The sequence below is a fragment of the Triplophysa dalaica genome, chromosome 7, assembly GCF_015846415.1.
Source record: "Triplophysa dalaica isolate WHDGS20190420 chromosome 7, ASM1584641v1, whole genome shotgun sequence".
Classification (NCBI taxonomy): Eukaryota; Metazoa; Chordata; class Actinopteri; order Cypriniformes; family Nemacheilidae; genus Triplophysa; species Triplophysa dalaica.
This window is the reverse complement of record NC_079548.1, coordinates 12376303-12498198: the sequence shown is the minus strand read 5'-3', so window position 1 is coordinate 12498198 and position 121896 is coordinate 12376303. Positions and strand designations below refer to the sequence as shown.

The 121896-nt window shown below is 38.7% G+C and overlaps 9 protein-coding genes across 14 annotated transcripts; 4 read left to right on the top strand and 5 right to left on the bottom strand.

Moving 5' to 3' along the window:
- Positions 1 to 458: 458 nt before the first annotated feature.
- On the bottom strand, positions 459 to 1367 carry ly6d (lymphocyte antigen 6 family member D). Its single transcript, XM_056753704.1, has 3 exons — positions 1209 to 1367; positions 822 to 917; positions 459 to 682 (listed from the first exon to the last, which is right to left on the bottom strand). The coding sequence occupies exons 1-3, from the start codon at positions 1258 to 1260 to the stop codon at positions 600 to 602; spliced, it is 231 nt and encodes a 76-aa protein (XP_056609682.1). The 5' UTR covers positions 1261 to 1367; the 3' UTR covers positions 459 to 599.
- Positions 1368 to 5837: 4470 nt separating this feature from the next.
- On the top strand, positions 5838 to 11044 carry gfap (glial fibrillary acidic protein). Its single transcript, XM_056753366.1, has 9 exons — positions 5838 to 6367; positions 8381 to 8441; positions 8532 to 8627; positions 8825 to 8986; positions 9067 to 9192; positions 9296 to 9516; positions 9606 to 9649; positions 9741 to 9826; positions 10018 to 11044. Exons 1-9 carry the CDS (start codon positions 5871 to 5873, stop codon positions 10057 to 10059), a joined length of 1335 nt encoding a protein of 444 aa, XP_056609344.1. The 5' UTR covers positions 5838 to 5870; the 3' UTR covers positions 10060 to 11044.
- A 4263-nt stretch (positions 11045 to 15307) lies between these two features.
- On the top strand, positions 15308 to 40988 carry kcnh6a (potassium voltage-gated channel, subfamily H (eag-related), member 6a). 3 transcript variants are annotated; one of them, XM_056753365.1, is made up of 17 exons: positions 15308 to 15863; positions 18552 to 18782; positions 21100 to 21249; positions 21706 to 21809; positions 21889 to 22141; positions 23765 to 23967; positions 24051 to 24062; positions 32995 to 33420; positions 34048 to 34465; positions 34597 to 34796; positions 35061 to 35313; positions 36956 to 37149; positions 37412 to 37508; positions 37626 to 37919; positions 38800 to 38983; positions 39265 to 39461; positions 39673 to 39848. In XM_056753365.1, the coding sequence occupies exons 1-17, from the start codon at positions 15788 to 15790 to the stop codon at positions 39696 to 39698; spliced, it is 3318 nt and encodes a 1105-aa protein (XP_056609343.1). In that variant the 5' UTR covers positions 15308 to 15787; the 3' UTR covers positions 39699 to 39848. The 3 variants fall into 3 exon arrangements, with proteins under 3 accessions (XP_056609343.1, XP_056609341.1, XP_056609342.1); XM_056753363.1 differs by having other exon boundaries at positions 15316 to 15863; positions 39265 to 39466; positions 39673 to 40988; XM_056753364.1 differs by lacking the exon at positions 24051 to 24062 and having other exon boundaries at positions 15319 to 15863; positions 39265 to 39466; positions 39673 to 40988.
- A 225-nt stretch (positions 40989 to 41213) lies between these two features.
- dcaf7 (ddb1 and cul4 associated factor 7) lies at positions 41214 to 45362 on the bottom strand. 2 transcript variants are annotated; one of them, XM_056753368.1, is made up of 7 exons: positions 44867 to 45362; positions 44186 to 44344; positions 43842 to 43953; positions 43617 to 43735; positions 43302 to 43511; positions 43072 to 43189; positions 41214 to 42460 (listed from the first exon to the last, which is right to left on the bottom strand). In XM_056753368.1, exons 1-7 carry the CDS (start codon positions 45002 to 45004, stop codon positions 42288 to 42290), a joined length of 1029 nt encoding a protein of 342 aa, XP_056609346.1. In that variant the 5' UTR covers positions 45005 to 45362; the 3' UTR covers positions 41214 to 42287. The 2 variants fall into 2 exon arrangements, with proteins under 2 accessions (XP_056609346.1, XP_056609345.1); XM_056753367.1 differs by having other exon boundaries at positions 41214 to 42464; positions 43073 to 43189.
- Positions 45363 to 45968: 606 nt separating this feature from the next.
- Positions 45969 to 53251, top strand: ccdc47 (coiled-coil domain containing 47). The gene is made up of 13 exons (XM_056753830.1): positions 45969 to 46088; positions 47462 to 47754; positions 47834 to 47926; positions 48010 to 48184; positions 48264 to 48385; positions 49446 to 49511; positions 49711 to 49812; positions 49897 to 50007; positions 51309 to 51394; positions 51477 to 51535; positions 51622 to 51731; positions 52051 to 52218; positions 52298 to 53251. The coding sequence occupies exons 2-13, from the start codon at positions 47470 to 47472 to the stop codon at positions 52376 to 52378; spliced, it is 1458 nt and encodes a 485-aa protein (XP_056609808.1). The 5' UTR covers positions 45969 to 46088; positions 47462 to 47469; the 3' UTR covers positions 52379 to 53251.
- Positions 53252 to 63295: 10044 nt separating this feature from the next.
- Positions 63296 to 74941, bottom strand: mylk5 (myosin, light chain kinase 5). 3 transcript variants are annotated; one of them, XM_056754042.1, is made up of 17 exons: positions 74626 to 74941; positions 72312 to 72458; positions 71808 to 71960; positions 71053 to 71238; positions 70503 to 70538; positions 68242 to 68381; positions 68002 to 68155; positions 67604 to 67912; positions 66249 to 66348; positions 65642 to 65845; positions 65272 to 65489; positions 65027 to 65150; positions 64765 to 64917; positions 64514 to 64646; positions 64111 to 64195; positions 63874 to 63996; positions 63296 to 63687 (listed from the first exon to the last, which is right to left on the bottom strand). In XM_056754042.1, the coding sequence occupies exons 1-17, from the start codon at positions 74753 to 74755 to the stop codon at positions 63461 to 63463; spliced, it is 2622 nt and encodes an 873-aa protein (XP_056610020.1). In that variant the 5' UTR covers positions 74756 to 74941; the 3' UTR covers positions 63296 to 63460. The 3 variants fall into 3 exon arrangements, with proteins under 3 accessions (XP_056610020.1, XP_056610019.1, XP_056610021.1); XM_056754041.1 differs by having other exon boundaries at positions 74620 to 74940; XM_056754043.1 differs by having other exon boundaries at positions 68254 to 68381; positions 74620 to 74940.
- An 8590-nt stretch (positions 74942 to 83531) lies between these two features.
- On the bottom strand, positions 83532 to 86066 carry fzd2 (frizzled class receptor 2). Its single transcript, XM_056753340.1, has one exon. It carries the CDS (start codon positions 85821 to 85823, stop codon positions 84171 to 84173), a length of 1653 nt encoding a protein of 550 aa, XP_056609318.1. The 5' UTR covers positions 85824 to 86066; the 3' UTR covers positions 83532 to 84170.
- A 939-nt stretch (positions 86067 to 87005) lies between these two features.
- moto (minamoto) lies at positions 87006 to 93153 on the top strand. Its single transcript, XM_056753339.1, has 8 exons — positions 87006 to 87224; positions 87899 to 88012; positions 88477 to 88631; positions 88757 to 88867; positions 89330 to 91007; positions 91214 to 91348; positions 91475 to 91655; positions 91950 to 93153. The coding sequence occupies exons 1-8, from the start codon at positions 87219 to 87221 to the stop codon at positions 92150 to 92152; spliced, it is 2583 nt and encodes an 860-aa protein (XP_056609317.1). The 5' UTR covers positions 87006 to 87218; the 3' UTR covers positions 92153 to 93153.
- Positions 93154 to 94921: 1768 nt separating this feature from the next.
- ccdc43 (coiled-coil domain containing 43) lies at positions 94922 to 97888 on the bottom strand. Its single transcript, XM_056753102.1, has 5 exons — positions 97701 to 97888; positions 97097 to 97184; positions 96775 to 96910; positions 96596 to 96645; positions 94922 to 96101 (listed from the first exon to the last, which is right to left on the bottom strand). The coding sequence occupies exons 1-5, from the start codon at positions 97872 to 97874 to the stop codon at positions 95914 to 95916; spliced, it is 636 nt and encodes a 211-aa protein (XP_056609080.1). The 5' UTR covers positions 97875 to 97888; the 3' UTR covers positions 94922 to 95913.
- Between the last annotated feature and the right edge of the window lie 24008 nt (positions 97889 to 121896).

The window sequence follows — 121896 nt, the reverse complement described above, 5'->3', positions numbered from 1 at the left end:
TGCATTATACTTTACATTTTGTTTCTTAGTATGTGCAAGCCCTAGGATCGAACACACAACCGTAGCGTTGTTAGTGCCATTCTCAAACCACTGAGCTAAAGGAAAGACGTCATTGTTAATAATGATGTTTGTAAATGCTCAGATATTTTTAATAGAACAAGACTTTGATACTACAACCCAGTGTTTTTTTTGCATTCAAAATCTTAATACCATTATGCTTAGATAGAAATGTCTTGATCCATGAATAATTATCGATTGTCTTGTTTAACTTCATCTTAACCCCCTGACCTACCTTCACTGCACCTTTTTTAATTTATTGCATTTTAAATCTTAATAATAAGGTTATGAAAAATATGTAAATTTAATAGCTAGTTCACTCAAAACAATTCAAAACAAGTGCAAAAAAAATCTGAAAATGACACGCATTAGACACCATAATGAAGAAATACGACCAGACAAATATTTAAAGATCTTTTTATTAGGTTTTTAAAGTGACCATGCTCATTGGCTTAAAAATACGTGATTACATTTGATCAGTTATTAGTAAATCTTTCTCTTTGTATTAATAATAAGTCTGTCTGTAGACATGTGAGACGTGCTTAACCACACAAGTCTTCACTGCAGCAGTGGACGTTGACCTCAGGTGTACAGAACTCCTCACATGTGCGGGACAGAAAATCAGCTGCAAAGAGAGATGTATTAAATCAATTTAATTCCCTTTAAGCACACATCATATTTTCAGTAAAATATGATTTGCCTGTCTTTTTTGGTGACAATACTCCACCTCTTATCTCAGTGATACAAAATGTCTCAGCACTTACCACTGGCTGCTGTCTTGCAGTAGTTGGCAGAAGCAGGGCACTCAGTTTCAACCTTGCAGTTGACCCCCTGGCAGGTAAAGCACCTCAGAGAGTGTACTGCAAATGAGAAACATTACACAGACACAATAGTAACTACTTGATCTCTCATCCCTAGTGAACAAAAACAACCACCACACATATTGAAACAAAACTTACGAAAAAATTCAGTTGATGTTTCATTTGAAGAAACACTTAAACAAGAAACTCTTGCCCTCTTGCTCCCAAAACCTTTCTGCTCTGTTAAACGATTCTGAAACTAAACTGATTTATTTCCTTAAGTTCTAATTTATCGCTGAATTAAATCCAGTAACCAAAGTAAATCTTGAGGGATGTAGATAAAACACTCACCAGTCACACTGCACACAAGCATCACAACAAGAGCGGTGGCAAGAACCTTCATGGTTTCAGCTTAAATAAGATCTTACGTGGAGAAACAGGTCACAGGTTTGAATGTCAGTAGTGTGTGGTAAACTACATGAGAGTCTTGTGTTTTATATCCTGCTAAAGTAAAACCGGTTTTGCTTATGGCATGCATGACGAGTATGCTGTTATACAGGTCAGAAATAATTGAACACCTTCAAGGAAGTTTTTTAATACAGCGAGTTGAACAAAATGATCTGTTCCTGTTACATTTATTGATTTTTAATTCTTTCATCTTGTGTATGTGACTTATTACCTTGCTGTTCAAAAATTGTTTAAATAATTTTCTATTTAATAGTAAAATTATCAACAGTAGACTGTTAAAATGTGAGACCTTATAATAGCCGTGGGAGAAAGCTCAAACGGTGGTGAACAAAGAAATTCAAGTGGTAAGTCCCACACTGGAAAAGGGGCCACATGAGCAGGCCCAAACAGTTCAGCCCCCTTCAAAAATGTCGCAAACAAGGATATGAAACTCCAATAAAGCACTCTCAAATGGTGCATGAAAGGCAGATAGCCGTAACAAAACTTGTCAGCGAAAACCACACTATTATCACCCAACAGGCACCACACAATAAACGGGGTCAAACTTGTGATCCCTGCACAGAGAGCAGAACACTTCCCTAAGAGCGGCATAATGCCGCTGAACAGACGGAGCCCTAGCATCATCAATGGTGTTGATCACAGCTGGCTCACAATCTGCTTACAGTGAGCTGGACCTAGTGGCCAAAGCCAGAGCTTAAGACGAGCTGGGTGCAAAACTGCAGCTCCTGACTTAAAAATGTCGCCCCTTTTATCTTCCTGGGGAATTCAGCTCGGTCACAGTTAGCGCCATCTACATTCCATTCCAGGCGGACACGGACACGGACATCGCTTTAGGTGAACTGCATAAGACGCTAACTTCATATCAAACTCTCCCCCGGGTTGCTGTTCTCATTGTTGCTGGTGACTTTAACAGTGCCAACCTCAAATGGGCAGTGCCCAACTTTCATCAACATATCACATGCCCCACCAGAAGCGATATGACACTGGACCACTGCTATACACAACTTAAGGACAGTAACAAGACACAATCTTGTCGGACGCTTCACTTGTAAATGCAGAAACGTAAACAGCGTGCAAGCTAATAGCGATAACGACTATAGTGGGTTAACAACACTGCTAAGAGCATGCAAGCGGAGAGTCCACCATTGTTCCTGTCCCAAAGAAACCCCAGCCTGCCTGTCTTAACAACTACTGTCCAGTAGCTCTATCCTCCACTGTGATTAAGTGCTTTGAAAGATTAGAGACCTCATTGCTTCTTCACTACCTGACACCCTGGACCCGTTGCAGTTTGCATATTGTCTTAACCGCTCCACAGAGGATGTAATCGCACACCTCCATCACACAGCTCTGAACCATCTTGATACAACTGAAAAGTGTTTTACATTAAAATGCTGTTCGTCGACTACAGTTCAGCATTTAACGCCATAATTCTCTCTAAACTCACCTCCAAGCTGGTAGTACTGGGACTCATCCCATTGCCTTGTTGCTGGATCTCCAACTTCCTGACAGACAGGCCGCAAACAACCTCCTCCTGAATGTTAGCAAGACAAAGGAGATGACTGTGGACTTCAGTACAAAGCAGGAGAGGAGGAACTGCCAACCAATCACGATCAATGGGAGTGGAGAGAGAGGACAGTTTCCAATATCTTGAGGTTCACATCTCACAGAACCTTTAATGCTCATGTCATATCCACCACACAGTTAAGAAGGCCCGGCAGCGTCTTTTCCACCTCAGACACCTAAAAGACTTTCAGCTGCTCTCTCAGGTGCTCAGGACTTTTTACACCTGCACCGTTGAGAGCATCCTGACAGGAAACATCACAGCCTGGATTGGGAACAGCACCCAGCAGGACCGACAAGCTCTCGACAAGGTGGTGTGATCAATTGAGCATTCCATGTACACTGAGCTTCCTGACCTGACCACCATCTACACTAGATGGTGCTTGACCAAGGCCAGGAGGATAGTGAAAGACCTCAACCATCCCAACAATGGACTGTTCACTCTGTTGCGGTCAGGAAAGCGTTTCCGCTCCTTGAAGGCAAATACAGAGATAATGAGGAGGAGCTTCTTCCCTCAGGCTATCCGGGCCCTCAACCAGAACTCTATTGCCCAACACAAACTAACACGACAACAGTATCTTTAGCAGCGCATGCTCCAAAGAGCAGTGCCTGTGAAAGTAGCAGGATTTTGGATGCATCGCTTGCGCACCGCCTCCGCTCCGCCAACGAAGCGCCCTGCGTTTTGCCGCTTACTGCATGTTTCCCTTTGAAAATTAACTAGACAGACGCGTCTGCCGGGTACCGTGTGAATCAAACCATTACTCACTACGCCACAGAATCTGCTGGGAGAGCGGCCTTGTTTTTTACAGTCTAAATTGTTTTACGAAGAAGGACCCACATTTGTCAACTGGATTGCCAAGTCCGTGTTTTTCTCCAGGAAAACTGTTTTTAAACTGCTGCATGAGTTGTTAAACCGTGTTCCGCGCCACGACACAAGATAAAAGTTACTGTATCTTTTCCCTGTTGATCAAAGGTTTTATCCTAACCAGCCCTGACAGCGCTGCGTGAGGAGTGGCCGTTTCTATTTTAGAAACGTTTTCTATTTCTGCGACATCGCAGCTGATAGCTCCGCCCACACAACAATCAAGTTCTGCACTCATGAATATTAATCGGCAAACATGGAGAGGCTATATTCATTTGATTACATACGTTTAGAGGCTAAAATTTAGCATACCCAGCAAACATGTGTCGTGACGTGCAGTGTGGGGCCACTGTGGGCAGAAACCCACACTATAGGGAACAGGTGGGGCCCTGATGGGACAGCCCAAAGTGTGTGCTGGGTGGGGGACAGTGTGGGCACACTGGGGTAAGGGTGGGCTCGGTGTGGGCACACTGGGGTAAGTGTGGGCTCGGTGTGGGCACAATGGGGTAAGTGTGGGCTCGGTGTGGGCACACTGGGGTAAGTGTTGGCAAAGTGGGCTGTGTATGGGCACACTCAAGAAAGTTTGGGCTGGGTGTGGGTACACTGGGGAAAGTTTGGTAAATATGTGAGCTTAGTGTGAGTACAATGGGCGAATTGCAAACATATTGTAGGCAAACTGACAAAGAGTGGGGAAAGTGGTTCTCCTTAATACCTGTAGAACACCACAATATTACTTTTGATGCATATGCAGAACAACTGTACTTGTTAAAAGTTACAGTAATAAAACGAGGGTTGTGATTTTTGAATAATTTATTTACAGCCAAAAAATTACATTATAAATAAAATAACTATATATCAAGATTTGTTTTATTACAGTAGGAAAATAGCACTTAACAGCTATTTAAAACAGCAGTAAACACAAAAACACAACTTCAGAACATTGAAAGGAGTCGTATATCCAGTTTTTTTGGGGGGATTTGGTGTGTTATAAGTTGCCCATGCATGTAATAGACACTTAAAATTGCAAAAGTTAAATTGTCGAAACAAAAGATGCATTCTATCTAAAAGCGAATGCGAAGCCAGACCTGCCTTGTTTATGCCGTGTATGATCCCTTTAAATTGTATGTGTTCAGTATTGAAAGTCTTAAACTAACTAAATTACATTTGAGTAAAACACATCATATGTCTAAAATATATGTTAAAAAACTGGTGATATCATCTTTTGAGGTGTTTTTTTTACTTTATTTAATATATAAATATAATGTTGTCTTCAAAAATTGTTCACAAATTAGCTATATATCCTACAATACACTTACCTCACCATTTTTCTATTTCTATTTTTCAATCTCTTCAACTTCTCCTAAAATTGCTTTGGAGAAACAGAAAATAAACAACTGAGAAAAATACATTAAAATGCATTAAAAGTATGAAGCAGTAAAATGAATGTAGATGCAGCTATGTGTCCAGACATCTCCTTTATGTTTGATAGAAGAAAGCTAATCATGTCTTAAGAGCAACATAAGGGTGAATAAACTAGTTTTAGATTTTTCTAGTAAACAGATAGAGTATGACTCCCTGCTGCTGAACTGTCAGTCTTCAATGTTCCCGGATCAGCACAAAAGAAACACTAGACTAGACTAGACTTAATAATCACTGAAACAATTATGTAATGTCTCTAGTGGTCCGTGACACCATTACATTCCCTAACAGAGCTGCAGGATATTTGTCAGAGGAGGAGAGGGACTCCACATTGGCTCACAAGAGGTACAAAAACATCCCTTCATTACAAGGCGAGACAGATTTAAACCAATACTCAACTATCAGAGATAATACAGTTTGTCTCTCTGTCAGTGTTTCTGTTCCAGCGGTGACGTGAATAGGATTTTCTCAAACTCTGTCCCCCCAAACACACACACACAGTGCACCCCACGTAAGTGACACAGAATAGAATGAAAAGAGGCAGTCAGGAGACAAGCACAAACAATTCTGGGCTCACACCCCCCCCCTTACCCTCCCCACTGGACCTTCTCTCTCACTCTTCCTTTCTCTCGATCCCATTTCCCCCCTCCACCTCCTGTATAAAAGCCTGATGCTCACCCACCCTTGATCCCATTTTCCTAGCAATGGAGACCCAACGTGTTTACTCGTCCTACCGAAAGCGTTTCGGGACTCCAGGAGGCTCCTCGCCCGTGGGTATTACCAGCCGCCTCAGCTCGAGCCGGCTGTCCCTCCACAGCAGCCCACGGCACATCACCTCCAGCCCCATGACCCACTCCACCTCTCGCCTGTCCCTAGGTGGAGAGCGGCTGGACTTCTCGGCGGACTCCCTGCTGAAGGCCCAGTACCGGGAGAATCGCACCAACGAGAAGGTGGAGATGATGGGGCTGAACGACCGATTCGCCAGCTACATCGAGAAAGTCCGCTTCCTGGAGCAGCAGAATAAGATGCTGGTGGCTGAACTGAACCAGCTGAGGGGCAAGGAGCCGAGTCGACTGGGCGACATCTACCAGGAGGAGCTGAGGGAGCTCCGCAGACAGGTTGACGGCCTCAACACTGGAAAAGCAAGACTGGAGATAGAAAGAGACAACCTGGCCTCAGACTTGGGCAGTGTTAAACAGAGGTAAGAAAACTCCTGAATAGAACATTTTTATATTAACAAAGTGAAAAAGGGTCTGAAATACTGCAGAAATTATCCACAACATTCAGTGAATTGAAGGACACGTGCAAATCATTTGCTTTAAACTGAAAGTGTTCATGACCATGTCTCCTCAAGATGCTCTTTTCCACACAGAAGTAATGTTGGATTCTCTTGCATGCAAAACAAAAGTGTATCACTAGACTTTTTTGCACTTAAGAACAATTAAGTTTGTAAAATGAATTTATTTATTTTTGGCTATGTCTTACCTCACCTAAGTGACAACTTAGAACAAGTGAGCCAACAAAAAAGAAAATACAAATGGATATTGTTTATGAATAAGAAACTGAGCATGTTTCATTAACTAAATATGGATTATATCACGGTACTTCCGACTGTTGACGTTCTGAGAAACTTTAGTGGTTTTATTACTTTTACACTGATTATTTTTATAAAGCTTTTCAAAGGATGACATTGAAAGACACTGAGAACTGACCTAACTGATGGTTATAGGTCCAACGTTTAATTTGGAATAAATTAACATTTAATAAAAGACTATAGAAGAGTAGAAGCCTTTGTAGCAGCAAATGGATGTGCAAGTTTCTATTAGGGCGGGAGCTTTAAATGAAATAAATGAAATAAACGCACATGTGGGTGGGGTTGTCTACGTACTTTCAGTCATGTGTTGTGTTATGCATTTCAAGTTAGATGCTAAAGAATGCTAAGAGCAACAGGACAATAACATCAGTAAAAGGTCAATAGATGTCATATGTCAGATGTCATAGAACCTCATACAATATATTCTAAGTGCCCTTATGGAAAGAACAGCTTTAAAGAGCATTTTAGGCATGAGTGTTTCACATCTTGGGGTTTTCTTAACACAATCACTATACTGCAATGTTAATATTCCCAAATTTATAGCACTTGAAAGCAATTCATTGAGGGGCTCCACATTTCCCTTTTCTCAATGTCTTTCTCTCTCATTTTATCCCACACTGCCTCTCTTTTCAAGTCTTACACACAGAATGGTATGGGGGAAGGAGGGGCACCTCAGTACAGCTTCCACAAAAGCCACACACACCCCATGCAGATGTCTGTTGTTAGCCAGAGTGAGAAGAACCACATTTATAACCAAAGTCCAAAGCTGCATATTTTTATCCACTGCTTTCCATACCAGGAAGTTTAAAGAAATTCAGTGAACTACTTATTTTGACATCTCGATACGAATAAAAACGAAAGCATGTCTCAAAATATCCCTGACAGGAGAATGGATACTCATATAAATATAAGCCAGATCTCTATAGTTAATATTTACCAAACATCAATGCAGAATATAAATAAAAGTTGATAGAGGTGAACAAAGTATTTGAAACAACATCCAAACGCAAAGTGGTTACTTCTAGACATTTAGAAGTTGTTTATTGCTTGTGTTGATGTACTGTATGTTTTACAGACTCTGTCTGACCTATCTGATATTTTGGAATTCCAGCGTCACATGAAAAATGTGAAATGTATTTCAGCTCCACCCTGTGGGAAACACAGCATACAGCATGCGTGTGAATATCTAATGAAGCATGTGATCTATATTGAACTATGTCCAGCACTACCCCCCCAGCCGAACCCCACACCAAACCACCCCCCCCCCCTGCAGTTCACACACACTAAGATAGATCACATCCAACATAATATTAACCTCACTGTGAGCCATTTTTCACATCTCTGTGAGATTTTCCCTAAAAATCTATTCATGATCCTCTAGGGCTGATGACATTTACAACATAAGAGAACATTTACTTTCCTCTTTATTTTGTTGTTATGAAATTTTCTCGTAGACACTTCATCTCCAATATTCAACTAAGCGGTCAACCAGCTTGTTTTTCAATCACTTTTTTTACTTCCTTAAATTAGATTTACCCGATTATAAATAATGTGCTTACAGCTATTTCAATGTAGGTTAAGATTGTTTACTTGAGTGAGAAAAATCTGATTTCTTATCAGACTCCAGGATGAAACTGTCCTTCGGCAAGAGGCAGAAAATAACCTCAACACCTTCAGACAAGTAAGAAACCCTTTATTCCCATCTCATTTATGTGAATCATAAATAAGTTAGTTATATTACTGTCGTGCATATTGTGAATCTTGACACTAGGACGTGGATGAAGCTGCTATGAACCGTGTACAGCTGGAGAGGAAGATTGATGCTCTGCAGGATGAGATCAATTTTCTGAAGAAGGTCCATGAGGAGGTTTGTCATCTCTCTCCTCTGTCTGTTCAGTGCATTTGTATTTTACTCTGAAGTTTTGTCGATACAGGCAGCAAAATCAGACCTGCATATGTATTATTGCAAATCTCTTTCGAATAAAAAAATGTCACAATACCAAACCGTTCCACTATCTGATTTGTGGTTCCTTTTCTTTCTTCTGACATCTGTTCTGTGTGTAGGAGATGAGAGAGCTGCAGGAGCAGTTGATGGGCCAACAGGTTCATGTGGATCTGGATGTATCTAAGCCAGATTTAACTGCTGCACTGAAGGACATCAGAGCTCAGTATGACGCCATGGCCACCTCTAATATGCAAGAGACTGAGGAGTGGTATCGATCAAAGGTATAAACATACACACACATCCATTCTCTTAAGTATACATTTGATATATAAGTGATGTAAACAGCTTTTTTTCCTCCTAGTTCTCTGATCTGACTGATGCAGCCAATCGTAACGCAGAGGCTCTGAGACAAGCCAAGCAGGAGGCCAATGAGTATCGTCGACAGGTTCAGAGTCTGACCTGTGACCTGGAATCTCTCCGTGGGACTGTGAGTGTTTCACTCTTATAACCGTTATGCGATATGTGGGCTAAGAAAGTAAATAAAAAGTAAAATCCTCTCTCAACTTTAAATCTCTTTTATTAAATTTAAGAATGAGTCCCTTGAGCGCCAGCTCAGAGAGATGGATGAGCGGTTTACCCTGGAGACAGCTGGTTATCAGGATACCATTGCCCGTCTGGAGGATGAGATCCAGATGTTAAAGGAGGAGATGGCCAGACACCTGCAGGAGTACCAGGACCTGCTTAATGTAAAACTGGCCCTGGATATTGAGATTGCCACCTACAGGAAGTTGCTGGAAGGGGAGGAGACCAGGTCAGAAGGATGGAACAGGCTAAACTGACAATCAAATGAAAGATTAAATGATTTATTAATTAGGTTCATTTTTTTCTCTCTTTTTCTAGAATCACAGTTCCTGTGCAGAACTTCACTAATTTACAGTTTAGAGGTGACTAATACTTTTGTTATTTATTACTGATATTTTGTACAGATTAAATGTCTCTTATTTACTAGCACATCCTATGTTTTGTTTTTTTTAGAGACCAGCATGGACACCAGGCTGACTCCAGAGGCACATGTGAAGAGAAGCATAGTTGTGCGAACTGTTGAGACTCGTGATGGGGAGGTAAACTATATTCATGCTATTTATTACTGCAAATTACAGAATGCACCTCTTGTTCATCACCAGCAGATAGCAGTCTTTTATTTTTCAACAATCTCTCTCTCGCCACATGATTAACCTCAAACAAGATTGTTCGTTTAAATTGTTTCTATCTGTTACAGCTAAAGCTAACTTATAACATCTCTGTTTCAAAGATTATTAAAGAGTCCACTACTGAGCGAAAGGATCTGCCGTAATGATTCTCAGGCACTGGATCGGCTGCCTTCCCTCACTAACGCTTCTGGATGCTGTGATCAAGGCAACTTCTTCAATGTTTTGTCAACTTTCCCTGCTTATCCTTTCCAAGAATTCTGTCATGTGCTTCAAAAAAAGAACACAATTATTTTGAGTTAGAGCAACTATAGTAAGAGCAAAAACTAAAGGATTTTCCTTTCTTTTGTTTATTTTCTCTCTTTATCTCTCTCTATCTCTCTGTTATGAAGAAGAGTCTTAGCGTGGGAGTAGACTAGTTTATCTTTGATTGTACCATTAAAAGTCATGGTTGGACAGATGAAGGTAGAAAGTAAAACAAGATGTTTAGTTAGTTAGTGGTCGGAGTGGATGATGAGCAGAATGGTTTGAGCAATACAGGTTTTGTCAAGCACAACCTTAGAAAACAGGTTCTGAAATGTGTTGTAGACCTGACAAATACGAGCAGAATATGGTGGTATTTGAATCAGAATGATCAGTGTTAAAGTAAAGGAGAAGGAAACTGTAAAAACAGGTATTGTTGAGTGTTTTAAAGGGATGATTATGTCAGTGGTGCTATATGAATATTTTATGAATATTTGACCTGAACTCCCCCCTCACTGTGTGTACACATTGTTTTCACACAGATAGTCTAACTCATCTCTTTGGACCCTGTTTAAAATAACATTAGAATAATGATTTAATATAGAAAGCGTGAAAAATTGAATCTAAAACCCTTACCATTCTTTACTTTTTTTCATCTCTTATTAAATTCATTATGATACTCTAGTCACACATTGTTACTCATTATGTAAACTAATTTCAGTGATGTTTAACATTCAATTTGCCCACTTTCTGCTTTTGTTTAATGTTAACATTTTATTGTCATACTGTGAGACTATTAAGTACTATTAATACTATTAAGTAACAATTTCTACATTTCTACAGTACTCTTGTATAATTAACATAGGTCACTGTTTTGTGGCAGCAAATATTAATAACAATAAAAAAAGATTTTTCATTGGAAATTGTCTGTTCCAAATCTTATACAAAGTAGATGCTCTCTCTCAATGTGTCATAATAGTAAATGTATTAATGTCTAATGAGTGAAGCCAATGGGAAGAGACAGTGAATCTTGAATCACATGTGATGTCTTTAGTCTCGCGTTTGGTCTGGATCACTTCACCGCTTTCTTTGGCCAAGGCCCAATAGGCCATGTGACTGACAGGTAAAGCAACCAATCACGTTTCGTCTCGAGCCGGAAATCTCCCCGCAGTAACAGACCAGTGTGTATTCACGAACATGTCAGCAAAAAAATGATTATAAGTTTATGCCGTGACCCTTACATACGATTGTGATGAATTCTTATAGCAACCGTTGTAAACACAGCTTACTTCTAAGAACGTGACACGCTTGTCTACGGGAAATCCAATGAAATTTAACCAATCAGATGACGACTTCGAACGTGCTGAAGTGTTTCCAGAAAAGTGTGCCATATGCATCATACGTTCAGCAAACGGATCGTGGGCGTGACGTCTGAGGCTGAGACTGTGGATGCTTTTCAATTCTTATTTGTGCATCCTCATTAACTTTCCTCGCTTCCTTTCCATGCTTCTTTGCTCCATACCTTCATGCGAGGATGCGAGGGAAGGGAACAAGGAAAAGAAGCAAGGATGGAGCATTTTTTTTATTTAACTTTAAATTAAAGTATATACATCTAAGTGTTTACAAACTGAATGTTAAAACTGTCTTAATGGCTTTCCTATTGAAAAGAATCCAGATATAACTTAATATCTTTTCAGAATGGACGGAGGAATTAAAAGAAGTGAAATGGCAAATCCTCGCTCCTTTTAGCGTCACTTCAAAGCGACGTCAATTAATGATGATTTTACATATTGCACATTGAAAATATAAAAAAATAAAGTTAAATACATACTTCAGGCAGATTTCATGATCCCCACTACGATAAGATAAGTTAAAACATGTTTAAAAGTCGTCAGAATTTATAGGTTTATCAAATATACAGTATGTCATACATAGATATTAACTATATTAATATATAACTTTATGAATATTAATAATATACACGTAATTATCACATTTATGCATGTTTGAATATGATATAAAGATATGCAGGGATAAAGCACTTCCTCAAAGGAAACACACATGTATCCTCGCTCATGACTCCTCAGAAACAATTGAGGCGTCCTTAAAGATGTCTGTGTTCGATCGATTTCCTGGTCATAGGATGGAGGACAGAGGAGCGAGGAAACAAGGAGGCATATTGAGAAGCACCCTATGTCTATGCTAAAATATCTGACAAGGGCTCAATGAGACAGAAGTCTTGAGTGACAGAGGTGACTGATGAAATAATGTTATTAATGCTATTCAATTCTGTTAGATATCAATGTAATAAATACATGCAGATTTAGCCGTTGCAGTGAAATTCAAAGCAGAAGAGCATTTTCACCACAAAATCTATACACAGGTTTACAAAAGGGAAATCTCCCTTTGAGAAAAAGTCAATGTCACGTACACATTCTAGGTCTACAAGGTCAGTATGAAATCAGTAAGATCTGTCAGTATTTATGTATATTATTAGTTTGAAAATTCACAGCATACAATATTTGCCATACCAGCGAGTCTTTGGGGTTAAAACATTCTTACTAAAATTAAAATGAAACCAATAAGATTAAAATCATGACGTCAAGGTGACAGCACACTTTGTATAGTTTCTCAAGCCACTCTGCACGTAACTATTTGAACAGAATGGGTAGAAATTTGGTGGTCTACTCCATTTACCTAAGCCATACACAACTTCTTTTTCGAAGTTCAAAAAATGCCTGGCACAATCTTGAAACATACAGTATTCACCAGACTGTCTCTATGAGCACTTTGCAAGAATGAAATAGCGAATCCAAAATCCAAATTGATGAAATTAAAAGAAAACCATAAAGCTTTGAGATCATTTTTCAGCACTATGTGGACTAAAGTTACAGAAAAAAATTTTTTATCCTGGAAAAACTCTTCACATTCCTATAATAGAAGACACAGGACCATTTAATGTTTGTCATATTATGCTCAAAACTATAGCTTGCCTTTCCGAAATAGCCGACCATACCTTTACCAGTATCCTATCTGGAGAAATTGGGGAATATTGAATGAGTCATCTGGAATGCGAGAACTGTTACAAGGGCATCTGAGAGAAATAATTACATGCTGTCCCCACTGATGTATTACAAAGAAGTGTTAAAGACAAACAACTTCTTAAACATCTAAAAGGCAATACTTAACACACAACACATGCTTTTATATCACCTGGGCATCTGACGGGTTCCAAGTTAAACACTTTGTTTAAGAAATAAATCATTAGGCAGCTTGACGTATTTCTGGATCAGAGGCTAACATGGGCATGAGAAACTCCAGTTCAGGAGAAAGTCCCTCCAGAAGCAGATAAATCTTATATGACCAAAAAGATTTAGTAGGAAACTTTGGCTGCAGGCCTAGTACTGCAGGTACAGGCACAATAGCTGGTTATTATAGAGTCATGCCATTTGAAATGCAGTTTTCTGATAATACTTAGCATTTGAAATTCACTTTGCATCACTTCAGTTGTCTTACACACAATGGTTCATTTTGCTTTGGATTATTTCTGTTAGTAAAGGAAAATTTATGTCTGTGAGGGAGCGAGATACAAACTTATTTCCCACGATTTGTGAAGACTGTCAGAAGAAGAGTGTCAGAAGACTGTAGTGGCAATATCTCTGCCCATCAGACGCCAATAGCACCGCTGGATGTTACACAGAAATGTGTTGAGATAGATTGAAGGATTAGGGTGATTGTAAAGAGGTCTAACACCAAATGACAGACTTGGCAGATTGTGACATGCTTCGTGTGGATTCTCTGGGTGCCTGAGTAAGAGCTGGCGGCGCTGAGGGATCAGACTGATGTTAAATAAGAGATGTTTGACTATAGCCCTGAAGACCTCTCTGATTCGCCCGCATGTTTGCCAGCGGAGGAACGTTTATCTAACCGTTCATATGAGCTTATTGTGGAGGGTGAGACTGAGGGACTTATTTGGTAGAGCTGCATGTGTTTGTCAGTATGCGTGGAACATTTCTGAACCGTTATAAGACGTGGGCTTACGTAAGACAAGCTTTTGACCTTGCAGGACGAGTCATGGATTCCCAGGACAAATAATGATAAAAAAGTATAATGTTCGTTAGATGATGCATGAATGTTAAAGTGTGTCAGATGTTTTTTTTCTGAGTCTCTCCTTTGGTTATCAGTTAAGCTCCTCGGGTTCATGCCTGTGAAACTAGAAGTATGTGGGCCAGATAAAACACTTCAGTAGTGATGTTCTCATTTGGTCGGACACAGATGAGGGATTTTTCCATTCTGCGATGTTACCGAAACATTCACAGAGGTGATGGGTTGAAAGCCCACTTATATTTGCAGGGAATCATGAAATAAACCCTTGAGCTAGTGGTAATGGACATTTGCTATTGGTGTCTAAGTATAGCGTTTCATCAAACCCACTCAAACAACGATTACACTGCAAAACTTACTGACAGCTCTATTAAAGTTAACACAATGTGAAATATTTTTCATAATATATGTTTAATTGAAAGAAACAGATTGCTGTTTTATGAATAGTAAACACATTTACCATCAAACAAGGAGAAAGCTATTTTCAGTTCTTTTGGAGAAATTATTACTCACTGTACAAAACACCGCACTTTTTACAGAGCTGTGTACTTTCCCGAACGGGAGGTGTTGACCACACTTATCTATTTGAACCTCTTGAATTTTCTTTTATCTGACTTAGGACTGTACCATGCACCGTTTTCCATCCAGGCCACTTATCACCTGCTCTTTAATCTTATAATATCACATGAGTTGTACAAGTAAATGTTTCTCTTCACGTTTATTTGTGAAATGCATAGAAAGCAGGTCTTGAATTGCATGCTCATCTCTTCACCACAACATTGTCACTTTATGACAGCTGCTGCTGCATTCTTTAAATGTAGTGATGAATGTTGTTATTCTAGAATCAAGTGTTAAGTATAAATTGTGAGGGGAATATTGTTTTGCTCAATTTGTGGACTGGATCCCACTAGGACATAACCTACCTGATAAACGACAAAGAGTGAGATAAAGAGAGAGAGAGAGAGAGAGAGAGAGAGGGGGGGGGGGGGGATTGAGAGAGAGAGACTGGCGAGCGTGAGCGCGCATCTGCCTTCTGTCAAAAGTGACAGCTGCGTTTAGTGCCTCCCCAGTGAACGCAAGCACCATCACATACACATTGAGCTTCAGCATCCAACTCTAAAATATCGCGCTTCAGTTTTCCTTCCTGCCTGCCGTTTGTTTTTGCGATTTTTGTTTTAACATGTTCCGGCTGTTTTCTGGGAGCATCTTTGTGGCGTTACCACAGCGCGCAACGACATTTTATCTAACAACGCGGCATTTCTGCTGCCATTGATGTTTGCGGAGTTTCGATACCCGAAACGGCAAAACATTCGCTTCATTTTAAGTCGGTCTCGCTCTCATAAATATCCCTAGGAACCGCTCAGCGCTGCAACTCTGTGATTTCACTTTCGAGAGCATTCTCGCCGAGTTTCCACAGCACCATGTGATCGACTATATCTTCCTCTTTCTTTCTCAATCATCCTTTTTGAAAAACGTCGAGAGAAAATAAGAGGTTCTTGAGTGTCACGGCTCTGTCCACGCGCGAAGATGCCTGTGCGCCGGGGACACGTCGCTCTCCAGAACACCTATCTGGACACCATCATCAGGAAATTCGACGGACAAAGTAAGTTTTGAAACTCCAGCTTTTGCTACAATTTTTATTTAAATTATATAAAATATGAATATTATATTGTTTGTGTTATTAAAAAAATAGTTACAGCAATGTTTATGAATTATTGATTTGTCGGCGCGGCTGTACGTATGAAGCGTATAGGTCAGACACGTGTTCCTATTGCACGGCGGTTCATTCATGACTGATTTCTTATGCACTGTGCACATAGACTACATAAAAGGGATGTGTCGCTTATTGTTTTCAGTTTGAATCCAAATTGCTTATCACCATCTGTCATGCTTTTCTTTTGCTGGTTGGTTTTGTGCACCTGCTTTTGTTTCTTTTCGGATCATATATTAGGCTATTAAACATTTCCTCTACGTCACAATTTCATAAAGACCTAACGTAATACATGTTACAGGTGGCACGATAATCATTCAATACTCTTTGAGGATTTGTCAGGAAGAATTATTTAATGTTACCAAAATCCTAACCCTTACTCTCATTTTAACTTAAATTCATATCTTTGCCTCAAATTTCAACCTGAACACAATTTTAAATAAATGGTAAAAAAAAATCAATGATCAATAAAAAGCATCTTTAATATTCTCATTATATTTGCAATATATATATATATATATATTTTTGTGGCACAGATTCTTATTTTTAAAGTCTCTTAAATTACAGCATTTTAGTCTATATGTAAAACTAACAAAAGATGTATACAGGCTGTTTATATATTTTTATTTGTCTTTTGACAAGTTACCCTCAATATTTAACGATTGTATCGTAAAATTCTTAATTCGTTCACCCTATTTTGCATTGAACTCTTTTTTATCTTTTTAGGTATACATGTATGCATATGTGTGCTAGTGGATGTAGATGTGTGATCATGAGCCACCTCCTTCCTTCTTTCCCTATCAGTTAGGGCTAAGTGTCATTTTGTGGCTGCTAGGCAACCATCTCAGTGCATTGTGTTCTGTTCCTGAAGTAAAAAGGCGATAATGAGTTTGATGCTGAGGGTCATTAAAGTTCCTGTCACCATTACTATTCAGAGATGGAGAAACAGCATTGAGATTTAGAGATAAAAGCATAAACATTGTACATATATAGAGAAAATGGCCAAATAGAACAAAGAAACAAATATCTTCTGTTCAAAGCAAAACCTTAACCTTTTAACATCATTTAGATGTGTTGCTCTCTGGAATACATTAGAGAGGCAAAGCTTGTGTTTTTCACTGGTTAATGTAGCTTATGGGTATGCTGATAACACAACTGTCAGCAGAGTTCCTGCTTATGACACCAACCACCGGAAATACAGACATAACGTGTCTTGACAAGTAGTGAAAGAAAATATCTGTGCTCGTGTTAAGGGTAAAACCCTATGGCAAACAAATGTCCCCACAAAGTTAGTAAAGTCATTATTTACCTTTTTTAGAAATGTTAAAGAAAAGTTTGTGTTTAGAGGATAGTCATGCGTGTTAAGCCTTAACTATAGTTCCTTTTTTTACACAGTCAAACTTGCATTGCAAAGAATACATCATTTGACTCATCTGCGAACACAGGTGTTCAACCCATGTGCATTAAGACAATTTGTAATACCTCTCCTTGTAAGGAGCAGTTAAGCAGCGCAAACAAAAAAATGATGCGTGGTTACAAAAATCCTAACCATAACTCCAATGCTGAAATTTGCATCATGCACCTTGCTCTGACTCTGGCTTAAACATAAAAAGTGAAGCATGCTTTAGGTTTAGGAGATAAGATACAACTACTGTATAAAAGGCATTATGTGTCAAGAAGTAGCACGGACAGAGAACCCAAGTGCAGACAGGCTTGAAACAAAACAACTATTTATTTAACAGAACACAAAACATAGACCCTGGAGGGGGTAAAACAATAATGACAAAGGGAATAATAATCACAGATTAAACAGGAACGTAGACTAACTAACTAGACTAACTAACTGGACTAACACAACACTTGACATGAACTACTATTGACTTGACTTGGATCACGAGCAAGAACAATACAGGATGTCCACAAAGACAAGGAACGAAACGAACTAGCACAGGACAGAAGACACAAGGGCATAATAAAAGTAACCAAATCAAGAGGGTAACAGGTGCGGGGCATAAAATCATTAAGAATCAATAGTGAGGAAACGAGGGGGCGTGGACAAAGATGGGGGCGGAGACAAAGACGAGACAGGAAAGAGCACATGGCACGCCAAAACAACAATTGTTGTCTCTCTCACACTAAACACATGGGTCTGTCATGGCCTTGCCATAAGACTAAAAAATAATGACAAATATCATGACAATTATGTGTATGGAAGACATGGAAACACAACGAGCAGTCACCCCAGATAGATTATTAAACATCCTAAATTATGCTTTTTTGTAAATGTAAAAAGGTTTCTTTGCTGTACTGAATTAAGAAATGTGTGACACTGACCAGTGCTTCCATTCAAGCACATAATGAATGCTCGACTGATGTTCTTTGCAACATTGTCAATTCATGATAACATGGTCTGGTTTTGCTCAAGTGGAGTTTTTAGTCGTTGCCACCACAAGTGCACGCTGCCATTAAAGCAAACTAAATTCATTTTCACTTTTCTCTTCATATTGTCTCAATAATGAGGACTATCTCTGTAAGTGTAACGCCATATTTATTTTCTCCTCGTCAACTCATACCAAACAGATCGTAAATTCCTAATAGCTAATGCCCAGATGAAAAACTGCGGGATCATCTACTGCAACGAGGGCTTCTGTCAGCTGTTTGGTTTCTCGCGGGCGGAGATCATGCAGCAGTCCTGCACCTGTCAGTTCTTGGTGGGGCCGGGCACTATGAAGAATGCCCTGACACAGCTGGCACAGGCCCTTCTCGGATCAGAGGAACGCAAGGTGGAGATCCTCTACTACTCTAAAGAAGGTATGCTGGACTGAGAGAGATAAACTTTGTAAATAATCATTAGGCTACTATAGTTTGTTCTATTTATAAGAAATGCACAATCAACTGGGAAGTTTTGTTATTTCATTTAGAAAGCTTACAATTTTATTTTTAAATATGTAAAATGTACCTTGGTCTGGAGTTCTCGTTGCTAGCTACAGCCATGACCAGAACATCAACAGAACCGCCTCCCTCCTCCCTTCCTGTCTTCAGTGCCCTCATAGAGGAACAGATGAAAGGAGTGGCTGACCCTCCAAACATTTTTAAGCTTGTGTGTGTGTGTGCATTGTAGCTGAGCTAAAAAGTGGAGAGGTGTTCTTTCGGTCAGGAAGTAGTGAGCTGACTCCAGAACCCCACGCCCCTTTTACTAAACTAGTCATCTAGTACAAGATGCACCCGTGAACCAAATGCTCATGTTTGATGCCATCGCTCTGTTTCTACCTTTAACATATTTTTTGTAAATTCAGCTTCTAGGTGTGTGTCACAGTTGAGCTGGAGAATTAACAGCACCTTTGTGTGTCTGTATGTGTGTGTGTGTGTGTGTCTGTGTGTGTGCATGCGTATGTTTGTGTGTGTTAGTGCAGGATCTATATTTAGGGTGGTTGATGGCCTGCTTTAGTGAAGAGCTGAGGGGGGTCTGGCTGACTTTAATCATGCTGTTCTTTCTCTGGTTTTTCTGCCCAGCCTCTTAGTCACGCTCTTCTCATTTCCTTCGGTTTGCAAAATATCATATCTCCTTTATTGGCTTTCTGTTGCTAGTTGTTTTTGGGTTGAAAGTGCGATGCATGGTGCTTTCTATAGCACTGTCGTAAAGACAGTTTGTCTTTTAGAGTCTTATAGACAAAATATAAGCGCCCTTCATATGTTCTCGTGCGTCCGCATGTTTATCTAGGGGGGTTTGGAGCTGGAGGTTTTTTCGTGGGTTTTTATCTATTTCCTGGGGGAATATGGGCCTCTCGAACAGCAGCACCTGTGTGTGGGTGTCTAGTTGTTTATTTGTGTGACTGTCAGTGTGTTTGGACTACATACAGCTTTCTGATACATTGGTATTCAAAGCAGTTTTTCATAAAAACTATTCAGTGAAAACGTCAGCATCTTTATTTGACTTGACTGAGAAAACATAATTGTAAGACACATTCATTCGTATATGTAAGGATAGATAATGTATCATTTTAATATTAATTATAGTTTAGACTGCATAAATTAGAATTTAATGACTCTGGCTGTAGGATATTCTGGAATTCATTGTAGTGCCATGAATTTTAAGAAAAATAATCTAGATAACATGAATATAAACAAATAATGATCTGCATTGATAAATCTGTTACATAGTATTAATTCCAAAAAAATAAGAATTCAGTTTTGATTAAATGGTGAAACGGGTATCCACTGACAAATCTCTCATAACTTACATATACAATACTGTGCTGGAGAGAGATCTACTTTGACAGTACAAACTGCAGTACTTAACAGTCAAAACAATACATTCTCTACAGTATGCGTGGGTGCAGTATGTTTTTTTTCCTTCAGGGCATACTACATCCGTGTTTTTAGTGTCATGTGATCTGTATGTTTGTCTAACTTTGACAGACTAACAATTGATGGAAAATAACTCACTCATTGTCAAAGAGGTATGACTATATGACTATACAAATGACAGTACGCCATTTACATTTAAAGGTCCAGTATGTGAAATTTAGTGGCATCTAGTGATGAGGGTGTGAATTGCAACCTACGGCTCACTCCACCCCTCCTTTTTGAAGCACTATGCTGGCTGACACAGGGCTAAAATGTTATTGCGTTTCTTCTTCTTTGCCGAAATAGATAACGTATTTATGAAAAGCGCTCTGTAGAGGAGTTTGTCTGTTTAGGGCTACTGTACCTACTACATGGCAAATTTTATGTAAGGGGACCAGTAGTGTATGTAGATAGAAATAGCTCATTCTAAGGTAATAAAACCATAATGCTTCATTATGTAAGGTCTTTATACTCCTCTGAAGATATAGTTATGTATATTATATAGCATTTTTGTCAATAGTTCTTTGACAAAAGTTTTTTGGTGTTCCAAAAAAATGACATACTGGACCTTTAAAAAGATTCCATCTCACAGTTTTCTCTACCTGGGGCACACATGTTTTGTCTGTGAGATATACGGTCGATGAAGTTGCTTTGAGTGTTTAATCTTGAATTAAAAAAGAGTCTCAGTACCCCATTGTCATTTTGCATACCCCTGTTTGAGCACCACTCATCGAATTTATCCAGTTGTCATATTAGGTAATTATTTCTCTTTGTCTTTCAGGAGTGTGTCGGCCATGCTTGGTGGATGTTGTTCCAGTAAAGAATGAGGAAGGAGTTGTTATCATGTTCATCTTAAACTTCCAGGAGCTTTTAGACCCCTCCCTGAAGAAAGGTGGCATCAAACAGCGCATGACACATGCTCTACAGGCAGGTTTGTGTGTTTCTGTCTCTCTGTTTAAAAGCTATTCTAGCCCTTTCTGTTATACGACCTTATAAGGTCAAAAGAGAGTGTTGTGTTTGGCGTCAACGTTGGTGTTTATTATAATATTAGATTTTTGATTGTTATTATAATCAAAAAGAAGATCTTTAATATCAAATGAACTGTAATTAACTTCTGAAAAGCAGTGAAATTAAATCGAAGCACATAAGAATCTTTAAGTCTTAAATCTCCTGATATTCTCTCTCGTCTCCCTTTTGGAGTTTCAGTTTAACGGTGTCACACGCTCACCGGTGCTCATTGTTGCCAAGATACTAAATCTAACTCAATCAAAAGAGATATGAACTCAATTATTTCTCCCTAATTTCCCTTTATCTCTCTAATTACATCTTTCTCAACTATGAAAGCAAGCTTTTATTGAGATGATCTAATATTCTGCTCCTTTATCAGGTCAGAGACGCAACATGAGGCTGAGAATGCCCTCTCTCCGTGTCAAACGCATGCCATCTCTCCCAAAAGACCCCTTTGAGGGTGTGGTGGTAGACTGTTTACAGGTACGTGCACATGAAATACACATCTATGAGAATTTTTCCCCACACACCTGATCTAAAGCCCTTCCCGTTTGTCCTGCAGCCCTCTATTGAGGAGGTTTTGCTGACGGAACTTCAAATCTCATCTCAGGAGAGCTGCTCGAAATCAGAGACCCAGGCCTTGATTCAGCCGAACCCCTCCACATGTGGATTCTCCTCCCCACTGTCACAGCCCACAGACCGGTTAGAAACCAGCGTAGCTAACCTCAAACACAGCCACTCCAGAGAGAGCGTGGGCAGCCTGCGGCGGGCCTCTTCCCTGCATGACATTGAGGGCATGAGGGACCAATGGAGCGGTAAGAATAAAACAATGGATACAGTCTGTTGAAACAAACAGCATATATGTTTTTAAGCTGGTCATATGCTGCTTTAAACTGGTCCTGACCAGGAACTAGTTGTTCAAGACCATCTTAAATCAGCTCATGACCAACTTAACACCAGCAGATGGTCATGTTAATCCAGCTCAAACCAGCTACCATGCTCCAAAACATACCTAACACGCATATGCTGTCTTTTTCAATAGGGAGCAACATAAGGACAACAAAAAGCATAAGTGCGATAAAACTGGTCTCACAAAGCCTCGTACAGTATATAGAGCTAAGCTTAGAGATAGAAGTCAGAACTGATAGGTCAGGTGCTGACAAAAGAAATGTGTTTTCAGATGATTCTTAAAGATGGCCACAGATTCTGCTAATCTTGTAGCAGGCTTACCTGGTGCAGCTAGCTGGTTTTAGAGAGGTTTTGGGCAATTTTTTAGCAGGTAATGCTGGTTTTAGCTTGTCTAGCTGGAACCCACCAGCTGAAACCAGCTCAAGACCAGTTTACCAGGCTGGAAGACCAGTTTGTCCAGCTTTCCCAGGCTGTGTGGACCAGCTTGAACCAGCTACTTCCATTTTAAACCAGCTAAGACCAGCAAGTTTCCAGGCTGGCCAGGCTAGTGTTAAGCTGGTTTTAGGTGGTGGGTTCAAGCCTGACCATTTAAAACCAGCTTAACGAGCTTAAAAGTTGCCAAAACCTTTCTGAAACTGTCTGGGTGCCCAGCTAAGGCTGGTTTAAGATGTTTTTTTTCAGTAGGAGAAGCACATTCTGTTCAATGGAATTGGACATGCATTTAAGGTAAATACAGATTTTTGTTTCTGTTTCTCCTTGAATACATCACAAACGAATTAGTTTAAATAAATACAATTTGAAATTCACTTGTAATGTGTTCTAATGGCGGTTATGGAACGACTCCAACGAGCAGCACAATGCTCGGTGTTCTGAGCATAACAATGCAGTCCACTCATATATGGTAAATTCTGAAATCTCAGATGGTTAGAATGAGACATCAGTGCTCCCCCAGTGAGACGGGCACATGTGGCAGCCTGGCGGCCCTATTTCTGTAGCTGTAGTCCTGATCAATGCTTTTGTGTGACTGTGATTACCCCCGGCCACCACTGATGTGCCTGCCGCTATGCGTGTGTGTGGTTTAAAGAGTTTATTTCTGTCGCTATATAGATGTAGGGATGACTCATATTGTAGATATTTAGCAAGCATTAGTTCACCCAGAAAAAATGAAATCTGAAATGTTTTTGAAACCTGCATTTGTTTTCTTAATGAATAGAAAGACCTTTTTCAAGGTCCACTGTATGAGTTTAGCGGCATCTAGCATTGGCTCACTCAACCCTCCCTTTCGAAGCACTACGGAGCCTGACACAGAACTAAGATGTCGTCATGTTTTTGCTTCCTTGGCGAAGGAGATAACGTATTTTCGGTTTAGGGCTACTGTAGAAACAACATGGCGAACTCCATGTAAGGGGACCCACAGTGTATGTACACATAAATAGCTCACTCAAAGATAATACGACACGACGATTCATGATGTAAGGTCTTTATACACATGTAATGTCTGACTGGAAGGTGTGATGTTTCTTTCTCAGATCTAAAGCCCAATAACCTGAACTCCACCTCAGACTCAGATCTGATGCGACACCGGGCCATTGGACGCATCCCTCAGGTGACGATATCATTCGGCTCCGACCGTCTCAGACCCCCGTCCCCCACAGAGATCGAGATCATCGCACCCAGCAAGATTAAAGATCGCACGCAGAATGTCTCGGAAAAGGTCACGCAAGTCACCCAGGTAAGCTAAAAAAGAATCTGACAGCTCTTCAAGAAATTTTAAACACATTTTCATTCAGACATATTGTTCTCTGTATTCCTTAGTGGGACCTGAAGGTATTATCATCTCAGATTATTGTGTCATGTACACAAAGCCGTGTGTTTCCTATACGCATGTTTTGAACGGTCAGTAGCATTTACAGTCTAGATTTGAGATTGTTATGAACTATTTTTATATAGCACATAGATTTTTGGAGTCGTTTGTACGATTTGTGGTTGTGCCTGATTTGCATTTACTGAAGTTAATCGGGCGCTGAAACAATACAGGCATAGCTTGCGAGTAAACAGCACCAAGCTGTTTTTCAATCAATGTAAATAAACTTCTGGACTGGATCACTGACTGAAAAGGTTTACCAGTTAGCTGCCAATGAAAAGGTTGAAGCTGGATGACATCTACTTGATTTAGTATTTTGTAGCATCTTCACACTAGTAGTTAGTGACCTACATAGACTCCTGTGCCGATGCAGGCAGTGCTTATTCAGATGTTTATGAAGCGGACCGAGTTTGTGTACAGACACAAACCGACACACTTTACTGCTTTGGGGTTTTATGTGTGTTTATTCGACCAGAATATACAGAACAGCCTATTTATGTGTTTAAGTGTGTGAGTTCATTTAGATTATGTACATTATTAAAGTAACTTGGACAAAGTAGCATTTTAATTATATAAGTGTATATATGTTTGCTCATAAGCTCAGGGGATATTCTGTTTATTATTGTTTTCAGTGTGTTTAGGAGTGATGAGAGAAAAAGAGAAAACGAATGTTGCTGTGCAGCAGAGAGAAGAAAGCGTGAAAGAATGAGATTGTATTGGTGACGTCACTTTTCATGAACACACACGGGAGACTGTGTTTTCCTACCAGTGGAAAAATCAATAATGCTAACAAATCTACTGCTGATCTGAGCTTCCACATTCCAGTGCGTGTGTGTGATATTGTTTTTTAATTTACATTTATTCATTTAGTTGATGCTTTTATCAAGATTGTCTTACAATGACAGAGCATTTAAGATCTTGTCTGTTAAGGATAGGATGTTAAAGATGTAAAAAAATGTCAGTGTTTACAATTTATACATTTATTACTTTATTAAAATATCAGATTTATAGATTTAAATTTACAACTTGCATTAAAATAAAATGAGGATTGTGTTTACATATGGACTTTTGGGCTGTGTCCTTGTAAAGGTACAAGGTGTTGGCTACACATTGGTTCTTGGTTACCATGACTTGGTTATAGTTTTGCATTAAGTATATGAGCATGTATATTATGTGTTTATGTGAGGACTCGTGTCACCGTGGGGGGAAAAAATGAGGTCCCCATGGGCACTTATAAATCGTGCAGAACATTATTTTTTGAAAATCTAAAAATGCAAAAATGAATCTATGATCTTTAGGTTTAGGGGTAGGGTATAAAATATACAGTTTGAACATTATAAAAATCATTGTGCCTATGGACTATCCCCATGGTGTGTGTGTGTGTGTGTCTCTCTGCTGGTGACCTTGGCCTCTGGGGCTAATGGATGTAGAGGTCAGTAACAACAGAGGTCACAGAAACTCCCTGTCTATTTCTCTACAGACATACACATCAGGCAAATATGTGGATGCACATTTACTTTCTTTCTCTCTCTCTCTCCCTCTCTCTCTCTCTGTCTTCATCTTTCTCCATCTCTGTTGTTTTCTTTCATTTATACTTTTGTACACAACCCATCTACTTTATTCTACTGCTTGTGTTGCTGAAACTGTACATTTTAGCACTATTCAGTGTGCAGCTGGTTGACCAGAAGAGATTGTGTGGTAATATTATGGTAATGTTTAGTAATGGATAGTGTTTTGGGTGTTGTGGCTGAAGCGTTATGTTCTGTGGTAGAACTGTGACAGGCAATTCCTGGCATGATAATTGGACTTCGATTTGACACTAAGCAAGAAGGGAAATAATCATCTGCATTGATCTTTTTAACCATTGATTTGTCTGCAAAGCATGACGTATCTAGTTATGTGACCGGCTGTATTTTGTAGACCAGTCAGACAAGTGTTTTAAAGAGCAATAGCTTATTGAAGAATGATAAAAGTGAAAAGGATTTCCACAAACTGGAAAGGTCAGTAGTTTTCAGAATGGGATTTCCAGATCTCATAATGTAATGGAAATTAATACTTTGAAAGTGAATACGAATCTTTGAAGGGATAGTTCACCCAAAAATAAAAATTCTGTCATGAATTACTCATCCTCAAGTTGTTCCAAAACTGTATACATTTCTTTGTTTAAGTAAACACAAAGAAAGATATTTGGAAGAACGTTAGCAATTGAAATCTCCGAGGGACCATTGACTACCATAGTAGGAAAAAAATATTGTGGGCCAATATATATATATATTATTTGTTTTGTTGAACACAAAATGAGATATTTTGAAGAGATTAGGAAAACAAACTGTTCTGGGGCACCTTTGACTACCATTTTAATTTTTTCTACTATGGTAGTCAATGATGTCAGTTGCCAATGTTTTTCTAAATATCTTTGTGTTTAAGAGAACAAAGACTTTTAAACTGGTTTGGAATAATTTGAGGTTGAGTATTTCCTGATTTTTGGGTGAACTGTCCCTTTAAAAGTGAATGTAAGTTGTTCTAGGTTTACAACTTGTTTACACCGGATGTGGCGCGGCACGATGCGACAAGAGGCAATAGAATGCATTAGAAACCATTATAATTGAAAATTTAGTCCACACCGGACGTGGCGCAGTGCCATGCGACTATCCCATTAGAACATGATGTGTGTCGCGTCGCATCACGCCACATCCGGTGTAGAGACAGTGTTATAACGTTTTTAATATTTGAAATAGCTTTTAGAAATAGATGAGCGGAATTGCTACAGAATATTTTAAAAAGATTCTATTATGTGTTTCCTTGAGTGTAAAAAACTGTGCTCAAATGCCGAAATATGAAATCACACTTTAATTAGAACTCTCCATCAACGTTCTCTTATATGAACTATGCCATCATTTTTATTAAATTTTTAATTGATGTTAATGTATTATATATTTTTTTAGATAAGTAAAAAATGTTGATTTATCTAACAGACATAAAAATTAAGCCTACTGTGCTAGTAAGGTAATTCCATAAATTGACCTGAACTCAAGCAGAAGGAGCAACATCCCAGAATATACCTGTCTGTTAAGTTTAACATGCACATGTGGAGGTGCCAGACTGTGAAAGGCTACAATTAGAACAATTCTGTCTCTACATAGAAGAAAGATTTTACGGTGTTACTGCTTTAGCAGTGCTTTACCTGAGATAATACAGTACAGTTTAGCATGTATGATGCAGCTCATGTACATCACATACCGATTACAACCTTGTGTGTCCACATACAGTAACCGAATAAGTATGCAAATGTGATGGCCTCCCTTCCACACCTTTATCAGTATATGTGTGTGTGTGCAGTATGAGGGAAAAGGGCGTGTTTCCCTCTGTCAGTGCTCTGTATTTCCCTGTCTCAGCTCCACTAACAGAGTGCCACCATGAGCATTCAAGGGAAACTTAAGCCGGTAAGTTTGACCTTTATTTATCTCCTCATTATTTATCTTCTTCTTATACAGCTTCTATTCTCACTCTCTCTGATTTTTCAACTCCCACACCTGACTGAGAAATAAATGGGTCAGGACCTTGATGGATTTGAGTGACAGCTGATGCCACGCTTACAGTATAGATCACTGTTAATGTTGTTTCAGTGTTGATCTGTTGTGACTTACACACATCCTGACCGAAACAAGTCGTGGTTCCTTTTTCTTTTTTTGACATAAAAAAATTCTACCACAATTCAATGCGCTTTTCTTTTGTTTCATTTGTTGTAGTATGCGCGTCCCTTCTCTGTTTCACTTTGTATTTCTTTCTCTTTTGTTTTGCATGTTAAGGTGCAGTGTCACATGTGCTCTCCCAGCGCACAGCGTTTTTTTTTTTAGTTTGATTCTTTTAGAACAAAGAACACACAGTACCATAAACACATGTCATGGAAATGTTACAATGACCTTAGCTGTATAAGATAAAATGACCAGTAAAGCTTTGTGCTCTGCTTGTTTCGCAATTGTATTTTTGTGTGACTTTGTGTTCTGCTATCTTTGAGTTTGTGGCTGTGTTCAGCATGCAGACAGTGAGAATAGATTTGCCTACAGTTCCGTCATTATGAAACACAGTGTTAGATTATATCAATAAGCAGAGATATCCCGCTCCAGTGATCTCGTGTGTTTGTGTGTGTGCATCTGCTGTGGTCATTAGGACTTCACCAGCACATGGATTTAAATGTGCATTCACACAGTATGTTTGTGGGAAATTGTGTGTGTGTTTACAAAGGTTTTGCCTACACAGTGAGTTCATTTTAATGATCACAAAATTCCATCTCAAATGAATAGTTTTTTGTCCTGTAAAATTGATTCTTACAGTAAGGACATATTTATTTATATTTTGTTGACTGTATAGCGTAACATTGTGTGACTCCAGTGCAGATAAAGTTTCTCACATAAATCCTTTCAGGATCACTTCCTGCTTAAGAGGTCACATCGTAAAATTGTGCAGTTTGTCTGTGTGCGATGTCAGGAAAGACCCACACAGCAGAAAGGGTACATTTTACCTAATCAATGCTTTTTAAAAGGGTCACGTGTTCAACTAACTTTTAATGATTTCTGTATACAGAAAATAACATAGTCACATCAAACTCGTAGACATGTGGAAATAGATTTAAGACATTTTTTTATAATGCAAATAAATATGAAAACGTCTCGCATTTGCACATCAGGTGTTGCTGTGCAATTCATGGAGGCATAGTAGATTTTGACTGAATTTCTTTGCATGTGGTAGAGAACTTGAATGAACTTCTTTTGACCGAACGTCTTTGCATGTGGTAGAGAATGAAAGAGACGGGAATATATAGCGAAAGAGAGGGGAATAATAATAACATGGTTCACCAGAGTTTTACCATCGTAGTATTGCACCAACACTATTTAAAACACCTCTTTTCTTATGCTTTTCACTTCTAGCTTGTAATTCTTTGTAGAACAGTTTACTATGGTGGCTTAAACGGCAAAATGTTAAATGCTCCCTCATTTGTAAGTCGCTTTGAATAAAAGCATCTGCTTAATGACTGCAATTGTAAATGTAGCATAATATTATACTAGTTTTATGAGTTTTCACTACTCTAATAATCTTTTCATATAATCATTTATAATCTTTTCATATGAATGCATTCATTTGCTGAATTCCATAGTAGCATCGGTTGATACTATATGGTTATACCATGGATACGGTGAAAGAACAAAAGTATATTTTAATTAGAGAAACGTGACTCAATGTTCAGATAATAAGAACCACTTTTGGAACAGCATCAGTGAAATGATAAATGAATTGTCAGATGTTTCGTCTAATGATGTATTTTGACAGCTAGTGTGTGTGGGAGACCATGTTATATGTGTTTTAATGGCTTTTAGCTCTCGATTTGTTTGACCTGCTAAAAATGTTCCAGACCCTCCCTCACCCTGTCAAAGCCCTGACACTTTTTTTCTCTAAATTAGTGTAATTAGCCAGTTAACCCTGTTTGGTTCAGCAATCCAGCACTGTGATTCAGAAAGCTGACTTCATACACTACTGCCCCTTTACTTTTTTTTCTTTAATAGTTAGTTCAGGTGGTTTTGTGCAGTGAAAAAGATGGCTGAGGTGAGGAGGCATCTGTTTCAAGGTAGAGACTGGAGAGTTTCTTGGCTTTGTGAAGACAGTTGTGGATGTTGTGTGCATGATGCCTTGGACATTCTGGACACGAAGGCTCTCATTGTCGTACCGGTTAGTGCAGACTACAACACTCTGGACACTGCAGCTTAATATAGATGCACATACAAATGTTTTTTTATAAATGTACGATACGATTTTATGAATAGGGTTTCAGCTTGAATGGCTGGTAGGTATATTAGTTCTTATTCGGCCAGCGCTTTCCTGCACTATAAGGGTTTTTTTTTATTAGCGGAAGCTGGAATCTTATTTACAACAGAGACAATGAAATCATTTCAAGAAGTTGAAAAGAACCAACTGTTGGGTAAATGAACCTGATGTTACCAAGTTGTTGGTTTTGTTACCAAGCTCCAAAAATTTATTTTAATATAACAACATTTCCAGGTGTTTTAAGTTTACAGCTTGTTATTTCCATAGCAGCCAGTGGATTCCATGGTCATTTGTGCCAGCAGTGATCATTGGTTGTCAATGATGTATTTAAGATGTATTTGTTGTATTGGGGGAAGCTCTAGTAGAGAAATTGGTCTCAATTTGAAATAGCAGCAACATACAGAATAGCCTGAGCTTTGATACTTTTTCATTGTATCAATGTATCAATCTTTCTTCCTTTCTTTCTTTCTTTCTTTCTTTTAATTCATTTATTTATTTCCTCCTTTACATTCTCTCTATAGTTAGTGTGTTGTCTGGGCTTGTGTCCAGTGATTGATCAGAGAGAGAGATAATGGGATGCTGGAGTCTGTTCTTTGCTACAGACAAAGTTAATTTAATTGAAAGCAACACAGTAACCCCTCCACCATCCATTCATCCATCCATCCATCCATTTTCTTCCGCTTATCCGGGGCCGGGTCGCGGGGGCAGCAGTCTAAGCAGGGATGCCCAGACTTCCCTCTCCCTAGACACTTCCTCCAGCTCTTCAGGGAGGACACCGAGGCGTTCCCAGGCCAGCCGGGAGACATAGTCCCTCCAGCGTGTCCTAGGTCTTCCCGGGGTCTTCTCCCGTTGGGACATGCCCGGAACACCTTCCCGGGAAGATCCAAAAAGATGCCCGAGCCACCTCAGCTGGCCCCTCTCGATGTGGAGGAGCAGCGGATCTACTCTGAGCTCCTCCCGAGTGACTGAGATTCTCACCCTATCTCTAAGGGATCACCCGGCCACCCTGCGGAGAAAGCTAATTTCGGCCGCCTGTATCCGGGATCTTGTCCTTTCGGTCATGACCCACAGCTCATGACCATAGGTGAGAGTAGGAACGTAGATTGACCGGAAAATCGAGAGCTTCGCCTTGCGGCTCAGCTCCTTCTTCACCACGACAGACCGGTACAGCGACTGCATTACTGCAGAAGCTGCACCGATCCATCTGTCAATCTCCCGTTCTATCCTTCCCTCACTCATGAACAAGATACTCATGAACAAGGACCCCCAGATACTTGAACTCCTCCACTTGAGGCAGGAACTCTCCACCTACCTGAAGTGAGCAAGCCACCCTTTTCCGACTGAGAACCATGGCCTCAGATTTGGAGGTGCTGATTCTCATCCCAGCCGCTTCACACTCGGCTGCAAACCGTCCCAGTGCATGCTGGAGGTCCTGGTCTGATGGGGCCAGCACGATGACATCATCCGCAAAGAGCAGAGATGAAATCGTGTGGTCCCCAAACCCGACGCCCTCCGGCCCCTGGCTGCGCCTAGAAATTCTGTCCATAAAAATTATGAACAGAACCGGCGACAAAGGGCAGCCCTGCCGGAGTCCAACATGCACCAGGAACAAGTCTGACTTACTGCCGGCAATGCGAACCAAGCTCCTGCTCCGGTCGTACAGGGACCGGATAGCCCTTAGCAAAGGGTCCCGAATCCCATACTCCCGGAGCAAAACACATGTGGATTGGTTGGGCAAACTCCCATGAACCCTCCAGCACCCTGGAGAGGGTATAGAGCTGGTCCAGTGTTCCACGACCGGGACGGAAACCACACTGTTCCTCATGAATCCGAGGTTCTACCATCGGCCGGATTATCCTCTCCAGTACCCTGGCATAGACTTTCCTGGGGAGGCTGAGAAGTGTGATCCCCGATAGTTGGAGCACTCCCTCCGGTCCCCCTTCTTAAAAAGAGGTATCACCATCCCGGTCTGCCAGTCCAAGGGCACTGTCCCCGACCGCCACGCGATGCTGCAGAGGCGTGTCAGCCAAGACAGCCCCACAACATCCAGAGACTTGAGGTACTCAGGCCGGATCTCATCCACCCCTGGTGCCCTGCCACCGAGGAGTTTCTTGACCCCTCCACCAATTCAATGCAAACACCAGTTAGTTCATAGACATTGTAAGACTTTATAAGGGTTGTATATTCATATGTACATAAACTGGATACATTTGCACTCTATTTAAATTACTGTCATATTTCATTCCCGATTTGAAATATTTTATTTGAATGTAATCCCAACCAGCAGTTTTATATATTTCAGTCTTTCCTCTTGAAGTTAATATCTATTATTAGCTATAGTTGATCATTGATTTTCTATTGATATCCTTTTGTTATGCAGTATGAAAATTATTTGAGTTTTACAGTTCATCATTATGTTTGGCTATATGTTATTCATCTCTTAAGCGTGCTCTCTGGGTTAAAAACAGATACAAATAAAGCACAAAGCTTTTTGCTGTAAAATGCAATGCAAGAAATGATCAAATGTGTTTTGCTGTGGTATACTCTGATATTTTCTGCCGTTACTCGAATGTTCCACTTTGAAGTGGGTGTGTTTGCTCGTGCAGATGCGTTTGCATTTGATTTTGGGGCTGAATGATGCTGCTGCTCAATTGCAAAACAAGATGTCATGATAAGTTCTTCCTGTGCTATGTGGTTAACACATTGTTCAATGTTTTCTTTACTCAGGATTTTCTTTATTTGAAATGATTTGAAACTTTTAACTTTTTGACTTTAGTTATTCATCTAAATGCCAGTTGTTCACAGAAGTATGCGATCTACAAAAGATACCGTAAATGATAGAAACTTGCAAAACATCATCGTATATGTGATTTATATGTATCACTTAAAAATACTTTTAATTTTTAAATAAACAACTACTGTGATTGGTGAATGAGAATTGCTTCTTGCTGTTATTATAGTTAACATAGAACATGATGGGCTAACTGGACCATGCTAAACGTTGCATCCATTGCAAATCAGTAAAAAGTTCTCCCTGGGATTTCTGATCCTGTCTTTTGTTCATTCTCCTCCCAGGTTCTGTCCCTTGGAGCGGATGTGCTACCCGAATACAAGCTTCAAGCTCCACGCATCCACAAGTGGACCATCCTCCACTACAGCCCGTTCAAGGCAGTGTGGGACTGGATCATCTTGCTCCTGGTGCTCTACACAGCGGTCTTTACACCCTACTCCGCCGCCTTCCTCCTCAACGAGCAGGAGGACGAAAGGAGACGCACCTGTGGCTACACCTGTAACCCCCTCAATGTAGTGGACCTGGTGGTGGATGTCATGTTTATTATTGACATCCTCATCAATTTCAGGACCACATATGTGAATCACAACGACGAGGTGGTCAGCAATCCAGCTCATATAGCGCGGCACTATTTCAAGGGCTGGTTCCTCATAGACATTGTTGCTGCAATTCCATTCGACCTGCTCATTTTCAGATCGGGTTCAGAGGAGGTGAGAGAGTGTGGAGGGCTGTGATATGTTAAACAGGCTGCATATTAATCAATGATATTTTACATTTATAGAATAATCACAAAACAGAATTGGTTCACTTTTTAAGGGGAATAATAATAATTTGTATGTATGATATTTGCACAGTGAACATTTGGGAAAGTTAACATACTTGAAGCATTGATGCATTTTGTTAAGCATTAACATGTACATGTTTATATTTATGGTGACATTCAAAATATTGTTAATTTGCAAGATTAGGGAATAGTTCACCCAAAAATGAAAATTCTTTAATTTACGGTTGTTTTAACAAACCTGTATGACTTTCTATCTTCTGCAGAACACAAAAGATATTTGAAGAATGTAAACCAAACAACATTGACTTCCATTATATTGACATACCACTAAGAAAAAATATCTTCCTTTGTTTTCCACATTAAAAGAAAGAAACATTCAACTTTCAGAACCTTCATTGTTGGGTGACTGTCCCTTTAAGGAGTGACGTGCTTAGTAAACAAGAATGTGTCATTTAGTTTCAATTGAAGTGGTCATGCTTATTAAATGAAACTACAAATAACAATGTGACAATAATTTAATTCAGGTCACTTTCCTCTTAAACTCCTCTTCCAGCCTCAAACCACCACTCTGATTGGCCTTTTAAAGACGGCACGGCTGCTGCGATTGGTGCGGGTGGCGAGAAAACTGGACCGTTACTCTGAATACGGCGCTGCAGTGCTCTTCCTCCTCATGTGCACCTTTGCGCTCATCGCTCACTGGCTGGCGTGCATTTGGTATGCCATCGGAAACATGGAGCGCACCAGCTCTGAGCGCATCGGTGGTATGAAGATCGGCTGGCTGGACAACCTTGCAGAACAGATCGGCAAGCAATACAACGACAGCGATCGCGCCTCTGGCCCCTCCATCAAGGATAAATATGTAACCGCTCTGTATTTTACCTTCAGTAGCCTCACCAGTGTGGGATTCGGAAACGTGTCTCCGAACACCAACCCTGAGAAGATCTTCTCCATTTGCGTCATGCTGATTGGCTGTGAGTCCACTGAACGCCTCATTCCTCACATGAAATGCAAAATATAGTAATATGGAGACTGCCTTAAATGGTTGCTTTTGGAAGCGTCATGCTTGTTTTAACTGACACAAAATGAATCTTATGTCTTCCAGCTCTGATGTATGCCAGTATCTTTGGCAACGTGTCAGCTATAATTCAGAGGTTGTATTCAGGGACTGCACGCTACCATACTCAGATGCTACGAGTGAAGGAGTTCATCAGGTTCCATCAGATCCCAGGAGGTCTTAGGCAACGCCTTGAAGAGTATTTTCAGCACGCCTGGTCCTACACTAATGGCATTGATATGAATGCAGTGAGTTACACACACACTATACAAAATAATCTGTAAAGAATTCCCTACCAGACCAAAAATGTTGACGACAGGCCTTGCTGGTATTAGCTCGTGTCCAACCTTATACAGTCTGTCAGTAGAGTTGATTTAGCCACAAGCTAAAACAAACTAGAACAGAATTACCAGCTAAAACCATTCCACTAAGCGGTCTTTTTTATGATCTAAAAAACGACCATTGAAGATTGAAGAAAAAACAGCAGTGTTATTTTTTGCTGTCTGCTCCAGGTGTTGAAGGGCTTTCCAGAGTGTCTGCAGGCTGACATCTGTCTGCATCTGAACCGCAGTCTGCTGCAGAACTGCAAGGCATTTAGGGGGGCAAGTAAGGGCTGCCTGCGAGCTCTGGCCATACGTTTCAAGACCACTCACGCGCCTCCCGGGGACACTCTTGTGCACAGCGGAGACATTCTGACTGCTCTATACTTCATCTCCAGAGGTTCTATAGAGATCCTCAGAGAAGACGTGGTGGTGGCCATCTTAGGTTTGAGAAACATTCATTTTTTTCTTTTCTTCTTCATTTTTATCAAATTTATGCATAAACTTTCAGATTAATTATGAAGTTGTTTGCTTACAGCCGTGGCAACTTCTTGCATAGGTAATACAGGGAGTTGCCTAGTGCTGTTCACTGCATATTCATGGAGGCTTAAAAGAACTGCACCACTTCTCTGTTCCACTCGCACTCTCAATTAACATGTATTGTGTCATAACATGTAACTTTTTCCAAGCATCAACCTATGCTTTTCATTTTTTAATCAGGAGGTTCAACCAACACGAGTTAAAATGTGAACTCTGAGGTGTTTAAAACCGAGATGCGAAACTTTTGCGTTTTTGGTTTGAGAACAGCTGATTTGAGTTAGTTCTATCAACTCTGTGAAGACTTACCCTGAGTTTAGCGCTTGAAACAGAACTACGACAAGTCATGATCAATGGAGCTCCGATATAACGATTCACCATGGCAACGGCACCAAAAAAAAAATGCAACATGGCAGGAGAAAACACTTGAGAGCGAGGCACACTTTCCGCGCTGCATACAGTGGATTTACTAATGTGCTTTAATGTGTAAATACCTTAAGTTTAAATTGATATAAATATGATAAAATAAACAAATTAATCGGTAATTAAATGAATGAAACAACAGAAACCAATCTGAAATAATAAAAATGTTCTCACTCATCATGAGTACTCTAGTGACGCTTATGAGACGCCATTGTTAGTGTGTCAGACTCTCGTGTCAAAGTCTGAGTGATCATCAGTTCTAGCCCTGCTCGGAGCAGTTTGGGTAGGAATGGCTGCACATCTAAATTTAATGTTTATTACCTTTATCACTGCATTTGTCTGTATTTATTCATTTCTTTATTCATGCACTTTATTTGCACACTTTATTAATTCATTTCTTATCCTCTATTGAAAACTAACATTTGTGAGAACATGTAAGGGAAAGAATCTTCTTTGATGTAATACACGGCCATGGTGGCTGATGTTATTGATGTAAGGATGGATGAGATATATTTTGATATATCTTATTGACTGTAAAGAAAAATGGTACTGTTTTAATAAAAATGCACAGGGAAATTACAAAATTCCACTCGGATCCTAAATTCCTCTCCTAAAATCAAAGAACCTCCATATGAATTAATGCAGCCTATTCACATACAGGATCCTCTATAAAGACACATATGACATTTTAGTCACTGAGATAGTCTCTGTGTGATCAAAATGCGTGTCATGAATGACTGTATTAATGAATGAATGAATGAGGTACACCACATTGTGTGGCCAGAACTAGCTTGATTTTGCTTTTGTTTTGCTTTAGTGTGTCCACCACATTCATGTGCTATCTCATCAATTCTTTCTTATTGATTATCAACATGCCAAATAATCTGTCCCTGATGCTCTTGGTATTGTAATGTGGAGATCAATATTTAGCAATGCTCTTGTCATGTTTTTCTACAAAAAATATAACCTCATTCACACCTTTTCTTAGCAGCTTCCTGTGTTTCCAAACAACTTAATGAGCAGCTTTATAGCGCCCCTCTATGGTTAAACTCACTTGAATCGCTCGTTCTCTTCTCCTGCAATCATTAATACGAATTAAGACGTCTCCCTTTAATTTTTATCTGCAGGAAAGAATGATATTTTTGGGGAGTCCATAAGTCTGTACACCCGTCCAGGAAAATCGCATGCAGACGTCAGGGCTTTGACATACTGTGATCTGCATAAGATCCTGAGAGACGACCTGCTGGAAGTGTTGGACATGTATCCTGACTTCTCAGACATATTCTGGAGCAACCTGGAGATTACATTCAATTTAAGAGATGTAAGCCACACCTTCACACATCTGAGAATATAGATGAACAGATTAACTGTCCCCCAGTTTGACCGATTTGATTTAGCTGGTCTGTGTTGATTTATCAGCTGGTCCGCTTTGGAGACCAGCTAGACCAAGTAAAACCAACTTAATACTAGCATGGCCAGGCTAGGAGATCCACCAAAGCATCATAAACTAGCTGAGACCAACAACCCGCCTTGAGATATTTTAATGCAGTATTATGTGAGTTACTGAAGCTTGTTTGTATCAGGCAGACAGAGCCATGCATGCAACCCCAAGCGAGGACTCAGAGTGCGGGTACCGTCGACCCAGACAAAGAAGAAAACCCTTGCAGCGCAATAGACCAGGTAAAGATGTTCATCTAATTCATCATTTCAACATTTCTCTAATTCGGGCACATGAAACAACAACAATAGTCAAGAACTTCATGCCTGTTCTGATCTCTCTGCTGTCACCCCTCACAGACGGTATGGATCGAGATGGAATGGACACATACCCGGTCCAGACGGGTTCCCCTGTAGGGAACCATCGGGGGGCGATACCACTCTCACACTGGGATGAGTTATGTAGCAATAACAGTGCAGCCTCCCTGTCAAGTGAGGAGGATATGAAGCCCCTGGTATCTGGCAGAGGAGAGGCGTACTCTCCTGGATCAGAGATGCAAGATTTCTACCCTTCTGCAGTCAGCCTTCTGCCCCCCAACAATAGCACAACTTCTGGCACGGCGGGTCCATTGGGAGGGAAACATCCATACACAGGTAGCAACATAAGGAACATTATAGTATAGAATGCAGTTGAGCTTTGTACTCAGAAGTGAGTTTAGAAATTAGTATTCAGCCCCTTTTAGTTTTTTATCTTCATAATTGTTGTATTTCCATTAATTGTACTGCTGCTTTAAAGAGTTTAAAATGTTTATTTATTCACCCTTATGTAATTTAAACCCTGTATATGACTTTCTTCTGGAACACAAAATACGATATTTTAAGAAAAGTCTCATAACTTTTGTCTCCATACAATGGAAATCAATGGGGGCCAATTTTGTTTGGTTTCCAAAGTCCTTCAAAATATCTTCTCAAACAATGTTCTGCAGAAGAAATTAAGTCATACAGGTTTGGAATGACATGGGATTGAGTAAATAAAAGAAACATTTCATTTTGTGGAGGACTATCCCTTTAACTTAAAGTGATAGTTCACCCAAAAAGGAAACTTCGGTCATCATTTACTCATTCCAAACCTGCATGATTTTCTTTCTTCCACAAAACACAAAAGAAGATTGATGATTCACTTCTACTGTATGGACACAAAACTAGTGCAAGTCAATGGGTGCCAGTTAACAACAATCTTCAAATATCTTCTTTTGAGTTCTGCAGAAGAAAGTCAGTCATACATATTTGAAGGGCTAAAGTGGAGTAAATGAGTGATGGAATTCACATATTTGGGTGAACTATCACTTTGGGAAATTACCAGTTTGGGCAGCTACATCTACATTTTTCTTGTATAAATCTTTTAAATGTGCAATTTTTTTAGTGATTGTGAATCAGGTATTAATTCACTCCCAAAAATCAAAACGTATAATATTTTTATACATTAGTTAATTGGTCTTCTTCTTTTCTTACTCACTCTTCGTTTATACTGCAGCACCTCTTAATGTGTCTGGAGTGTACGGCTATTTGGCTGACCGTAGGGCCAGTCAGTACTCGGAGAGTCAGAGACATCCGTCTGCAGGACAAGCCTGCTTTCACCATCACAGCGCCTGTGCTGATCCTGAAAGACCGAGCCAACTGCAGGCCCGCCTGGAACTATTACAGTCACAGCTCAACAGGTCAGAACGCAGACCAGCTAAAAAAAACTAAATACGGATAATAAACCTATCATGTAGACCTCTGCATGTTAATAAAACAAATACATATATACATAAATCTATACAAAAAATGTCATGTATAATTAACATTAAGTGGTTAGGAAAACAAAAGATTACAGAAATGTAGTCTCACACTGTAATGTATGTTACATACCCTGTATTTAGTGCATTCTGTCAGAAAGTACAGTTCTGCCTCAGTTTGCTTTGATCACAGTGTGGATACAATCTCTCCCTCTTTAAAGACTGGAGACCAGGATGACAGCTGACATAAATGTGATCCTGCAGTTACTGCAGAGACAGATGGCACCTGTGCCCCCTGCTTACAGTGCCGTAACCCCTGAAGCAATGGCCCACCCAGCTCACCCCACCAGCTTATATACCACAACACCCCACAACATCCCTCCCTCTGTACAAATCACTGAAAGCCCATCATCACCTGGTAAGGTAGGTTGTGATGTCATCAATAAGACAGGCAGGAGTTTATATTATTTATGTCAAAATGACCTGTAATGGAAATTACACCTTGCATTAAATGAACTGTTGATTGTGGAGGAAACAGACCATATGTGGAAGAATAGAAAAGTTAGAGTCCATTAGCATTTCCATTCATCTCAATGGGAGTAATTGTAATTTCCACATTTTTTTTCCAGATTTCACAGAGCCCTGGTCAGGATAGCTTCAAAAACAAGTCTCGGGACTCCTTGTCCAGTGGGATTCATCTGACAATAGCCTCAAACGACACCATGTCCATGTCTCCAGAGACTGAGACAGCTGCGCCCACAGGACTGAGTCTCCCCTATGAGCCTTATCAACAGCCAGTCGGACAGCTGTGTAGAAGTCTGCGCTTCCCCTCACTCCCAGAAAATCTGGAGAGTCCAAACATGCAGGAGGACTCAGCTGAAATCTCGAGGCACGTGTCCGATCCAGTTTTACCTGCCAGCTAGAGGCCCAAAACAGACTTCTGTGTTCTGCTGTGTTTTTTTTGTGCCCTGAGCTCAACCTCCCTAAGATTCACATATATACACCACATTTTCATTGTTTTTCAGACAGCTTCATATTGCACTGGATAACATCCATGCTTGCCGAAATGAAACCAATTGTTTGTGTTACTTGTCTTAGCAACATTAGGTGAAAAGCCATCCAATACTGTAGAGAGAGTGAATCAAACATTTCTCAGTTTTTCTCAGTTTCTGAGGTATTTGGTTTCATATCCCTTCTCATTAAGAGCAGGAATTTTTCCTCTGATGCAGTGAGAATTTGCTAACAAATCTCAGCTTTCGTTATAGAACATGAAATAAAGCACAGTGGGCAATAAAGACAAGATCCCGGTTAAACAGAGATCACTGCCTCAACTTTCACCATCATTTTCTGCTATTATAATCTTAAACCATTACCCGGAAATCAGGTTTTACTTTAGCTTTATTTTTACATAGAATATGCTGGCTGAGATTCTGAGGCAGTATCATCACTACAGGATATTTCAATGACACAGTAAAGTCTGGACTGTTTTTAAAGTATAACGCTTGTGTGGATTGATATAACAGAAGTGCAGGAATTTTTTCAATGTGATTTTATATTATATACTTTTGTGGCACATTAGGTGTTTGACCCAAATCTATTGTATTACTACATCAAGTAACTGTATGACTTGCACACAAAGAATCCTTGTAACCAAATGGGTGTGAAATCAGGGGTATGAAGTTATTTTAAAAGTGTGTGTGTGTGTGTGATACGCTACAGATGCGTCAATGAATATGTGATCATTTGAAGGACAAAGTAAAGACACTCGGACTCAAGGACTGTTTTTGTAAATCACCTGTTCAGATGAAGTGTGAAGTTTCTTTTACCTCTGCAGTGTAAGCAGATGAATGTACCGTACGTCAAGTTCTTGAAAACCATTATTGGACTGTAAAGGTTTCCAAAAGCACACAACTGTTTTTTAGAATAAATGTTATTTATAACAGCATTTACTGCTGTAATGGATTTAAAATGCGCGTTCAGCGGCGCCGCAAGAACCGACACGCAAGTAACGTCAATGTACCACGGAAGCAAAATCCTTTTTATGATTTTTCTAATGGTACTTTGATGTCATCCACCTGTCCGCGTTAAGTGGATTTTTCTGCTTAAATTTGAGTTTGTCGCATCACACGGTCCTTTAAAGATTCATCACTGAAAGCTTTATGAAACAACAGGAGCTTAAGATTTTATTAATAGAAAAGCAACATGGCAGGACACACAGAACTACTTACAAATAATCACTCCATTAAAGAGCGCGAGATGAGGAACATGTTTTATACACAACCGCGCAAATTCACTTCTGATTTCAATTGTGACTAAAATAGTGGAATTACTACTACGTCATATTTTATAACGGAACATGGAGAAACCAAATTGCTTGCAATGCAAATAAGTCTGAAAAGGAGACACATTTGTCCTACCTGGTACATAATGTTTATATATGTATACATAACACATTTCACTTCGAGCACAAGCATGCTGAAAGGGATCTGACATTTTCAAAAAAATAACAAGAGAAAAAGGAGGAGAGGCTCTTCTCACAATCGATGAGCAGTGATATATCTTCAAATATAGTGTCCTGTCAAACACTGACATCAACACTACAACTAAACTCTTGAGTCGGCATCTGAAGGAGCATTTGTGAAGGTTTTGCAGAGTATACGCTGTCATATTAACCTGCATAATATTAAGGATGTTTAACAGTTCACCCAAAAATAGCCACTTTAAATAGTTTCTTGCGATATAAAAGAATGGCACCTTCCTGAAATTACAAAAAAATGTCAATTTTATGATCTGAAGCCTTTAAGCTATTAAATTCTGAAATATGTACAACCTAGTAAAAAGGTTGATTCGCATCACATCTCTCTTTGCAAATGTATACATCTATTCAATCCCGATTGTTTGTTAAAGAATAGCTCAAATACATAAACAGTACTATCAATCCCTACACAAATGGCCATAGAATAATCTGGTTACCATCCCATTATGAGGATTTACCATGGGGCATCAAGTAGGGAAACAGACCAAAATGAAATATTGTGTAGAAATACAGGCGCCTCATTCTTCCACACAAAAGATTTACACACGCTGTTCAGACCGTTGTTCCCAAAGGCCCATTAAGATCCTCTCCCACTTGAAACTACCGGACCCCAGAAACTTTACAAAACAAGTCTCTTCTCCGTTCCCCTCCTCTTCAAGACTCCAGCAAACGACCTTGAACCCGGCACACGGGAAGCACAGTGCTGCTTTACACCCGCAGGATCTCCAGACAGTTGTTGTAGCAGATGGCGATCCAGTCGGGCTGAGTGGAAGCCCACTGCACGTTGTTGATCTCACCTTCAGCCGTGTAGGCCAGGATGGGGTCTTCGATGGCCCGAGGCATCTGCTGAATGTCCCAGATCAGAGCCTGGTGATCGTCCGCTACAGTGGGAGTTAAAGAGAGGGGGCCAGGTAAAGAAGACTTGTATGAAAGTAATAAGTATATCAAATATGGTATAGCGATGCTGTGTGTGTGTGTAGGGTTGGATATCGTTTTAAATTTGGTGACTCTGATTCTGCTTATTGAATCCGGTCTTTATCGATTCTCTGTTCCAAAAATATTTGCAAATACTTCATCGTCCATTATCTAAACAATTATTTGTTGATAAAATACCGAATAAATTCATTTTTAAAAGTGATTGAATTAATCATTCAAATTAATATCATTTAAAATAAACTAGAATATGTTGTCCTGTAGCCTCCTGGATGTATTTAAAAAAATAAAGTAACAAACAGAACTGATTGTCTTTTTATCTCTATCTGTATTTTGTACCGGAGTGTCAGGCGCTAGTGGCAGACAGATACAACGGTAAAATGCTCAATGCCGTTCGCGAGTGATTGAAAAAGTCAGGAATCGATAAACAGAACCGAAGTGCGAGCGTCCTATTGAATCCCCGGTTCTTTGCAATTTGGAACCGGTTCTTAAATGGAACCCGTTCTCGATACTCAACCCTATGTGTGTGTATATTTATGTGGCTGGGTTGATTTCTAACCTGCTGTACATATGTGGCAGGAGGAGTGAGGAGCCCATGCAATGCCGTTTACACAGGCACGGTGATTATTGAGACGAGCCACCGGTGTGCACGGCACACGCACATCCAGAATCACAACCTGACAATGATTGAACAACATTACACAGCTTATCTCTGCATTTTCATTAATATTATACATTTTATCCTTATGAATAAAAGCTACTTATATGATTGAAAGAAAAAAAAGAGACCTCCATGCCATCCATGGCCATGGTGGCCAGGTAGTTGGGGTCCTGTTTGTTCCAGCAGAGGCGCAGCAGCGGGTGATGCTGAGGGTCCTCATAGATGATGGTGCTGTGCTCCAGATGGCGCAGATCAAACATGCGCACAGAACCATCTGCTCCTACAGATGCAAACATATCCCGCCCACCACCTGCGCGGCTGAAAGCAATGTCATAGACCTGCAAGCCAATACAAATACTTTTTAACTGTAACACCACACAAATCCATAGATCGTTTTTAACAGGCCGATATAAAACATTCACTATATTTGAGTTTACTCGTACCTCCTTGTCATGAGCGATTAACTGCGTTTTGACGTGGCCTGACACAAGGTTGACCCTTCCCAAAACCTGTCCCGTCTCTAGACCCCAGATTGTGCAGGTGGTATCAATGCTGGAGGTGCCTGTAAAATCAAAACATGCATTTATATGTACCAAACAGAACTATTGAAACAAATATAGAAAACATTTTCATCATCCATAAATATGCACAAGAGTGTGGTTTCTTACCCAGAAGATTAGGGTCCACTTCATTCCAGTCAAAAGAGGTCAGAGGTGCGCAGAAATCGGAATTCTTGTTGTTATTCAAAAGGCATTCCAGCCGGGTCTCTGTGTCATTCACCTGAACACACGATAACAACTCATGACTGTTGGGCTGTGAGTTTGTACAATTGCTTTGGATGGTTTTGAAATGGATTTGCTTTATAGCGGACATCCCAAACCTCCCTTCAATAACTCCTCCAACCATACAGAGAACTCTAGTCATCATCCAACAAAAAAAATCTGTCTATCTATTTTTCCTAACATGGAGCATCCTCTTTTTTCCTACTGTTGTGTAATTTTCCTCTGCTTACCCTCCATATCCGCAGGTAATCTCCACTGGTGGCCAGGAGGTCTGGATAGACTCCCTTGGTGTCAGGAATCCACATGATCTTTGTAGTGGGATACGGATGATCGAATGTGTTCCTGCATACAAACTCTGAGCTCTCCTCCTCAAGACCCACCAGTTGGACCTGAACACCACACAACAAATTAATGACACCGTTTACAATGATTGTACAAAGAAAAAATCTGAGATTCTGACAGCTGTCAGTTTAAAGCATATTTTATGGATGTATTAATAGATAATTAATGGGTTATTTTAAAGTAGACAAACAAAACATTTATGAATAAATTAAATGTTATCTATGTCTCAGTAGTGGGTTTGTGTTCCCTCTGGTCTATGTCAGACTCATGATTGTCTGTCATGTCATGTCATGTTGTCTGTCAATCACGAGTAACACTTTGCTAGGATAATGAATATTCTTTCATGACTTGCCTTTTACAACGATATATCACCCTATTATATTTTTTTACATACTGTTCACATTTTTATCCGCACTTCACTATTATTAATGATCACACATCGTGCGTTTTCACGTTCCTGTGTATATGATATACTACAGTCTCCAGGTTAACTGTAGATCTCAAGCAGACTGATTGTTTTGTAAACCGTGGTAATAAATCTAAGAAGAGACATGATGATGACGGTTTACCTTGTTGTTATATTCCTCGACGAAGCTACCGAGCGCCAAGCGAAAGCGCTTGTCGGGTCTGACGCTCCAATTCATGGCATAGACGGTCCATGGCGCCTCGTATTTGTAGATCTCTTTTCTTTTACCGTGCAACGACATTTTTAGTGCCTTAATCTGGTCGGTAAGAACAAGAACGAAGCAGGACGCTGAAAATAGCTCGTTTTGCAACGATCCCTCAGTTTCAGCACGAAATGCGGTCTTGGGTTTGTGCAGCGCGAGACAAAGAGAATGTCATAACAATCTCCCTCGGCAACGGCCGCGAATCCGACGATATGCGGTCTGATAGAACACAAAACCCAGACCCCAAAAAACTCAGATCACTCTAAAAATGAGATTTTAGATGTAAATAAAGGCCCATGATGCGCATCGTCCCAACGGTTTTAATTATAACTTTAGAAAGCCCCAAATAGGCCCGACCGCTCGTCTGCACATTTGGTCCGAGGATATTTGAATTTCAAAATAAAAGTCTGCATTAAAAACGGAATGGAGGCTTGTTGTCATATAGTATGGATTAAACATGTATTGATATAACGAGAAATGACATACATTTATATGTTTATTATTCACTGCATTAGCATTTTTTCACACTGAGCAGTGTTTCGTGTTCACAAAACATTTAAGCATCTAACCATTAAAAGGCAAGAGCAAATCATAATGATTTAAAAATCTTTAACATCTGCTAATTCAGTAAATATTAAAGATATTAAGGCTACATTTTCACAAATTGTTTTGAAATGTATGTGCATATTTATAAATATATGCAAACGGTGAATAAAAATGACATAAGATGGGTTTTCACAGACAGGGTCACACAAATTTATAATTATATAATAATCACATTATAAAATTATAATTTACAACATTTATAAAGCACACAATTACACTTTAATTTATGATAAACAAAATAGACAATTAGCTTAATACAATTACTAAACCAAACAGTTTTTAAATAGCTCTAGCTATTCATTAATACCGTAATATTTCAGGAATAGCACATGGCTAAATAATAATGGATTAATCATTTATTAGAGTCCCATAAACTCCTCGTTCTTTTCTTATCCTTGTTGTCAAGGCCTCGCGAAGCATTGTGGGTAGATTCGATCAGATGACCCTCGAATCCACTGAGGGCTGCAGCGTCTCTCTGCTAACTATTAGCTGCTGAAGGAATCACTACTATTTAAAGGTAACTTATATGATTTATAGCGTTATTGTTGTTTTTTACAAATAAATCATGTGAGATGAAATGATCAACGTTGACACAGCGCAGCAGAATTGTTGTGTTTGTATTTTTAAGGTAAAACGTGTAGGGGCGGCTGTTAGCATGCTAATATGCTAACATTCATACTATTAATATGAATGTAATGTTAGCAAGAGTAATGGGGGATGGGGTAGTTGGCTGAATAGCTTTTTCTCCCCCGTCAAATTTAGGTTTTACCTCTTATATGACATGATACACGTGGTGAATATGTCAGATCTGTTTACCAGTTGTTACTCGATTGTATAAATGTTAGTTTAGAGAAGGATTGGCGCTTGGTTGAAGAACAGCCGCTCTGCCAAGCGTTTCACTAGTTTTTGCCAAGTTTAAAGGTTGAAGTCGGTTAAAATGTAATAACACTCTTAACTCCCCTGAAACTACGTTTTGCTCTTTCGAGTACTTGCACTAATATCAGCCCATGACAGGTGAAGCATGACAGCCGCTTATAGCTCTGTGACACTACAAGGTGCAGGAAACTGGTCGTCTCGGCAAAAGCCATTACTGTGGTACATCTGTTCTGATTTACGCTCTGTTTTGTCACCATTTACACTTCGTGGACCACACATTTAATATCCTATTGTGTTGGAAATATACGTAAGGGAAGTTGTTGAGTATTTGTATGGACACCTGATTCCTCTGTTTTAACCAACTTTACTATTTGCTTTGAGAGACTGTCAAAGCTGTCAATCTATCATTTTTAGATGAACTTTTCGTTTTATGTATACCATCAATCAGACTACGTCATGTGATTTAATGAAGTCTTAGCCAATTAAAAACTCATTTCAGTGAAGTCTAAGGCTTAGGCTTTCACAATAAATCTCTTGAAAGATTACCAGCCCTCCCCCATCTCACTATGCTAACAGTAGTACACTATTAATCTATGTCGGTTTCAGCCATATTCCATTGTTCGAATGAAAAACTTTTGTATTTGATAACATAAAACATTATAATTGAAGCCATGTTTGCTGTAGCATCCCATTTTTACGGTTTCTCCTAAAGAAGTATTTAAGGGAAAAGCGCTTATTGCCCTCACTTCTTTGCAGTATAAACAATAATTTATAAACTGCCCTAAACATATTGAAAGGACTATAGGCTTTTTCTTGTAACGAAAGTGTTTATGTATATACACCCTTAATGTACCGAGGTTGTCAGGCTATTCTCGCACATTTACTGTGTTGTTTGTTTGTTCTTGTTTACCAACATTCTTGTTTGTTTCCCTGCGACTGTATATAACCGCAGTTGACAATGTTGTCTAACTAAAACAAAAGTGTTCAATTTGGTTGTTTTTCTGTTTAATGCAGGTTGAACCATGAGGCACCTGCTCTTTCTCCTCCCAGCCCTACTTGTGCTCCTGGCCCTGCCGGACACTAGGGGGCGCTACAACGACGACTTTGATGATGGTGAGGACATCGCAGAGTTTGATGACAATGACTTTGCTGAATTCGAGGATGTCAGTGAGGACCCGGCAGTAGATGTAGAGAAAGAACCGCCCCCACGAGCAGCCCCCTCATCAGCACCTGTAGAGGACGATGAAGACGAAGCCACAGTGGAGAACGAGGACGGCCAAGATGAGTTTGAGGATGCGGATGGGCAGGTGAATATTTGATGTTTATTGATTTGTAGAACTAAAAAAACATTGTTGATTGTCTATCAAATGAAACTTGTTGTTATAGGATCAAGACATGTACAGCAAGTATGACAATGAGGAGTTTGAGGGCTACGAGAAGTCCAACCCATCTTTCAAAGATACACTAATATACAGAGAGGTAAAAAAAGCGAAAATTTGATACAATTTTACTGTATTACTGTATACGACCTATACTGAGCTGACCTCATGTGCCTTCCACAGGTCCCAGCGCACCTGCAAAACAGCTGGGAGAGTTACTACATGGAGATCTTAATGGTCACTGGTCTTCTCGCCTACATTATGAACTACATAATCGGAAAAAACAAGAACAGTAGGCTCGCCCAGGCCTGGTTTAATTCCCACAGAGAACTTCTCGAGAGCAACTTTGCCCTAGTGGGTAAGCAGACCTCTTTGCGTGGTCTAGTGTCTTTCTTGAAGTCCTATGTTTTCTGATTCTCTGATGTCTTTATTTTCAGGGGACGATGGCACCAGTAAGGAGGCCACCAGTACAGGAAAGTTAAATCAGGAGAATGAGCACATCTATAACTTGTGGTGCTCAGGGCGTGTGTGCTGTGAAGGGATGCTGATTCAGCTTAAGGTAACATGCATGTGAGAGTGCTGGGTAGTGTTGTCACGGTACCAAAATTTCAGTAATCGGTACCAATACCAGTTAAATTCCACGGTTCTCTGTACCAAAGCAAAACACCAACAGATGCCAATTGAAAGACTATTTTATTAATAAAGCTCATTGTTAATATAAATGTATAAAAAGCAATGCCATATTGTAAACATGAAGTTTAACTCAATTTTTGCTGAAACTGTTGTGTGCTCACTGGGGCCTTTTATGCTGATGAACATCCTCAGTCTAGTGCTGTATAAGACAAATAGAATAAACTTCCGTAAGTCAACTGACTGAACAAACATGCATATGCAATATTAAAACAAACCTCAGTTTTTATACTGCATTTACACAAGATTACTTACAATAAGGTAACTGTTTATTAAAAAACGAATTGCAACAGAGATGTTTCTTTATTAGGTTTAAAAGGCCACTAGAAATAATTTATCCAATTTATATCCATAGATTTTGTATAGGCCTAAATAAATAAGGTACTGTAAACCCCATCATGTCCTCCCATTAATGTTACCCCATTACAGTTATAGAAGCATTAAATAATTAAGACCCTTGACTGGATCAGCATTGGCGCTAACAAATAAACAGGCAAACAGGGACGTTTATTTTAATGTAACCTTTAATTTAACATATGCTACAATGTTCATAATGCATACGTGAAGAGAATTTGAAACTGACCAAGTTAACTTGTTTACTTAAATCCAAATGCTTCCTCCTTTCACCACAAAACTGTGCATTTTCATCATGATATGACTTTAATCTGAAGTATTTCTGTGCGCATCTCTTGTGGATCGTAGCCTTGCTTATCCGCTGATCACTTCTTAATGCGTCAATAAAAAGTTTCCGACAGAGCATCAGTACCCGGTTGACCCAGGATGGCGGTGGTACCGGGTCTTATTAAAATTAGGAACCGCCAAGTTTTTTATTTTTAGGTACCGTCTTGGACGCGAAGTACCGGGACTTTTGACAACACTAGTGTTGGGTAGTTAACTTGGGATTTACAATGTTTCATTTTATTCTGCAGTTTCTGAAAAGACAGGACCTGCTGAATGTGCTGGCAAGAATGATGAGACCAGTCGGTGATCAAGTGGTAAGGACTCACGCTGTATTTCAATTGGGGGTAACAACACATGTGATCGATTCCCAGAGAATGGGCTGATAAAATTCATACATCAAATGCACTCTTAAGCCATTTTGGATACAAGTGCGCAGTAGAATGTGTCTTTGAACCATGACACCTTTTCAGTCTCTGAAATGACCTCACTTCTTTTTCCACTCATTCTCCACAGCAAGTTAAAGTAACTCTGAATGATGAGGACATGGACACTTTCGTGTTTGCTGTGGGGAGTCGGAAGGCCATGGCACGAATGCAGAAAGAGATGCAGGACCTTGTGAGTCATTCAATTCTTCTCTGGCACAGGTGTGTGTGTGAGTATTTATGTACTGACCTGCTATCTTTTTCTGTCTTTTTACAGAGTGAGTTCTGTGGAGATAAGCCCAAGTCAGGGTCAAAATATGGCCTCTCTGACACTCTGTCCATCTTGTCAGAGATGGGAGAGGTCACGGATGGAGTGATGGACAGCAAGGTAAGCGCTGAACATCACAACTGAGGCATAGAACAAACAGGAGCTGCGTCAGAATTCATTCAAGCATTCACTAATCTCTATATAGCGAATGCAAAATACTCCACTAAATGGGGAAATAGTGAATGAAAATGAGTGAACGATTTTGGACACTGACGTATATAGCCTGCGTAGGACAGTCACGGACATTAGTCATAACCCTTAGTTTAAATTACACCTGCGTGGCATTGTTTTGTTCAAGTTCATTTTCATCTTATTTGACATGTTTATTAGGCAATTCGTTCACAATAAAGAGAACAAACCATATGTTTTCACGTTTATATAATATTATGCTTATTTATTACATTTAATTAATTCAGTTATTTTATTCTTAAAAAAATAAAGCACTACTGGCAATACCAATCAATTAATCTGTTTATTTTAAAACAAGACAAAACAAGTGTATAATCATACGTTCCTGGTATTAATGGTCACTCCTCCAGCTGATTCTTAACAGGCGGTTAATTCAAATTGTATCATGGGAAAGAGTGAGTGAGTGAGTGTACATCGGATGTGGGTAAAAAGTTTAAACGAAGTTGGGGATTTAAGTAGTTCACTGATGCTTCGGACACCACTACAAAATGACAGACACCTGAAATAGTGCACTAAACAGGAGATAGGTAGCAGTTTCAAACACAGCCAGGATCATTTCATACTGGAAATATTAAATAGACTATATGCATGCGGGAGTTCCGCGTTTCACAGTAAGCGCCTTAGGCAGTTTCCGGTTGGGGAGACCTAAAGCAGAGAGAAATGGAAAAATGTGAAAATAGTTCAATTTGACAGATGCTGTTCATTGTGCCACACAGCTGCCGTATATTGAAGTGCTGTTCTACCGTTTTTGAAAGTCTAGTTTCATAAGTTAACGTTTCGTTATAACATTCGAGTACGGTAGAACGCCACTTCTGTATACCACTGCTGGGTGCCGCAATTTACAGCAAGTGCTAAATTTAACTATTTTCTCCATTTCTCTCTGCTGTAAGTCTCCCCAATCGTGGGTCTTACTGTGAAACACAGAAGTCACGCATGAATGGAGCCCATTAGCACTCACCTATGTAAAAATGTCATCCCCTTTAAAGGGATACTTCACACAAAAAGGAAAATTTTGTCATTACTCACCTTTGAGTTGTTCCAAATCTGTTCCAAATCTTTTTTCTCATGAACACAGAGAAAGATATTTGGAAGAATGCTTATATCCAAAGAGATCTTGCCCCCCATTGACTCCCTTCACCAGTGTTTAAGTGTAATTTCTTTCTTTTTTTCAGATGGTAAATTACCTCACCAGCAATGCTGACAAGATCGAGTCCATCCATTTTTCAGACCAATTTTCTGGTCCAAAAGTTATGCAAGAGTAAGGATTTTTTGTTTGAATAAATTGTGGATAGAAATACTTCACTGTCAAACACACTTATACAATGAATTAATTATTTTAGAGAGGGTCAGCCCTTAAAGCTGCCTGAGACCAAGAAAACACTGCTGTTTACATTTAACGGTAAGACAAGTTGAAAAAATACATGACATTGTAAATTTGTGACAATGTAAGAAGTCAATTAGCTTATTACTGACTATTCTCTTTAGTGCCTGGGATGGGTAACACATCTCCCAAAGATATGGACAGTCTGCTTCCTCTGATGAACATGGTGATCTACAGCATTGATAAAGTCAAGAAGCTTCGTCTCAATAGAGAGGTGAGTGCACATGTACAGGAAGTGATGTTGAATCAAAGGAGTTCACCTTCAAAATGAAAATGTTGTCATTATTTACTCACTCTTACTGTATGACTTTCGTTCTTTTGCAAAAACAAAAGAAGATATTTGGAAAAATGTTGGTAACAGCACAGCCTTCAGAATTCAGTTCTGCTGTATCAAGAAAATGTGGGGATGTTAACAACATTCTTCAAAATATCTTCTTTTGTGTCATACATGTTTGAAATGACAAGAGAGCATGTAAATGATGTAAATGACCATTTCACACATTTCTAAGGTGTAATTGTACTTGTGTGTTTAGGGCAAGCAGAAAGCAGATCGGAACCGCGCTCGTGTGGAGGAGAACTTCCTGAAGCAGACACATTCTCAACGTCAGGAGGCTGCTCAGACGCGCCGGGAAGAGAAGAAGAGAGCGGAGAAAGAGAGGATCATGAATGAGGAGGATCCTGAGAGACAACGCCGCCTAGAGGTGTGTGCAGATTGAGTTATTGTTTTTTTTTTTACTTGGATGTAATTTAAGCTTAAAGCATGCTTTTGTGCTCCCCTAGGAAGCCTCCCAACGTCGTGATCAGAAGAAGATTGAGAAGAAGCAGATGAAAATGAAGCAGATCAAAGTGAAAGCCATGTGAAAAGAGACACTCGCACACACTAGTCATTAGAGAGAATGTACCATTTCTTCCGTAGCTCTTGCTTGCACCTGCCAACGTACACTCTCATACAAAGTCTTAAATGAATGTGCATGCCATTCTGTTGGCTGCTACTTTACCCACAGAAATGCTCTGTTCAATCAGGAGAAGGCAGCTGGTTGTTAAGGAGTAAATATGATCTTTAAAAGACAACTAGATTGGAGATTTGTTAAAAAAAATCATTTTACAGCATGGGTGTTTGCTTAATAATTGCATGGCAGACTTGAATTGCATAAATCTTGAGCATGTTGGCAAAGTATTATGTTGCTTTGCTGCAGTTTTTGCCATAATTTGGTCTTCATCAATCGGTCCAATCGGTTGTCTTTAAAGTTCAGTAAAACCCTCCTTAACAGAGATTTGTCAAGAGGACCTGTGTTTTCATCTGATTCGAATCAGAGGTTTAATTACATTTCCGCTATTCTTCTTTTAAAGGTGAAATCAGGGAGTACTTTTAAAAGGAGCTGGGTGGATTAGAAACCGTTTTGTAATATAGTGCTTCCTTATACTTTTTTCTAACAATTCATAATTGCAGCTGTTTTATAGAATCAGCAATAGACACTGTTTTTGTCTTTTCTCTATTTTTGTCTCTCTTTTTTTTTAATGAGCACAGACCCACAAAACATGTCACTGTCAGGGCAGCACAAACTCCTCCTTTATATCTATTTAATACAAGTGAATTTTTAATTTATCTTTAAGTTAAAGGTTGATCAGACCTGATCCATGAGCTTATATTTTGTTGATGTAACCCTATTTTTCTCTAACATTTGTTTGTGAGATGGATTAAAACTGAATAAAACTGAAAATGTTAATAATTGCTTTTGTTTGCCTCACTGACTCATTTAGGTGAAATGCACAAAGAGTCAAGGAGAACGAAGGGAAGCATTGTAACATTGACAGATATTTAGCGAAGAAATGCAATATTTACAATAAAATACAATACACTACACCCATATAAATGATAAAAAAGTAGATTTATGTGGGGAAGAGGGTTATTGATGTGTACATGACAATACTGTGAGTTACTATAGAAACTAGGCAATTTTGACTAACATTGTATTTTTTCAAGATTCAAAGGAGCTTTATTGGCATGATAAAAGAAAATTTACATTGCCAAAGCACAAGATTAAATATAAACATGCAGAAATACAGATTAAGATAAAAAATAAGATAGAATAAAATTAAAAGTCTATAAGTAAAACTATATATATATATATACATCTCAGTATAAACAGAAAAAGAGTTTTAATTAAAGTTCTCAATGAGGGTGATAGTGTCAGTTTGTGTGTGTTGTGTTGTCCTGTCAGTGTTGTTTTGTGTTGTGCAGGTTGTTCTTTGGTCATGGCAGGACTTGACATATCTTGCAGCCAGGTTTGAGCTTCTTGAGTTTTCTCCCAGTATGTATGAGATCTTGTCCTTTTGTTGAAACTGGTCAAAGTCTTTGTGTAAGTTTGTAAACTGGGTGAAGAATGTTTCTCTGATGTGTGTGTAGTTGGGACAGGAGAAAGTGCAGCTCTGTTTCCACTTGATTGTGTGTGCAGTGTGGACACAGTCGCTCTTCTCTCGGTGTCCATGTGTGTCTGTGTCTGCCCGTCTCTACAGTGAGCTGGTGATCACTGAGTCTGTACATGCTCAACACTTTTCTTAGTTTAGGGTCTGATACGCTTGTGAGGTATTCTGACACTTTATATTCTCTCTTTAGTGACAGATAGCATTCCAGTTTACTTTGCTGAGCTGTTGCTTCTGTCCAGTGTTTGAGATATTTCTCTTTTTTTGTTTTGATCATTTGGTTTAGTCTGGCTGGGGTTTGGGGTTGACTTGGGCATGTTTGGGGTTGTAGAGTTAGTTGTGAGATCAGTTGGATGAAGGGGTTTCTCTCTGGGCTCAGCTCTTGATGGTCTAAGGCTTTGTGATGGAGTGTGTCTGTGTCGCTGTTCTTTAGGTGTGTGTAGAATTTTAAAGCTCTTTTTTTGTATTGTAATGATTAGAGGATACAGTCCTAATTCTGCTCTGCAGGCGTTGTTTGGAGTTTTTTTCTGTACCCGTAGAATGTTTTTACACATTTCTGTTTGCAGAATCTCTATTGGGTGTTTGTCCCATCTGCTGAACTCTTGGTGGGCGAGAGGACCCCAAACCTCACTTCCATACAGCGATTGGTTCTATAATTGATTGTATTATTTTCAGCAAGATTACGGTTGGGATGTCAATTTTAATATTCTTTTTGATTGCGTAAAAGGCTCTTCGTGCCTTGTCTCTCAGGTCATTTACAGCCTTGTTTAAGTTTCCGGTGTTACTTATGTTATGTTACATACCATTTTTTCTGGTATGGACGTCAATAGTGGCCACAAACTGTTTGGTTACAACCTTTCTTCCAATTCTCTCTGTGTTCATCAGAACCAAAAATGTATGATGAATAACATCTTGAGGGTGAGTAAATTAAACATTTTTTTTATTTGTGTGTTAACTATGCAATCAGAAGCATGTATAAAGGATGAATGTTATCAGGTCTGTTCAGTGTCTGTATAAATCGTATTCAAAAAAATCTATACATGCATCTAAAAGCTCTTTTTTTATCATACACTAACGTGATAAACACATTTAAAGTACAAATTTCCATTTTAATGTAATGTTTTCCTGATTTTCTAATAACATAAGAAACTTAATGATTTGTTCCCACTATCAGTTAGGAAGTAAGCAGAGGATTACTAAAGCATAATTGAAACAATCTTCATTCTTTAAACAGTAAATATAATACAAGATTAACAGAGTCCAGTAATATTTTGAAATGCAACTAAACAATGTGTAGCTATTGCTTTCAGTTTCCCCATGTTATGAAAAAATATCAGGGGTGCTACAAACTCAGAAACCTTAACTACCGTCAAAAGAGGTAAAACTTGACACTGCAAACTTTCCTGTTCCATCTTTACCACTATGTAAATTGATAAAAAGCAATGAGGAATGAAGTAAAACATTAGTATGATCATGCTGTTTAGAACAAACCGGACGGCGCTCTGTTTGATTTTATCTGGTTGTGCGTTCTGGCTGTTTTTTCCAGGCCGAGCAGTGCGTAAAACTATCAGTGCAAATAAGCAACAAAAAAAACTAATAGGCAATGGGACAAAACAAGAGGTCAGGAGTAACGGATGATACATACTAGTATCCAAGATGACTGTTACTATCCCCAGGGTGACGGAATACACCCAAATAAAGGTACAGTACATGTGTGCCAGCCTTTGTTTTGTGGAAGTGTTCAGGACCACATACATTATAGGATGCACAACAGCCATGTACAAGTCTATGGACATAGCAGCAAAGAAGAAGGAGCCTCCTGAAAGACTGGAGCCCTGTAATGCCATGATGTATTCCTGTTTGATTCCTGTCACACCTCCTAGATTCCGTACGATGAGAAGCAGAACTCCAATGTAATAGAGGAAATGTATGCAGCATAGATGGAAAAAAAAGATCACACTCAAGGAAAATGGAGAGGAATTTCCTGGATTTGAAGGTGTCCTACATTGTCCCATAAATTCCACAATCACAAAGACGAGTATTGGAAGGTTAACAACAACCATTAAAATGTCAAAAACAGCCATGACTGGATTGTAAAATTCTGTGCAAAGCTGGTTCTGGGATGAAAGGTTTGACAAATTCCCATTTACACCCAAAAGTGTGTAAGTGGAAGAAGTGTTTGTTGTCCACATCTCCATCCTTTCACCTTCAGTGTCTGGAAGCGTGATCCATGAAGGTAGAGTTCAGGAGGAAGATTTTTATAGAGGGATTTGTCCGTGATATATGTCTCTGTCATCAATAAAATGTCACAGATTTGCATTAGGTAGATCAAAGCACCATTTGCAAAACCAACAAATTTCCAATTTGCTGCTTCACAACGTACACCTGTTTCTCTCAAAACACTTTGATCTAAAGAGACAGCCGCATAAAGACCGACATGATGAATTCCTCTGTTGGTTAATGCTGGTGCACAAGAATATCAAGAATATCAACTTACAACAGAACATAGCAGTTGAGGGAATAAATAATGCGTACCAACTGAATTCAGCCCTTTTGTATAAAGATACACATAATACACACCTTGTGTAACTTGTTACAGTTACATATAAAGACATATTAATCATGTTACAGTTACATTAAAAAAAAGGAAAATCCTATCAGGATGACAATGGTTTCATTTAAAACAAAGTAAATCAATAATTTGGAATAATAATACTTATTTTTGAGTGCTGCTTGTTCTGTTGTCAGTGACGACTCGCGTGAATCACCTGCTGGCGTATGCGTCAACAACAATTCAATTCAAGGAAATTTCACAGCTCTTTAAAATATATATATTTTTATATTTCTTTTTAAAGGAGCAATGTGGAGATTTTAAAGCACTACAGTGGCTCGACAGGACTAAGATGTCATCACATTTTTTGGTGAGGTGCTGCTGATAATACCCTTTGCATGGTTTCCATCAATGCGACACATCATCAGTTGTGCACCTCAGCCTCATTGGATGTTTTGGTTCTTTATCACAAGACACCCACAGCCAAGGGAGGCCCACCACAGATTGATGAGACCTGGGTGTGTGTCACATTGTTATAAGGTCATCTGGCAGCCCATGCTGAGTCCATCCACCTAAACCACAACCATTGGCTTCTTTTTTCTGCACCACTAGCCAGTACTTGATAATCCTCCACTGGACCTGTCCTCTCAGAGTGACCTATTTGTCAGCTATGGTGACCTTAACCCTTCCAGTGATTAGTGAATGAAACATACAGAAGAAGCAGTGGGCAGCTACCACTGCATCTCAAAGGTACAACAGTCGTTACCTGCCAGCCCTGAGAATCCAACCGGCAACCTTCTGGTCACGAGTCCGACTCTCTAACCATCAGGCCATGACTACCCAAACTGCTTATGTATGCTTAGTGCCACCCGGTCCCGTGTGACATCATTACGATGCATTACCAAAATCAACACAACCACACACGCCAACTAGTTGGCTAAGGCTGTTATAGCCCCCTCATTTGTTACTGTAACGGAGGACATTTAAAAGTACCTCCCAAGTCTGGTTACATAAATTATGTTACATTGTAGTATTTCATATTCTGACAAGTTGACTTTTGAAATTAATCTTTTTTCTTTTGCATAAATCCAGGTCTGTGACATTTGAAAAATATATATGGTTTCATTTGATTATTGTCTGGGCATATTTATCTACCAGGAAGTATGGCTTTTGAAAGGATGTACTCTGCCATTTTAAACAAATATGTTGGTCACAAAACAATGCAACATTTAAGAGTTACTGATGTCTATAGCCTTATGTGCAAATACTGGTCTGTAAGTGACCACAACATCGCCCCATATTGTCAAAGTGGCACACACAACATGGAGATTCAATTGCATTTCTTATTCTCCTAAATGTTGAAAATAATACGTCCAGTTTTCTATTTTATGAGTATTAAATTAGATTTCACATAACTTCCAGTTCAATCAGATATCTATTACACAAAAGATGTCTCCTCATTCGCACGGGATTACTATTATCTGGGGACCTCGTGTGATTTAGAAATGACCTCCCCACATCTGTATTTTGAGTTGACTGTGTGTGGTACCTAAATTTGTGATTGTACAATTTGTGCTACTAACTCAAAAATCTGTGTAGTCTGTGTGTAGCAGTCTGCAAAACATAACAACATAACATATTGGCATTTTACTGTAAATGTACAGTAAATAATCGTATGGTCATGTATGACACATAATGCAATAATACACATCATTTTATACACAAACCACTAGAGAAAAACAATTTTGGTATAATCCCACTCTTAGCCCCACAGCGCCCTATTGACAGGTTAGAATAAATCTCCTCCATAAACCAGATGCTCATCTGCTTTATTGGATTAAGAATGACAACAATTATAACATTTATGAAAAAGGCAGCCAACTGACTTTACAGTTTATAGCGTTAAATTATACATCATTATAACAATAATTTAAATATAGTATGACATGATAGGGTGAATTCTAATTCATCAAAATGCAATTTTGACTTCTGCGATTTATTTTGATATCTATCTAACACATTAGATCAACACATTACATTTTTCTGCAATCCCTAAAATGTTTTCTTACCACACCAGAAGAAAGGATGTAGATATTATACAAGCAAGCAAGCAAAAAAAAAGGATAATCTTGGACATGTGTATTATAGACCTAAAAAAGCCTATTCATTTATGCATGCCAATCACAATATCACAATTTCTTTAAAGCATGTACAAAAGCAAAAAATGACAAGTACAGATCTCAAAAAGAAAATGGATATTCCAATACTTCTTTCTTTACACATGCAGGATTAACAATTTACTGTGTGGTTAAACAGTGTATTAACAATAAAAAACAACTAAAATTTAAGCAACAATTTTATTAACAGATTATTCATTCGGTTATTCAAATTATGCATTAAAATTGGGGCTACTCAGGGAACAAACACTTAATGCAGGTTAGAGAGACCTATCATCATCTATCTAATGTTAAAACCTCCCGTAATCCATATTAACACCCATTTCTCCTTCGGACATATATGTGACCCTGGACAACAAAACCAGTTTTATGGGTCGATTTTTTCAAATTGAGATTTTTACATAATCTGAAAGCTGAATAAATAAGGTTTCTATTGATCTATGATTTGACTGAGAAACAACCGTTTAAAACTCAGGAATCTGAGAGTGAAAAGAAATCTAAATATTGAGAAATTTGCCTTTGAAGTTTTAATCAGAGGCATTCTGGCAGGCCATCCACTCACAAAAATAACGTTTTTATATATTTAAGGTAGGAAATTTACTGAATATCTTCATGGAACATGATCTTTACTTAATATCCTAATGATTTTTGACGATAATTTTGACCCTTACAATGTATTTTTGTCTTTTACTAAAAATGTTCCCGAGCTACTTAAGACTAGTTTTGTGATCCAGGGTCACATATTAGCTCTTGTCATTGGATTTATGAAATCCATAAATGCACATTTCCCCCATTTGAAGACTGTCCGAGATTACCCACATTTGACAATGTGGGACAACACAAAATGTTTGAAAGAAAAAAAACTAAAACAAATTTTCAACACTTTAATACATATTTTGCTGCTAGAATAGGTCACAAACATAATTTTACAGCAATTATGAACATTTTCTTTTTTTGACAGATTTATGTCCATAACATTAAGTCAGAATCCTATGTCACTGACCTTTGTAATGCAATTCCAGGGGAGCTCTTGATTGACAAGTGCCCCGCCCCTTTCTGATGCAAACTTTTACAAAGCAGCTTCACTAAAACATATACCAGAGGAAAGGAAATGGAAAACAGGTTTGAGCATCGGTTCTGTTGGGTGTGTTTATTTCCAAGTCAACAGGACTTGATGTAATCATTCAAGTCACATGACATCCATGCTAAAATACCAGAAAAAGTCCTGTTGACTTGGAAATAAACACACCATGAAAATGAACATTTAAACAGCATGAGCAAAATAACAACATGACTGCAGGCCAACACATAATATAAAATAATAGTGTACAGCAGAGGACGCTCTCTGTCTACTTTTGAATTTCAAGAAAATCTTTAATATTAATTCTGATTCACTAATTGAAGTTAACATATATATTGCAATTTATGTGGAGTTCTCTAACCTAGAATTTGTGACAATGTGAGACAATGTGAATGCGGGTGTCTCTAAGGTGCCTTACAGTTCCCATAAAGTACTGAAATCATATTAAGTGTCAAATCTTGAAGCAAGCATATTTTAGTCAATTAAGAGTGGTTTAGCACTTATAACGTACTATAAGTATGATATGAATAGTAGCAAAGTGAATCACAATAGTAGAAGCTGAATTTCTGCAAAATGGCACATTCAAAGGGCACCTCCTTAGTATGGTCCAGGATAATTTAGAGTTGTTAATCTTACCTTTCAATGCAATTCCGAAAAACAGTTAACCAATGTTTAGCAGCTGCTATCAGTTTTCTTGTATTATACATAAAGAACAGTGATGCTGCTAAATCAGCAGTCTGCATAAGTAACAATAGAGGTAAAACATGACATGGCAAACTTTCCCATTCAATCTTTTTCAATGCAGTGTAAATTAATAAACAGCTGTAAGGAAGACTGTGAAATGCTAATGTGATCATGGCTATCTTAATAAACCTGACAGCACTCAGTTTGGTTTTATCTTGTTTTGAGTCCTGTCTGTCTTTTCCAGGCCGAGCAGTGTGTAGGGCGATCAGCACAAGTATACAGCAAAAGACACTAACAGGTAATGGAATGTAAAAAGAGGTCATGAGTAACGGATGATACATACTTATATCAAAGACCACTTTTACTATTGCCAGTGTGATGGAACACACCCAAATAAAAGTGCAACATGTGCATGCCATCGTTTGCCTTGTGGAAGTCTTCAGGCCAATATACATTACTGGATGGACCACAGCCATGTACAAGTCTATTGACATGACAGCAAAGATAACCGAGACTCCGATCCGACAGCTGTTGTGAAATGCTGCGAGGTATTCCAGTCTGATTCCTGTTACACCTCCGAGATTCCGAATGATGATAAGCTGAACTCCAATCAAATGCAAGAACTTTACGCAGCACATATGGAATAAAAAGATGTCGCTCATGGAAAATGGAGATGAATTTCCTGGATTGGAAGATGGCCTGCATTCTTTAACAAGAGGTTCCACAATCATATAGAGGACTGTCGGGAGATTAAAAACAAGCAATAAGATGTCAAAAACAGCCATGACTGGATTGTAAAATCCTGTGCAAAGCTGGTTCTGGGATGAAAGGTTTGACAAATTCCCATTTACACTCAGAAGAGTGTTAGTAGAAGAGTTGTTTGTTGTCCACATCTCCATTCTTTCACCTTCCGAATCTGCAAATATGATCCATGAAGGTGGAATTCAGAAGGAGTTTTATAATGAGCCATTTGGCCATGATTTATTTCTTTGTAATCCACAAAATGTCACAGATTTGCATAACATCAAAGGACCATTTGAGAAACCAACTCATTTACTAAACTTTACATATGACATAAATGCATAAGAAGTGCTCTCAAATTAGATAATGCTAGCAAACCAGAATGTCTGTAATGTTCACCTGCATGGACATATTACAGTAAACAATAAAGCTTATGAGTTGCAATGGAACAGTATCGCAATGTCTTATGTTAACAGAGTTGTCCCTTTTACAGTTCATTCATGTGCAGAATATAATGGAGAATAGACCATGCAGTTGACTTCTTTCCTAGCCTGCACTGTAGATGCAAATTCAGTGTGAATTTACATGAGACATAAGGTCATGAGAATGTGATTCCACCAAAACTAATTTATATTCGATTGATTATTTTTCTTCCAGGCCAAGACTTCATCCATTAGAAATGGGTGTATGCTAGCATCGTAGATGTATTATATAACTGAACTCCCTGGGTAACCAGTGACTTCCGGGAAAGTCTGGATTGCAACCGAGGAAGGTCGGTGACGCTGGAGAGACAGCTGACCTCCAGGAAAGACTGGCGGGGTAACAGGGGCTAGCAACCCCTGTTGCAGCACTCGCAAGAGGGCACCAAGCAAGCTACAGAATCAACAAATGAACAATACCCCCAGAGTCTCCCGAGAGGGGGGGAGGATGAGAGACTCACCAGGACAGATTCAATGGCAACGACAAGGACAGTGACACAGACGCAGAGAAGGCTCAGACAAACCACCTTGACCGGGGAGGCACCGGAAGTTAAATGCAACTGTGGAAGAATCTGCAAAGGCATAAGAGGGCTCAAAATACACCAGAGCAAGTCCACGTGCGGACAGAGACGGATGCAGGCACACCACTCAGACGAACCGTCTGGTGAGACGCTGGAGAACCCTAGGCAGGAAGCACACCATAGTCCTAGAGATCTCTCGGTGCAGGCAATCCCCCCAGATCGCACAAGGAGAGCCTCCAACGCCATTCCAGAAAGCCCACCTCAGCCAACGAAGGAACTCCCTGCGATGGGATGGGAGTGGTTTGGATTGAGAGGCCACTTGAGGAAAGCAGCCGTTCGTAGGTTGGGAGAAGCGTCAGATAGAGCCTCCTGTTGGCTCTGGCACAAGAGAGAGGAAACAAGCTGAAAGCCTGGAGGAGAGGGGCAGTGACCTGGCCAGTCACTGCAGACCTGCCAACTGGAGGGTGTAGTGGTTAAGGGTCGAAACACCCAGTGAAGGTTGAGGACCACCCGATGACCTCTCTTCCAGGCCAAGGCTTCATCCATTAGAAATGGGTGTATGCTAGCATCGTAGATGTATTATATAACTGAACGGTCTGACACGTTGACTTTTTAAATAAATCCATTTTCTTTTTTTCATAAATACAGCTTCATGTCATCCAACATATGAAAATATATATGGTTTCATTTGATTATTGTCTAGGCATTTTGACAAAGATGTGTGCTGTCATTTCAAGCAAATGTTGGCCACAAAACAATGCAACATTTAAGAATGAATGATATAGTGTAAATGATACATGCAAATTCTGGTTGGTTAATGACCATAAAATGGCCTCGTATTGCCAAAGTGGCACGTACAACATACTGCAGGACAGAATTCTTAAAAAATATATATAAACTGAGTACACGGACAAGGTTTTTTAATCACAAATCAGCATCCTAAACACACAGATCTCCTAACAAATTTCCTCAAATCTTCATATACTCAAATTTGAGGACTGAATGACTGTGTTAAGAAGTCTGTGAGTAAAATAATATTAATCCAAAGTACAATAACGTCAACATAAATATACTACAATTTTAAAACATCAATAGACACTAACAAATAATAACACATGGATTAATTAGAAATTAGTTTATTCCAATTTCAACACTGAATCCACAATAATATGAGCATTGACTGCATTCATTTCAATGTATCTGCTGTGTTTATTTATGTGTATTTGTTGTTTATAGATATCTTGTGTAATAAAACATATAATCAATCTGATCATTTTTATCATTATTAATCCACAGTCCCATCATTCTCCACTACAGTAATTGTTGAGGAGCACAGCGCCTCCCCATGTACATTAGTGGCTCTGCACGAGTACAGACCGCTGTGGTGTAATGAAACACGCTCAAGGGTAAGTATACAGATGCCGTTCTCCTCATAATCCAGTGTTATACACCCCTCCTGCAAATCCAGCATCTGGCCATCCCTCAACCACACCACATCAGGATCAGGGTAACCTGAAGGAGAAATACACTGAGGTTCAGGGGATTCAGATCTCCACCACTGTGCTACCCAAAACATTTTCATGCCTTTCCATTGGGTTGTGATGACTGGCCAAAGAACTGTTTCAATTCAATTTTTTTTGTAAAGAAATGTGACGCCTGTGTGGGGAAGGTAAAAGATCTCCAGTGGTGTGTCCTAACCTGTAATGAGACAGGAGAGTTTGGCACTGGAGCCCTGTGGGACAGTCAGGTCACATGGAGTCTGAGTAAACTCGGGTTTACATTGAAGCTTCAGTTCCAGAGACTGCAATGCTTGCTCTGTCTCTACAAAACACATGAAAAAAGCAAAACCAATACTTACCAGTGCAAAAATATCCATCACAAAATGAAACCATCTTAAGGCAGAGGAGCCAAATATTTTCATGTTTTTTTTCTCACCATCTACAGGGCTCAGGCATGCAGAACCATCTGGTTTGGACAGTAAAGCCATCCTGTTCAGAGCCAGCAATGCTTTGCCTGTTTTCTAAAAGCAAAATATATAAATATGAGTACATAGCCGTGAAAAAATTGATATTTCCTAACTTTAATTTGATCAGCATTTCTAGATGTATTGTGGTCCTTCTAGTACAGCGTCTGTTGAATTTCAACAAAATCAAACCTAAGGAGTGACATTAAGTCATTCAACAGCAGTATGAAAGACTGACAGCAAGATACATTAAAATATTAAAAATAATTAAGAAAACACAAGAAAAACAGGGGTATCAGAGGAAAAGACAGAACAATTGGGCTTAAAAATGAAGCCCAATTAAAGTCCTTGTTTATGTGTCTATTTCTGTATTACCTTCCACTTCTGCCTGGTCAGGAATTTCTTCATTTTATCCTTGGAGAGGTTTTTGGTGGTACTGTTGGTGAGGTCTACAGACATATACTTCATCCAGGCATGGGCCAAAGCATCTTCACATGACATCCTACGTCTGTAAAAGAGTTCAATACAGAATAAGAGACAATTAGACTGAGTGTATGTAGACACCTGTGCAGGATGATGCAATACATGTATTTGGATGATGAGGGAAAGCACTGATATTGACGGACCTGACTTCTTTACTGAGGAGAGAGCTGATGAAATCCTTTGCCAGGTCAGTGATCTCTTCAAAGCTCTCCTCATCAAACTCCCACTGTGCTGCTGTCACAAGAGACAACGTCTCTGCGTCACTTTCACCCTGAAATGGGGATTCGCCGCTGAGCCTGCATGGGAACAAAATCACAGAGAGCTATAGAAAAAATGCTTGACCACAAGGGGGCAGCAAGCGCTTGACTGTATAGGCAGCATGACCAGACTTCAAACCATTCTCACAGGATGTAGCAGATGACCCCGATGCTCCACAAGTCAGTGAACAAACCGACAGGCTCAAAGCTGATGACCTCTGGAGCAACAAATTCTGGAGTGCCGTGCATCACCTTCAGAGGTGTGGAGGGATCTGAGTCACAGATCACATGCACACAGTCACACATTCTACTCTGAGATCCCTTATTAAAGTGTACTAGCAGTACAGTGAGTGGAGGATTCAAATATATTGTTAATACTGTAAAAGTACTCACCTAATTTGCTGGCTAATCCAAAGTCAATGACTTTGATCTGAATCCCAGTTCTGTCCACACATACAATGTTCTCAGGTTTAAGGTCCAGATGGACGATGTTTTGCTGGTGCATGTACTGGACTCCCTCCAGAATCTGATGCATGTAACCCACACTGGACACCTCCGTGTGGTCATAACTATCATCTACAATACGCTCAAACAGCTCACCCCCAGAAACGCTACACAAACAGACACATACACATTAGACACACTAAAGACCTAAATACTACAAATATAAATGCATAAACCTGCACGTTTTACATCTAACACACATGATGCCAAACAATCACAAAGTGCTCCCTTCAAAACACCAACAATGAAAGATACTCACTATTCCATCACCATGACCATCTCAGGCTTGTTGTCATAAGCAGCCAGACATTGGACCAGTTTAGGATGGTTTAAGAAATTCATGAGCTCGATTTCTTTCCTTGCAGCCTCTCTCTCCTTTGCTCGACGTCCCTTATAGAACTTTCCAGCACATACACGACCCGTCTCCTTATGGGTCAACCGAAAGACCTGGCTGAACTTCCCTCTAGGAAAACATATTGAACGAGATAGCATGCTTACAAACAAAATGTCCTGTACTAGGATGTAACTGAACACTTAGGAATTTGACTTGAATGGGAAGGGGGTTTATTATCTTTCCACCTGTCTTGTTCTTAAGAAATTCACCTGATATTTTGGATCAAAGCAGTATTTCTTGGAGTCAGTTCAGGAATGACCCATTTCAGTCATCAAATACAAATGTAAAGTTGTGTAAACATCTATGGATTTTCTTGCGAAATTAGACTCATGTATAGAAGTTGTTCCAACTTTTTGTTGCATGCAGGAACATGTATACACTCAAAATTCCCATATCAGGGTTGAAGTTTAATTGAGACAGGCCATGAAAACAAGAGCAACAGAACCTTGTGTGTGTAGATGAGGGTACTTACACTCCCAGTTTCTCCTGGACAATAAAGTGATCAGTAACTTTATGTTTAGTATCGACGATCACATTCACAAACTCCACTGGTGTATCTTCGGTGGATTTTCCTTTAAAGAGAACACAGACACTCTCATTCACTGTGAGAGCCAAAGCTGAAAGAACCACAGATGGCCCTCATGTCTGCGATTATGGCTTTAAATGCTTTTTCCTGTTTACAGTCTGGTTACTGAACTTTGTGTGAGAATAGTATCCTACTAACAACACATTGCTGCTCAATTACTGCAGCAGAATAAGAGATACAGAATAAGATATTTAAGACACATGAAAAGGAATGCATTACAATACAAAATACCACCAAAACCAAGGGGCATTATTTACTTATTATATATAAGCACAAACACACTTTGAAGGAAATCCTGAGTAAGGTTTCTGAATTATGAAACAAGACATATATTGTATAAAATTATGATTTGGTCACAATTCTGCTTGCATGGAAGTTATTTAGTGTGGTATTTTGTTTATAATATAGCATTCAAAACACTCTCAATATTAAACAACAAATATTTTGTGATATAAAACTTATACATATTGTGTTTTTTTAAACAAATTATGAGTTGCATTTTGTGTCAAAGAAATTATAGGCACTGGTTTAACAATGTTCAGTTCAAAGTAACACAAACATGCCTTAACAAGCTGTGTTTGGTTAAGGACAGATTGTTTTCTTAACACAAAAGTTTTTGGACTGTACATATTTAAGTGCAATATTGTCAATATTGTCATTCATGGAATTACAGGTCATTCAAATTGAGAAGTATTGAATAAATGTTTTAACAAAGCTTGAAACAGCGTCGCCACTTCTTTTGTACATTAGAGAAACAATAGACTGTATTATGGATATTATGTGACTTTATTATAACTTTATTGTTTTCCTTACTTTTGTAAGTTAATCCTGAAGGTTAGTTAACAAATATACAGTAAAACTGTTAATAATATGTTTTTTTAGATTAATACTCTTTATATTTCTGATATAAAATAGCATAGCTGTCCTTCCGAAACCTCTGATGTCCAAATTCACAGATTATCAGGAAATGGAAAAAAAAACTGTACTTTTTAAATTATTAAATAATGTGTTATCAGAGTTGACAAGTACATTTTAATACCTTATATTGGTTAGATGCAAAACCCAGTGACACACATAAAAGGTCATATTGATTCATGGAAAAAAAATCATGAAATATGGATATTTATCTTCATTCTTTCGTTTTTTTTACATTTTTCATTGACCATATATTTGTCAAATACCCTGTATGGAATGTAAATGCAAACGATATGTTTCAATCATTTAAAAGAAAGTCTCCTTACCTTGGTTCTCCATCCTGATTGGCTGTGATTCTTGACTTGGTTCACTGACCCCGACAGCGTTACACGCCCTGACCCGGAAGCTGTAGTTTCTCTGTGGTTGCAGGCCTGAGCTCACCCTGAACGAGGTGCTCTTGCACTGAGTGGTGAGTTCTATCCAGTGGCTGTTCTCAGCAGAGCTTTCACAAACCTCCACCACGTAACCTGTCACAGCAGTGCCCCCATCGTAAGAAGGACCAGACCAGGACAACACCAGAGAGAGAGGGGAGAGAACGGAGGGCACAGGACAGGAAGCAGGGGGCTGGGGCCGATCTGCATGAAACACATGCAAACACGTACATTATGCACATGCAAAAGAGTGTAGCAGTTGCATGGTCAATGTGCAGGCTGTCAGACCTTACCAATGACACACAGTGTCACTGTATGTTGAACAGAGCTCTTGCGATCCCGTGCAAATATCGTATAACGCCCAGAGTCCTCAGGTACAACTTCAGAGATCACCAGAGAGCTGCTCTCATCACAGTTTTCTATATGAAACCTGGAGCCTTTTACAACCTTCAGAAAGAGAGATCATTAAACATCACTCTAGATCTGTAGATGTTTTCTTTCAAAGGGGCATTACAGAATGCAAAACGACATACGCTGTTGCATACTTCCTCTTTGTTTCGCATCCAGCAAGACACTACAGGAGAACTGCCTTTGAACACACAGGACAATTGGGCCTTTTCTCCAACCCGGACCTCCAAACTATCTGATGGAGATACCAACTGTAGGGGTTGAGCTGTAAAGATCAGAACAAAACACAATTAAGTCATTTTTAAATAAAGAGCTTTATTCCTGCTTTTCAGACTTTTAATGTGTATATTTTATGTTAAAAAAGTATAAAGAAAAAAAATATTTGGGCTTGTCTATCTACATACACAAGCGTGTGGCTTTACACTCTAAATATTTCTTAATTGTCACAAACAGAAGTCCTAAACCGCAATGTAAAAACTTTTTTTCTCATCCTCGTTTATTTAAAGACTTTTTTTCTCATCGTTGATTATGATGTCATAGTAGTCTATTGTGACACCATACATTTTTTTGAAGAGAATAAAATCTATGGTGTCACAATAGCCTATGACATCATAATCGACAATGACGTCACAACAGACTATGGCGTCATACTGCATTATGACATAATAATGCATTATAACATCATAATGCTTTATTGTGACGTAATAAAGCATTATGGCATAATAGTTTTTTTTCTTTAACCAAGACATTGCATTGCAGTTTGGGGCTTCCATAGTCACATTTGTGTTTGTGGCTGACAGTTCACCCAAAAAAGTAAATTCTTGCATAATTTCTTCGCCCTCATGTCATTCCAACGCATGAATTTCTTCTCTAGGACACAAAAGAAGATGTATTGAAGTATGTTGGTGATCACACAACATTGACCCCCATTGACTTCGATTGTATGTCACTAAACCAGAGAAAGACATTTCTCAAAATATATCCTTTCTTGTTCTACAGAAAAAGTCTAAACAGATTTTGAATTGACATGAGGGTGAATAAATGTTGACAGAACTTTTGGGTGAATTGTTTTTTTTTATCTGCTTAAGAGCAGCTTTGGAGGTACAGAGGTGAGACCGAATTGTCTCTGAATTGTGCCTGATAAAGATATTAACAGACCTTATATGAATTGACAGTCAAAAAATGTACAGACATTCTTAACAAATTATGTATAACAAGCACAAATTGATTATTATTTACAAATAAACCTTATTAAAACCACAAAGTGCTTTTACACCATGTCGTATTCTGTAGTGAATAATGCACAATTCCGCAGAGAAACCACTGACACATCCCTTCACACAACACATCCAGTAAGCAAATAAGCATTTAACAGATGTCTTGAGGTGTTTAGCTCTGCACAGATAACACAAACACAACACTATCATATACAGCTTATTAAAACAGATAGGGTCCTACTTGAAAAAAGAGGACTGACACTGGCATTATTCAAATCAGCAGATTAAAACCTGTTTATACTGCTGATGAGCTCATGTCTTTAAACAGACCTTTTATTGTACAGACCAACAGAGAATGACCACAGATAGGGATGGGTTTTGCATAATAGATCAAATAACTGCAAGCAAACACCCATCATTCAGACATCAGTATGTTACTGTCCAGCCCACAGATGCAAACAGATCAGACAAAGACAAAAGTCTGAATTGAGAGTCTATATGAAAGTATATGGACATGTGAAACGTATGAATGTCATTGCATTATAAATAAAATATTAAACCAAATATAGCATTCCAAATCTCTAAATTTATATGGCCCAGCTTGTTCAATATTTGAGTGTCCTGTGAGGTAAACACAGGTAAGTTTTTTTTTTTTGTTCTGTATATTTGTTGTCTCACACAATCTAAAAAAGCAAGTTTATTATTTTGATGCAGTGTTTAAAAGAAATAAAGTCACATCTACAATACGACAAATACCACTTGCCATTAAACACAGAAGACAAGTTCCTGGTATGTAAAAAAAACCTGAAAAGCCCCTGAAGCAACCAGTCAATCTGGAAATTAAAGGAATGTTCAGCGGCTTAAAACAAACTACTGCTAAAAGTAATAAAGAGTGGTTACACTTTAACTACAATTCTAAACAAACTGCACTTACAAGACATGGTCTAATTACAGTATTGTATGTGAGGCTTTAGATCAGGCGTCTCTTTAAGAACAACAAATGAGGATGAAAAAAGACCTTCAGATTCTAAGAAGATTTAATAAAATCTTTACTTGTCTCTAATGGGAGCGATATTGATTCTTCTGTAACTGTAAAGTATGAAATAAAATAATAAAAAAGTATTTTCAGTCAAAGTGCTAAACAGGTATCAGTGGAATGATGGTCTTACCTGTTCCTGAGCTGCTTCTTCTTTTCACTAGCACCCCTGAAAACAACAGTATAAATATGCACTGAATCACGTGTTGTGTGGGGGGAATGCCTGTCATCATGCAACAGATAAGCTTTGCTTATCATACACAGGTGGAGTTTGGTGGACAGGTGTGTGTATATGTGTGTCTAAGAAAAATATGCCACAGATAAAATATACCATTTTATATTAGTAGGTCAAATATCCAGTTTAATGCTGGGGATAATTATTTTTTTAGAAACTAAAAAGAGGACACTAAGTGGTAGTTTAATTTTTTTTAACCATACTATTTTAGATAAAATGACAAATTAGACGAATTAGATAAAACATGTGTAAATGTTAAATATACACAAATAAAAGACTGTAGACATAGCATAAGATTTCACAGTGAAGTGTTTAATATGCACACTACTGTATTCACCTCTGTATTTGAATAATTGTTATGCATTTAAGGAACTAAAGTGTTCCATATCTCAACTGTGGTTTCATGTATGGGATGAATTCATGAGTGGAGCTGCCGTTGGTGTCATACCTTTCTTGTGTGCTGGAGAGCTTGTCATTGGACTTTCTGTGTGGGGTGTCTGGGGAGACTGTGACCCTTTAAAAACGCTGATATCATCTGGAAAGTTCTGAGGTGAGTTTAAGACCCCGTTCACCCCTTCAGGTGTGTGAGAATGAGATGACTGAGACGTGTTGACCCCAAGAATTGTTTCATAGTCTTTTTTGAATAGTGTATTCGTGTTTGAAGACAGATGGGGGGAAAAGGGGTGTTTAAATGAAAGAGAGAGAGAGAGAGAGAGAGAGAGAAAGAGATAGAGAGAGAGAGAAATTTGAGAACAATATTAGAGAAGTGAATTAACATTGATAAACTTGTCAGAACAAACACATACATGCATTTATTTTAATGCTATTGTTACTGTTTTGACTTTTTATTAACTTCTCTATGTCCTGCCTTGTGATCATCCACGCACACATGCTGGCTAAACACTTATATTTTATGTAAACATAAACACCTTCACAATCCGACTTGTATATAAGTGACCCAGTGCCTTTCTAAACAACATATTATTACAGCAGGATTATTTCAACATGAATTTATTATTGTGCACATCAATTTAACGTGATAGTTCGCCCAAAACTGAAAATTCTGTCATCATTTACTCACCCTGTATGACTTTCTTTCTTCCGTAGGACACACAAAAACATATTGTGAAAAATGTTGGTGACCGAAACAGTGACAAAACCTATGATCCCTTTAAGTTTGTTAACTTAAATTCAGTTGTTTACCTCTCACACACACTGCTGCGCTGCTTGATGTTTTCCCCGCTGTGTTTTCAGCTACACAGGTGTATGCCCCAGCATCCTCCGGTAGGCACTCCTTAACAACCAGACTCACATCTCCTCCCTTAAAAGTGGATTCACCAAACCGCACAGCCTCACCTGAAACAGGTGTACAATCATTGGGATGAAAGGGAGAGACAAAGGCCGCAGTGAGGTCATTGTAAAATTATATGAAAAACGGGATATGATACAATCAGCCTATAATGTGGGATGTCAAGCTGGGCAATACTATAGAGCTCTACTGTAGGTCCCAAAAAAGTAGTTCCTTTAGATGTGAGGACGTGGGGACATCAGCTGTCAAAGAACACACAGGTCGCGGATAATGCCAATAAAGCGCATGTTGTACGTCGGTGTTTATCCACACTACATACTGTATCTACATATACACAGGATATAGTGCATTAAGGGCAGAGAGGTACATACTGGATTCCGGATATGGCCCCAACTCACCGTTATGAAGCCAGGAAACACTGATTGGCTGACTTCCCGTGATAACCCCCTTCAGTATGATGTTACTTCCTTCATCCACCATGCAGTCTTGGATGGGCTTGGTGAAAAGGGGTGGAGCCAGACCCTTCGTATGGCTGTTTTCTGCAGCTTGACGGAGAAAAGAGAATGTTGTTACACACATTTTAGATCAGCTCAAGTTCATTTACATTATGTTTGTATTTTATTTACATAGCAGAAACTTGCTTACTAAGTGAGTTCCAACAGTGCACTAATTCTCCAAAATGTTAATATACATGCATGCAACCCGGATGAATCGGTATGTGTTTATGCCTAATAAAGCGCCATAATGGTCTCGTAACATAGACTTATATATTAAATTCATGCTGAACTTAGTCTCTCATCATACTGCAAATCACACAGGAAGAAACAATGCTTATTAAAATGAGATGTGAAAACTCGTCTATTCGAATCTACATCCTATGTTATCACACCCGTCTCTTACTGGCCAGTTTAGAAGTGTGTATCTTACACACCACAACAGAATGACAAAAAGAGACATCAAGCAGTAGGCCTAAAAAAAGCACCAACAAAAAAACAACAAACATAACGTTTGAAGACATCAAAAGCTTAACCGAAACAATGATTTGATGCTGCTCCAACAACCAGTTTTTATTTTAAACATCCTGTTACCTAAGATTCTATAAGCCACATGTGGAGCCATTTTATATGATATCTCCAATATATAAAGAAGCAAAAAATACAATATATCCAAAATGATCTAAATGAACCTCCAATAACTGTATGCGCTTGAAAAATGTCATTAATATATGAGGGATATCCTTTCCATCTCACTTTAATCTCATTCAGCCGACAGGATTTATGCATGCGTGACTTCTGCGTTTCACAGGAAGAACCGGTAGTTGCGTCCTACCGTTTTTGAATGTTATAACAAAATGTTAACTTTTGAAAGTATCGTTTAACATTTTTCTCTATTTTCAATTTCTCTCTGCTTTTTAAGTCCACCCAACCGGAAACAGCAGCAGGTTCTTCCTGTGAAATGCGTAAGTATCATATGCATATAGCCCATAGACATGTTACACACTTTTAATGGCTGGAATACACTACAAGACTTTTCAAATCTGAACAGATTTTTTTAAAGCTAGACATCATACACTTGCAGACTTTTTGAAAGTTTCAGATAGAAACACACTTACTAATAAAATCTGCAGACTGGGACAGACCTTCTCCAACAAGTCCAGACTGAAAAACTGGTCAAAATTTGTCTTGTAGTGAATTTTAGCCTCGAGTCGTTTGCTTTTACATTTAGGCCTGCGCTTTTATCTAGCCATATATCTCATGACCCACTGACCTTTGACCTGCGGCCTGGATCTTTTGTAAACGTAATTCTTGTTTGCTCATACAAACCACTTTTTACTGGTTGTCATGACAACACACTACATGAAAAAGGAAGGGTTGAACTCCACTGTAAATGAACCTTACTGAGAAGAACAAATTCTAAATAATTTTGAGTCTCATTCATGATACCATGACTGTTTTTTGTATTAGATGATATGACAGAAAATGCAAGGAAGGAACTGAAGTGTTGTAATCTCTCAGATGAATAACATTACTTGTTGAGCAGCTCTGCCTTAGATACATGCATTTCTCACACAAACCTGAGCAAAACTTAAGCTTTGTGCTTAAATTAGTGAGGAAGGAATTTCCTTCCAAAGGCGACTTCACGCCTGGACAGTAATTTGCATCCTGAGGAAGCTGAGATCCAGTGGTTTCAAAGAGTATAGGAAAAAATCATCTTTATTTAAACCGAAGAAAGGTTATTACATAAATACGATTCATTTAAGATTATGCACTATTTCTAGCTCTCTAGTCAAATGTAAGCAAATATTTGACGCAAAAGGACAGATTTCCTTGTTGATTTGATTTTAAACATGCAAAACGATATCAGACGTGTAGACCATACTGCACAGCAGGATGGGATTGAAAAAACACATTTCCTTACAAGAAATCACCATGGAGACTAGTAAACAACAAATCCATTCTAAACCTGTTCTTATTCTTGAACATGAGAACCTACCCTCTCACTTGAGATTGCAATTCAATTAAGTAAAAAGGAAAATTCTAAATATTTTGCTTGAAAATCCAGACATTTAATCAAAAGTAAAGATCATCTTGTCCACAACATGCCTGCATCAAGATAAGCATCCAACATACTTGTCCAAACCCACACATACACGCACAAATATGCAAACATTGAGAGTCACACATGTCTATGCACAAAGAGACTTGCCTGCACTAGATGTCTCTTCACAATTCCTCACAGCCGCAGGTTGGGGTCCTTGTGTACCGGCCCCCTTTGAACGGGGGCCTGACAGTTGCATCTTGAAAGTGGACACATAACGTGTATTCCCGTTAGTAGTGCTCATTTCTCCTGTCACTGCTGACTTTATTTCTGCTAGAATTTCATAATATGCAACTCATTTCCCAATATTCTTATCACACAGCTCCCTTTTTCCTGTGTCACACAGTCTCTTCTAACACACAAACGTCTTCTTACTTCTTTGTTTTCTCTGCATCTCTGAATCTCTTTATTTTGTGCTGTTCTGACTCCACCCCTTGCTGTTAACGTCAGTTAAGCTCTGGCCACCTTGTTCCTTAGGTTCATTCCTACTGCTGGGATTGTCACAACGCCTCCAAAGACACCACCCACAACAATCACAACATTTCACCTACAATCTTTTAAACAGAGTTCGGCTGTGACTTTGGGAAAGTGAGAGAGAGAACAGGTTTTACAATACTTAGAGTGTGTACAGCTTTAGAGCAAAATAAAGACATTAATGTAACAGATTACAAACTAAATCAAAGGTCATGCATTTTCGCTTCTCTGTGATAGCTCTCATGTTATCAGTTGAACTTTGGTTGTGTTGTTTCTATGCCATGTGGTCTCAAGAGAGACTGTCACCATATAGGACTAAACTGTTCATTTTTGTTTACGCAGCAGGAGCTTTTAAACAAACATTTAGCAAAATATGCAATAAGAACAAAACTACACATGACAAACTCGACAAATAAGATAATCAAGGCTAATGATCTCAACTTTATGTGTGTGTGTGTGTGTGTGTGTGTGTGTGTGTGTGATGAGTAGGTGTTTGCTTTGGACGTGCCAGTGCTATGAGAAACCCAAACATCACACTAAATACCTTGAACCTGATAACATTGTCAATAATGCACAACATCAGCTTTACTGTGTGAGTAAGAGAAACCAGCGAACTTCAAATAACTGAAAAATGAGTGAAATGTGCTTCTCATTAGAAAGAGGTCATTGCACAGCTGTGTTTTGGGGATGTTTTACTAACTACAGCATGTAATTGTGGTTTACAGACAACGTTATTATCACAAGATCTGTTAGTGTAGTTATGAGTGGAATGTAGACAGGAAGATCCTAGGAAACACTTTATGAATGACTGGAAACAAAGAATTAAAAACAAAGCAGCTAGTTCCCACAAATAAACATTCAGCTTCTGAATTAGCCTACACATGGTGGTAAATTTCCCTACAAGCTCCCAGCAGATAACTTTGAAGCAGTACACTTAAAGGGCCTTGAAATTATAACAAATTATGTGTACTTCAAAATAAATACTAATAAACATATTTAAACAGTCTTCTTATATAGTAATATAAGCCAAAATAAACCCTGCAGTCAATTGTATACAATTTATTGGACTAAAATAAACTGATTGTTGACATGTTTTGTGACCAAACGTGAATGTGTAAAAAGATAAATTAAAGCCATCAGCTTAATGCTATTCACAAAAAGCTATTATATTAAAAAAAATTGCATAAGTTTAAAGTTTTTTTGCATAAATGTTAAAAAATTAATACGTTTGCGCCATCTAGTGGGAAGAGTGAGGAAAAACAAAGATAAACTTTAATGTGTCAACAAAGTATTGAACTTATGACCGACCAAGGTCACTTTCAAAAGGTAGTATACATATAAATTTATCAAATCTACAAAATAACACAATTGTATGTTATGATTAGAAACAAAATGTGTAGTATAATGCAATGTGAGTCGTTTTGGATAAAATCGTCTGCCAAATGCTTAATATAAATGTATGGGAATTTGTCAACCAATTTCTTGAAAGCGTTCCCTGGTATGCTTTTTAAACCATAGCCTTCTGAAGAATTTGCAGTAGTCTCGATCATTGGCTTATTATCGTTTTCTTATTTTAGCAGTTCAAGCCCTCCATTCAAAAAAAAACATTACTGTAATAAAATAAGAAATTGTGGCACTACATCCTTCTCTTTAATATCTCTTTAATAAGCTTGGATCTTGAGAGAGGCTTTAGGACAAGCTCAGAGCACACACGTTCAAGACTTAGCAAATCTTAAATTACTGAATGAGTACTTGTATGTGTGTCAGTTTGAGGATGTACATACCAGAAACTTCTAAACCATACGCTTAGTTTATCATGCAAATACTGCATGTTATACTGACATGCATACCCCATGAATAACCTTTTCCAGTAAAGATCGTTTAAAAACCTATCTTAACCAAATAGTAATAATAACTAAGTGGAGCAGATGTGAATGTGAAGTTCTAAGTAAAATATAATGATAGGTTAGGTGCCTCTGGCGACTTACTGACTCCTTTTATGAGACTGTATGAGATACAGACAATTTAATTTAGTGGCCAGCAGATGGCACCATGTCTGCTTTATCTCTACTGTAAGTACAGTAAGAGTAAGTACATATTGTTTTACATGTGTGCTGCCAACTCCTCAAGGCTTTACTGTTTCCTCTTACAAGAAATATTTTTTCTTACTTTCCCTTCTGCTGGTTCCTTGTCTTTCAGTTTATGTTTTTCCCGTAGAGCTGCATTAGAGAAATGAGTTTTGCATTTCAGAGATCTGAGTGTTGAGCAGGGATTCAAACTGTTAGGCAGTGTGGGTGTGTGTGTTTCGTAAAAAGTTCTTACCTCCAATCTGGGGCCCCTCTCTGGGCAGGTCCCAGATGGAAGTGATTACACACTGGAAGAGAAAAATTTGAGCAAATGTACAGCCCATCTACTTAAGACACACATGCACGCGCGCCACATGAACGCACGCACACACACACACAAAAAAAATCTTGCTCACTCTTTCCTTCTCTGGGTTAAACTCACATGCACTCACTCAATCCCTCACTCACAGCAGCACGCTTACTCTCACTGGCTTTATTTTGCCTTCAGCAGTAATCTCGGTCGGGACAGTACGACTGTACGCTAGCCACCTTGTCTCTCCTCCTCTTCTCTTAGAGTGTTTGTGGGTGGGAGTAACATTGTAAATTCCTAAAGATGAGCCATTTTATAGGCCTCTATTAAAGCCCTAACGCTCAGCGACTCGCCTGTCGGGAGCCAAAACTGTTACTCATTACTCACTGTTACTTCGCTGCAAACCCGAAGACTGAAGACTTGTATTACAGCTCCACCCTGACGGCCGAGCCTCCGCTCCAGGTCAGCCCGTGCCAGTCCATAGGAGGCCTTAGGGTGAGCATCCAGAATGCGCTGCAGTCATGTCACTGAGAGCAAATCTATGACTGAGAGACTCTCACGAGAGATCTGCAACCTCTTGATTCAGATACACCCTTCTCAGCCATTTAATACCAAACCACCTTACCACCTTACCACAACTTACACAAAAGGTAGAAAAAGCTATCTGGTCACATTGCATTTATATGTGTAGGCTTAGCAAAAGATCAAATATCCCTGTCAAAAAGATTAGCGCATGATAGCTTGAATTTGTTTTTCTGGTCAAGTTGGATAACAAAAAAATCTTGCTGGTTAAGTTACAGGTATCGTTTGTTTAAAAATAAAGATTTGGTCACCATTTACTCACCCCCGAAGTTGTTCCAGAGATATTTATTTTCTTATTGTACTGATTACAAAGAAAGATATTTGGAAGAATGTTTTGTAACCAAACAGTTCTGGGTCACTATTGACAAACATAGTAGGAAGAAAAACCACTGTGGTTTTTCTACTGTGGAAAAACCACTCTTGTTGTGTCCAAGAAAACAAATAAATGTATAGCTTTGCAATACCTTCAGGGTGCGCAAATGACAGATATTTTTAATTTTGTGCTTTATAAGAAAACCAGCATACCAACATCCGTGCTAAGGACAAGCAACTAAAATGTAAAAAATGAACTCACTAGTATTGCTTTTATAATGTTTATTTAAGTTGTATTGTTGTTTTAATAGCCAGTATGGCAGTCATATTAGCTAGTTGATTATATATCTTTGCGTGGTTCTTCTGCATAGATCAGCAAAAAGTTTTTCGATTCATTCAGTTTACAGATGTTGTTTTGTATAATTCCCTGAGTAAAGAAAACACTGACAATGCTGAAATTAATATTTTGACTTAATTTGTGTTCCATAACTAAATGAATTGGAGGAAGGATGCAATAATAACAAACCATTTTGAATTTAAAATCAGAATTTCAAAAGTTTGCTCAACCAATGCTTGTTTCCGCAAAGTTTGTACCCAGCACTGAATCATCCACCATAATCTGCCGATCTCCCCCAAATCTCTGTTTCGGTCCATCTCAGCCTGTTGTCAGTCACTTGTCTTCAGCTCACAGACGTGCTTGCGCGCACAGAAGGGCATCATCATCCTTGTTGGGTGTCCTGCTCTGTAAATAGCCATCACACACAAGCATACAGTCACAACACAGCTGTCGTCACTTTTCTGAACGGCAGCTGGTAGCAAAATCTGTTGTTGCCACACACACACACACACACGCACACACACACACACACACACACATGCATGCACGCACACACACACACACAAACTTCAACACATGAAGATTTCCCTTTGCCAAATCCAACCACAGACATAGGCTTGCTTCAAGACAACGATAAACACACATTTATGCAAGCACAGGCATGCACAAACACACACAAAGATGTTGATCATTGATAAAAGCATTTTACACTCTGTCAGACAGGCCGCAACAATTAAACACAGGAAGTAATTGTCGCAGGGAAAGGTGGGAGCAGGAACACAACCCACTTCCTGTTTGCATTTAATAAAAGAGGCCAATGGAAACAGACACAGATAGAGGGTGTGTCGTCTGGTCCGCCAGTCGGTGGCAGAGACACAATACTTCCAACACCGGTGCCAAGGCTTCATGCCTTCTGACTCTCCTTCTAAAAAATCAAAATCACACATGAATTTTCATGCTCCTTCAAGTTGGTAATGCAGGTTTGGTGGCGGTCAAGCAAGTGGACAGTGTATACATGCATGAGTGTATGTGTGCTTGTGAGAGTGTTTTAATCGCTATGTGATCTGATGGTTAACATTCCTCTGCCCATTTAGCTTGTCCATTCATGTCCCAGGGGAGGAGATACAATCTTTTTAATTCCTGATACATAAAAAAGTGGAAACAGGCACAGATCAGAAGATTCAAACCCGCGTACCTTTTTCCATTAAGTTGATAAATGTCAGTTTTGTCTAGTTTACCTTTTTGCTATGTCTGTTCACCGACAGCATAGCAGGTTTAAAAACATTGTCATTCTAAAACGTCAACAACCCATAGAGTGAAATACACAATAAGCAGGCTAGTTAAATGCTTTGATCTGCATGGTTCTTTAACAGAGGCTACAAAAGTCTGGGATGAGAGAGGTCATATTGACATTGAAGCTAAAACTTCGACACTGGAAAACCATCAACATTTTTAATGCATGCCAAGAGCGGGGAGCCAATCCTCTCACCAGCCTTCACTTCTCTTAAAGCAGTAAAAACTAAACCAAGACAGATGCTGCAAGAGCATTGTCACGGCAAAGAGATTTCACTAGAAAAGACTGAATGAATAATAAATGTGCAGTTCTGTGGCTTTAGAAACTATGTCTTTCAAGGTTTTAGTTAATCTATGCTGGTGAAAGCGGCGTGATAAGGAATCATTAAATTCACAGTTCACAAAAAGCCTGATTCACAAAACATTAATAAGAAGAAAATTCTTCTTAAATGTCATATTTATTCTTAAATTCAGATTTCTAAACTAATGCATGTAGGAATGTCTTGTACGTCTTAAGACAGCTCTTAATTGTTTTCTCAAGATAGATTTACAAAGCATATGTCATCTTATTCTTATGATAAGATGTTCTTAAGAAAATATTTGAGAACTCAAGAAGCAACATTCTGAAGAACTTCTTTTAATTTATCTTATGAACAATATTATATTTTGTCGGTTTCAATCTTATAAGAACAGTTTCATGAATCCATGAATGCATCCAGGAATGCATTCATCATCAAGTCGTCAAGTCTTGAACAGCAAGTTAGATAAAGGATAAGAGATAAGTTTAATATTGCTGGTGAGACTTGTTTAGTGAAAAAGGGATTCTTATTCATTTTTGGGGTTAACAGAACAACTGTTAATGTTGTTCAAAATCTGAATTTACTACAATGTTTTTCTTAGTGCTTGTTTGTTTGGAATGAAATTCAAGAAATGCAGCAAGAAAAGCTTTTTAGATGATAATGTGGAAACTGTATTGCTTAATTTTCATCATAATCATCTCGACTGATTTTACGTCTCACAAAACCCAACTTTTTTTGCTCTATTGTTTAGTCAATTTTTCCTCCCTCCATTTTTTCAGTAGAAAAGCCAAACAGAGATTGCCATCAACTTGTTTAAAAGCAACCTCTAGACAGGTCAGCTATCTCCCACCCACCCACGCACACACACACACACACACACACACACTAACACACACACACAGTCAGCTGCCAGCCGAATTCATAGAGTGCAGTCTCATCTCTATACTTGGCCACTGGCTCACTGCATTCCCTACTTTTAACTGAGGAAAACAGGGTGTTGTGTATTACTAACGTAGCATGGAACGGTTAATAACAATAATAGTATATCTTTACATAATTTTCTGTTCACACCTAAACAGATAGCCTGACTGTGTCCACAGTATTATCATTTGCAGCTAATCTTTTCTGTTATAAAAGACATTGATTTTACCAGTAACAAATCCAGGACATCTGCTCTATCTAACCTACATCTCTCAAGACTCCCCTGAGGGATCAAGTCATGCACCACAAGAAGAATAAAAGTGATGACAGACTCTGCAGTATCTCAGGAGATATGAATACCTTCTTATCTAAAAATTCTGTTGAGTTGTCAACAGTATAACCACTATCTTTGAGATCGTCTGAGAATTCAAAAACATTTTGGTTTTGCTTGGTTTAAAGTAGGAATTGAGGTGAGTTCCCAGCACGATTCCATGTTTTTGCTCAAAGAGGTGTGTTTTTTTTAACATTACTCTCCTCGACTGGTGTGGATTGAGAGACGGGGAATAAATGTCTGAGGAATATTTTTTGAGATTTAGGGTGGCCCTCATTTCTTCTCTGCTTCATCTCCGCCATGACATCATTATCTCCAGAGGGTGCTGAATTACTGCACTCTATCTTTCAGGGGGATTCCAACAATGAGAGCATGTGTGTGTACTTCACATGTGTCTGCATATGTCTGAAAGTTTCTCGAGATTATTTTTAGAGGGAACTCAGCATTTCATTTTACTGTAACAAACATGAACACACACATACACACAAATTTCCGTCTGGATCACAATTCTGTGTTTCTATAATATGTTTTGTTATGTGTTTTTAAAAAGAAAGTTAAACTTGAAAGTTTTTTTTAATGTTAACCGCAAGTAAAAGTAAAGCACTCCTCACAACATTTCTTCTCATTGTCAGCAACGTATTTTCCTGAATACATTGATTATTATTATTATATAAGAATGTTTTCTCTGTTTATGTAGATTCGAGGGGCCATATTGCAGACAGAAAACCAAATGAAATTGATAGTTCACCCAAAACCAAAAAATCTGTCATTAACTCACCCTCTTGTCTTTTCAAACCTGTATGACTTTTTTTCTTCCACAGAACACCAAAGAAGATATTTTGAAGAATGTTTTTAACTTGCTGGGGCCAGTGCTGTTCGGTTATAATGGTTTGAAAAGACAAGAGGGTGAGTAAATGATGACAGAATTTTCGTTTTTTGGGGTGAACTATCACTTTACTTCAATATGTACAGTGTCTGAATTACATCAACATGCAAAGTCATGAAATGATGGATGTGTACATTTATATGGCTCTCTAATCTTTTTTTCTACCAGCTTCTTGAGGTTTTACCCTGGAATGCCTTTTAAACTAATGGAAGTTCCCATCAATTCTGGGCTCATATTGGCTACTTGATTCACTATTACTGTGCCCATACTTAATTTCAAAAGCATTTTTTTTATGAAATTTGAGTTTTTAATGAAATTTTGTGAAGCTAATGTAAACATTCAAATGACACATACATTTTTACAGGTATGGACGTACACACACACAAGCACACACACACACACACACACACACAAACAGTGGTGTATATTAAATCTAAGATAATGAATGTGTTCAGGAGTACGAGTGAATGAGTGTAAAGGAAGAAGGCACACATTGCAGGGCTGAGCATGAAATTGGCTGCCCAAGGGCATGCATTAGTTTAGAAACCCGAGCTCATAAACATACATGCCAAACCAAGGAGAACCAAAAAAAAGTTAAGGGAGACATGGAAAGTTGGTGGAGTAAAAAAACTGCAGGAGTTCAGTATTAATCCATAACAGACCTAACTTTGGGACCACTCTAGACCAACCTTTCCTTTTCAGTTGCATATCTAATGCATGTGAACAAAAACCCCAATCATTGCCTGTAAATGTAATAGTTTTTAGTCTCATTCCATTGTTCCCTTCCAGATTCGTGTAGACAAGAAAAGGTCTAGAATGTAGCTCAGAGCGTAATGCAGGCAGACGTAGACACAGAATCATTTAATCATGTGCATTTCATTTTTTTCCACATGCCTCAGCTTGGAGGACCATGCGAGAACCATTTGCTCTGCAACGACTGTCTACTTCACACCACAATCAAACAAAATACGCTGTTTAATTGGCACTCTCTCTCTCTCTCTCTGACTCACACACGCAAGCATTCCAAACTCTCGAGTGTATTTAAGATGGTGGTTCCAAACGGTCCATAACATACAGATGTATTACATATTTGAAAAACACTATTACTCCTCAGTCACTATCTGAACTTAAATCAGCGAAACAGCATATGAAGAGTTTCTCTTTTACTCGAGTACTAAACATGGTGAGATACATGGCAGACAAAAGGAGTATTATGTACAGCACCTTTAATTTGAAACAGAGGCACAAACATGAGTATGCTATCTGATATAAGATAAAAATAAGGACAGAGAAAGGGCAAGATAAAGACAAAGACGGTGGGGTATAAATGCTAAATAAGTGAACCACACAAAAAATGCTTAAATACTAATATATAATCATGTTCAAATAAAGATTTTTACAAAAACTATATACAATGTTTTAATTACATTTAACCGCCAGATGTATTACATGACATGTCGTCCTCTTTCAGGCTTTTATCCCCCCACCGCTCTATGCACCGCTGTTTGTGAATTCCCAGCTGGTATCTCACTTTCCAAGTAGAGTTTTTATGGCCAGCAGCTTATGAGAAAAAAACTGAGGGGCAGCAGAATGGGGGAGGAACACATTTCTGCCTTTGGTATCAAACTGGCCGTGTTTGTTTGGGGAAACCAAAGTGGTTTACGTTCCACTTCTCTTTCCACTTGAAAGTCCAAGAACCCAAACGGCTCCGACAGTCTGACATCTGAAGAACAGTACTTGAGGAACAAAGACAAGTATAATTGCCTTGAAAATACTTAACTGAAGGCACTTTATTTCAGTTTGTATTTCTAAAACTAATTCAGTTTTTTCACATAAAAATTGACTTTTTCAAACAGTGGTCTCCCCTTGCCCGCCGCTGGTCAAACGTGTGTAAAACTTCCTCCAAGATTGCAGCGTCTTACCAGACCAAATCCAAAACCCCGAAGTGATCCCTACAATAAGAGTCATGAGGTACTTGATCATAAAAACTGTGAAGTCGGGGGACATGTGGGGAGCGGGGTGCATCGGGCAGGGAATGGCCAGGCTCTTACAGTTTGTAGTGATCCAGCTCCTCTCCCAGTGCTCTCTAAAGGCCTGCTCGTAAAAAAAGCAAGCGATGACGATGGTGGCCGGGACGGTGTAGAGAACTGAGAAGACACCTATGCGAACCATCAGCCGCTCCAGTTTTTCCGTCTTAGTACCGTCGTGCTTCATAATGGTGCGAATGCGGAAGAGCGACACAAAGCCAGCAAGCAAGAAGGATGTGCCGATGAACAGGTAGATGAATAGGGGGGCTAGTACGAAGCCCCTCAGCGGATCCAGATTATTTAGGCCCACAAAACAGACCCCGCTTAGCACATCTCCATCGATCTGTCCCATGGCCAGTATACTAATGGTCTTTACGGCAGGGACGGCCCAAGCGGCCAGATGAAAGTACTGGGAATTGGCTTCGATGGCTTCATGACCCCATTTCATACCAGCAGCCAGGAACCATGTAAGAGACAGGATGACCCACCAGATTGAAGAAGCCATGCTAAAGAAATACAGCATCATGAAAAGAATGGTGCATCCTTCCTTTTTCGTACCCTGAACAATGGTCTTATAGCCTTCGGGAAGAAAGCGGTCATTACAGGCGATTTTATCTCCGAGAAAGTATCCAGTGATATATGCAATGGAGACCATGGTATAGCAACCAGACAGGAAGATAATAGGACGCTCGGGGTATTTAAAGCGTTGCATGTCCACTAAGTATGTGGTTACAGTAAAAAATGTGGATGCACAGCAGAGAGAGGACCAAATGAGAATCCAAATACGGGCAAATTCAATCTCCTGGTCAGTGAAGAACATATAAGCCCCGTGCGTTTTGGAGGACTCACACGGAGCACCACAGTCCAGCTCTCCCAAAAACTTATAGCTGAGGTAAGACGGGACTTTCAGCATTGACGGACAGCGGAACGGATTGTCCGGCGTCGAGTACAGATGAACTCCGGGTGTTCCCGGGATAGGCATATGAACGGGCGACACCGTGGCCGTTGACTCGTTCTGGCCCACGCATATGTTTTCGCCCCCCAGCACGGGGAAATTTTCACATTTCAGCCGCTCCGGCCACTGAAAGCCGAACTTGTTCATAAGGGCCTCGCAGCCATGCTTTGCCCTCTCGCAGATAGAGCGACACGGAGGAATAGCTTTCTCTAATACCGTGCACACCGGTGCGTACATGGAGCACAGGAAGAATTTGAGTTCAGGAGAGCACTGTACCTTTACCAATGGGTAAAACTGATGCACTTCCAAACCCGCATCATCTTGATTGTAGTGTCCAACTAAGTTTGGCATTATAGTTTGGTTGTAAGCGATGTCCGTGCACAACGGGATCGTTATGGGCTGACAGAATCCATGGTCAGGGACAGCGATTCCATTATCTCCGTGATATTGTCCAGAGGCCAATAGACAGCACGGCAACGTCAGTGCCAAAAACAGAGATACACGTCTATTCGTCTTCATTGTAACAAAAAGTTCCGTGAGCAACTGCCGCTCAACTTTCACTTTGCGCAAATTCGCTACACGAGCTATGCTTGGGGTCGCATAGTTTTGGCTGATTTAAAATAAAATGACTCGATAAGCCCACGAGCTAAAGTAAACTTTGCGACGAATATCTGTTGCGCGCAGAAGTGGCTCCATGACTTTTCCCCCTTTGTCCGTCAGACTGTTTCAAGTTCCCCCTGGGCTGCCTTTTACGAACTTTGAAGGGAGTGTGAGAAAGGAGGGATTTTGGGGGTCTTGAAACAGATTCCCACCTCCATCGCATGGTCTTCTGACCAATAGAATCACCGAGTCCCATAACAACACCATATGCCATTCATTTTCTAAAACTTTGTACTTTATCAGTTTGGGAAGAAAATCATGCGAATGTGGATTTGAGACTCTTTTTGTCTTAAATCACAATGTCGTTCTCAGCTCTGAAAAATAGAATCACCTCATATGCCTTCAGTTATCTAAAACTGTAAAACATTAGATAACTTCTAACATCAATATAAAAACTATCTGTCTGTCTGTCTGTCTGTCTGTCTGTCTGTCTGTCTATCTGTCTGTCTGTCTGTCTGTCTGTCTGTCTGTCTGTCTGTCTGTCTATCTATCTATCTATCTATCTATCTATCTATCTATCTATCTATCTATCTATCTATCTATCTATCATCGTCTGTCTGTCTGTCTGCCTGCCTGCCTGCCTGCCTGCCTGCCTGCCTGCCTGCCTGTCTGTCTGTCTGTCTGTCTGTCTGTCTGTCTGTCTGTCTATCTATCTATCTATCTATCTATCTATCTATCTATCTATCTATCTATCTATCTATCTATCTATCTATCTAGTCTATTTAATCTTTAAAAGTATGAGAGCAGTGACATCCTGTGGCTGTTTCATAAACCCACATATTATTTTTCCTTCATTTAATTTATCATTTATTTAAACTTGAAGATTGTAAAAATTAAAGAAAATATAACACTCATTATCAAATAAAAATACATTTATTTTTTATGTTCGCCGTGTATTAATAAAGTTAGAACGCGTTGCTAAGCAGGCACGAACTCTGCGGGCGACCACATGATAGGTTTTGATTGGCTAATTAAAACCGGTTTAGCCAATAGAAATAGCAAACAGCTGTACACTCGAGAAGCTTTGCTTCGCGGGTAGAATGGTGAGAAACGGGCACAAACAGTACTAGAGCACCTCTGACATATTCCTGTGAAGAAGTTTGGCCTGTTCATGGGGTTACGTCCTTAATTACTTTCGCAATAAATCAGCTGTATGATTGATTTGAGCAATCGTGGACACTTATATTCATAAATTGCATTAGCAGTTATTTAAAGAAAGAAGCAATTGGTCGCCGCCAGCAACATTTAGTATCGATGGAGGTAAGACAATTCTGAGGGAAAAGTTCAGGTTAACATTTTTTCAGCGTACAAAATTATTCATAAAGGTTTATTGGTTACCGTTCGGAGCTATCATTTTCAAAGTGCTGAGGTGGTCTGTAGACGTAACGTTATACTATAAGTATGTAACGTTACAGTAAAATAAAAAGGCCGCCATCAGCTCGTTAACCAGATAGGTTATCGACTTATCAAGCGAAATATAACCACTAGGCCTCATTTGACTGGATTTGATGTAACAACGTTAATGTTAACGTACATAAAAGACACTTGGCAAACATATTTATGAATAAATCCGAGGTATTTTTATTGCCCAAAATACCTAATTTCTGTTTAAATTAACGTTAGTTCTTTTACCGTATTTTCTCGTCAGCATCTGTACGTTAAGCGTCATAAAATATAAGTTTACACCAAGGCTAACGTTACCTTTATACAACTCTTCATGTGTTTATTGTGCTAACGTTAGACTTCTCCACAATGTTTCCTGAGGGCTGGTTAAGTTTAATGGTTTAATAAGTTATAAATTGTCACATTTATCAGTAATATTTGAAGCTGGAAGCTTTGTTTAACTAATCTTAACAATGAATATGCTAATACAGAGTTGTCGTGTCATGAATAATCTAACGTTAGTTACGTCTGCTTTCCTTTCTCTGTTTAAGGTTAATTATGCAAGGAAAAGTCAAGTCAATGGGGGTACAAGTGGAGGAAGAAATAACTTCGTTCATTTTCAAAATTCAGGACCGGACTCATACTTTCACCAATACAAGTTACAGGTGAAAAATAATTTTCATACTGGCATGGAAGTTATGCCATTATTCCCTATAATTATTACAGTTATGCATTCAGTCTATTGATTTACCACTCCTGAGAGTGTAATTTAGGTGGGTAGTTATAATGTGTTATAAATGTAACTACTAACGGTACTAACTGTTTTTAGATGTCATGTAACAATCTCTGTATTAAAATATACAATATGATTTTGAATATCTTCTAAAGATAAATGATTTTTTTAGCTCCCATAAGATTACATATATGCATATTTTATGTAAATGTATTTGGTAATTAAATATCTTTTTCCCATTAATGGCATTCCCATAGAGAGCGCCTGTTACCAGTTTAGATATTAATTAACATTAAATAAATTAACATTTAGTAAAGTGTTTTAGTCTTCCTCTGTATATCAAACTACACTGTTGTTTCATTTGTCTCCGCTCATTGTGATTTTCTATGATTGCAGAAAAGTTATAAAGATGGCAAAGGCCTGTCTCCGTCTTTCAACTCATTGTCAGACTCTTTGCTGAAAGACTATCCACCAGTACCTGATACAGTTTGGCCAGCTCTGGAAGACAACTGTAAATCAATGGATTATCCTCGAAGCATGCTTAATAACAGGTTATTTGTTATTAGTATACTTATTAATCGTATTATGCAGTACATAAATTCAGTATTTTGCAGATTTATGTTAAGAGACAAAGGAGATATGTTATAAATTACTAAAATGTTGTTTGTCTCTATAGACTGCCAATAGATGCCAGTAACTGTGGAAGTGAAGCTGATCTTTATGGATTGGTTTCAAACATCTTGGATGAACCAGATTCGATTGACCAATACTCATACTTTTCCGAGAAGTACGATTCTCTTGACTTAGACCCTATCCTCCCTTATGCATTTTCGTTGGAAATAATTTTTTTCTCTCACTTTTGGCCTTGTCTAAACTGGCTGTGTTTTTGTCAATGAATACTCAGCTTTTGCAGTGTGGAGTGAGGAAAACAGACAGGACAAAATGTTTTAATATGTGATTTTGATGATCAAAGGCTTAGATTATTTCTAAATATTTATAGGAAAAATGTTTAAGGATTGAATTAAGAGACTACTCAAAACTAATCACTATACTAGTGACAAGATTTTCCCCGAATTTTTCTTTTCCAAAAATTTAATGGGCACCAACTAAGAAATGTTTGCAGATCTTGAATACTGCAAAGAAAACAAGTTCATATTCATGTTTAAACAACACAACAGTAAGATAAAACTTTTTTACATGTTGCATACAGTATTTATTATATATTCATACCAATTTATATAATTTGCAGGGCATCTAGTCTGAAAGGCGTGTGGTCTCCTAAGTTATTGAGAGAGGACAGTTTGCATTACTTCCATAATGATGAGGTGCAGATGACATCCAGCTCTGGCTTCCCATCAAACCAGATTTATCCTAAACCAATCGGCAGAGAATCTCATGAGTGGGCCAAACCTCAGAATATCAATGGTTTTGATTCTTCCACACCCTTCCATTTCTCCTCCTGTAATGGTGAGCCTGATGCCTACTTTTCCCCACCTCAAAATCTTCCTCATCCCCCAGGCCTAACCGCACCCTCAGCATTAAGCTCTTACATTACGAAACCTGAGTATATAACACCTGAGAAGGATGAAGGGTACTGCAGCAGCAATAACTGCCTGTCTGATTACATAAGTGCAGTAAACAATTCCTGCCACCCTCCAGACAAAATGGATGGCTCCTTTTTCAGGTCCCCCCATGCCTTTTCAGCTGTGAGCAAAGAAAAAGTGAGAAAAGAAGATTCCTTCTCTGTGCAGGATATTGGTAAGCAGGCATTTCTTTTAACAGAGCAGGATGGTGGCTTCAGAGATTCAGGCCAGAACGGGCTTCTGGTCCAGAAGAATCATGAGGAAATCATAGCAGAACAGGCAAGTCGTCCATACCAAAGGATATCAGAATATATTTCTCAGATGCCAGATTTTAAGAGAGAGATAACCCGCAGCCACGTGGACCAAATGAGAGCTGATGTAGGAGGCAAAAATATGTTTTCACAGAGTTATTTTCCTACAAATGAATTTTTTGGGTTCGGACAACAGCCACCTAAAGTTTTTTTGCCGACTCTGAACCCAAACAAAGAAGCCAACCAGATAGCAAGTGGTACACCTCAAAGTAGTGTAAATCAGTTCCAGCATGCTCTGTCAAATCACTATCAAAGCCAAACCAGGATCCCAAGTAAAACCAGCAATAACCTTGAATCACAGGGGTTAGCAAAGCTGATGTCTATGTCTGGGGTTGTTCCATTACCTCCTTCTCAGCAGCTGTTCCAGTCCACAGCAAGAGTCCCGCATAATTTCAATCAGGGAAGTGGAGAGAATCTACAGTGCCCAATAAACCAAGGAAGTCTGGACGCTTTAAGAAATGGAGTAGGAAATATAGAAATTTCAGACTATGATCTCCTAGAGAAAAAGTCGTCGGCAGGCTCCATGGTTGACGGCCGTTTTACACAGCGATTTGGAATGAAGTCCAAACTTCAGGCTGGTTTTCTTAAAGAAGCTGACAAGAAACCAGGACTCCAGAATCCATTTCAGGGGGTTGGAAATGTGTACACAGGACAGGTTGGACATATTAGAGCTGATTCAAACGCAGCCAAACCCACACCATCACAACTTTTCCCTTTCCTGTATCAGACGGGTGATCCTAGAAAAAATGCCTTCTACCCGATGCACTCGCAACCACCTCTGCCCTACGGCCCTGTGCCCCATGCTGACATGAATGAAAATCTTGCAGATGGAGAGATTTCACCCCTCAGACCCTACCTTCAAGAAGTTAGTGTGCCGAGCCAAGTGTTGGGGGATGGGTCTTTTCCTGGGTTTCTGTTTGCTATGAGTTTACCTAAACTTGGCAAAGAACTCGGAAGCCCCAACAGTCAGCTACACTATTATCTGGAGGAATGTTATGAGCAGTGGAGGATGCTGGAAAAAGAAAGAAAGAAAGTAAGTGTAATGTTTATGAAACATTATGTTTTATTATTAGGTTTTGTTCTTGTATATGGAAATTAGATTTTCTTCATCAATCTCTTCAATCAACTTTAGATTCTGAACTTCCTTCCGTCTTATACCAAATGACTATGTTGTTTGCAAGCCAACAGGTTCGTATTTCACAAGGATTAGTAACTGGTGTTTTTTACTAATTCTGACAGGCAGAAACTGTTCTTATTAAGAGTTATCCGGAAAAACGTGTATCGGTCTTGACCAGTAGTGCGTTACCCAAAATGCCTCCAAATCCCACAAGAGTGGACAGACTCATTGTAGACCAGCTGCGAGAACATGGAAAGGTACTATTTAAGCTGGTTTCCCATAACTTGCATATTTGATATTACAGTATGAAATCAAGCAATGTTTACATACAGTTCATATGAGTGATAGAAATACTCTAGTTTATAACATGACACTTTTTGTAGGTGGCTGCTTTGCTAGGGAAGATGGAACAGTTGCGTAGTTTTCCACTTCATGCCAATATTAACTCGGCACTGGACAGGCATCTTGAGTTCATCTACACCACGCAGGCACGCCGCAAAGACGAATTCATCAATGCTAGCGGCAGACAGAGGCAACCAGCGGCCTTCTTTAAAGAGGAAAGGGGTTAGTAAATCATACAGTAAAAGAACAGAAAAAATACACATCATGTAAAAAATGTTGTGCTGCCACAGTCCCACTTGATTGCAACGTGACAGAGAATGAGTTCAGGAGAGGATCACAGAAGTGTGTTCTATTATAATGTCTAATAAGAAGACCATACGGTTCAATGGTGATCCTTTTTTTTAAGTAGAGTGAATTAATGAATTGTATAATTTTTTCCATTTGAAGGTCTCTTCAAACTATCCTACAGCTGTGGTATTTTTGTGTTTTATGCTCTGTTTTTTTTCTACCCCACAGAGATACTTCTGTTGGCATCTGCAGTGAAGGACCTGTGTGCCAGCACCCGAAAGGCCCGTACTGCTCTGTGGTGTGCTTTGCAAATGACTTTGCCCAAGATGAGCCGTTACCAAGAAGAGAAACAAGAGAAAGGTTCCTGCTCCCCTGTTGGGCAAGACAATCCTGAGCAGAGCAGCCTGGAGAGAGCAATAATTTCCCTGTGATCACGGTTTGTATGTGAGTGTCCTTGGTTTGACAAGGAATAATATCTTATAGTCTGTCAAAAAAGGCACAAGTTGTGTTTTAAGATGAATAGATGAGTTATTTAAGTTATTCTACCATAGTGATATATTAGGCTCAGTTGTGGGCAGCCAATAGAATTATCAGTTCATTAATATTTATTCTTTTTCTTCAGTGGAAATCACTAATCACAATCAAATTCTCCAAAAGATAGTGCATAGAATTATGGCAATAACATCATTATGGAGTTACTGTATGTCCATGGGCTCTATAAAAACTACCAGTAAAGAATGTTTTGATAGAGTAACATGTAAAAAAGATGAGTGGCAGTGGCTAAAGAGTGACAGTAAAAGATATGAGAGGGATGAAATCAGAAAAGAGGGACCTTTTAACTGGCTTATGGTGATAATGATTTTGCAGCAAGTGTATCATCTGTTACTTTGGAGGATACAGGGGTTTTGTTGCCTAATTGGCCCCCGAAATTTTATAAATAGTTATTACTTAGAAAAACAATTTTTTGGTATGTGTTTGCTTTGCTCAAAAAAACTAGTATTTGTGTAAGAGGTTTTTGGACAGTTTAATTAGTACCTGCTGCACAGTAACCAACATACTCTGCTAATTTTAGTTCCACTGATACAAACATCCACAAGAGCTTAGACCATATTTATAACCAATAGAAAGTGTTCATGTTGTCCTGTTATTTTACATATTTATTTGAGCACTTGTTTTTAGTGATCTCGCTAGATAAACAATGATAATAGCAACTCTCTTCTAAATTTTCAAAAAATCTGAACTTGAATTTATTTATTCACAATTTGTTGGTCTCAAATCTTTTCCAGCCCAAGATTTCATCACTATTTTCCAATGTATATCATCAATCTCTGTGTGTGATTTAACAAATTTGAGGATTTACTGAGAATACATACCCCTTTAAAAAGCCCAGAACAACATGATTTATGGACTGCAATAAAGGGAATGTTACCTATGAATGTTAACGACTGTCATTATTCATGTGTACTTTTGTCTTATTGCTCATCCATTTGTTGGTCAAACTTTTAAATGAACGTAACAGTCCCAAAACTCAAACTGGTACATCAAACTAGTTTATTTCATTAAAAATATATTCAAAATACAACGTGAATCAATGGATGATGACTATTAAACTGATACTATTATACATTTACGCATTTTGGCAGATGCTTTTATCCAAAGTGACTTACATTGCATTATACTATACATTTGTACAATGAACAATTTATAGCATCATTCAACATTATGCAGATTCTGAATATTTTTAGTAGTGGTGGGCCGTTAACGGCGTTAACGTGCTGCGTTAACGTGAGACTCTTATCGCGCGATAAAAAAAAATGTCGCCGTTAATCTATTCTCAAAGTTGGGTTGGGAGCTGGGTCTATACCACCCAAGCTATGATGACTTTCACCTTGATATTTTAGCGCGGATGTATACCTAGCTGAATTGCACTGTACCGGGCGAGAACGAGATTTTTCAACTCGCGTCTAATTCGCGCAGTTCGCGCCGCCTCATCATCTCATAACCAGGGCTTCATTCGCGCCGCAAATAGGTCTATCGCGTCTTTGCATTGACTTAATATGTAATCACTCGCGCTTGACGCGCCATTCGCGTTTCGTATGAACACAACATAACGTTACTGTGAAATTACCACATCAAACGTGACGTGCTAGCATGGATGCAGCTTTGAAGCCGCCGGGTTTGCTTCAGGGGAAATTTATTTTTAAGAAGCATCCCAATGGAAACATCGACAAGACTAAGGTTGTTTGCACCTTGTGCAATGCGGAATTGGTTTAAAAAAAAAAAGTTCTCTCAACATGTAGTGGTCTAGCCTTAGTTGAAACCAGTAAATTTGTATTGGCACCTAATCTATTATTGCTCCTGTATGACATATCGCTTGTTACTCCCTCACTCTTTGTAAATTGATTTGGATAAAAGCGTCTGCTAAATGACTAAATGTAAATGTACTGTAGGAGCTCTTCTAGTCTCAAGTACCACCTGAACGCAAAGCATCCCTTAGCTAATGCGGAAGTAAACACAAGTACATTTTATTGAACATAATTTATTTTCATCACCAATTATCATAGTAGAACAGCTTTCTCAAGCAGTTTGTGATGCATTTTGGAAACAGCAGATGAGCCCCTGGACTAATGCGCGACCTGGCTTGAGACACCCGTTCTCAAAGATTTACTTTTAGTCCTTATTTGGGTAGCACACATATTCTGAATGCCTTCGGCAGAATTCAAATGAGCCATTTTAATCTAGATTAATTCCAAGATTCATCTAGATAAATCTAGATTAAAAAAAAATAATCTATACCCACCACTAATTTTTAGTTTATTTAACCAAAACATTTTATACTAAGCATTGGATTCAGTTGATATATTTGCATACTTTAATTGTACTATAATTATGCTATAAAATATTTGACATTAACTCAGATTTGATCACTTATATAGGAAATCATTAGATTTAATCTTAATTTTAGTTCAATTAGGACGTTTTAGTGTTTTTTACAAAAATGACTTTCAAAAACATTTTGAGACAAAAGAATGGCACACATTTAAGAAATGTTTTCAGTGTAGACAGCTATTAACATTTATTTTAATCTTAATCCATGTCTGGGAAATGGCCCTATGAGTTAAAGGAAGTTAAATGGTCACATTAGTCAAAAGTGAACAAACGTTCGTTCACACTTAATTTACTATACCAATTTTGGGACATTTTAGCATAGAAAAACTTATTTAATAAAAAGGGAGTTGAAATCTTCTGCTTTTAACAGTTAAAAGAAACTTGCAACTGAAGATATTTGTTTCCCTATGATGAAGCCTGACACAATATATGACTGGGCAATCTTTAAGGTGTTGCAGCATCAAAAAATCTAATAGATCACACACACTTTTCTCTCTTTCCTGAAATAACATCACAAAAATTCAATATTCTTAATTGCAAACATCAATGAAAAAAAGACAGAAACATCATTCAAAGTGATTTGTGTTTTGAATAGTTCAGCCCCCACCAATATAAAGTCTTTTTTCTCTATCTTTGTGAGCCCTCTTTATATATTGCTGAAGGACAAGAAGGCTTCCGATGGTTTCAGGTTTTGACTAGTAAGATGTAAAGTAAGCTGAATCAAAAATCACCAAAGTGTTAATTATTACCAGCAGATGGAGAATACAAAAACAGATCCTTCAAAGCAATAAGAAAGGAATTACTGTTTGTAGACACATATGCATGTTGGTTACCACCTGGTCAGCATTGAAGTTTGATTTTCATGAAAACATCCAGCTCACATTTCACCCCAAAATCGTAAGTAATACATTTTGCTATTGTTTTTTTAAGCTTTTTGGAGTATTATTTATAATATTTAAAGTCTTAAAACAGTCTGTATATGAGCAAAACAGTTTTATTTTGGAGTCAAATATGGTCTTTACATGTTTTGTAAAATTCACTCCTAAATAAGTAGCACAGCAGTCGGCACCTGTAACAAATAAATGGTTCATGAAACAATCTTCAACCCGTTACTGGTTTGTTTTGTGAAAGCTTAGAAAATGTCTCAGGCCCTACATTATCATTCAATAGATAACATCAGACCAAAAAGAGAATGCAAACATTGTTAGTCAGGACAGCGTCTTTTGAGGTTTCATTGTTTTCCCCATCCTCTCACTTCTGTATAGCCAATGTGTAATCTATAAAAGTTTTCCTGCATGCATCTCTATCTCCTGCGCTCTCCCTTCTGTGTACGCTTCTTTTCTTTGTCCTTTCGATCCTGCTTGGCCAGTTTGTCTTTCTCACGTTGCATTTTATCTTGTTCTTTCTTCTTCTGTGCGTCTTCTTTGGCCTGTTCACGCTGATGTTTGCGGCGGTTCAGAACTTCTGCTACGTTAGTGTTTTTGAACAAGGCTGAGACTGGCAGTAAAGGGCACATCATGTGAGGTATGGATCTATTCAACTTTATTCTCTGGACACATAATCTTTTCTTAAATAGTATCATCGAGCTTATTAGAAATGTGTGAATTAACTTCTTAAAGTCACTATGACTTCGAACAGGAAAATGTGTTTTACACAGTGTTGCTGTGATTCTTATAAATGATTAATCCCTGCACACCATTTTTTTTTAAATTAATTTGCATTTGTAATCTCTACCCCTCACAACAACTCTTCACCACATGATGTAAGCAACAAAAAAGAGGTAGGACAATACTGACTGTCCAATGGCCAGGCATTTTAAGCCTTCAGGCCCAATTTACAACAAACTAATCAAAAAGGGAAGGGCATAATAAAGCCCCGCCCTACATTTTTGTCTAATTTCAGAAGCCATTTCACTGATATACACATCCCGATATGGAAAATAAGTAATTTCAACTTTAAGATTTGATATGTTGTGAAAAGGATACATTTATCGCTGGGTATTCCTACTGCTGATTGCTCGTCCTCCTCATCTTCAGTACAAATGTTAAAGAAACGGTTGCAAATGTATCCAAACAGAACTGTGATTGGAAGAAATACATTGATGCTATGTTTTAGAGTCATAGAAATATCTAAACATTGCAAAATATACACATCAAAAGGATATTCCTCTTCATCAGTGATGTTAGCATACTGGGCCAGCAAAGCCTCCTTCCCCTTCTTGGGATTCTCGGACACATCCTTCTGTTTAACCACAATCTGTGCCTGCTTCTCTATTAAACTGGCAATGGCCTGAACCTCATCTGCAAAGAGAGATAAAAAGAATGCACAAAATGTTTCCTGTGAAATACAAAATCTCAATATGTGGCCGTACTCATTTCATGAATCATGCTATAACTTACGAATTCAATTATTTACAAATGAACCGGCTTATCCTTAACATTACGTGTACTTTGATTACCTTTTCAATATCCAGCCCTCGCACTTACCTTCTTGATTACTCCTCATTGTGGATCTACTGTACTCAGTCCAATGATGTAAAATCTGCTGGCAAACCTCCTCTAACGTGTCATCTTCCTGTGACGACAAAATAACCTCCAAATTACCAATTAAATTCTAATGCTTTCAAAAGACTACATTAAGAAGGACACAGAAACGCCGTATTTACAAGTACACACACAATTTTGATTTAAACTCCAATAAAATGGTCCCAGCTTAAAGTACAAGTTACGTTGTTATGGTGAGTGTGTTTTGAAAACACCGTGTAAGGGGAACAGGAGTTAGATGAAGTTTCAGTATTGACATGGTTAAATAAAGGGGTTTATACTAGTAAAACCAGACTATTCCAACCTAAATTTGTAATCATAGAGAAATGACTGAAAAGAGTCTTGAAGAATTCTTGTAGGACTGTAACCAGTTTATGTTGGTAATTTCATCTGGTGGTGGTGGCTGTGCTATTGTATTTGTTCTGACCAGCTCGCAACAGCAATGCATGAAGTTATAAGTATTCATAACAGCAGGACTGCTCGTAAACATCCTGACAGCTGAGCTGCGCGAGTGAGTGACATCTATAGACATTCGGCGTGCACTGACCAAGAAAGCGGAGAGAATGCCTTGTAAAGCGTCCTTTTTCTCGTCATCATTCTCCTCTTCTTTAAGGACACCGAGTATATATGCGCCATAAACTTCTCGGTCAACTTCGAGAGAGTCTAACCGATCTTTTAACCAGTTTTCAAACTCTCCAGCGATTTGTTCGGGCGCAGCCATCTTGCCTGGCTGAGGTCCTGATATTAAGGCGGGAGTGTTCGCGGAGGACGCCTGACAGAAATGTGCTACACTACGTTCCTACTCAAACAAAAATGATTTGCAAAATGAGTCAACGTGCGAATATGATATGCTTATTAGCTTTTTACGTGAACATGTGCTTATTTGCGATATTTGTCCTAATTGTATTACATTTTTGCATGTTATACGCTTGTAGTTCCTGTAAACATTACAGTGAGTCGCGAAGCTTTCAAATTTCAACGTTATTTATTTATATAGCATGTAAATGCAACATGTGGCCCACAGTGCTTCACAAATTTGATATCCAGTAAAATACACTTATAACCAACATACACGTAAGACAACATTTGTAAAAGATTTCCACATTATACGTTCCCTACGTTCTAACCGACATAACTGTGGCCCTACTAATGAAATGGCCCGGTCATCCAAATATCTCAAATATTTTAAACGTGGGTTATTAATAGAGTAAAAAGTAATATACAGAAGTATTTAATAATAGTTATTGTGGAGATTCCAGTCGTATTTTGGAGCCGTGTTTAAACCGAATCACACCACTAGAGAGCACTATCTACTAAGCCTTAGTAATTTGGCGTCGCAGGTGTCACAAAACTGCTGCATATAATGGATTGAATATACATATTCAGGTACTGTGCTTTTTTGTGCCTAAAAATGTCTTAATTCCTAATTTTGTTAAATTTTTTAGGGTAATTTAGCAAAAAAAAAGAGCATTGTGTACAAGCAATACGAATGCTGTTTTCTACTTGATGTTTTTGATGTCAACCCTGGTGAAAACTACACTTAAACAAGTCTAATATTGTTGTCTGGTCTGCTTTAATACTTTTAAAAGGAGTTAAGAAACATTGTAACCAGCTACCCTGTTGAAAAAAACAGTGTATGCTGGGTTAGGTATGTTTTGATGCTGGTTTAACCAGATAAGGACCAGCACATGACTAGCTTAAACCAGCACAAACCAGCATCGAAACATACCATGGTGGAAATTGTTTTGCTTTTTAGGGGAATTGTTTTGTCTTTTTATTTGTAAAGCATTCCTGTCAAAACAGGGTCTATGAAGCTACATACACATCCTGTTATTATATTGAAGTCTTTGTAGTTAAAGACTGTATGTTGCATTTATGTATAAAATAAACCAGTCTTAAGTAGCAGGGGAACAGTTTTAGTAAAAGCCAAAAATACATTGTAAGCGTCAAAATTATAGATTTTTCTTTTATGCCCAAAATCATTAGGATATTAAGTAAAGATCTTTTGTAAATTTACTTTTGTAAATATATCAAAACTTTATTTTTGTGAGTGGATGACCAGTAACAGTGCCTCTTATTACCAACTTCAAAGGCAATTTTCTCAATATTTTGATTCCTTTGCACCCTCAGATTCCAGATATTTAAACAGTGTTACCTCCACCAGATATTATCATATCCTAACAAGTCATACATAAATAGAAAGCTTAATTATCAGCTTTCAAATTATGTAAAAATATCGATTTCGAAAAAATTGACCCATAAGACAGGTGTTGTTGTCCAGGGTCACATATACTGCACATGTTTATTTATATATTGATGCACGTTTTCTGGAGATTCTGTGGTAAGTCTCTAATGTAAAGCTTATTTTGCTGAACTGCTAATGGTGTAACTGTTAAAAAATCACATTAGGCTTTTAACAGTATCATTAAGATTGAACTAAACATACAAACAGTTTGCACCCAACTAATATAATAAACAAAGCCTCTGTATTTTAACTTATTTTGGTGTAGCATGAAATGAATATATGTGCGTTTTCCTTAACATTTTGTTAAATATATATAAATAATATTGCTTAGACAATAACAACTTTTCAGCTGAGTCTGAAATTCTTTTGAGAGAAGCACAGTTTAAATCGAAGTAAGAGACGGATACTGAAAAACTGTAGGTGTAATATTTTTTTAAAAGAAGTCTGCTTTAAGGCTATTACCAGACATAGGGTCCAGGGTCGCTGGTTATGATGTTGCTTGTTGCTGTGGGCCACTATTTGAAGCACTATTTTTATCAAGGGGATGTAGATTGATACAAAGCGACAGGAGCCAGGGGCTTCTGCGCAGCGTGCGGTTGGGCATCTACATGCTCAGGTCCAAAGGCAAACGTTCTCTCTGTCTCTCTTTCAAAGATCTCTATCTCCCACAGCCCATCACCAAAGAGCCTCGGGGACCAATACTGTGTCCTCTCCGTCAGTATCCCCCTCCTACCCACATCTGCATGTGACACACACCTCCGGCCCACTGCGTGATAAGGCAAGTGTGTTCTTGTATGTGGTTTTGACTATGTGTGAGTGTGTGTGAGAACTTAGCCGTAGTTTCAAGCACCAACAGAACTAAAAGTCGAGTTAAAGTATCATTAAAACGCAGTGTAATGAATAAATTTCCAATTAAACTTTATTGTGAGCCTGTGTGTCTGTGTTCCCTCCGCTTTTTTAATTCAAATATAAAGTATCGTTAGCAGTACAATAGGCTTGCAGAAGGTCACAGCTGTAGCCATTTTCTGGCACATGAGGGGACGACGAACCAGAGGTTATCGCTCCTCGTCCTGTGTCTTTCTCAGTATGGCAGCTCTGGCCTACACTATCTCTTTCCTCTTCAGATGCAAGCGTCTTATCTTTAGTTTCAGTCCATTCTCCAGAACTGTCCTCCCTCAGTCTGCTCAGCAAGGCAAGCAGCTCCTATTGTTTGTCCATCTTGTCTTATCGCTGTGGCGACGAACCCTCCTTTGACTGTTTTCACTTTGTTTTTTGCGCCTTGGTTGGTCTCAGCGGAATAGCATACTAAGACACTGACGGCGAGAGGAGCTTGAGCCTAATTGAGACATATTTTCTAGGAGTAATATCATGGAGAGTGTAAAACTTGCCTGGCATGTGATTTCTATTCTTCCTAAATAGTATTTGAGAAATTGAGCTTTTGATTTATTGGGATGCAGTCGCAGTCAATGTCGAGAGTGAGTGTTGCAGCAACAAAACAAAGCCCCCGTTATAATCAATACAGCTGTCACATAGCATACTTACAGTGTAGACAGCTTCGTTCTTCTTTGCTGTATTTACACGGTAGAGTTTAAAAGAGACGAAAAGCTTTGGACATAAGAAAGATAAAGACGTCGGAAGTAATGAGAAGGTAATGAGCTTAGATTACAGAAACAGTTGTGACACAAGTGCCCGTGAGAGACTCGCACACATGCCCGCATACAGAGATGTTTGTCGGGGTCAAGTGTCTGGGAGGTTTGGTTTGAGTGTGTGGCAGGCAAACCTAACTTGCCCTCAGAGGGGAAAAAGAAGTTTGCCATAACTTTGGCTGGAATTGTGCATGTAAACACACACGTTCTTCCCCGTAGGCATGTGCTCCTCTAAAGTGTTTAAAAAAGAATCAAGGCAATGAAAATGCCATACGAATAAGAGGAAAGAAGAGAGGTTAATGAATTTAATGAATATTCAAATGGCGGCTCGGTCGTCTGGTCCAGAGAGAGATGGCTCTCATCTCTGATCCCTCTCTGTGTCTCTGTTTCCCCTCTTCGTCTACAGCAACAAAAAAAACAGAATGGCTTGACAGGTTGTTGGTTGATGCATTAATGCATTAATTTGATATAAAAAGAAACAATGTGCTAAGAGTTAATATGAAGTTATTATGTTTAAATAAGTTTTTTGTAATTGCCAACCCTTTCTTTTAGTCAAATCAGTCTAGCTGCTACTACTACAGGCATCGCTTCATGGGCATTAACACACAAAAATATATCCTGATATATAAATATATACAAAAATAGTCATCCAGTTGTCATGACTTAAATGCGATTATTTGCAATTAATTCATATATACGTATATAATAAATAATTTTTTAACATAGTTACTAACATCCTTCCATTTTTAGAAAAAGCATGGTTTGATAGAGGTGTGCTGCGAGTGAGAGAGACTTCCCGTCGCTTGGACGCGGGTTGTTTGGAATGCATGAACAGCCTCTTTCCGGGTCAGTTAACTTTTTTGACCTCTATCGAGCTGCGTGCTAAAACTTTTCCCAGTCTCTATACTGGCTGGCTGTCTCTGTCACTGTGCCAACTCTTACGGTTGATTTGGAGACAGAGGGAGATGGTGTTGGCTGGAGGAGGTGGGAGGTGATGACGCTGGTCACTTAGCAAGAGAGGACATCTCCAGACGCTGATAGAGGCAGAGGGCAAATATTTAGTCCAGCCACTTCAGGAGGGGATCCAGGAAGGTGGGGAGGCAGCTACATTTTTGCCAAGCACAGATACGTGACTTCAGCCTGGGACGGAGACCCCAGCAGCCCTGCCCCCTCCTTATTGAATCTTCTACCCCTGTATTCAGGGTCACGGATCTCATCTCTGGACTAATATCTCAAGCAGTCCACAGATGGGGAATTAAATTGGAGAGCTGGCTTGGAATCAGGCAGAGGATGAATGGATGGACGGGTGGAGCACGGGGTGGTGAAGGGAGGGAAGGTTAGGGAGAGGGAAAGATAGAAAGAAGGGCTTTTGGTGGTGGTAGATAAGGAGGCAGAAAAGAGAACAGTGGAGGAGAAAATGTTGGGCATAGACATATTTACAAATATGTTTTGGAATCTTGGAATCTTTAAATGTTATAATTTAACGCTTTTATAGTTGAGAGCATTTGAAGATCCTTAGGCCCCACGATGAGGCAGGGTTTGATTATGTTAATTTAAAGAACAGATAAATAGGCAACCATCCAGTGTCATTATAGTTTGGTTCTTAGTTTTATTAACATTTTTAATTTAGCGTATGGTTATTACATTTATAGTAGTTAAATTTTTTAGCAATTAATTTTTTTGTTTGTTTATTATTATCATTTCAGAGCTTATAACTTTCCATTCCATTTTCTACCGCTTATCCGAACTACCTCGGGTCACGGGGAGCCTGCGCCTATCTCATCGGGCATCAAGGCAGGATACACCCTGGATGGAGTGCCAACCCATCGCAGGGCACACACACTCATTCACTGACGCACGCACGCACACCCTACGGACAATTTTTCCAGAGATGCCAATCAACCTACCATGCATGTCTTTGGACCAGGGGAGGAAACCGGAGTACCCGGAGGAAACCCCCGAAGCACGGGGAGAACATGCAAACTCCACACACACAAGTCGGAAGCGGGAATCGAACCCCCAACCCTGGAGGTGTGAGGCGAACGTGCTAACCACTAAGCCACCGTGCCCCCCGAGCTTATAACTTATTTCAGTTTATTTATGAGGCACCATTAATTTTGTAGTTTCTTTTTGACGATCCTTTTTTAGTTATTTGTATTACCGTACTGTGCTTAACAGTCATTATACAATTTTTGCCCATGTTTTAGTGAATGATGGCCTTAAACGATGACCCAATAGCTTAAAAAGGGTGATCTTTTTAATGTTATGTGTGAACTCTTGGCCCTACATCATACTGAAGCTACCTCTTTGTATAATACCCTAATCAAAGATACTATTAATATAAATATAAAGGCATTTCAATTACAAACACCCAAAGTTTAGTTTAAAATAAAAATGTGGAGATAATAAAAAAATGCCAATAGATGGCTGGTTGCAAATAGGTATTACAATTTTGTTCAGAGTTTTGCCAAGAATGATTACTCCCTCTCTGAAGCTGCTTGCTCAATCATAATAAAAAAAGTGTCCAACTTCATTTGGAGACATAAATGCCTGGTTTCACTGACAAGGCTTGGTAGTAGCAAGTTCTAAACATTTGAAGTCAAAGGGTGCAGTGGCTGTTCAGTTAGCAACATTATTCAAAATATCTTCTTTTGTGTTCTGTGGAAGAAAGAAAGTTTTACTGGTTCGAAATGACAATAGGGTGAGTGAATAATTACAGAATTTTCCTTTTTGCGTGAACTATCACTTTAAGTCTACGAGAGAGTCAAGGAGTGATCAGTCAACTGAGATTTGCACAGTTGTTCTCACATTCTGCATAAATTCAGCACACAGTTCAGAACTTGTGTGTGACAGCCAGCTTTCTAAGGTTACTTTTGCGTATTGCAGTAAAACTGTAAAATACACACAAGGTTATTTAAAATCGAACTCACTTTACTTATAGAGTTGGTTATGTCTTAAATGAATGTAAACAGACTAATGTGCATTAGAAAACTGTATCGTTGTATATTGCATCAAGTGGCAGTTGCACCAAAAATCCTGCATCATTAATGTATATGACACAACATAAGTCAACCGGTCTGCGTATATTTGATTTATACACTGGGGACTGTGCAATGTTTTATTTTTGTGTGATTGTTCTCTTTTTTCCAGAAGCCTTTACTGTTAAATAGCCTTTAATGAAAAGTTTAAATTGATGTTGAAATTTTAATGGTTCATAATGTTGATTATGATAAACATATTTATCTGTCAGTAATAGTAAAATTTGGTAAAAAAAAGCAAATATTTGCGTTGCAGGTTGATTTAATGTTCCCCCCAATTTTTTCAACCTTGATGAGTTTTTTTAATATCATTCCCCCGTGACAAGCCCCAGTCTCCCCAAAGGATTTTTCTCAACTCATTCAAGTTGAAACTCATTCAAGTTGCCTGACTACAAGAAGTACACACTGTATCCATTCACAAGAACATGTTGGTCAGAGCACAGTTGTATTTTCCTTATAATAGTGCTGTAGAAGAAAATTATGTCAATGTGTGCCAAAGCAATGTGTCACAGAACACAATTTAGTGAGCAATTATGAGGTGTCTTCTAAAGTTTTGTCATTGCATTGCATTGCAGAGAAGAGAAGATGAGGTGTAAACTCGGCGAGAGATGATATATAAACTATATAAAGTGACTTTGTTAACTGTACACTGCCTTTACAGTAAATGAACATCCTGGCAAGACTAGAAAGCTCATGCCTTGTTATTATCGATGGCGGCTCACTTGGAGTGGTGACAGCTTGGGTTTTAATAGAAGTGTTCTAATTTTGTGACTGGGGTGTGATGTTTCTTTTGTGTAATTGCGGTGATATTAAAATCCTGCTGTCCCAAGCTTAATTTGCCGAAACAACTGTAAATAAGACATTCAGAGGCTGAATTCCTTGAAAAATTGTCAACACTGTGGCGCTTTAAAGGAATTGTTCTGTTTCTTTGAGCGGTATGAGATGTCAACCTAGCGAGTTTTTTATTTTATTTCTGTAGTTTCATTTGGTGTCAATGGTGCCACAGGAATTAAACACACTGTACCTTTAAAGCATACAGAGAGAACAGTATCCATAAAGACTCTATTTACCCTTCAAATGTATGAATGTGGTTTACTTGAAGCATATTTATAATATACAGCTTATATATTATATATATATATATATATATATATATAGGTTTCAAAATTATTTTCAGTTTTTCTGAATATACTACTTATATGTGTTTAGGCAAAATGATCATTTTTGTTTCATGATGTGAATTACTAACAACAATTCTTGAAAATTTTAATGAAAATATTGTTTCTATTTGCTTTTGCAGAAAAGGAATAACAAAAACAATTCTATGTATTATTTCAGACCTCAAATATTGCAAAGAAAAGAAGTTCACATTCACCTTTAAGCTATGCAACAGTAAGAAATTCTATGTATTTATGAAAAGTTTGAATATTAATGTTTTATGTTATAACCTCGATATTTATCATAGGTGTCATGCGTCATTGCTGTTGGATGACGCATACGTTTTGATTTTGTTGAAATTCAAAACACACTGGAATGGAATGGTCTAAAAATGCTGATATATGAAAATTTGGAATTGTCTCTTAATTTTTTTTCTGTGGCTGTGTATTCATTTACATTCATAATTTGTACACATTTTCAAAAGGTTTTTATAATGACTTGCTGTAATAGACAGTTCATGTGAGGTTATGGCTGGTTTAAAATGGCAGCTCTCCTGTGTTCACCGTGCTTTCTCTCTGTAGCCCTCTTTCTCCATCCCTGTGTAACTCTCCATTGCAACGCCCCTGACAAACAGATACCCGTGCATTGCCAGCTGTTTGCATTCTGTGCCTCAAATATTTGCACAGCCTGTCTTTGTCTGCACCCCACACTTCAGCTGCACTTTGCCATCTCTTCCTTTTCCTGCATAATCCATCCACAGTCTCTCTCTTTCCATTGCTCATCTGTATCACTATTATTTACTCTTGTCTCATTAAATGTGTGGAGGTTAGATGGTTTACAGGAAGATATGTTATATATTTGGAGCCCATTCACCTGTGGAATATGGATAAAGCCTCAAATCCTTCAGCGATGAAACTTCATGGGAACTTCACCTTTTCCTCAATAATGTGTCGTATTATGTTCTAGCTCTTGTTTGACAATTTTTAATTGCAATTTTCAAGCCATTTGTGACCCTGTAAAACAAAACCTGAAATGTATCTGAAAGCTGTGTAATTAAGCTTTCTATTGATGTATGGTTTATTAGGATGGGACAATAGTTGTTAGAGGTCTGAGGTGCTGTAGCAGGCATCCACTCACAAAAGTAAAGTTTTGTTTTATTTACCGTAGGAAATTTAGAAAATATCTTCATGGAACATGATCTTTACTTGATATCCTAATGGTTTTTGGCATAAAAGAAAAATGAATCATTTTGTCCCATGCATTTTTGGCAATTACTTAAAATGTTCCCTCAAGACTGGTTTTGTGAACCAGCGTCACATTTGTGCTTTATGTGTAGTATTATCAGGAATGGTGTCATATTCGGATGGCTTTTTGTGACTTCAGTGCAGTAGTGAGCATTCACATGATAGTTCTGCAGGCTCTGTTTTCAGTAAATGTGAGGAAGGCTGTCAGCGCCCCTAAAAATGTGTGATTTATAGTGAGACAGGGATGAAAGATGAGGGACTGAGTCCCCTTAAATAGAGTCTAGAAACACCTATTGTCTGTGGGTAGTGTGATCTGTGATGCTGTCTTTGCAGTCAAGTCAAAACTATAATCTATGACATAAAATATTTGGGCAAAATTATGAAGGAGAATTTTTGAGGAAATTAAAACAAGTTTTGAACTTTGTGAACAGAACAACTGGTGTGTGTGTGTGTGTGTGTGAGAGAGAGAGAGTCATGTTTGTTTGACCCACACACCTGTCCCTTCTCAGAACACACCTGTTTATTGGGGCATCTGTCATTCACCGCTGCGGGCATCCAGTCCCACAATACCTGTGTGCCAGCCTGCCAGTTTATCTTGGCCAATAGGAGGCAGGTGCTCTGTCAAAGGGCGGGTGTTACCTCCCTTGTTATTGTGTGATTGGGCCAATGACAGTCACCCTGAACTAGTGGCTAAGAGCATACAGCATACAAATTACAGCATTACCCTATTAACAAGATGGCAGATTATTCACTTCAAATTGTCTTTACAATGGTGAAAGGCAAGTGCTTGTCTCAAAAGCTTTAAAGATTGCTAATGTGTAGGAATTTGCAAGATGGGTCACAATTAATTGTCAATTGTGTCAAATTTCTATACTTTGTCAACTTTTGTTTTCTGTGCTGATTTGCACCCCTGGGCCATCATACCTAACAGGTGTGATCATTTGCAGCATCCGCTTATGCAGTAATTGCAGTGCACCTGCTTGCCAACGCTCTTGCGCTCTGCCTCAGGCTGATGTCACAGGGCATCTGCTTTGACATCTAAATCACAGGCACTTAGTTCTACACTTACACTGCAGAGAACCAGAACCTAAGAGACGAGGAGTAATCTGGGAAGTTTCTCGCTCTTCGGGTTCTAATTGTTCCCCTGAGGGAAGGCCGTGGAGTGTGCTGAAGATATCGATGTTCCGACACTCATTAGAACCTCACACTCCGAGGCTCAGCCGTCAGGCCGAGGGAACTTGTCCTATTCAGACTGCTTAATTTGATCTGAAATGCGAGACATGGCAAGGGGAAAGCCGTATTAATAGATTTTGCCGAACGGTCTTGGAGGCTGGAAGGGAAGTCTGGAAGACACAGGACGGGGGTTGAGAAGATGAAAGAGCAGATATGTTCTGATAATACAGCCAGCAGTTAGAGAAGACAACTTTAGCAGTGATCAGATTGTGTGTGTGTGTGTGTGTGTGTGTGTGTTTGCACAAAACTTGTCTTCTTCCCTTGCTTGTTTATTCTTCATTTTTTGACTGTATTTGATGCACTTTAAAAGTTTCTTGTTCAGCATTTGATAACTGCAATCAGTTTCAATTTGTGACAAGGAACAGTATATACATGTCAACATGAATGGCCATGATGCATGTATTCAAGTGACCTAACTGAGCTCAGTCTATTTCAGCAAATCTAGTAGGAATAAAATAATTAAGTAAATTCTACTGATTAAGAGCATGTTTATGATGAAAACGCATGAATAAATGTAAAGGTTTTTGTTATTTTTTTATTAAGGGATCACTTCAAAATGTTTGACTATGGTTTTCTTTCTTCTATCCATTATTTTTAAACATCCAGGATATACTAAAGCACCCGTCAGTTAAAAATAAAAAAACAAGAAGCTTTAATTTTGAGTTACTAATCCTGGTATGGCAGTATATCCCTGTCACTACACTTATTCTAAAAGGACTCATAAAGAGCACATTAATCTGTTCAGTCTTCAGCTATTAATATTTCTGCTTTCCTGGAGGAAAAACACTACATTTTTAAACGTCTTTATGTGCTAAAGCTTTTTTTACAGCTACACTATCATATAGAAATTCACTGAACACTTTTATTTGTACCTGAAAACACACAGTGTGTCTGTGTTTTCATAGCTCTGTGATATTTCAGCAGTCGGTTGTGTGAGTTTGTGGTGGTCAATAACTCAATGTGTGTCTGAGTGGAGCGAGATTGAATCTAATGACACATGGGTTATTGCTACCCTGCCATCTCGATGTCACGTCCTCTGAAAGCCTGGAGACATCTAAAGAGACAGATAGAGATCTGACACAGTAATACACATATAGGGGGCTATACAGGTCTTTTCAGACAGCACACGTCTACACGGTTCTTTGGCTGGACACATCATGTACACAGCCTTATTTCATAGTTTAATCTCTTCACTTTTCCTGGGCTTGGCCTGCACCTGGTGCTTTTGTCCTTTCCTCCATCCCGGTCAGCACAGCCCAGCTTATCCAGCAATTAGTCCTCATGATCGATGCATGAGTTGTCACCTCCTGTGTTTTTTGTACCTGATCTCTTACCTTGTGAGACTATTTCATCCTTTATGTCTGGCTCATAGAGAGAGAAAAATGTAAGCAAGAAAAAATGTGTTTAGTTTGAAATTAATCGGCATGATGTAAGAAGTTTTTTTTGTCATTCTACAGGCATGTTTTTACCATCGAAATGTAGCCTAACTATAATCAGTTTAAATGATTACATTTTTAATTATTCTCAAGAAATAAAAAAGTTTTGGCCAGTTTAGATTTATTTGGTTTTTCACTGTCATCATTTATTCACTGTCTTGTAATATCAAAACTGTATGACTTTCATTCTTCCATAAAGCACAAAAGAATATATTTTTTAAGTATGTTGTTAACTGGCATCCATTCACTTGCATTGGTTTTGTGTCCATACAATAGAAGTGAATGGGTCCAGTGCTGTTCAGTTTCCAACTTTCTTCAAAATATCTTCTTTTGTGTTCTGCAGAAGAAAGTCATACATTGTTGACAAGAAGGTTAGTAAATTATGACAGATTTTTCATTTTTGGGATGTCACTTTAAAAATCTAACACACATAAAACGACAATACTAGTATTTGCCACGACATTTCATCACTTTTGAATTTTTGTAAAATTGTCAATGTTAACATTCCTCATGTATGTTGGACATATTTCTTCAAGGGCATTGATTTGGGTAGGGACGTGCCCCTACCAATATCCAGAGAACACCAAATTGTCCCTACATTGTTTTTTCACATCAATTAATCTACACAATATTACCTCTGATGTCCATTTGTGTCTTGTGTTTTTTACTTCATACTTATTTTAATCTAATTAATCGTCAGACCGTGTTCAGACTTGACTACTTGTTTGACAAGAAAAAGTTGACAAAGGTGCTTTTTTAGCATTTGGTTACTCTTAAAATGCTTTATTTTTAAAAAAATTATTCATTAAATGGCTTTCGTCTTTAAATGGGTTAAAATCTGACCTCAGTTGGTCTGTTTAGTCGCAGCTCCGTGCGTAACTAGTAACTTCCGGGAACTATTGAGAGCCCGTGTCACGTGATTCATGGAGCCTTCAGATAGTTCCAGAAGTTATGTTTTCTCTTTAAATGCTTTATTTCTTTCATTTTTTTATTCATTAAATGGCTTTCATCTTTATATGGGTTAGAATTTTACCACAGTTGGTCTATTGAGTCGCAGCTCCATGCGTTACTGGTAACTTCTGGGAACTATTGAGAGCCACCATGATCCGCCATTGCTGTGAAATAAAACTGTTCCATTGGATTCAACAAAGTTGACGCGACTCTCTCTCTCAATGGCTCTGCTGTTCACGAAGGTAGCTCAGAGAAACAGATAGGTTGCGTCACGGAAGTCTATTTGATTTATAAACAGAGATCGTCTTTGCAATAACTAATCACATATTTAAAAATTATAATACTAATTTTACACTAGAAATGCAATCAGAAGTTGTTGAAAGATAACGATAAAATAAACATACATAATACAAAACTATGCTCCAACAAGCGTTTCCTCCGCCATTTTATTTTGGTCTTCTCAAACCTTCCACGTTCCTAGCATGTTGTTATAGAAACGACAGGTCTCTGTCATTGGTTAGTTTTGAAAAAGGAGCTTGATGTAGGGATTTGTTTTTTTGTTGTTGAAATGTTGAACTTTTATCAACCTCAATAGACGCTCTGAGCTGCAGAAAAAGACGCTGGCTCATGCATTTAAAAAATCACTCTGGACGTTTTTTGACGCTTTACTCCATAGGGGTATAATGTAAAACAAATGCAAGCAGCTTCAAAAAAGATGTACAGTCTGAACACGGCCTTAGTCAGTACTTGTTTGAGTCTATGAGGATAACTATAAATAGTTGAATATCATGACAATCGACTGTTTCATATGCCTTTATTAGCTAAATATGGTTATTTTGAATAAGCATTTTTTCAAAGTTAAGATCCCAATTAAGTTTCTGTCTAACTGTCAGTGATTAGTTTTGCTGTGTGAGGGTTATGTTTTTAGGCAATATAAAATGTATATTATGAACATGATATAAATGTAAAACAAACCAAATTAAGCCACTTTTTCCTAATAGCTTTTGTTTATGGTATTTGCAATAATTATAGTAAGCAATCAATGTCTAAGTCAAGAATGTGTTCATATGGAATGCATTAATGCGTGCTTTTGTCAGGTCAGGTGACAGAAGCAGTCCTGTCATGTTGTGGAGAGGCACTACAACAATTACAGTATGTTAGTTGTGAAACTCAGTACTACTACTGTTATAAATGTTAGGTTGAGAAACTACAGTATAGTTTCTCAGCGCATGCTTAAAATGAGAGCTTTGAGTTGTTCAGATTCCTTGCACCACCAATTGTGTCATTTTATTAGGTGGCGAGATTGAGAGAGAGGCAGGGTCAATGGTGATGAGGCTTTTAAAATATGATTATGGTATTTGTTTGTGCATTATATTAAAGTTATAATAAGGTTGCACTCTATAGAGGTCTATTAAGCACTCAGTCATACAGTTGTTCTAAAAAATGTATATATATATGCATATATATGTAAGTATATACTGTAGATGCAGTTGACCATACAGTAGTTAATACTGAGTGGCTAATTGTATATTCTGGTGTATATAAGGAAACTGATCCTGCTGTTGACAGTACACTGTAGCAATGAGTGACAACAATAAAGAACAGTTTAGAAAACTAATAGAAAGTATTTTTGAGATAAAATTTTCGAGACAATGTGGCTCTGCAGACTAGATTTATGTCCCACCAATGTCAAAATCAAACTTACACCCTTGTATTTTTCATTTGCGTTAAAAAATCGAAGCCTGACTTTCTAATTATAGTTGGACATGATAATCAGTTGTTGAACTAATAAACGTTTACTCTATATTTGTCGGCCCTGTTTACACCTGATAATACAATATGTCTCAGGCGATGAGATAATAAGTCGCCAGACAAGACAGACCCCTGTTTACACCTGGTGGTATCATGCAATTTGAATGCATCCATTGGGTGCATATTGGATTTAAAGGAGAATGTCTTGTATTGAATATGTCATCAGTGCATTATTAAATGTTGTTTAGCAAATAAAAAGGCAACGGAGGTCAGCACAACTTTCTGATTTAAATTTTGTCACAAAAATGTGAGATTTGCTCACAGTTAATAGATCTAAGTTTGTTTAAGGCACCCTGTGTGTGTGTGTTTGTATTATCACTTGATTGTTTAGTTATCTAAGTCACAGCCATTGTTAGATCTATCATAGTTGAATCGAGTAACTACAAAAACTGAATATACACATCATGTCTCATGCCGTTTCAACTACCTTCACATGTATTTCATGTGATCGTATCTCAAAACAGTGTTTTTACCACTGGATTACCTTTAGTGCCCACCACCAAAAGTTAACGTTCAATGCTTTCAATCCAAAGCAAGCCACACTGATTGCCCTGATAGCCCCTCTGCTCAAGGGCAAACCAGAAGGACAGTAAAATGAATGACTTCAGTATACCGTCCGGTCTTTATGTCGACCATCGATCAAATACGTTTCATTTGTGTTACCAAACCAAGTCTTTAAACACTGCGCCAGCAGCCTCTATGTAAACAAGGACTTTATTTGTATCATCCTTTTACCTCCTCAACCCACACTCGTTGCCTTTGAGCTTCTGTCCTAATTAGTCTGAATTGAGATGAATGTCTGGCCTTCCTACCATTGATTGCCATTGATCGAACTCTCATCCCAGAATCCCCCGCCCAGGGCTCTAGCGCACCCCACACATCATTTATATCAATCCTTACTGCTTTTCCTTCGCGAACGCAGGGCCGTGTAGTTGACCGTATTTGCTCAGTATGCGCAGGGGTGGATATGAGGATTGCTACCGGCAGTTCAATTTGTTTCTCAAATTGTATAGAGGGAAACAGGCTGCATGTGTGCGTCTTTGGGGATTAATAAATGTGTGTCTGTGTGTTTGTGGAGCAGTTTACCTCCAGAAAGACAAGGTGAGCCCTCAAATCATTTTGTCGCTCTGTAGTTTATGTTATTCTGTGAATGTCTGGAAGGAAGGAGGGTGGGGATGATGAAATATTAAAGCTCATCTCCTCCTGTTGACATTTAGAGTTAGAGGACTGGGGCTCCCTAAAGTAGCAAAGCAGACACCAAAGGCCAGCTCTTGATATACTTAGAGTGTAAGTGTGGGGGTGTGTAGGGGTGGGTGGATAAATGCCGGATGACTAAGTGTAACATGAAAAGAGAGGTTACTCTGTGGAGGAAGTGATAGCATAACACGTCAATTGGACATATGAAAGAGTCAATGGGCTAAGGGATAGTGTGAAAACTACTAACTTGTTAACTAATGTTAAAAATTCATCTGATCATTATATCTTCAATCTGAGTTTACAATGCGTCTATAATACTGGGAGAAAGCTGAATTTATTTGGTTTAACTGGTTTAACAGATTAATAGTCGGGTTCCAGGTTATATGCATTTTGAGTAAATCGTTTGGTTTAATGTCATGGTAGTGGTGATCGGCTGATGACATACCCTGTGTCTCGATCAGCTCCCTTGCTCCCGAGATCGTGAAATAAGTATATCGTGAACATGTGTTCGGGCACTGGTAAGAAGGATACTGCTTCATACTGAAGGTCTGGAACTTTTCGCTGCTTTCTTTGGCCAAGTCCCGCCCAAGAGGCCATATGACTGACAGGTCATGAAAAAATTAAAACAACAGCCAGAAATGTACTATAGTATAATCCTTTTTATATATGTTGTTTGAGCATAATAGACTGTGGTCCGTAAGACATGATTTTTCTAATACTTTAACTTTTCAATATAATTTAAACAATTTCAACTTTGTTTCAATAGATGCGAAACTGGATTTAAGTCATCGAAGTCTGATTTCAAAGTCGATTTGTTTTAAAATTTGAGACATGTTTTAATATAAAGTTTTTAAATTGAAAAAGGTGGAATTATTTGTAGTATTATATGTCCCATATAGGGCTGACAAAGGAAAGGGTCTTTTTGCAGCCAAATGGAGTAGCTCCCACCAGCAGGTGTTTACTGGATCCTGCTATCCTTGCAAACCTTGACCCTTGGCTAAAATATAACTTGGATTATAATGGAAACTAAACATGAATGTTTTGTCATGCCTCATTTCACCCTCAATCCTCAAAACCTTTGATGTGCCATTTGCATATCCTCAGGCTAATGCAGGCGCTCCAGTGTAGGGTCACGCTGAGCTTGGACATGCAACAGGAGGATGTTATGCTATGCTACATTATGTGGGCCTTTGTTCATCTGTCACAGAAAGTTCAATAATTCTTGCTGTATGCAATCTGCCGAAGTAACTTTATGCTAAGTTAAACTTTGGCGTTGTTTTTTGTCTTATTTCACCGGAAGTTTGGTCGCCTGACATGAACTGGGGATAAACTTTTTTTTGTAGGCCTCTGAGCTCCTGTCAAGTCTCAGACCGCTTGAGAGTGTGTCTTTGCGTGTGTGTATTGCCCTGAGGATCCAGAAGTTAGGGAGAGGTTACACACTATCTCTCTCTCTTTTACCTTACTTTCTGAATTCCTCACTGTCTATGCCACCTGCTCTCTGGTCCCCAGATCCGGTTGGCGACATATTTGTCTTCAGCTGGCCTCATGCAACCTGCTCTAAGAAACAGAGGCAGTGAAAGATAACTTTAATAGAGCGGGAGGAGAGGCAGAGATAGACAGAAAGAGACATAGAATCCAGAGGGAGAAATAGAAGTAAAGAAATATTAATATTACGGAATGATACAATATAGACATTTTATATATACATTTGGTTATACATAAAAAAATATTTTATAATTGAACAATTATTTGAGTTAAATAAAAATGAAAAAAATATGTTACATTTACAGCATCAACACAGGCAGAGTCTCTGTGTCCTGCTCGGTCATAGTACTTCTCCGTGGCTATGACGGCGTGTGGTTAAAAAATTCATTACAAACAAATTTGAAAGTGAGAGGGACATGAACGGGATTTTGAAAAGTGAGGGGGACATGTCCGCCCTGTCCCCAATGGAAAGTACACCCCTAAACGCATCAATAGTTTTTTTATATAAATGCTCTTATTTTTGTCTTATTGACAAAATGTTAATAAACTCTTAAGTCACTTTGGATAAATAAATAAATGTAACTATGTAAATATTCTTAAAAAATGTCATCTTCATATTCTACAGATAAAAGTCAAAGGGGTTTGAAACGACACGGAATACATAACCCTCTTTTAATGTTGTCTGTGCACCTCAATAAAAGAGTATTTTTAAAGCCTAAATCTTAAATTCTCCTGTAATTATAACCCGTCTCCCTTGCCCCCCGCGATTCTTCCGTCTTTATCCGGGCGTTGCGGAGGATGACTCCAGGTGCATTGTTAATATTACCCAGGGTGCCGTGCTGTGTTTGTGCCAGATCGCCGCTATTTTCTTGCTGATGACTCTTTCTCTAATGAGTCTCAAGAGACATGCAGTGATCCGAACCGCCCCGCTGATACCGCGGACAGAGGAAGAATAGTGCTTAAGACGGCTTTTTTGTTCACTCGATAAGCTTGAGCAACTGTGTTTGTGTAGGTGGTTACTTCTGACCTGTTGCAGGTGCGAATGGTTCAAATGTTAATTAGACCTTACAAACCTTGTCAGGAAACAATCTGTGATATTAACTTTTTAAATCGTTCATAATATGTCTGTTGATATATAAAAAACATGAGCCTTAAAAAAATCATAGTCAACTTATAGAAATAGTTTTAGATGTAAGAAGGAAATCATGATTTTATTTTCGTTATTTAGGCCATGCTCATTATGTGTTAGTGTCTGTTATTTACTAAGTATACATACTGTGGTGTAACAAAAATGAAATTTAGCTAAATCCTTATGCTGCTTTTCCATAAAAGCACCACAATGACTGTCTTCCATAAGCATTGTGCTTCATGTGAGGAAGGGACTTATTGTCTCAAATAGCATTCAACGCCTTTGTCACTTTTTGTAAAGTACACATTTTATTTCTTGTGCTCTTAAAGGTCAGGTGTATGAAATTTAGCAGCATCTAGTGGTGAGGTTGGAAATTGCTACCAAAGGCTCACTCCAGCACCCTTACTTTTGGAGCACTACGGTGCTATCACGTTTTTGTTTCTTTGCTGAAGGAGATTACCATTTGCGGGTGGATGGGTGGGACATGTCCCCACCACTTTTGGCCAAAGTCAATTTTGTCCCCACCACTTACTGGAAGAAATAAAAAGTACAGAGTGTTTATTTACCGTGCAAGTAGCCCACTTTGTAAGCAGAGGCTATTTATACTAACTCCGCCCATCAGTTTCAGATTGGAATAGACAAAATGGAAGAAAGGCACACAAGCACAGACTGTTCCAGTAGCGTAAAGCGTGCGTTCCCTACTTCATGTCGCTGTGGGTTCGAAACTGATTTTTGCTGAACTTTTTCCCTATCACATATTAGATTAGATTAGATTAGATTCAACTTTATTGTCATAACACATATACAAGTACAGTGTAACGAAATGTAGTTTAGGTCTAACTAGAAGTGCAATTAGCAAGTGCAGGATATACAGTGTGAATAAATACAGAATACAATATTAGGAAAATACTTTACAATGGGCATGTACTATGAAAATATGACAGTCGGTATGTACTATGAACAATATAAACAGAAGGCTATGAACATTAATGTACAGGTGGTTATGAACAGATAACAATATAGACTATACAATAGTGCAAGTGACTTGAGTGTGCATTAGTTACAGACATTAGCTATTAAAGTTACAGTGCAGTAGATGAGTTGATGCGGTTATTAAAAGTACGGTGCAGTACATGGGTTAATGCAGTTATTGAAGTTATAGTGCAATACATGAGTAGATGCATGATGAATATCAGATTGTGAAGGCATTTTTAATGAAATTATTTGAAAATGGCTGTTCAAGTCGTATATGTAACAATCATTTTGCGCTTAGTTGCACTTTGGTGCTATAATCGTCCTTATATTTCTCGACATGCGGTTGCTATCATCTATCACATGATTAATTAAATGTTGATACTTGATAGAAATCTCAAATAAATGGAAAAAGTCACAATGTTGTAAATTCATGCGTTTAAAGGTGAACTGTGTAAGTAACAGAGACCACTATTGGCGTAGTTGGAAATTGCAACCTAAAGCTCCGCCACCATCCTCTCCCTTCTATTAGAGTAGCTACAGTTGCCGTCACAAGGACAAAAGGGTTCAATAAATGATAGCGGCCACTATCGGTGGTGTTGATAATTGCAATCTACATCTCACAGGCGAACAACACACTGAAGTTACGGACACAGGACAGAGATGTCGTCGTCTGAGACAGCAGAGAGTAACCTTTGCAAATCAAGTGACGAGGTTTATTTACAAAGAAAAACAAATTAATTAAATTGACTTAATTCATTATTTACTCTAATCGTTATAGTGAAAATTATTGTTACTTGTATAACATTGTGTCAGTGATGTATTCGCTTATTTTGCATAGCATTTTTTGGCACGGTAACTTGGTTCGTAACATACAGCCTATTTAAACCGCTTGCTAATGCTAAAGTAAGGCATCACCCCAATTGATCAATTGTATCTTCTCAAATCTTCGTTGACACTGTATTACTGATAAACTATGCAACGTGGAAGTTTGGATTTTATCCTATCAATTATTAAATTACACATTTGTATGCGCAGAAGCTAAGCAGTATTAATTTACACCCGATGTATGCAAATTATGATTGTAAAAATGATTTCTAACTTGATTTGCACACGGCCATGCAAAAAGGAATTATAGTACAATAACAAAGTGCTAAAAACAAGAAAAACTCACTTGATGCTCATGCTCATCTATTAGCTAAAGCTATCAAACAAACACTTCACTTATATAGCGGAAATTAGACAAACTTACCGGTCCAGCAGAAAGCTTGCAACTTCGGCGTCGCTAAGCAAACCCTTTTCCTGCTTCAGTGCCCTCCATTTGGGAAAAGCCATGCCGATGTTTATTCGGGTTTTCTGCCGTTTTTTGTCTCGACTTCGCCTTGCTGCGTCGTATTTTCTCGTTTTTGAACGAACAGATTGACGCTCTAACGGCTCTTGTGCGGAGTATGTGTGGTCCGCCATTAGCGCAAATTTTGCTTCTTACTGCAACAAAGAACCGTTTATATTTCTACTAAAAACACGACAAGTAAATGCTGTTATTGTTCTTCCTCTTCTTCTGCTAATCCTTCTATGTAGTCGCTTTGAAGCTGCCCCACAAAACAGCCGAAGAAGAAGAACATATTCTCGCGCATCCTTCGTTTTACGAAACGCGCTCAGTTTGTCCGTGTAGTGCTACTATAGAAACATGGCTGTGCACATTAATAAATTACATGTAAGGGTGTGCCCGCGGTGTATATACATAAAATGGCTCATTGTAAGGTAATATAAACATTTCGTTTCATTTTGTAAGGTATTTCTTCACCACTCACAACATAGTTTTGTATTATATATTACATTTAGGTGAATAAATCCTTCAAAATCCTACACATTGTACCTTTAAAAGAAAATTTTGAAAAGTTGTTGTATATTCATTGTATATGTATAGCCTATCTGGCAATGCCCGTAGTAATAAGTGAAAATACGATTTTTTAAAGATATAATTTTTCTCTTTCCCGTGTATACTTGAATGTTTGTCCTTATTAGCAGGGGGTTCCCAAACGTCTCAACCCTTGACCCACTGACAGGTCATCTTTGTCAAACACAAAATTTTACCATAATTTACACACGCATTCGTTTCAGTAGTTCGATTTTTTCACGAATTAATACGCTTAATTATGTATAGCAACAGCCATCCTTAAATATAATAAAGCACAACATGCTTTAAATGATCTATTGATGAAAACATGATATAGTTTAAAAGAAATGGAAGCAGATCTGATATATGTGAAAATTTAGAATAGTGAGTTCAGCGTGTTCGAACTTGCTTCACGGCAGTGTCGATGTTAATAGTTGTGCGACTTTTGCTCTAACGTTACACCCCTGAAGCCGTCGAAAACGTGGAGAAGATTTTGTACTGTTTTCTGGCGGAGGAGTCACCTACTTTTTCCGTCCTTGTGACGCCCATGAATATTCCCAACGAGTTGTTACAGAAACAATTTATTAAAGTACTGTTTGTGTCGTCTTTGTCCCAACCACTTTTCAAAATAAAGTTATGCCACTGGAGATAACGTATTTACAAAATGCGGTCTGTAGAGCAGTTTGTCCATTTAGGGCTACTGTAGAAACAACATGGCGAATTACATTGAAGTAGACCTGCGGTGTATGTAGATCATTCTAACATAAGGCTTCATTATGTAAAGTCTTTGTGCACCTCTGAACACATAGTTATATATTATATAGCATATCTGTCAAGTTTAGGGTTCCCTAATATTTTGCTCGGTTTGTCTATATGTTATTTCCAGAGGGGTCTCAGTTACTTTTTCGGTCCATTTTGTAGAAAAGAGAAGAAGCCGCTTTAATTATATTTCTTATCAAGCCAAGATGAGCAGAATTCACTTGTTGACTCTGTCAGGATGTGACAGTGTTTTACACTGAGCATACCATAAAATCTTCAGTGCTTTAAAGTACTTTACAAATGAAATGCCTCCTCCCAAAAACCTTTGATGCGATATGTGTTTCCCTCTCCAAACGTTTACTCCCGAATGTTGTGCTTCCATATTCAAAGGCCTTATGTTCCAAGCAGAAAATTCAGTGAGTTCTGAATAATCATTTGTTGTCGTCTGGCAGTCACAGCTTTGTAGAAACAAAGTTGGAGAAGTGTCCCCTCCGGGGGGACACAAGGGGCACTCTTTTGTGATCTGCCTGTAAAAATTCCTGTAAGCATACTGTCAGGAAAATCGCACTAACTCTGAAAGGTTTGTGTGTGTGGATTCGGGGGAAAAGGGGTCAGGACAGTACCCTTGACAGTGATGTGATGAGGGCGACAGCCCCACTTACTGGATACACACACACAGAAACGAGGGCATTTTCTCAGAGAGAGGATATAGAGGCAGTGTCACCAAAAATCCAGTCGTGAAAATGTATCAAACTAAAATAAGTAGTAGAAGACACATTTTATTTTCACATTTTTTTTCATAAAGCATAACTATTGGTCAATGTTCATGTTTGTCTGTGGGTTTTGCCAAAATGTAACAACTGAAACAGATTTAAAAGAGCTTGTCATCTTTGACAACACATTGTTTAATTAAATAAAAAATATGAGTATTAGATGAAATTATGGGTGTAGCAAGGTGATGTAAAAATATTATTGATATCATGTTATCGAAATAGCAAAATTGTCTCAATATTATCATGGTCTCATGACTGTATGAAACGATCTTCCGGGCCTAACATAGAGAATGTTAGAAAAAATAATAGATGTTACCTTTAGCATGGTCCATCTGGTGCAATTATTTTATTTTATAAAAGAGATTTGTAGTTCATTTGACCCATCTCAGCAACAGTTATGATTAGAGGAAAAAGAAAAGAGGATACTTATGGCACGTTTCCAAGTCATCATTTGTCATTTTAAATATTGCAATAAACATTGTACCGTGGTATTATCAGTGAGATTTTGATATTGTTACATAGTAAAGCACTATTTTTTTAAGCGTGGTGCTAGCATAACCTTCCTCATGTGTGGAGTTTCCTGAGAATTTGATAAGTAAGTTTGTGATTCGGTATGATAATAGCTGATAAAAGTTAAAAGTATCAAAAAGGATAAACAAGATAAATCTGGGAACTGATTTCTGAAGTACCTATCCCTCTCTCTCTCTCTCTCTCTCTCTCTCTCTCTCTGCGTGTGATAGTGTGAGTCTCAATGGGAAGTGACTTTAGTTGAGACTGATTAAAATAGACGATGCTTATCATACTTTGGTATTGCCTTGTAATTTATGCCTGATTGCCTGCAGTCTCCTCCCATCTATCTTTCTCATCATCACTGTCTCTATGTGTTTTTAATCTTTGCTGTTCACCATTTGCCCTAGACATTAATAATTGTGTGTGCGTGTGTGTGTGTGTGTGTGTGTGTTAAGTTGGTGCGGATATGTTAATGCAAATGCTTATTAGCAAGGCTGAAGCTGTTTGTATCGTTCTAAGGCCCACACAATTCAAGAAGGATAAATAAAGAATCCAGATGAATTCATTTAACAAATTTCTTAAGAGATATAAAATATTTTAAAGAATTCACAGATTGCGCTTTGTTATGCAGTTTTAATAATTAACTTGGTACTGTTAAAATTATACCAAAAGTCAACATGGAGTCAGAATGTGTTAAATGTATTGCAGCAGCCACTGGAATTGTGCCTTAAAAGGAAGACTTTCTGCTGTACTTGTGCACATGTTTGTGCCCTGTGTACTGCACTATGAGAACATAGCTTCAGGGTTTAAAGAAACTGCGGAGTGCCACGCTCTGCTACCATCCGCTTGCAGAGTGTTGGGATAAAGTGTTTGAGACATTGGGTGAATGAGTTTGATCCTGGTCCCTCGCTGCTCTGATCTTTCTCTATCTGTAGCAGCAGGTCTGGCTAATGGAAGCCGACCTTTGAACATGTCACCTATCTACTTCCATTCATGCTGGCATGGTCAGGGAATGGATCTCAATTTACCTGTGTCCCTTCCTGTGTCTTCTCTATACCAGTGCTGGCACAAACCTCGGGATGCTCTTTTGAGGATCACAATCTATTGAGAGAATTATAGAGCTGTGAATCTGATTGTTAACAGAGAAAAATACATAATTTAATTTTCGTGAGTTATGTCAAGAGGTTTGTTTTTTTAAACGGTTCCTCGAATGAAGCAGAGTTTCATTTAAAGGCAAGATGGTTAACCTGCATGTTTG

Bases quoted from the DNA above. Each gene is read 5' to 3' on its own strand.
- gfap (XM_056753366.1), top strand. From the start codon at position 5,871: ATGGAGACCCAACGTGTTTACTCGTCCTACCGAAAGCGTTTCGGGACT. The intron at 8,987-9,066 runs GTATAAACATAC...TTTTCCTCCTAG, and splicing joins AGGAGTGGTATCGATCAAAG to TTCTCTGATCTGACTGATGC. The intron at 9,517-9,605 runs GTCAGAAGGATG...CTCTTTTTCTAG, and splicing joins CTGGAAGGGGAGGAGACCAG to AATCACAGTTCCTGTGCAGA.
- mylk5 (XM_056754041.1), bottom strand. From the start codon at position 74,755: ATGAGCACTACTAACGGGAATACACGTTATGTGTCCACTTTCAAGATG. The intron at 66,349-67,603 runs GTAAGGAGACTT...TTCTCTTTAAAG, and splicing joins AATCAGGATGGAGAACCAAG to GAAAATCCACCGAAGATACA. The intron at 65,490-65,641 runs GTGAGTATCTTT...CTGTTTGTGTAG, and splicing joins ATGGTCATGGTGATGGAATA to CGTTTCTGGGGGTGAGCTGT.
- moto (XM_056753339.1), top strand. The intron at 88,013-88,476 runs GTGAAAAATAAT...CTATGATTGCAG, and splicing joins TTCACCAATACAAGTTACAG to AAAAGTTATAAAGATGGCAA. The intron at 91,656-91,949 runs GTTAGTAAATCA...TCTACCCCACAG, and splicing joins CTTCTTTAAAGAGGAAAGGG to AGATACTTCTGTTGGCATCT.
- ccdc43 (XM_056753102.1), bottom strand. From the start codon at position 97,874: ATGGCTGCGCCCGAACAAATCGCTGGAGAGTTTGAAAACTGGTTAAAA. The intron at 97,185-97,700 runs GTCAGTGCACGC...TTGTCGTCACAG, and splicing joins GCATTCTCTCCGCTTTCTTG to GAAGATGACACGTTAGAGGA. The intron at 96,102-96,595 runs GTATCCTTTTCA...TGCCAGTCTCAG, and splicing joins AGGAATACCCAGCGATAAAT to CCTTGTTCAAAAACACTAAC.
- ccdc47 (XM_056753830.1), top strand. From the start codon at position 47,470: ATGAGGCACCTGCTCTTTCTCCTCCCAGCCCTACTTGTGCTCCTGGCC. The intron at 48,185-48,263 runs GTAAGCAGACCT...CTTTATTTTCAG, and splicing joins GAGCAACTTTGCCCTAGTGG to GGGACGATGGCACCAGTAAG. The intron at 51,395-51,476 runs GTAAGGATTTTT...TAATTATTTTAG, and splicing joins GGTCCAAAAGTTATGCAAGA to AGAGGGTCAGCCCTTAAAGC.
- dcaf7 (XM_056753367.1), bottom strand. From the start codon at position 45,004: ATGTCGTTGCACGGTAAAAGAAAAGAGATCTACAAATACGAGGCGCCA. The intron at 43,190-43,301 runs GTCTCTTTTTTT...AATCATTGTCAG, and splicing joins TGGCCATGGATGGCATGGAG to GTTGTGATTCTGGATGTGCG. The intron at 42,465-43,072 runs GGTTAGAAATCA...TTAACTCCCACT, and splicing joins CCTGCCACATATGTACAGCA to GTAGCGGACGATCACCAGGC.
- ly6d (XM_056753704.1), bottom strand. From the start codon at position 1,260: ATGAAGGTTCTTGCCACCGCTCTTGTTGTGATGCTTGTGTGCAGTGTG. The intron at 918-1,208 runs GTGAGTGTTTTA...TCTCATTTGCAG, and splicing joins GCTTGTGTGCAGTGTGACTG to TACACTCTCTGAGGTGCTTT. The intron at 683-821 runs GTAAGTGCTGAG...CTCTCTTTGCAG, and splicing joins CTGCAAGACAGCAGCCAGTG to CTGATTTTCTGTCCCGCACA.
- fzd2 (XM_056753340.1), bottom strand. From the start codon at position 85,823: ATGAAGACGAATAGACGTGTATCTCTGTTTTTGGCACTGACGTTGCCG.
- kcnh6a (XM_056753363.1), top strand. From the start codon at position 15,788: ATGCCTGTGCGCCGGGGACACGTCGCTCTCCAGAACACCTATCTGGAC. The intron at 21,810-21,888 runs GTACGTGCACAT...TTTGTCCTGCAG, and splicing joins TGGTGGTAGACTGTTTACAG to CCCTCTATTGAGGAGGTTTT. The intron at 34,466-34,596 runs GTGAGTCCACTG...TATGTCTTCCAG, and splicing joins TTGCGTCATGCTGATTGGCT to CTCTGATGTATGCCAGTATC.